This window comes from Salvia hispanica, chromosome 3 (assembly GCF_029641045.1).
Source record: "Salvia hispanica isolate PSC_SH4W2 chromosome 3, Shi_PSC_v1, whole genome shotgun sequence".
Classification (NCBI taxonomy): domain Eukaryota; kingdom Viridiplantae; phylum Streptophyta; class Magnoliopsida; order Lamiales; family Lamiaceae; genus Salvia; species Salvia hispanica.
This window is the reverse complement of record NC_142694.1, coordinates 60,383,183-60,524,755: the sequence shown is the minus strand read 5'-3', so window position 1 is coordinate 60,524,755 and position 141,573 is coordinate 60,383,183. Positions and strand designations below refer to the sequence as shown.

The 141,573-nt window shown below is 35.7% G+C and overlaps 13 protein-coding genes, 2 long non-coding RNA genes, 1 other non-coding gene and 2 pseudogenes across 20 annotated transcripts; 7 read left to right on the top strand and 11 right to left on the bottom strand.

Annotated features, from left to right (window-relative positions):
* The first annotated feature begins 11,530 nt into the window (after positions 1-11,530).
* On the top strand, positions 11,531-15,832 carry MCA1 (PLAC8 family protein). Of its 2 annotated transcripts, none has more exons than XM_048111802.2 (8): positions 11,531-11,702; positions 11,929-12,512; positions 13,352-13,755; positions 14,032-14,135; positions 14,584-14,655; positions 14,965-15,071; positions 15,358-15,451; positions 15,521-15,832. In XM_048111802.2, the coding sequence occupies exons 2-8, from the start codon at positions 12,105-12,107 to the stop codon at positions 15,571-15,573; spliced, it is 1,242 nt and encodes a 413-aa protein (XP_047967759.1). In that variant the 5' UTR covers positions 11,531-11,702; positions 11,929-12,104; the 3' UTR covers positions 15,574-15,832. The 2 variants fall into 2 exon arrangements, with proteins under 2 accessions (XP_047967759.1, XP_047967758.1); XM_048111801.2 differs by having other exon boundaries at positions 11,925-12,512.
* A 5,239-nt stretch (positions 15,833-21,071) lies between these two features.
* LOC125210522 (endo-1,4-beta-xylanase 5-like) lies at positions 21,072-23,236 on the bottom strand. Its single transcript, XM_048110064.2, has 4 exons — positions 23,035-23,236; positions 22,786-22,949; positions 22,592-22,690; positions 21,072-22,301 (listed from the first exon to the last, which is right to left on the bottom strand). The coding sequence occupies exons 2-4, from the start codon at positions 22,840-22,842 to the stop codon at positions 21,162-21,164; spliced, it is 1,296 nt and encodes a 431-aa protein (XP_047966021.2). The 5' UTR covers positions 22,843-22,949; positions 23,035-23,236; the 3' UTR covers positions 21,072-21,161.
* Positions 23,237-39,187: 15,951 nt separating this feature from the next.
* Positions 39,188-46,803, top strand: LOC125215299 (vacuolar protein sorting-associated protein 35A-like). Of its 3 annotated transcripts, XM_048116674.2 has the most exons (22): positions 39,188-39,335; positions 39,400-39,496; positions 39,566-39,689; positions 40,340-40,525; positions 41,119-41,206; positions 41,399-41,455; positions 41,541-41,630; positions 41,706-41,828; positions 41,959-42,033; positions 42,106-42,165; positions 42,549-42,665; positions 43,361-43,600; positions 43,679-43,744; positions 43,890-43,976; positions 44,435-44,524; positions 44,609-44,698; positions 45,074-45,142; positions 45,236-45,316; positions 45,419-45,526; positions 45,696-45,799; positions 45,891-46,004; positions 46,096-46,803. In XM_048116674.2, the coding sequence occupies exons 1-22, from the start codon at positions 39,240-39,242 to the stop codon at positions 46,304-46,306; spliced, it is 2,373 nt and encodes a 790-aa protein (XP_047972631.1). In that variant the 5' UTR covers positions 39,188-39,239; the 3' UTR covers positions 46,307-46,803. The 3 variants fall into 3 exon arrangements, 2 of the variants coding, with proteins under 2 accessions (XP_047972631.1, XP_088923908.1); XR_007175244.2 differs by lacking the exon at positions 46,096-46,803 and having other exon boundaries at positions 45,419-45,536; XM_089067782.1 differs by lacking the exons at positions 39,188-39,335; positions 39,400-39,496; positions 39,566-39,689 and adding an exon at positions 40,045-40,181.
* Positions 46,804-47,249: 446 nt separating this feature from the next.
* On the bottom strand, positions 47,250-50,126 carry LOC125216514 (rac-like GTP-binding protein RHO1). 2 transcript variants are annotated; one of them, XM_048118250.2, is made up of 9 exons: positions 50,038-50,126; positions 49,730-49,896; positions 49,263-49,350; positions 49,017-49,126; positions 48,834-48,897; positions 48,024-48,088; positions 47,845-47,910; positions 47,643-47,756; positions 47,250-47,562 (listed from the first exon to the last, which is right to left on the bottom strand). In XM_048118250.2, exons 2-8 carry the CDS (start codon positions 49,832-49,834, stop codon positions 47,655-47,657), a joined length of 600 nt encoding a protein of 199 aa, XP_047974207.1. In that variant the 5' UTR covers positions 49,835-49,896; positions 50,038-50,126; the 3' UTR covers positions 47,250-47,562; positions 47,643-47,654. The 2 variants fall into 2 exon arrangements, with proteins under 2 accessions (XP_047974207.1, XP_047974206.1); XM_048118249.2 differs by having other exon boundaries at positions 50,018-50,096.
* A 7,607-nt stretch (positions 50,127-57,733) lies between these two features.
* Positions 57,734-59,907, top strand: LOC125216513 (L10-interacting MYB domain-containing protein-like). The gene is made up of 3 exons (XM_048118248.2): positions 57,734-57,842; positions 58,657-59,016; positions 59,297-59,907. Exons 2-3 carry the CDS (start codon positions 58,657-58,659, stop codon positions 59,789-59,791), a joined length of 855 nt encoding a protein of 284 aa, XP_047974205.1. The 5' UTR covers positions 57,734-57,842; the 3' UTR covers positions 59,792-59,907.
* Positions 59,908-60,499: 592 nt separating this feature from the next.
* LOC125216512 (pyridoxal-phosphate-dependent serine hydroxymethyltransferase, putative (DUF632)) lies at positions 60,500-63,417 on the bottom strand. The gene is made up of 4 exons (XM_089067783.1): positions 62,280-63,417; positions 62,005-62,207; positions 61,673-61,896; positions 60,500-61,487 (listed from the first exon to the last, which is right to left on the bottom strand). Exons 1-4 carry the CDS (start codon positions 62,935-62,937, stop codon positions 60,716-60,718), a joined length of 1,857 nt encoding a protein of 618 aa, XP_088923909.1. The 5' UTR covers positions 62,938-63,417; the 3' UTR covers positions 60,500-60,715.
* Positions 63,418-70,089: 6,672 nt separating this feature from the next.
* LOC125211030 (protein POLLENLESS 3-LIKE 2-like) lies at positions 70,090-71,774 on the bottom strand. Its single transcript, XM_048110703.2, has 3 exons — positions 71,269-71,774; positions 71,012-71,167; positions 70,090-70,891 (listed from the first exon to the last, which is right to left on the bottom strand). The coding sequence occupies exons 1-3, from the start codon at positions 71,392-71,394 to the stop codon at positions 70,286-70,288; spliced, it is 888 nt and encodes a 295-aa protein (XP_047966660.2). The 5' UTR covers positions 71,395-71,774; the 3' UTR covers positions 70,090-70,285.
* Positions 71,775-73,518: 1,744 nt separating this feature from the next.
* Positions 73,519-76,820, bottom strand: LOC125211031 (uncharacterized). The gene is made up of 3 exons (XM_048110704.2): positions 76,700-76,820; positions 74,932-75,045; positions 73,519-74,026 (listed from the first exon to the last, which is right to left on the bottom strand). Exons 1-3 carry the CDS (start codon positions 76,760-76,762, stop codon positions 73,895-73,897), a joined length of 309 nt encoding a protein of 102 aa, XP_047966661.1. The 5' UTR covers positions 76,763-76,820; the 3' UTR covers positions 73,519-73,894.
* A 41-nt stretch (positions 76,821-76,861) lies between these two features.
* TRNAI-AAU (transfer RNA isoleucine (anticodon AAU)) lies at positions 76,862-76,935 on the top strand. Its single transcript has one exon. It is a non-coding gene; the product is annotated as a tRNA-Ile (tRNA).
* A 647-nt stretch (positions 76,936-77,582) lies between these two features.
* On the bottom strand, positions 77,583-79,745 carry LOC125216942 (protein EARLY-RESPONSIVE TO DEHYDRATION 7, chloroplastic-like). The gene is made up of 3 exons (XM_048118735.2): positions 78,772-79,745; positions 78,506-78,672; positions 77,583-78,083 (listed from the first exon to the last, which is right to left on the bottom strand). Exons 1-3 carry the CDS (start codon positions 79,692-79,694, stop codon positions 77,797-77,799), a joined length of 1,377 nt encoding a protein of 458 aa, XP_047974692.1. The 5' UTR covers positions 79,695-79,745; the 3' UTR covers positions 77,583-77,796.
* Positions 79,746-86,881: 7,136 nt separating this feature from the next.
* Positions 86,882-88,417, bottom strand: LOC125211551 (uncharacterized). Its single transcript, XR_007174540.2, has 2 exons — positions 87,196-88,417; positions 86,882-87,130 (listed from the first exon to the last, which is right to left on the bottom strand). It is a non-coding gene; the product is annotated as an uncharacterized LOC125211551 (long non-coding RNA).
* A 3,443-nt stretch (positions 88,418-91,860) lies between these two features.
* LOC125210519 (tryptophan aminotransferase-related protein 2-like) lies at positions 91,861-93,210 on the top strand (annotated as a pseudogene).
* Positions 93,211-101,779: 8,569 nt separating this feature from the next.
* LOC125210658 (B3 domain-containing protein Os04g0386900-like) lies at positions 101,780-103,006 on the top strand. The gene is made up of 3 exons (XM_048110212.2): positions 101,780-101,864; positions 102,222-102,359; positions 102,483-103,006. Exons 1-3 carry the CDS (start codon positions 101,784-101,786, stop codon positions 102,798-102,800), a joined length of 537 nt encoding a protein of 178 aa, XP_047966169.1. The 5' UTR covers positions 101,780-101,783; the 3' UTR covers positions 102,801-103,006.
* A 5,715-nt stretch (positions 103,007-108,721) lies between these two features.
* LOC125214918 (Glycosyl hydrolase family 38 protein) lies at positions 108,722-116,159 on the bottom strand. The gene is made up of 29 exons (XM_048116147.2): positions 115,619-116,159; positions 115,470-115,553; positions 114,576-114,664; positions 114,315-114,489; positions 114,118-114,237; positions 113,945-114,028; positions 113,793-113,864; positions 113,569-113,682; positions 113,367-113,467; positions 113,184-113,277; positions 112,893-113,060; positions 112,694-112,783; positions 112,498-112,563; positions 112,368-112,424; positions 111,967-112,186; positions 111,693-111,823; positions 111,171-111,236; positions 111,031-111,090; positions 110,886-110,957; positions 110,689-110,736; positions 110,446-110,565; positions 110,273-110,338; positions 110,096-110,208; positions 109,939-110,026; positions 109,749-109,859; positions 109,576-109,671; positions 109,450-109,497; positions 109,285-109,353; positions 108,722-109,184 (listed from the first exon to the last, which is right to left on the bottom strand). The coding sequence occupies exons 1-29, from the start codon at positions 115,802-115,804 to the stop codon at positions 108,993-108,995; spliced, it is 3,000 nt and encodes a 999-aa protein (XP_047972104.1). The 5' UTR covers positions 115,805-116,159; the 3' UTR covers positions 108,722-108,992.
* A 1,508-nt stretch (positions 116,160-117,667) lies between these two features.
* LOC125215674 (26S proteasome non-ATPase regulatory subunit 4 homolog) lies at positions 117,668-121,595 on the bottom strand. The gene is made up of 11 exons (XM_048117170.2): positions 121,439-121,595; positions 121,216-121,329; positions 120,864-120,969; positions 120,425-120,539; positions 120,133-120,342; positions 119,754-120,048; positions 119,207-119,330; positions 118,968-119,071; positions 118,752-118,820; positions 118,089-118,166; positions 117,668-117,970 (listed from the first exon to the last, which is right to left on the bottom strand). Exons 1-10 carry the CDS (start codon positions 121,448-121,450, stop codon positions 118,122-118,124), a joined length of 1,194 nt encoding a protein of 397 aa, XP_047973127.1. The 5' UTR covers positions 121,451-121,595; the 3' UTR covers positions 117,668-117,970; positions 118,089-118,121.
* Positions 121,596-123,011: 1,416 nt separating this feature from the next.
* Positions 123,012-125,441, top strand: LOC125215675 (uncharacterized; annotated as a pseudogene).
* Positions 125,442-127,387: 1,946 nt separating this feature from the next.
* LOC125215673 (MLO-like protein 4) lies at positions 127,388-129,237 on the bottom strand. The gene is made up of 8 exons (XM_048117169.2): positions 129,118-129,237; positions 128,963-129,012; positions 128,732-128,772; positions 128,494-128,664; positions 128,379-128,414; positions 128,239-128,306; positions 128,114-128,174; positions 127,388-128,044 (listed from the first exon to the last, which is right to left on the bottom strand). The coding sequence occupies exons 1-8, from the start codon at positions 129,162-129,164 to the stop codon at positions 127,904-127,906; spliced, it is 615 nt and encodes a 204-aa protein (XP_047973126.2). The 5' UTR covers positions 129,165-129,237; the 3' UTR covers positions 127,388-127,903.
* Positions 129,238-129,344: 107 nt separating this feature from the next.
* LOC148931191 (uncharacterized) lies at positions 129,345-130,976 on the bottom strand. The gene is made up of 6 exons (XR_016136459.1): positions 130,868-130,976; positions 130,710-130,767; positions 129,901-130,629; positions 129,746-129,824; positions 129,564-129,676; positions 129,345-129,410 (listed from the first exon to the last, which is right to left on the bottom strand). It is a non-coding gene; the product is annotated as an uncharacterized LOC148931191 (long non-coding RNA).
* Positions 130,977-141,573: the final 10,597 nt, after the last annotated feature.

Genomic DNA, 141,573 nt, shown 5'->3' with positions numbered 1-141,573 from the left:
TGCGAATGTTAGGACGGTGATGTATGTGTGTATTTTAATGCGGATATTAGTCGGCCCAAAGGAAGATTAATATTTGGCACGAGATACACATATACCTGTGGTGATAAATGGGTGACACTTATCCAGTTTTCGTGTAAGTAATTGTGATGCCCAAAGGTGGACATTGTTTGACATGATCTTATTGTCAGCGCTTGATCACTACAAAGAGGTTACCACTTACAAGTTCGTATTACTGTCCAAAGACTTGATATGAATGTTGTGCCGGTACCTCGAGATGTTACCATTTTATTTGAATGTTATGATGTGAGCATGACAATTTATTTGGTTTTGTTCTCTGTTCAATTATGACGTATGCTTCTGCAGTTTTTTCCAACATGAACAATATGTCAGTGATGAATGGGTCAAATTTTAAGGATTGCGAAGATTATATTTTGATTGCTCTGGGTTGCATGGATCTGGATTACGCGTTAAGGATTGAGCAACCTACTTCTTCTACGGACGGTAGTACTTCTCATCAAAGAAGAAACTACGAGAAGTAGGAATACTAGAAACGTGTAAGTCTAATGATCATTGGGTTTAGCATCCTAGAAGCCTTTCGAGGCACTGCATCTGAGTATATCACTAAGGCCAATGAATACCTTGCCAAATTAAGGAATGTTTTGCGAAAAACACTAAGGATGAGACAAGCATGCTTGATCTCAATAAAGTATATAAGGGCAAGGGAAATATAAGGGTGCACATTATGAAAATGTCTCACGTTGCTTCACTTAAGCTTGAATTCTAAAGAATTGTTTGTGCATTTGGTGTTGCACATTTGGTCAGTATATCAAGAAATAAAGTAAAGGGCGTTAAGAAAAAGTATATTGAGAATGCTGCTATGGATGCGGATTAATCACAAAAGTAACAACAAAGGATAATGATAGTTGTTTCTTTTGTGGTAAATATGGATATAAAAAAGAATTGTAAATATCACACATGGCGTGCAAAAGAAGTTACAATTCTTGTTTTGTTCTGTTCTGAAGTTAATTTGGCTTCACTCCCTAATGATATTTTGGTGGGTAGTTTCTGGTGCTACTACTCACATAAGGTTATCAATGCAAGGCTGTCTGAGCTACCGAAAATCAATTGATGGTGAAAGATACATCTATGTGGGATAAGACAAATGGGTGGAAGTATAGACTATTGGGCATTGTAGATTGTTATTAAAGACTGGAATTTTTCGGTTTTGAAGGATACTTTATTGTATTGTCTCTTAGACAAAATTTGGTTTCTATTTCTGCTTTGGATAAATTTGGATTCTCGTGTTCATTCAGAAATAGTAAACTTCTTCCTTCAAATAATTCTAGTATTGTGGGCACTGTTTCCTAAGTGCATATGACAATCTTTGTATGCTCGATTGTGTTACTTCATATTTAGAAGCTTTACATGTTGAATCAAAAGGGACTAAGAAAATTAAATAATGAAAATTTGGTTAGTTTATGACACAAGTGTTTTGGTTATATCTCAAAATAAAGGATCGTGAGACTTGTGTCATATGTTGTATTGAATACACTTATCTTTTCAGAGCTTGATTTGTGTGTTTAATGTATCGAAACGCCCAATTAAAGTGATCCAATAAAGATTAAAGTTTGGGCTTAAAGTGTATTTATTTGTTATGGAAATAAGTGTAGATACCATTTTGTGATTTTCTATTTGATGAGGGACCGAATAGAAAATAAATGGGTTTATATTTAATATAAATATAAGCTAGGGTTATGGTCCCCAGACGTCAGAAGAACATTCGATATCTCTGTATTCTCTCGTCAGACTATTGCGAAAAATGTCTCTGATCGTTTGGAAGATACATAGCCGCTGCAAAGCAATTCCACCGTTCAATTCTAGATGGATCAAGGTACGCTTCCGCTCTACAAATATGCTCATTCTCTGTCGTTCTCGGTTAATTATCATAGAGAGCTTTTATGAAATTGTTCATTCAATTATTCCAACAATGATATTCAAGCATTTTCAAGACAAAGAAGCATCATTATCATAACAACCAAAATATTGCTACAAATTCGAGTTTGAAGCTAGAAACAAAAAGGTAGTCGAAGAAAACAAACCTCAAAACTTTGCTGTCTTAACGAAAATAGAAAGGATGATGAAGAAGATCAATCGTTCGAGCCACAAATTCTGAGTGACGTGATCCGCTGGTTTTCGAGAAATGGGAAACCAACAACTTCAGTGAATAAAATATTCATTTATTTTCAAAAGTTGAATAAGAAAATAGTGTATCAGGCATTATATATAATTACGTAGTACTAGAAAATATTTAAGTCATAAAATGACAAATTCTTTGTACAAATTTCAAATTGTTCATACAAGTATCAATACAATACTATACTGTAAAATTTTAAGATTTTGATATTAACACAATGTCAACACGACATCAACGATTGATACTATATTGATATTTTCTATTGATAATATTTTATTATTTATTGACATTTTCTGATAGTCTAAATTATAGTTTGGAGTTTATACAAAGTTTGCGTTTGATTATATGGCAAATTATTGAATCAGTATATAGAAAAGTGAGAGTGAAACAATCAAATATGCCAGTGACGATTTCATAATGTAATAAAAATGACCTTTCCAACGAAAATGATTTGCTTATCAAATAGTTGTAGTTACGAATGGCAATTAAAGTGGATATGTTTTTTTCTGAAAGTAGTAGTAACAAATAAATATCTCAAAGAAAAAAAAATCATAAAAATGGGTATATTGTCATTTTTCCAACTAATATGCGAAAATCAAAATGGGGCATTATGAAAACTAATCCCTCGGTCCCATTTTAGGAGTATGATTTGAGTTCGGCATGATTTTTAAAAAATGTGAAGGAAAGTGAGTGTAAAGAGATAGTGGAATATGAGTCTGGTTTGTGTTAAAATGACAACCCCTCTTAAAATGACACCATAACACTTATACAACAATATTATAAACGCTACACAGCAATATTATAAATGCTACACAGTTAGATTGATGTATAGCGTGTTGGATATTGATGGCCAAGAAAAATTGTTGTATAGTGTACAAAATATTGCTGGCCGTCTTTTTCAGAATTTTTTTTTTGCCACGTGGCAGCTTATTATTCGTCCACGTATACAAATGATTGGCTAGGGATGGTGGTATGGTGTTATTTTAAGAGGTGGTGGTACCCTAACACTCCCCATATGAGTATTACTTTTATAGTAGGAGTATTAGTTTTATAAAAACAAAAATATATTTCTTATATACTCCTCCTCCGTCACATAAAAATATATGCACTTTTCATTTTCGTCAATCTCACCAAAATATGTGCATTCCAATTTTGGAAAGTTATCCCAGTTTATTACCGCTATGCATCAACTTATTTAAAACTTATATCTTCATTAAACACTTCTAACAATGTGGGTCTCATTATTCACTAATACTACTTTAACTGCCATTCACCTCCTCTCTCTTATTTTATCAATTTTATCTTAATTCCCATGCCATATCAATTGCCTATATTTTTATGAAACGGAGGAAGTATGTAAAAGGACTATTATGAAAAGAAAATTAAATGTTTATTTCAATCGTTTTATGGAAAAATACATTATAAAAATAAATACTATATATTAATATACCATCGAAAATAATTTTTTTTAATCAAATACTCTCTCAGTCCTATTGTTTAAAATGATTTGTTGCTGAAGCATAGTAAGGGTGGAACTCTCATGAGGTCGAAGATATAATCATATAACTGACAGGAGAAATGGTCATGTTAACACCAAATTTAAACTTATCTTTTTGTGTATTTATAGGTACGATTAATCCATGCGTTCGAATTTACAAATATTATTTATTACTAGTTTTTTAATTAAACAATAACGACATTTTAATTCAAATATTTCACGTTATATTAACTGTATTATAAAATTTTCATATCATTTTTACTATTATAATACATTTACATAAAATTATGAGGATTTTTTAAGTAATAGTATTAAAAAAATACTCTGATGAAAATTTATACTGAGTAGATTTCATATAAGTTTGCATGAAATAATAGTGTCTGGCAAGATGACTTTTTTGACGTTGTTCTTCATATTCTTCCCTTGGTTTTTTCTTTTTCTTTTTATTTTTTATTTTTATTTTTATTTTTATTTATGTTTTTATTTGTATTTTTATTTTTTAATACCAATAGCAAATAAAGACACATTATTGCATATTGATATTGAGTGGTAGACTAGAGGGCAAATGACTAGTGAACAATAACAAAAAAATATGGCATTGTCAATTTGCGTAAAAGTAGAATGTCGATAAACAGATTAATAAAGGAAAAAGAAATAAGATACGCAAGTAAAATTTCTAAACAAAATTTTATAGTATAGTATGATTTTTTTCGTAATACAATTATAATGAGCTTAAGTAATTAATTTTTTCCCTAAGCAAAAGTAATTTTTTTTATTATTTTAAAATTAAATATGTAAAAGAAACTAAATTTAATTAGGATGGTAGACAGGGACACGCTATATATAATAAGAATCGTAAATATTAACGGCTTGTACCTAAAAATACATCGATAATTTTATTAAACTTTGGGTGAAAACATAAATGGTGTATTTTCTACTGCTACCTCCATCCCCCAAATATTGACACACTTAGACCCGGCACGGGTTTTAAGAAATGTTATGGAAAGTGAGTTAAAAAAGTTGGTGGGATGTGAGTTCTACTTTTAAAGTACTCCTATTAGTTTTATAGTAATAAAATGTGAGTAGGAATGAATTAGTGGAATATGAGGTCCACTACCAAAAAATACTAAAAAAGTGAAGTGTGTCAAACTTTTAGGGACGGACCGAAATGGTAAACTGTGTAACTTTCAGGACGGAGGTAGTATTTTTTTAGAATTTGAATTAAATTAAATTAAATTAAATAAGTAAAATAAAATGCCAACTGCCATGGCTGTTTCTCCTCCATTTCTGGGCCGTAAGTTGCTCCCATTTCCTACTTCTTTCCATCCTTCTTTCCTTCCCTTCCCTTAATTCTTAACTCCGACAATCTTGATTTTGTTCCTAAAACATAAAATTGTCAGTTGTAGTTTGTAAATTAAGAATGAGGGGAACATATAAGTTGCATCTTTTAGGATGAAAAAAGTAATTTTGACTCGGTGGAAAAGGTTGAAGCTCTAATTTATCAGAATAATCAATTAATCATGTTGCTGATATAAAGATGGAAGAATGCATATCTTGGTCTGTATGCAAAGTGCAGACTGTTTTTCCCATCGAAAAAAGTTTACTGCTCCCTCCGTCCGGTAAGAGTGTGGGACGGAGGGAGTATGTATGTACCTCAAGGTGTTTCTGTGTTGACTAAACTATGACCTCTAATTGATGTTATATAAATATATGCTCTTGTCTTTTGTTGATTTCTTTCAACATCATATAGACTAATTCCATTCCTTATTTCCTTTGCTTTGCTTGGTATATTTTGCTCTTAGGAATAACCATTCTCTTTTGAATCACCATTCCATTCCACTATACCAAGTAGGGCCTTAGTGTTTAGGTTTTTTCTGCTTGTTATATTGCATATCTAATTGTCTTGTTTTTCTGGAAGGCGCATCCCAAATTAAGATGTTGGGTTTAGCATTTTGGGGGCCAAAGAAGGCCATTGGCCCACCAAACAGGAGCTATCCCTTGGAGACTTGAGTTTGTAGGTGTTTGCTTTTGTGTGCTTTAATATGTTAGTATATGGTCTGCCCAATTCGTGATACTTATTTGTTCTATAATAGGGAGATAGAAGTAGTTTTGACAAGGACAGAAAGCTATCAATCAGATCGAGTACAAATATAATCCATTTCGTAACCATGCTTTTCTTTCAAGCCTCGAGCAACTTATATTAGCTTGGCATAGTACCATTTCATGTGACTTCAGGTCTCTCATTTTCTCTATTATCATGTAAAATAGGCACTATGTGATTGTGAACAGGAAAAAACGAGCAACTTGACACCAGAATAATCTTTCACCCATGTTGAATTTATTAATATTCATTTGTATTGTCTTTCACAGTCTGAAATGATTTATTTTAAGTGGCAATGTTTTTTAACTGTGTTTCCTTTTGCATTAGGAGTAGTAATAGAGTCATTATTTCTTCTTGGGTGGTTTACAAGAGAAGAGAAATGGACTCATGAAAAGAAAAGCAAACAATGACAATCTCCTTTAGTCACAATTGTGAATTGTTATGAGCTGCATAGATGAACAAATCAACTACTTCCTCACATCAAATTAATCCCATATTCCTTTTTTTGGTATGTCCCAAAATGTATTAGTGCCTCATATGCAAAATCTTTTTTCCTGCAGACGAATTTGTACTCCAGAATTTGTCCTGTATCATGGTTAGTGTATTTTATCCAGGAATATGCAAAAGCATCATTTATTTTCTACCAAACAACAACGAAAAAACTCTTATCTGAGTTTATCTTGACACGAAGCCCGCATTTCTTATTTTACTTTGCAAATCTTCTTATATACCGTCTTTCTTATCAAACGAGCCATAATACTACTAAACCATCGACCTTCAAAATTAAATAATTAATGATAAATATTGATTTTTATCTACACATTTTAGCATTTTATCAAAATATCTTAACTTTAGGTATTTGCCAAAAAACACAACCTTATAATTTTAGTCTAAATGTCTCACATAAAAAATCGGAAAAATTGCACATGGAACTTAAAGTCACATTTTATTTTGCAATCACCTTATATAAAACAAAATCAAATATTTACCATTTATATAGAGTGTTATTAGAGTCTAATACATCATATCCGTCCTACATGTTGATTTTCTCATAAACTTTTAAGTTGAAAAAATGCCATGAACATTTGAAAGGTGTCAATTTCCAACGTGACGACAAATTCTAGCAAATTAAAAATGACTTGACTTGTCCAATGGCAATAATAAATGACGTGAAGATGAACCAATAACTATACACATTAAAATGACTTACTTTTAATGATAATCATTTTTTAAAATGAAAGTATCCATGATTTTCAACTTCATGTCCTTAATCTGGTTTTATACTATTCCTCCAATTATTGTATTCATTTATTTACTCCTAGTGTGGTAGTGAAGCCATACATGATACATTATTAAACACAAAGACAATCCCCAACAATGATCACCAATCCTAAAAGAAACTAGGCCCAACTGCCCTAACCTTAAGCTTCCTTCATTGTATGAGAGGGTATTGGAAAAATCCCGTTACTTACCAAAATCGATAGGTGAAAATTTTGTAAGCGTCTCTCACAAAAAAGTTGCACCTTCTAGCGATCTTTTAGGATGATGTTCGGTTTCCTAGATAAAATAATACTACAATAATAGTATAATCTAAGATTCAGTTGTGAGATTATTTTAGTCATAGAGGATTAGCTATGACTATTTATCTCATGATTATCCATCTATGATTGAGTTGTGGGATCGAATCTCATGAACCAAACACACTACATATTTAATTCTATGATACGTAAACTGAACACGCCTAGGTGTGGGATTTGAGGTTACCCATTATCTAAAAGTTTCAGAGATATACTCACTTGATGGTGATAATTAGATTTGCATAGCATGACAAAGATTGATACGGGGATATGATTGTGGGAAAGAGTTCGAAACTATGTTGTTTGATAATAAGACCGATGGATTAACATTCCGACGTGCCTTGCTGAAACAAATTTGTCATCTCATCGATTTCTGGAAAATTGGCTCCCCACGCAAAGTTCATAGTAGTTTTTGCCATCTTAAATATCTACACCCTCTCCTTTTCATTCACTATAACCACTCTTTCTTCTTGGTTTGTATCACTTAATATGTTCACTTTTTATATTTAAAATTAAATTTCTCTTTTCCAACTCCTCATTAAAATATTCAATCACTTTTTTTCATTTTATTTTATCACACTTAAACTACTCTACCTAAATTTATAAGTCATTCAAGAATGTGATCTTCTTGAGTGAGACGGATAAAGTTTAGAATAGTTGTATGGTTTAAGCACTAGTAAACCTTTTTGTGCCGATACTATTCTATGTCCATAATTTTAAGCTAATTTAAAAAATGTCCCCAATTCAATACATGCAAAACACATCATCTGTCGGACTCGCTAAAGGATTTAAGTCGGAGCGAAATCCATGACACGTCCATTGTATTATAGTTTACTCGTCCTCGTCCAAAACAATACGGAAGGAGAATGTGCAAAACTCAATAAGTTCCAAGGCATAGATATGGTTTTCTTAAGTAAGAAAGATAGAGATAAGAGAGGTGTCAATTTGGCTAGAAGGTGTCACTCCGTCGAGTGAAACGCCGTCGCATCTATCATCTGTCAGAGGAAGGCATAGAGAGAGCGGGGATGTGACCCAGCTGGGTAGGAGCTTAGATCTCACCCATTCAACCAGGTGAGAGATGTTGGACTGGAATGTCCATTAAGCAAGACCCCACACATATCTACCCGTCGGGTTCACAGAGTAAAAAACGGCTAGTTTTTGAAAATTAGTAAAATAGACTAGTATTTTTGGGGATGTGGATTTTTTTTTTTAATTTTGCAGTTTCTAATTTAAATAAAAAATAAAACTAAATAAAAAAACATTTCCCTTTAACATACATGAATTAAAAAAACCCAAAAATTACAAATTTAAATCCTAAAAACAATTTGCATAGTTAAAAATTACATAATTAAATTCTACAAATTTAAAAATTACACATTGCTAATCCTTAAAAACTACTATTTCGACAGCATTGGCGGTAATCCCAATTCAACCCTAAGAAACTTTAGTGCTTGGATATGTGCACTTAATTGGAAAGGCATCATACGAGAAGTGTCGGGCCATAATGGCCGCGTAGAACATGGGTAATAAAGCGGGGTTCGCTTGCCGTGATACGCCTCGTTCCTTTCCTCAATCTCCGGCTGTTTTCTCGTTGTCCCTACCACCTTCACTTTCTTAACCCAGCATTTTTGGACAATGAGATGTGGAGAAAAATGAGAGAAATAGGATGTAGAGTGTGTTTGATGTGAGAAAACTGATGTGAAAAATGGGATATTTTTAGGTGATTGTGGGAATATTAAAAAATGAGAAAATTGCAAAAAACGGTAAAAAAAATAGGCTACTTTTTTTTCTAATTTTTTATTTTTAATTATTTTTGTATTTTTCGAACCCTTTTTTAAACAAAATAAAACAATCGCAGAAACACGACGCCCACTAGCGGGTCGACGAGTGGGCGTCACGCACCTACATCAGGGTGCCACGTGTGGGGCGAGGGTGGGGGCGCTGGCTCGCCAGTCTCCCCTCCCCTCCCCTCCCTCGCTAGCTAACCGGCGAGACGAGACACCTGCAACGCCAGCTCATCCCGCCGGGACGTGACCGAGCCTGTTTTGGGCCGCATTGCGGTTACCCTAACTTCGTGCATATTCGAGTTGGATTTTCATATCGTGTCAAAAAATTTCAACTCTAGTATTTTTAATGTACTTGAATTTCAGGCTGTGTAATTTTTTTTAGTAAATAATAGCATAAATTTAATAATATATCAGTATATTAATAATTAAATTTTAATATATTATTTAATTTATACTCCGTATGAGTTATTTGTAAAGTATTGTATGGTTAATGTGTAATTTATAAAAAGTATGGCTATAGATAAGATTTATAAAAGTAGGAATATGATCAAATGAAAACTTTAAATATTGTACAGACTCAAAACTATGATCTCTACCATTAAAAAATGTCAACAGATCACAAAAAAGTATCAACAGGAAAATGTCAACAGAATTTCAACGGTAGTCAATGATTAATGTTGTGTTGATATTGTGTAGATACTATGTTGACATTAAAATCTTGAAATTTTACACTGTGTTGATATTGTATTGAAACGACGTTGAAGCTGTGTTGAGGAGTTTTTGAGTCTGTATAATATATAAGTTTGCATTTTATCACTACCCTATAAAAGTAAATAGTTAATTTTTGTGAATTTGAATTTAATGTAATTTGTTGGAGTAAAATCACTATTTTAACATTTATATAAACAATTGGAGATACTTTCACTGATAGTAAAATACTCAAAAATGAGTATTCACTACACTTTCGAAATATTTATATAAACAATTGGCACTTTCGCTAAAATCAATGTATTGTACATGAGTCTCATATACCAATACTCCTATTAATTTAATATAATAACAAAAGCAGCCACGTTATGATTAGCCATTAAATTAATATAATAACAAAATATGATTAGCAATTAAATTAATATAATAACAAAACATTGATGTACTATTTTATAGTGATTCAATGTAAGCAATTCACCTAAACACATCAAATATTTTAGGTCCATTTTATTGTTTTTATTTTTATACTTTGTATTTTATTTATAATATTTTTATTTTTAATTTTATTTTATTTATTTAGATTATACATTATATTTGAATTCAATTGATGTTCAAAAACTATGACAGTACTATATTATACTTATGATATTTAATAATATTAAGATGTATAACTACATATTTATCCTAAAATTTATTGATAAATTGTAATTACCTAAGATATCATAATTTAGTGATTGAATTGCTGTACATTAGCATATAGTTATTCATTATTAATTTGATAATAATTATAAATTGTGACACTAGATTAAAATCATACAATTAAATATACACTTGTAGTGGAGGTGTGAATCTTTATTTATGGGAAAAGATAAATGTACATAATATTTTAAATTTTTTTAAATTTAAGTGAATTTAATTAAAAATTAGTTTTGTTATTTATTGTATTATATATAGCAATAACAAAGAAGTGATATAGAAATTTTATGTCGAATCGTAGCATGATTTCGACTATGATTTGAATTAATATACAATATTTAGTAGAAAATATATATTTTATTAAATATACAAAATATTTAAGTAAAAATTTTAAATCTTTCTTAGAGTGTTGCAAAATGATCAGTATGAAATTTATTTTAAATCAATTAATGTTTATAAAATGATTTTTAATGTAAAATGTTCAAAAACGTTCGGTTATGTACGTACAATTATGTACGTTTATCACTACTCCTTTTTTATTGACATTTTTATTTGTATGACCTTTTCATTTCTTTCATTTATTATTAGTTTCATTTTTACTTATTAATATTATTAAAAATTATTTATATTTACGATTAATGACACAATTAAGTTATTACCGTTATTTTTCTGTATACTCCGTTTCTATGAAAATATCGTTTTGTGGCCAGTTATATTATGGCTGCATAGATTAATCCTTAATAAAATAATTTTGTTCTCTTTTATACCTTACGACCTTATTAATTTTGATTCTTTGACCTCATTAGTTTTTGTCTATATTAATGAGTGGATGAAAAATATTGGAATGCAACCTAAAAATGAGCTTTGTCCCTATCATGATTAATATCCTCATTTAATGCTGATTATGATACACTAACTGGAGTATTTATTATCGGAAAACATAAAAAGAAAATACATTCATACCAACCTGCTTCCCGACAAGCAACACCGCAGCCGTGACCGTCAATTTCAATTCAATGACACTAATTGCATGTGTATGAATACAATGACGCCCATTATATATCTCTGCTCTGTTTTCACTTCTCTTGCTTCTTTTTCCTCTGACTCACAATGCTCCGGAATTTCTGTTGGATCTTTAAAGGTGAGTTTTTTAGTTTTTGATTTCAGTTAATTAAAGGGATTGAGTCAAACATTCTTCATTTTGCAGCTTTTGTTTGTTTTTTTGGCCTTTTTTTTCTTTTGTAAGAGAAAATAAAGCCACATTGTGGGGAATGGATTTTGTCATTTCTTCTTCAATGCTTGAGTTGAGAATGTGTCTTGGAAATTGTTGTCTAAATTGCCTCTTTTTTGGGTGTTGTTGCAGCCAGAATCAAGATTGTTTAGTGGAAGCTGCATAAAGATATGATTTTTACCAACGGGGAGTAAATTCAGATGAAATACAATTGAATTCTTGAGAGTTTGAGGTAAAAAAGCTGAAAATTCCAGTGATTCTTGGGCTTGATTATTATTGCACAGAGTCTTTTGAAGTGTGTCATTACCAAGAATGTCTTCATGGGAGCATTTTGGGGCGATAGCAAACCTAGCCCAACTAGCCGGATTCGATGCGGTGAAGCTGATTGGAATGATAGTGAAGGCTGCCAACACAGCAAGAATGCACAAGCAGAACTGCAGGCAATTTGCTCGGCATCTCAAGCTGATCGGGAACTTGCTGGAGTGTCTCAAGATTTCGGAGATGAAGAGGTATCCGGAAACTCGAGAGCCGTTGGAGCAGCTCGAGGATGCATTGAGGAGGTCCTACATTTTGGTTAACAGTTGCCAGGATAGGAGTTACTTCTATCTGCTGGCTATGGGATGGAACATTGTCTATCAGTTCAGGAAGGCTCAGAATGAGATTGATCAATATTTGAAGATCATACCCCTCATTACCCTCGTTGATAATGCTCGTGTTCGGGTACCACTTTCCTTTTTTCATATGAGTTGTCCATTGATTATTTGATCAGTGTTTATGATTGTTTCTATGTTGTTATTGTCTGGATTTTATGCTACATTTTATGCTTCTGTCAAAAAAGGCTGAAATTTATGTGTTGTGTGTTTGGTGAGTAATCTTTGGTGATAATGTGGCGTAAAAACCTTTGATGGGTGATTTTTGGGAATTACCTAGTACATGGTTTGGTCCATTTTCTTTTTTAATCTTGCTGTGTGCTGGTGCCATGTACAAATCTTTGATAGTGATAGATCAGTTTTATTTCACTGTCTTTGGTTATGGTCCGACTCTTTACCAAACTTTCTGCTGCATTTGGAAATCCAACAGTTGGTTATGGTTGAGATGTCACTTTGAGAAACAGATGCCTTCCCAACATTATTTATTAGGATAGCTTATACAACAAAGACATGTATTATTGTACTTAAAAGTATCTGGCAGCAGTTAATCAGCTCAAAGGAGTGAAAGTAGCTTACTACTATTTACAAATAAAATACGATTCGCTTCTACTACTACTTTGCTTGCTATGTCAATATTAGCATTTTTCTTTAGTTAGGAAGACTTAACGACCCTTTTATTTGGGTAGTGCATTGCATTTGGACTTGACTGTAAAGTTCTATTGACTGAATAGTAAAAACTTGGAGCAAATAACACCAATAGCGATGAGTGGTTGACGTTATTTAGGCAGGATGTCTCTATATTATCATAATGGGACAATTTAATCTTTGATTGATGGCATTTGATGCCTATTTGATCTAATAAATGTTATTTGGTTGATGTGGCCTGTGTTCAATTTCTTATGCTTATAGGAACGGGTTGAAATGATCGAAATGGACCAACATGAGTATACACTTGACGAAGAGGACAGGAAGGTGCAAAATGTGATTCTCAAACGCGGCCAATCACAACACGATGCCATTGTTTTGAAGAAAACCCTTTCTTGTTCCTACCCAAATATGGCCATTGATGAGGCCATACGAAAGGAAAACCAGAAGCTCCAAGTAGAACTGCAACATTCACAAGCTAATTTGGACGTTGGCCAGTGTGAAGTGATCCAGCATCTGCTAGAAGTTACTGAAACCGTTGCAGCAACTTATTTGCAAGAAAAAAGTTCGCTTGAGAAAGAATCGAAGGTGGAGAAGGCTCATTCGGATGTCAACAGTGAGAAGAAACGTAGTTACTCTAATAACAGCAGAAATCCACCACCTTCAAGGTTGCTTTTCTGTCCTGACAAAATTGAATTCTCATTTGATGTCTGTAATTATCTCTTTGCCTAGTTCATTAATGTGTTTTTCATAAATAGTATCAGCGATTAGTTTAGCAATATGAGATGCAAGTATCACGATGGATATTGGCATATACTATTCCCTAATCTTTAGCCATAAACCAGCAGTCATATTCTTCAGCTAAGACCTTAATTTGCATTTCAGCAAGTTGTTATATATGAAAGTTCGATAATTTTACCCATATGTCTGTTCCTGTTTTACAGGAACGCATCTTCCGTTTCCTCAACACATGAGTTGCTGTCATATAAAGGTTCACCTGGCGAATGGCATTCGGATTTACTCGGTTGCTGTTCAGAACCTCTTCTTTGTATGTTACTCCTCTTCCGCTTGTGGTAGTCGCATGTGTTTTGCTTTTGCTCATTGCCAAATCCGTACAGAATCATAAATTTAGTGCATTGCAATTGAAATATGATAAAGTAATTGGATGAATGAAGGTCTGGAATTTTTAGGAAACTATGCATTTATCACATTTTTTCAAAATTATCATAATTTCAGAAATGCGATGGGGTGATTCTTATTTTCTTAGTACCTCTCCTGAAAACCACTTTGTAAATTTGTAGTGTGTTGTTACTTGGTATATTTTGTGGTGTAGCTCAGTTGACAACACAAGACGAGACGTTTGGTGCTCTTTCATTATGCTATTTGTTTTGCTTAAATATTGCCTTTTCGTATCTTCGCTGAAAAAAAAAATCCACTAGAGAGGTATGTGTTCATTCTTCTCATATGTATGCTAAGTTAGCTTTTGGAATCTGCAGGCATGAAAACCTTATTTTTTCCTTGTGGCACACTGTCGAGAATTGCTTCAGTGGCAGCTAATAGACACATATGTAAGTTGCTTGTATCGATCTGTTATACTCTTTTAGTATTCTAAACTGTAGCAAATATATTAAATATCTAGTAGTTTTATGTTTATAATAAAATAAGAAGAATAAGTATTCCATAAATAAAACTTGAGCACGATTCCGAAATACACGAGTAAAGCTTCAACTTAACACTACGCGACTCAGCTTCACTCGATTACACCTCTAACCAATTGAGCTGACCAATCTTCCAATCTTACTCTCACCAATAACTGCTTACATGAATTGTTAGTTTCAGTTCCCGCCTTTGCGTAATATAATGCTTTTGATCTGCAGCTGCTGCAGAGACATGCAACGACCTGTTGGCGTATTCTTTAATATTGTCATGCTGCTGCTACACTTGTTGCATCAGAAGGAAACTCCGCAAAATACTCAACATCAAGGTAACTTCTCTCTTGCCTAGCATCGCGATTTTTTTTTACCGTGCCTGAACAATTCAACACTTAGATCCGATTATAAAGTAGGGAGAAGATTCCCGAACATTAGATAACAAAGACTTTGAGCTGCAGGAGGAGGGGGCATAAGCATCACCAATATATTTTTTTATATATATTTTAAAAAAAATTTGCCGGTAGTTTGTGTGAAATTGGCTTATCGACATGTTGAACTGAAAATTCATAAAATCGCCTATGTTCACAAAAGTAGATGCACTTTTTTTTATATCTGCAGGGAGGCTTAGTTGATGATTTTCTGTCGCATGTGATGTGCTGCTGCTGCGCCCTCGTCCAAGAATGGCGAGAAGTTGAGGCTTGCGAAGTTAAAGGTAGCAAATCATTGATCAAATAGTCATCTCTAGGATTAGATCAACCTCATCATTGATCAAAACTTGCAGGTGTCGAGACTGCGGAAACAAACCCACCGGCTATACAATACATAGAATACTAGACGACGAAAATGGAAGCGTCGTGTGGATGGTAAAAACTTGTATGAATCAGAACCTCATAGTATGATAGAAGTGGAATTTGCAGCCATATGCGAGTAGAAATTTGGATTTTTTTTCTAGATGTTCTTGTTTTCACCATTCTGTATAGTCATAATTTACAGCCGTAATTCTTTCAGGTCATGGAAATTATAGCAGCTACAGTTTGATGTTAAATTAGGCCAATTTTTTTTCAACAAGATATTACTCTATGGTTTGCTATTATACCACATTGGTTTATGTTTGTCGTTTGTTCTATTATGCGTGTTGTTTTAGTTGGAAACATGGAATGTAGCATTCCAAGATTGATTCTCCGTAAATTTGTAATCATACAAAGAGAATTTTTGAAAAAGCCACGATTATGAAAATCGGTAAAATACCCTTTCGCATTTTTAGAGCATTAGCAACGACATCTCTTAACCAGCTCGGAGTCGCCAAGATGGGATGGTTAAGGGATGCCATTGTGGGTCTTTCGTCCCGTGGGGCTTCTGGTGTAGTGGGTTGACTCGGGCATCCCTTAGCTTATTTTATTATTTTTTTAAATATCTCATTCATCACATAAATTTAAAAAAAGGACTATTTCCCACTTATTTTTCTCTTTAAAAATTTTCATTTGCATTTTAAAAATTAAAAGGAATAGTAAACGGAAGAAATGATTAGGAGATCCAATATACAAGATCTTAATTATGTTATCACCAACGATTGCATTTCCTTTTACGGCAATGATAAATTAACTATGCACAAAATAGGATGTTTTATGTATTTTATATTGTAATAAATTAATAATGATTTATGAATTTGATACATTACATATTTACCCTTACATGACCATTAAAGAAAGTATAAGTTTCTAAATTGAATATGTAGTGATTTAGGAAAAGATTTATTATGTCTTCCTCATTATACCTAGAGATTAATATAATTGCTTAATTTACATGAATGATGTAGGCAACAACATTAAATTTTTGCTTCCATTTACTAATATACACGGCCTTTTTAAGTATTTATTAATTCAATATAAGGCAATTTCCTCATTATCTTTATATTTTATAAAACAAAATTAAATATGTTACATAATACTAGTAAAAATTAATTATTTTATTATTAAATAATTATTATGCTTATAAATTGTATTGACTACATGCATATATATATATATATATATATATATATATATATATATATATTTTTCTCAGTGCTATCCCCAACTAACTAATTATGATTGTTAATCGATTTAGATGTACTCTATATCTCCAATCAAATATTATGAAACAAAACTAGAGAGTATATAATAAATAGTTAAAAATAAGTTAAAATGAGTAATAATTATTTATATCCAGTAACTTTTCAGTTATTTTATTTTTAAATAAATCGTAAGATTATAAATTATAAAAATGAATACATGTATATATACTACTACTAATTTCTTTGTATTAGTATCACCTAATTAGTTGATGGACATTAAGTAGATTTCATTCCATATGCTATTTTTCACGTAAAAATCATGAAACAAAATTAAATATTAAATATAATAGTGAAAAATAAATTAAAGTGATAATAGTCATTTGCGTCAAATTATTTTATTTTTCCGTAAATCTTAATATTGTAAATTACAAAAATGACTACATGTGTATATATTTAATTTCTCAGTGCGTATCACACGAGTAATTGATGATCATTAATTCGATTTAATTGTATATTCTGCATCTTCTTCACACAAAAATTATGAAATGGACTAAAACATGATATACTCCATGATAGTGAAAAAACCAATTATTTTATTTTTAAATAAATCTTAAGATTATAATTTATAAAAATGACTACATGTATATATATTTAATTTCTCATTGCTAATATCATACAACTAATTGATGATTATTAAAAATTGTATACTCTACATCTCCATGCAAAAATCATGAAACGAAATTAGATATGATACATAATAGTAAAAAATTAAAATAAGTTGATAATAATAATCATATGTGTCTAATTATTTTTATTTTTAAAAAATCTTATGATTGTAAATTACAAAAAAGACTACATCTATTATTTAGCAGTACCTATTTTGTCAATGCCAATTTGATTAAGTCGATCGATGACAACCCAAAACTAATGATCATTAAGTTGATTTCACTTTATACTCTACACTAACTAGATATGCTATATAGTGAAAATTAAAATAAATTGATAAGTCATCTATATCTAATTATTTTATTATTAACTAATTCTTAAGATTGTAAACTAAAAAATAACTATATATATATATATATATATATATATATATATATATATATATACACACACGAGTACTTTATTTGTTAGTACTATCACTCAAATAATTGATGCTTATTAAGTCGATTTCTTTGTAATACTCTACATCTTCACACAAAATCTAAAAATAAATTAGATACGATATATAGTACAAATAAAATATAAATCAAAATTTAAAATTTTCATTCGGTAATTTTTTTAAATAATTATTGATTATAACTTATAAAAATACTACATGAATATATAGTTACTCACTTAATATTATCATTTAACTAAATGTAAGTCAATTTCCTAGTAAGTACACATCTCCATGTAAAATCTTCAAACGAAATTAGATATAACATAGAATAATATTAAAAATTAAATTAAATTGATAATAGTAATTCTCGTTCAAATATTTATTATTAACTAATTTTTAGTTATAAACTACACGTGTATATATATAATTTCTCAATGTTATCACCCAACTAATTGTTGATCATTATACATTGATTTCCTTGTATACTTTACAACTTCACACAAATTTTAAAATTATAAATAATTATAACAGTTAAATTGATAATAGTTACTCTAAATTAAATTATAAAAATGGCTATATGTACAATAAACTTAAATTTTATTATTAATATCACCCAATTAATTAATGATAGTTAAGTGAATCTTTTTATATTCTACATCTTCATGCAAAAAATATGAAACAAAATTAGATATTCCCTCCGTCCCTAGATAAGCAAGACGCTTCTTTTTCACATTCATTTTGGAAAAATAATATAAAATAGTTAAAGCGAGAAAATTAAAGCGAGAAAATTAAAGTAAGAGAGATAATAATGTAGAAAATAGTATTTTTTATAGTAAAATGATAATAGTTAGATATAAATTTAAGAAATTTCACGTTATTAGTTCCAAATTATAATTGATAATATTAGTTAGATAAAAATTTTATGAGTGAAGAAATTCAATTCATGAATTGCCTAAAGAATGGGACGTTTTAATTACCATGATTGTTTATAGTTTCATACCAAATATAATTCTTGTAATTTAATAGGGATTTGACTTTACAAATATAATGAAAGGGTAATATAGTATTGAAATACTCCTTTCGTTCGCCATTAGGAGTCTCATTTATAGACGGCACGGATTTTAAGAAATGTTAAGAAAAGTCGGTGGAAAAAAGTTAGTGGAATAGATGTCACACTTGTATATATTAATTTTAAATAAAATATGAGTGAAATGAGTTAATAGAAGGTAAAAATGAACCGCAACTCTTATTCGCGGACGGACTAAAATAGAAAAACAGGACTACTATTCGCGGACAGAGGAAGTAATAGTTAATGAGATAACCGATTTACATAAAAACCGATTTAAAATTTGAGGGCATTTTGTATACATAATATTTATTAATTTATCTTTACTCTTCCTTTTAAAATTCTAATTAAGAGAAAATATAGACCAAAATCATTGTTGTTTTTACCAATAATTTATCCAAAAGAGTGAACTATGTAATTTGCGTCCCTAAAAAAAATACTTGGTCTTTAAGTTTACACATTTCAGGTACATCTGCACTTTATAAAAACTCTTTCTTTCTAGACACGACATTAATATCCACTATTTTTCTGCACTCATGTAATGCCACGTGTTTTCTCTTTCTTAGAACTTCCCATTCCATTTATCTATATCTTTTTTTACATGCATGCAGAGTACTTCCTCCGTGCTCTTTTCATTTGTTCCATATTATATTTAAAAAAAAAAATTTCTCTTAAATTAGTATGTATATAATATTTTTTTTATCTTTTCAATACATAAAATAACATCTCATAAAATCTCGTACGATTCTTTAAATTATATCATTTATTAATTATGCTACAAAAAAGAAGTAGTATTACAGCCTTAGGATGTGTTTTACAGCCTTTATTTTCCTCTTCCTTCTTTGAGGATGTGTTTTACAGCCTTGACATGGCCGTATTTAACTGGTAATACATTGATATAAGAAAGTTATCTATTAAATTAATAAAGATTATATTTTCTCCATTCCATAGTAATGGAGACATTTTTTTTTGGCACAGAGACTAAGAAAAATTTTATTAGATAAGTTAAGTAAAAGAAGAATAAAGTGGAAAATGAAAAAAGTAGAGAGATGAAGAGAGAAAAAAGTAAAAAAGAGTAAAATAGGTGTGGAAAAATGTGTTAATTTTTACTAAAAAGAAAAATGACTCTATTAAAATGACTCCATTAATGTGAAACATAGGGAGTATAATGGAGTACTATAAGAAAGAGAAAAATGCACGAGAGTACTTTTTTATGAATTTATTCACACAGTGCAACACACACTGCTCTAATTAATTTCAATGACATTGAACGACTATATCCATTTAGCTAAACCCTTTAAATATATATTTATGTTCACATTCCTCAGTACTCTCTTGTCTGCTATTAGGAGTCCCGATCATTTTTGCACACTCGTTTTATAAAAAATTATAATAAATACTCCATTGGTTCTATAGTAATAGAGTCAATTTGTCATTTTAGTACGTTCCATAGTAATAGAGTCATTTCCTTTTTTAGTAAAAGTCAACATATTTTTCCACCCCTACTTTACGCTCTCTTACTTTTTTCTCTTTTCATCTCTCTACTTTTTCATTTTCCACTTTATTATTCATTTACTTAACTCACCTAATACAATTTTTCTTAATCTCCGTGCCGAAAAGAAACGCCCTCATTACTATAGAACGAACGGGTAGTTAAAATGGAGAAATGATAAAATAAGATAGAGAATAATGTTGAGAAAAGTCTTTTTTTACGTTATTATCTTTCTTACTTTACCATTTCTTCACTTTAACTATTTGTTATTATCTCCGTCCTACAATAATTGTCACTCTTATTGTGGGCACGAGTTTTAAGAAATGTAAAGAAAAAAATGGTTGGAAAAGTTAGTGGAACGTGAGACCCATTTTTTTTTATATTGGTTTTATAATAAAATGTGATTGAAGTGAGTTAGTGGAATGTGAGACTTACTTACCATTTATATTAAAAATGAAGTGTGACAATTATTGTGGAACAGAGGGAATATCATTTTTATAAAATGAGTACGCAAAAGTGAACGAGACTCCTAGTGCCGGACGGATGGAGTATAAGTCATCTCAATTTCCAACTTTATCATTTACTATCTAGAAATTTAAAATTAAGAATAGTAAATAAGCATCATGCATGGAATTATAAAGACCCGTTTCGACCCTAAAACTTATAAAAATTATTGTATCTTATAGCAAAAGAAGTAGCAGTATATTCAAGATCCTGAGACATCAAGCTTGAACTGCATCGTCGCTGGTTCCTCGTTTGGGCGACTTTCAAATGTCCGGAAATCCGAAAACCCATCTCCGGTAATGTTAACTTCGTATTCGCCGTGGAACAGGTCAGCTTCAAAAAATCCACCAGAATCCGCAGTCACGACGGAATCCGCAACGCTCCTTAAAGTGTATCTAAATTTGTCCACAACATTACCCGTGGCCAGGTTTCTGAAACTGTTGTCAGTCAAACACATCCTATAGCATCCCTGCGGGCCCCATGCGGACCATAACAGAATCCCCTGCACACTGCTGCGGGAGTGAATCTCCCGCAGCAGCTGCTCCAAGTAGGTTGCCTGATTGGGCCCGGGTTGGACGTCCAATTCCGTAACCCAGATGGGCAACCTAGCGGAAGAAAGGGCATCGATGGCGGATCGAAGGTAGGGCAGGTTCAGATTGGAGGACGGGAAATGGCCCTCCAATCCGATCCCCAGAGGACCTTTATACCCCTGCGCTCTCAGCTGCGAGATCTTCCGCAAGTAATTGGCGGGAGAGGAGGCCGCGTCGCGACTATCCTCGATGGTGTTGTAGTCGTTGAGAAACGGCGTTGCCCTCGGGTCGATTTTGTTCGCAACCTGGTAGAATCTTCTGGAAGCGTCAGGGTCGAGCCTGCTCTCGAACAAGCGGAAGTGCAGGTTCTCGTTGACGACGTCCCAGTGGATGAACTTCCCGCGGTATCTGCCCATCACCGATTTGATCCTGCGGTCCGCGGCCGTCCGCAGGTCGCCGGATGCGAGTCCGCCGACCCACCACGGCTGGTACTGCGGGTCCTCCCAGAACACGTTGTGTCCGCGGATCACAACGCCGCGGGATCTCGCTAGGCTCACCATGGCGTCCGCGGTGGAGTACTCCTCCACACCGCGGGATCTCTCGTTGGAGTACCATTTCAGCTCGTTTTCGAACACGGTGTACCGGAATCTGGAGAAGAACCAGTTCTGGTACGCCGTGTTTTGGAGGATGTTTGCGTTGATCGCGCAGCCGAAGGGGAAGGCGGATCGCTGCTGTCTTATGGAGAAGGTCGCGTTGGCCAGAGCCTGGCCGTGTTGGTCCACTGCCTGCAGTCGTACCCTTGTCTTACGCGCCTGGGTAAATTGATGGAAAAATCACCAAGTTTATCGAATTTTTCACGCTTTCCAAAATTGATAACTCATGTATGATGTGACAAATAGAAAGTAAGTAGTATTACGTAGACAAAACATTCAGCTACTTAAACTACTGTCCTATTTGGTCACGTCTTTGACTTTTTTATATATATATATATTCGTCAATAAAAAATGTCAAAGTTAAAATACCATCGGCCATTTGTAAATTTTTAAAAGTCGCAGGATTGATTCTGTGGATTAATATTAATTGATTGAAAAATATGTTGCACCTTTTGGATGCTTTGTTCTTGATGAGATTTCCACTCATCTTTTGAAAATGGTTGCAATGAGATGCTATCTGCCCAAATATCAACTGCTGTATTGTTGCTCTACAAAAAAAAGTTTAAAAAACAGATGGATTATGAGAATTGTAATAATCATGATTTCATTTTCTGACAAATAAAATAAAATAGTGTGACAAAACCTGAAAATGGAGATGTGCAGGGCCAGAAACATTGACAATAAAACCACCCTTAAGCATAGACCAGCAACCACTTTGTGCAATAACCCAACCAACAATTTCATAGCTTGTTTTTGTCTTAATAACTGCTGCTATCTCAGCCTCCCCATGGCTTACCTGAAACCAACCTGCATAAATATATTCACTATAAATACTCCTAAATCCACAATAAATATATTTATTGTAGCAACAATGTGTATACTGTATATATACCTGAAAAAGTGTAGAGTTTCTCCTTATCTAAATCAAACACTTGAGAAAAACTATGATAAGACAAGTTTCTAGTGGAAGCAACAATGAATTTATTTCCATCACTAGACTCTTTATGCTCTATCTTTGATTCTCCAAAACTCGACCATCCTGTCAATCCTTCGTTAAGTTCTGGATTCACCACTGCTCCTCCGTTATACTGAGGCTTTAGAGGTCTAGCCAAACACTAAACCAAAAATTCAAAAAAAAAATAAAAAAAATTAATGACAATTGATAATATTTAAATTTTGTCCCATTCTAAAAATTTAGAATCAGGACTTGCCTCAGCTGTGTATGTGTAATCATAAGGCACTGCATGAGCTTCATGTACTGTTTTAGAGCAGAGGTGTCAGTTTATTACTAAATTTTGTTTATTTTTGTAATACTACAAAGAATGAAATAAGTTAGTACCGAATAATATGATTATGGCAAAAATGGTGAAGGAAGTAGATTTGCGTAAGAGCTTTGGTGACAACATTGTTTTTGATAATATCTTTGTCTCCACATTTTCTGTTTAAATAGAGTTATTAGGAGGTATAGAAATAAATGGCAAGATTTATGTGTTTAGAGACGTTTATTCGCAATTTGAACAATTAATTTGAATTGACTAAATAATGCAGTTAATCACGTATGGGAGATATATAGATACTTTTTAAAATATATAGAGTAGGTATAATTATTAGAGCTGTAATTGTGAGTAAGGCGTTGCTCAAATTGGCATAGATCTCGGATTCTTATTTGACATGTAAATATAGAATAGTTCTTGAAATTGTGGTAACTGTAATTAAATATGACTGTACAATATTTTCTTAGTTGAGTAAATAAATATGACATAATTACGGGAAAATTGGATCGAATCCTCAGTTCCATAATTACAAATGGTAAGTACTAAAAAATGATCAATCCTTAAAAACTAACTGCTCCTTTAGTTTATTCTTAAATTATAAATTAATAAACTTGTATTTTAATTTCTAATAGTATGATGCAATGAAATTATAGAAAAAACTGATTTTTAGTTTGTGAAAGATTAAAATGAGGATTAAACACAACTTATTAGCATAATGTTTTTTCTTCAAAAATAGGTCGGAGTGTAGAGTTGTGTACATAGACATACGTTTTGAGTTATAGTAATTGAAAAAATAATGATGTAATCAAAAAATTTTAAGAATTTATGTGTTCCGAATAAAAGTACTCCCTCCGTCCGCTATTAGGAATCTCATTTCTTGGCGGAGTTTTCAGAAATGTTTTAAAAAATGGGTGGAAATATTTTTATGAAATATGAGTCTCACTTGTATATAGTTATATGGTTATTAGTTTTAAATGAGTTAGTGGAATATGTGACTCTATTACCATTTATAGTAAAAATGAATCGGAACTCCTATTCACGGACGGACTAAAATGGGACTCATATTCGCGGACATAGGGAGTATCAACGTTCTTCATAGTTTGGATCTTAAGCAGCAGTAGTTCATAAAAAAGTACCCTTCGTCCATCAAATGTTATCCATATTTGCCATTCGGTTCGTCCACAAAATATTGTCCGTGTTTTTCATTTTTTGTAAATGAACCGTACTTTCCACTAACTCAAGACACTCACATTTTATTATAAAACTAATACTCATTTGTCCGTCATTAGGAGTCCCATTGATTATTTTGCACTCGTTTTATAAAAATGATAAGGGCATTAGCAACGATACCTATCTCCGGAGCCCATCTCAGGGCATATTTCTATTTTTTTCCTGCAACGCCAGCAGGCCCATCTCAAAGCCTATTTCCCTGCAATGAAAGTCCATCCTAGTCTCCTAGACCTATTTCAGAGCCCATCTCATTTCCACGTCAGCACTATTTTATTTTAATATTAATGTCTAAATAATATAATTAAGTTAAAAAACATTAATAAATTAATTTTTCAATGTATTACAATATTGGAAAAAAGAATACAACGAGAAGCAAATTTCAATAAAGCTACAATAAAACAGTAGTGCCTACGTGACCACAGTTCTTCAATCATATCACGAGAAATGAATGGGATTGTGAGGTATTTATAATAGGGGAAGAAATTTAAAAAATTTTAAAAAAAAAATTGAAATCGGCCCCGGTGCCCCGCAATGGGAGCCGATGGCACATCAGCTGAGGCGATGGGGTGGCCTTGGGCGGGAGGCAATTGGGTGTGTTCATCGATTCCCTCTTACACTAGGAGCCGATGAGAGGGCCGATCGCTCGGCTCCTTGCGATCTGGTCCTCATTGCTAATGCCCTAATAAATAGTTAAAGTGGAAAAATTTCTCCACTTTAACTATTTATTAGTATCATTTTTATAAAAAAAAAAGTGCAGAAAAGTCAACGAGACTCCTAATGACGAACGGAGGGAGTACTCAATATAAAATTAGTACTAACATTATACTAAACTTTTTCAATTTCCATTTTCTTCTCATTTTTTAAAACCTTCGCCGAATGTTTGTCAAAATGAAAACAATCAATCATCCATCCATATTTACTCATTCATGAACTTGTCGACTAGGTCACCAGCCCTAAGATTGTAATTTACATCATTAAACACATCGACCAGCAACCCTCATCAGAATACATGGCACCCCACATTATAATGTTGTTCATGTAGGGGTGCAAGTAAAGCTCACGCAGCTAGGGGTCTATTAACTTGAGATGAAGGGAGTACTTCTTTTACAAAGTAAAGTACTAATAAATAATGAGAGAGAACATATGAAGATGGAGAAAAACATATAAGGTGGAGAAGAGAGACTAGAACAAAAATTAAAGAGAGAAAAACAAAATATTTGCGAAAAGGCAACGCAGTTAATTCAAAACTGAAAACAGTATCTTTTATTAATTCAAAGGCATTTTAATCTTAAAAAATTCATATAAGTGCAAAAGTATCTGAAACAAGGTTTCAGTAAAAAAAAGTCCATAGACTTTTCGTGATATTTCTTCCAAGAACCACGAAAGGACCATTTACATATTCACTCTTTCCAAAATACAAACATTTTAATGCCTCAATTCTTCCAATTAAGAATTATAAGATCTACGACCATACAGAGAGAGTAATAAATTCCTCAAATTTATGGGTAAATGATCACAATGGGCATCCTCCAAGAGGCTGAAAACTCACCCATGGTTATAAGACAAAAATTTAGGTGCGCGCATCCCATCCAACCTTTCCCTCCTTGCCGCAGCCACCGCCCCTCAACCTTCTCCATCTCATCACCTCTACTGCCGCAACATTATCCATGATGGACCCGGCAGCGGAAGCGGTGTTGAACTTGATTATCATAATTTTACAATTATTAATCACACCAATAAATCACATAATAATCAGATCTATTTAGCAGATTATTTAGACAAAATCTATTCGCGTAATTATCACATGTATCATGCTCATAACTTGAATTAATCATGCTTTAAAAATATTGAAACCTAAAACATGCTTTTCTACGGAGCAGAAAAATACCTGATTAATTCTCCAAAGAATTGAAGATGGCTAGCTCCTTCTCCACGTGATGCTTTGAATACTAGACCACAAATCTTCTCTCTGGTTCCCGAACTGTATTCCAATATCAGTGTGAGCTGATCTTACTAGAATACTAGGACTTAAATAAAGAAGACAGAAGAAATCCTTTTGAGAATAGGAGTGGAATTCGAAATCTCCTTCAGCTAGGGGGTTGAAAATTTTTGAAAATTTTATGAAATAAAATTGTGTTATTTCTGTCTCCTTATTCTCCTATTTATATTAAGTTCCTTTTGGGCCCAAACAGGGATCTATGGAAGGTTTTGGATATGGGCTCATCCAATTTACTTTTTACTAATTAAATTGAACCCACAATTTAATATAAGTTATAATTGGAATATTACGAGCAGCCACTACAGAAGTAATATTGAACTCTCCCCATCCAAATCCGAAATTACAAGTAATCCGGGTTTTCGTTTAACTTTCATTTCCCGCGCTTAAGATTAAAATGTCCATTAATTAATTAATGTCTGCTATTGACTTAATTAATTAACTTCTTATTAATTCCAAGAGTGGACTTAACATGAAACGCTTATTTATTATTCATAGAGTAATCAAACTCCAACTAGCTAGGTTCCGAATAATAAAACCTTGTTTCGCGCTCCTCTTGAGGACATTATCAAACGAGACTCAGCTCGCGCACGATTCAATATAATAGCAATCCTAACACCGCTAGATATTGATCACCACTACCCAATATATCAGGATAATTGGGTTACGAAAAACCCGCACCATTTGATAAGTCAAAGTAATGCATAATCAACACCGTATGCTCAATTCTAACCTACATTGATTAAGAAACAAATATTATCAAGACCTCGCCTTTCAGTAGATAGCCCAAGGACAAGTCTTGCTATTAGATCCGTTCAGTGCTATACCACACCAATGTCATCTTATTTCAGTAAGGCTTAGAAATATGCGGACTGACATTGCAACCTTTCTCGATGGATAGTCAAATTCCATCTAGGTTGTGAAATTCATCTTTTTCTTTGTTTAGAACTGACCGTGTTACCTTAAAGTGGACGACGCCCACAACCGGTCTACTAAAACAAAGACTTAGACTTTGTTAAGTGAACTTATACATTTAAACATGCATTAACATCCATTAAATGTAAAACATAACAACATTATGACAAAAATAATCTGTTTTATTCATTGGAAAATAAAATAAGAGTTTTACAGTATTCAATCACTCAAAACGTGATTTCTAGTATACAAACTCTAACAATCCATTGCATGTCGTCTCCTCCACCTCTCTTGCAAATGGAAAGAGATCACTGCACGCGCTGATAAGCTTGGATTTTGCACGTGTTTGAAGAGGCAGGTTCTCGAATGCGTGCAAGATAGAAATAAGATGAAGTAAAATTTGCAGACGGACCAAGCAGACTGACTAGACCAAACCGCGTCCGTGCATGTGCATGGGAATCACGTGAACTGACTAGGCAGATTCTCTAGACCTATCTACGTGTCGTCGGATGCGCAATCCGAGACTGCTTTCAAAACCTTAACCCACAAATACTCTTAGCTAGTATGGGGAAGTAAGGGAGGGTCGAATATCTCTGTGGCAGATTAATTTCGCCACTGCAAATCATTTTTTGAATTAAGATACATAAATATTATAAAAATTAAATATTAGTGGCAGAGTTTCCGCCACTGCTTTAGTGGCGGATTATTTTCCGCCACTGTGTAATTAAATTAGATATATAAATATTATAAAAAATAAGATACATAATTATTATATATCATTATTTGAATAAGATATATAAATCTTATAAAATAAAAATATTAGTGTCTGATTTTCCACCACTATATAATTAATTAGGGTTCACACTTAGACTTAACGCTTTTCATTCTATTCACTTCAATCGCGCGAATTCTCTCCGCTCCAGCTCGGTCGCCGCCGATCCCCGTTCCAGCTCCGTCGCCGCCATCGTCGCTCCTGCTCTGCGCAGATCCGTTGCCGTCGCCTACGGTCGCCACAAGGTAATCGATATACCATACCCCCACCTCTTCTCGCCCTTTCTGTAATCATTTGTTAAAGATTTGAAGTTAGCCATTAGAAGTAGGCTTTGACAATGTTCATTCTCTGCATTTAGTAAAATTGAAATTTCATAGTAATATTGCTTTGCATTTTGGGGGAAATTTCATAGTAATATTGCTAGCAAATCTTCCACAACTTCGTTACATTCAACTGCATGAAAATCGTTTCATTGGGAGAATTCCTCCTGAATTGGAACTTTGACAAGCTTAACAGGATAGTCCGGCCTCCTTATAAATCTTAGAATTCAATGTTTAATTCCTTAAGTTAACTATGACAAATTTGCCTTTTTCCAATTTTTAAGATTATGCCTGATGAATTTAATCATGTATGTTTAGTTTTCACTGTTTATTTTGGATGTATGCTTTTAGTTGTATTATTTGGAGGGACCCACTAACTTTTTTCACTCATTTTTCTTCACATTTCTTAAAATTCGTGCCAAGTCAAACTTGGACAATATTTTGTGGACAGAGGGAGTACTTATCAACACATAAATACAAGTCACATGAATAATCATCACATCATTTTTCTATAACAAAATACAAAAACAAAATCATTAATAGCAAGAAATGTGTTGTATATTCACAACACGTTAAGATCTGGCAGGTATTTTCTTGGCACAACAAAACGAAAGAAAAAAAAAAGCATTCGGATTCCAGATATTGCATTACTTCATATAGCCCCAATCATTTTGCATTTGAGGCATGTGTTAGAGTTTTGTATGCTAGAATCATCTTTCAAGGGATTGAATACTGTAAAATGTCACGACCGCACTTTGCTATGGATAGCAAAGCCGGGAAACCGTGACTAGGGGTGGGAAGTAAGAAGAGGGGAATAGAAAGGGGGTAAACAATGACCGAATATTCACTTGGAAATAAAGGGGAGACAGTTTCAAATTAATTTTTTCACAAGAACTTGAATGAAAATCTTACTATTCAATAATTATTTATCAGAGTATAGAAGAACAATAAGCAGCGGAATGAACGCGGTCACATGTATGGAGACATGCACCACCGAGAGCCTCTACTTAAAATAAAAAGGAAATCATCAACTTTGCTCAACATTCTCCACCGTCACTGCTCAACCTGCACATTTAGAAATATATGCAGGGCTGAGTATAAAAATACTCAGTGAACACATTGCCGAAATATACATATATAAAATGAAAATATTGTCATGCCATCACAGTAACACTCGAGGGTTTTCTCTTAAAAGGCCCGAGCTTACTAAATTCTTTGTGAGCTAAAGTTAGACTGATCAGTCTAAGTTCTTTCTGTACTTCTGTCATATCTGAACAACAAGTGCCATGGAGATGGTGCTCTCCCACGGTCACCTACATCTTTCTCCAGTCGGGGAGGTGGCCACCTCCCAACGGCCTCCACTATATCATCTTTGTGCCGTGGAAGGTGGCCACCTTCCAACGGTCACCTGTGTACACTAATCCGAGTAGGGACACCACCCTCACTCGAACCCGAATTCGATTCTTACGTTCCAACCAAACAGATAGGCTTCATACATAAAACAAATCATTTATGACAAAACAATATCATTTGCTTAAATAACAACATAAGTTCACATTTTCATCCACATTAGTATGTAGGATAGAAAAGTTCACCTCGTTCGTTTAATTTCCTTAATTTGAATTTCTCGCTCCAACTTTAACTTGCACAGATAACCTTTTTGGAAACATCAAAATATAATATAAAATACTAATCAGACTTCAATAAATTTTTTAACTTTAATAGGAATGCATGCCTCCTAATTAATCCTTTTCATTTTTCGCTTAACCTTTAAAACTTCCAAAACTCATATATTATTTAATACTTCTTTCACTATTCCTGGGCTTCGACTACATTGGAACCCCATACTTTACCTTAAAAATTACCCTCGCGAAATTATAACAAATTTTGATAAAAATAATTAATTTAGCTTGCTTAAACTATTTTATTTTGACCCTAAAGTAATTAAATCTCAGAATTGGGCTTTTTTTTTTATATTTTGTATACTGCAGCACCAATTATTTGAAGTTAGGCTCAAATTATTTACTCCCCTTCTTAGCCCAAGGAGATAAATTGCAGCCCAATTATCAATTTAATTAAAATAACCCACATATATTCTTCTTCCCCTCCATCGTCACTCCCAACTCATCCTCTTTTATCCCAAATTTCATTTGCCCCAACAAAATAGAAAAGAGAAAATCAGTGCCTCCTTCTCCCTCTACCTCTCGCACTCTCTCTGTCTCTCTCTCGGTAGCGCCGCTGTCCGCCCCTCCCTCCGGCGGCTTTTCTCTCTCTCTCTCCCTTCGACTCTCCCTCTTCCCTCTTCTCTCTCCTAAAATCAGAGAAACAAACCCACCTCTCAGCTCCCTCTTCTTCTCTAGATCGGACCCTCTCTCTCACCCGAAATTTGCTCCCAAGTTCAGACACCCAAAATCGAGGACCTCCACCGTTGATTCGCGCTTTTCTCCGCCACCGTGCTGCATCGCTGCCTTCGCTTGGCGCCGCAGCCGCCGCTGCGTCGCCACTCGGCAGCAATCGGCCATCTCGGCTTCAAAGCTAATTCTTAAACTCTCGTTTCTATTCTTAAATTTCAATTAATGAAATCGAGTCATTCGAATTATTGGTTATCGGTTTAGTTTCATGCCATCGTTGGATTTCCTGCTTGAATTACAGTTTATGCAACTTATATTGACAATTCTACGTGAACACCCCGACGGAGAAGAGATATTAAAACTGAATGGACTATACGTTTCTTGACGGAGGAGTTGTTTGAAGACTTGGTATCTACTCCTAAGTTGTTGAGAAACTCTTGCCTCACATCTACTCTCTGTTGTATTTGTGAATTGGCTGGGAAAATAATCAAATATTGTGGATAGAATTACAACGTATAACAATTAGATAGAAAAGGGACGCGTGGAGTAGGGGAAGAAAAGCCACGCCTAGGATGAGAAGGAATTAATCTCATTTGTTAATTGTTACTTTGGTAAAAATGAATTGACTTAACAATTGGACTCCAAAAGAGATACGGAGTATAGAATTTTCATTTATTAACTTAAGCCCACAATGGCTTTTAGAAACAAATCCTTTTATTTCTTGAATTTGAATACCTTTCATAAAATTTGACAATCAAGAATTTGGCGTTATGCTAAATCTAAACATATATTATGATTCCTCTTGATCGATCTTAAGCACTCAATACTCTTTAAATCGGTGAAAGAAATGGAGATTAAATAAAAAATTTCGGCTACCCATTCGACGTCCTTTCGAGTTAAATTAAAAAGAAAAGAAAAGTCGGGATGTTACATAAAAACTCTTATTTTATTTTCCAATGAATAAAACAGATTATTTTTGTCATACTGTTGTTATGTTTTACATTTAATGGTTGTTTTATTACATACTTAAATGTGTAAGAAACTTAACAAGTCCAAGTCTTTGTGTTAGTAGACCGGTTGTGGGAATCATCTACTTTAAGGTAACAAGGTTAGTTCTGAACAAAGAAAAAGAAGAATTTCACAACTCAGACTATCTGATAACACTCATTTCATGCATTGGTTTGAGGGTGAATTTATGTGCTTATGGGGGAGATAGTTCACTAATTTCGAAGTTTAAGTGTGCAGGTTGCTGATGGGCCCAGTAGATCGTGTGAATGACCAAGCATATGCAGATTGAGCAAAAATAGAGTGAGAATGCCGAAAAGCCGCCTAATTGACCAAGGGGAATTATCAGAAGGAGCAGGCAGTGCAAGAAGTGGGATAGAGGAGAAAGAACTCGAAGACACCCTTATTTTAGGGGTGAAAATGTTAAATCATGGAAGGCTATATAAATGAACAAACATTGAAAAATGAAGCAGTCGTTTTTGAGCTAAGAGCTTCTTTTGAGCACACTAACTCTTTTAAGGTCACAGCCACTTTTTGAGCTCTTCTTGTTCATTTTTCAGTCTCTCCACTCACAGTCATCTTTAAATAGAGTTCTTAGCTGAAATTCCACTCCAACTCTCATTCAAGCTCGTTGCATCCCAGCTCGGAGGGGGACATCTGCATCTCAGTTTCGGCTGTCCTTTAGTTGAAATCGTATTCAACCGCTCTTAGGAGTGAAGATACAATCCTCTGTTTTGATTTGCCTTAGTTTCGTTTCTTACGTGTTTTCTGTGATTTGAACATCTTAGTTTCAGAACTTCGTAGTTGTTTAGAATCTTGACGTTGGGTTTCGTGGAATCTGACGTTAGATGCTTTGTGCAAATGGTAGTTGTGTAGGACCTCTAGATCTAGTTTATGTTTGAAGTTTTTGGTTGGATTTTGAGATGTTGAGTTTATTTACGTACATGTTGGATGCTTTTCGCAATTGATAGTTGGATGTTTAGATCTAGCTTGTTAGCTTTCAATTTTGTAGATCCATGCTTGTTGATGTCTAATTTTAGATCCATGTTAGATTAGAGTTTAATTTTGTAGATCTAGTGTTCTCTGTTTTGGATCTGCATGAATATGGCTTGTTTTTGTTCGTTCGTCGTCTGCTCTGTCAGTTAGCGTAGATCTGGTAGTATGTAATTGATGCACTCCTTTTTAGCACTATATAAACCTGCAAGTATACAGAGTATATATAGTATACCTAAAGGTCAGTACCGGATATCGAACACGGGGAAGGCAAACACGGGTTGTCTATCTTCTACTAAGACCCAATCACTATTTGGAAAAACAAGAGAATTTTGAAAACTTTTTGAAAACTAAACACAATGAAAGGCAAATAACAACTAGAAGCAATTAAGACACAGAGACAAACGATAGAGATAAGGGAATTCCAGGGATGTGCGTTCACAGTTATGGTTATACAAATTCCAAACTACAATACTCTAGCACAGTTATTACTTTGATAGGACGAGTCGCCTAGCTTATGCTCATGCGATACAAACGTTGATTACAAGATTAGGGTTGTCAATCCTAACACGTAACTCCAAAAAGCTCCTAAGACCCTTGAAAAGTCCTCACTCTCAATTAACAGTGTCGTTTTAAGGGAAACTAACTGTAGTGTCTACTAAGTGAACCTAACTTGCTAGAACTCTCTCACAGTTATGAAGCAAGTTATATTAAATCATACAAGATTGTGTCACTCAATCATGCAGCATCAGAATTACTTAGGGGAGAAACAAAGTAAAAACAAAACGGATATTAAATAGAAAATTGGAATTGTATAACCAAAGTCGTTACTAACACATCTCTAATATCCTATGAGTTTAGTTACACATAATGGAATAAGCTAAACAGATAGATAGAAGGGAAGACAATTTGAACATAAAACTAAAGAAAATAGAACCCGTAGGTTGAACCCTTGTCGTTCTTGATGTTCTTGAAATCCTTCTTCAACTCCTTGCGCAATTGAAGTACTCTAGCTTTTAATCTCTGTGAATTATTTTGCAAAAAGAAGCTCTATGGTTGATGAAGCTTGAGGTCCTATTTATAGGGGAAAGTCAATCCTCATTGTAGAAGGAAAAGATCTTCAAAATATGGTAAATCTTGGAGCAGATCTAGTGCTAATCGGATTCGCCGCCTTTCTCCGGCGGGCCGCCGCACCTTGGCCGGCGGTCGCCGCGTTGGAGTCCAGAGTCTCTGTTCCTTCGGCGGTGGACTGCCGCACGACTTCCAACGGTCGCCGGGCGAGACTCTCTTCCAAGTGTAATTTTTCCGAGGCAGGCCGCTACATTGCTCTGACTGCCAGGCGCCGGCGGTCGTCGCACAACTTCGCGGCGGTCGCCGTCTGACTCCAGATTTCCAGACTTTGCGTTTTGACTCCCTTTTTCGGCTCAATTATGCACATTTCTCACAAAATACGTCAAAATACCAAAATAGATAAAATATACAAATAATGGACGTGTAGAGTGACTTTGACATAAAAAACGGACCAAATAATGGCCTTAAAACAATGCAAAATCCGAGCGTATCAGTAGTTTCAATTTCTTGGTCACGACTCGTTTTGAAGCATGCTTTGTTTTATTTTGTCAATGGTGTTTTATGCTCTGTTTTTACTCTGTTTTTAGTTGGATTACATGAAGAAGATAAAGTAGTGGTAGTTAGAATTAAGATATGCAGTTTTCTTTTGCTTTTGGCTTTTAATAGCTTTCTGCCACCTTAGCCAATTTAGGAAGAATGATCTCCACTTTACTTTTGCACTTTGTCTACCTATTTTAGGAACATTTCCAACATGATCTTGTAGTCGCAGGTGTTCCTAGTTGTTTAATTCTAGATTTAAAAGTTTGTTTTAAGTTTAGTCATCCATGCATGTGCATTACTTTTCCCGCCTAGTTGGTCAGTTAGGTATAGTCCTTTTCTTTATCTATCAAGTCAAGTAGATTCTTAACCCGCTTAGTTGCGTGGCAGCAGCCAAAACCCCTTTCGAAATGTCCCAGACACTTACTATACACCTCCATCTCTATGGGATTCGATCCTTACTTCCCCATACTAGTTAATAGTATTTGTGGGTTAAGGTTTTGAAGATAGCTTGGGATCGCGCGTCCACGACATGCAAGTAGATCTAGGGAGTCTGCCTGGTCAGTCTAGTCCGGTCAGTCTGCTTGGTCCGTTTATGATTATATTTTATATTCATAGCACGTGTATAAAAAGAGCTAGCTTAACTATCAGTCGTGAAAAGTTGCAATGTCAGTCCGCATATTTCTAAGCTTTACTGAAATAAGATGACATTGGTGTGGTACAGCACTGAACAGATCTAACAACAAGACATGTCATTATGCTATCTACTGAAAGACGAGCTCTTGATAAATAACTAAGTATTTCTTAATCAACATATGTTAGCATTGAGCATACGTTATTGATTATGCATTACTTTGACTTATCAAATGGTGTAGATTTTGTGATTAATATCTAGCGGTGCTAGGATTGCTATTATGTTGAATCGTGCGCCTGGTGAGTCTCGTTTGATAATGTCCTCAAGAGGAGCTCGAAACAAGGTTTTATTATTCGGAATCTAGCGAGTTAAAATTTAATTATTCCATGAATAATAATTAAGTGTTTCTTGTTGAGTCTATTCTTTGAATTAATAAGATGTTAATTAATTAAGTCTATAACAGACACTAATTAATTAATAAACATTTATATAGCGCGGGAAAATAAACATTTAAACAAAATGGAAACCCGGATTACTTGTAATTTCGAATTTGGATGGACAGTGCAATATTATTACTGTAGTGGCTGATAATGATATTCCAGTATAAGCTTGTATTAAATTGTGGGTTCAATTTAATTAGAAGAGCTAATTGGGGGAGGCCACATCAAAACCTCCATAAATCCCTAACTGACCAAATATGTAACTTAATATAAATAGGAGAATAAAGGAGAGACAAAAACACACTTAATTAATTGTGAAATTTTCGTCCACTCCAGAGAGAGTAGGGATGAAATTTTCTTCTGCTTCCTACTCCATGAGGACTCTGTCTTCTTTATTTAAGTCCTAGTGTTGCCCACACTGATTTCAGAATACAGTTCGGGAACCAGTTAGAAGATTTGTGGTCTAGTATTGAAGATCTTCATGTGGAGAAATAGCAAGTCATCTACGATTCTTTGGAGAATCAAGAACATGTTTTAATTCAAGTTATGAGCATGTTACATGTGATAATTGCGCGAATAGAATTTGTATGAATAATCTGTTAAGTAGATCTTTTTTATTCTCTGATTTATTTGTGCTTCTGCTGCCAACCCCTTTAGCCTGCTGCCCTTGCACTCAAGAAAATGTATTCGTTGATCGTCACAACTAGACACTGAAAGCCATGCTCATCGACCTCTGCTGCAAGGAATTCAATAACTTCATTTGTTTTTGCATAGACAACCCCCCCTTCGGACTCAATTTTCCGACGGACAGCTATCCGTGTATTTATAGTCGATTTTAGTTCATTTAATTATACCATTCTTTTGCACTGTTTTCTCTGGAAAAAGCCCTTTTGGGTTGCTGGGCAATTTCGTCTTTTCACATTTGTAACTTTTTCAATCTAATATTATTTCAATTTCGTCTTTTCACAATCTAATATTATTGCTGGGTAAATTTGATATTATTTTAAAATTATCTTCTTCTTCTCTTTGTCATCCTTCATTTTGTATTATTTTCTAAATATCGGATTTAATTTTATAAAATTAAATTTAAAATTTAGATTTTTAAATATCAATAAATTATTTTAATTAAAATTTGATTTGAATGAAATTTCCATAATCCCAAGCAACCTAGAGACATTTAGAAAATAAATAAAAGAAGAAAACACTCTTGACTGGTATATATGGAAAATCTCTGGAATGAAAATTGCATTGTATTCGTCCACCATTAAATATATAATATTATCATTTAAGAATATCCACTGATAAATATCTTCTTTTATTTTATTTTTATTAAATTTATACTCCCTCCGCCCCCGATTAGGAGTCACATTTTGACCGGACACGGGTTTTAAGAAATGTAATGAAAAGTTGGTTGAAAAAGTTAGTGGAATGTGAGATCCATTTTTTTATATTGGTTTTATAATAAAATGTGAGTGAAGTGAGTTATTGGAATGTGGGACCTACATACCATTTATGGTAAAAATGAAGTGTGACTCTTAATTGAGGACGAACCAAAAGGGAAAAGTGTGACTTTTAATCCGGGACGGATGAAGTATCATATTTCAACTAGTATCTTATTCTCCAAAAAATTATTATATAAAAATAAGATTTATATTTACTATTTTTTTATTCATTTTTTCAAAATTACATAAAATTTGTTCAAATCAAAGTTAGACGATTATTCATATAAACAGAGAGTACTATTTCAACGGTCATATAAAATTGAAAATCAAAACAATAACCAATCATCTATATAAAATCTGATTAAAATATTATCCATATTATTATTAATTGCATAATCAGCAATTTCATCAACTAAATAAAACCATCAAAACCACATCACTTGGTACAAAGAATTTTCCCAAAATATCTAAACCCTACATACACATTTTTTTTCATGGCGAGCCTTAATTTTTATGCAGTTTTGATTGTTTTTTATTTGTTTAGTGTGACACAAAAAAATTAATAATTTTAATTAAAAATAATTTATTGCTATTTAAAAATCTAAATTTAAATATAATTTTGTAAAATTAAATCTGATAATTAAAAAGTGAAACAAAAAGAATGATAAAAAAGTAAAGAAAAAAATAATTTTGAAATAATATCAGATTTAGTATATCGTTAAAATAATATCAGATTGAAAAAGTTAAAAATGTGAAAAGAAGAAATTGCCCAGCAGCCCAAATGGGCATTTTTGGGAGAAAATAATGCAAAAGTATCAATATTGAAATAAACCCTTAATTCAGGGACTAGAGGAGATATTTTTAAAGTCCATGAACTATTGATGAGATATCCTCTGTAGTTCATGGACCATTTTTGTAGTTCACTCTAAAAAAATGAAAAAATAAAAATAGAAAAAAGGTAATATAACTATTATATTTTGGAAAGTGGGATAATTTTATACTACATCCGTCCCATATTAGGAGTAGTGATGTCAATCGGGCCGGTCCATCGGGTTTCGAGCCAACCCGCTTGAGTTGCGGGTCAATCGGGTTGCTACTGATAAGATTAACATGCGATCAATCCAATAAATAACGATGAAAAATGGTTATATTTATAAAATGTAAAATATTTAATTATGATAAATTTGAGATATATGCTTAAACACATCATAAACATGATCAAATACTAATATTTAAGATTGTGAAATTTTAATGCATGTTTTAGAAATTTAAATTTTTTTAGTGAATTTGAAGTTTTTAATTTATTTATCAAATTTTATATTAATTTCAATATATAATTTGTATATTTAATATAAAATTGATAGTTATATCTATATTATAAAATTAATCAATGAAGTGTAGAGTTAGGAGTAAAAATATTGAATAATAGAAATTTTATCGAGTTTTCGGGCCAGCCCATCGGGTTTTCAGGTCTGGCCCTAACGGGCTGCGGTTAATCGGGTTTTATTTTTTCGGGCTAGAAATTTCTGGCACTAACCCTATAAATTTGGCTGGCTATTCGGGCCAGCCCACGAGTTGCGAGCTACACTGACATCCCTGATTAGGAGTCTCATTTAATGTGGACGGGGATTTTAAAAAATGTAAAGAAAAGTGAGTTGAATAAGTTGATGGACTATGAGGGGATGTATTCATATCCTTTTTCTATTTTTTGTTCAAACATTCAATCGAATCTCAGCCCCATGATTTTGTCATCTAACGGTTAGATTAATGTTACATGTCATTTAATAATGTACACGGACTAATAATGTAACATTATAGTCTAATAATGCAGATTTTCGTTCTAATAATGTACACCGACTAATAATGTAACATTATAGTCTAATAATGCAATCGATGAGGTAGTAATTTTTAATTATTCTCTGATTTTTTTAATAAAATTATTAATTTCAAAATGGTAAAAACGACGCCTCCCAAGTCCCAACTTGTAATTGCAACTATAATTACCTCTGCAACTTATTTTGATTATTTCGATTGTTTATTTATTTTCCCCTGATTTAAGTTTTAATATAACTACTAGTTGAATAATCTGTGTGAGAGAGAAGACAGAAGAGAGAAGGATGATCAGTGACGGAGTTGGAGAAGACGAAGAAAAATGGCTGTCAGCTGGGATCGCCGGCCTGCAACAGAATGCATTCCACATGCATCGCGCACTCGTACTTGCATCTCTCTTATTCTTTCATCTCACTTAAACCCTAGTTTCTCAATTTCATTTTTCAGGATTCCAACAATTTGAAGGATGCTCTCAAGTACTCCGCTCAGATGCTCTCCGAGCTCCGCACTTCCAGGCTCTCCCCTCACAAATACTACGAACTTTGTCTGTAACTCAATAATTCACATTTCATTTCCCTCGGAATTATTGTATTAAATTTCTGTTGGTGTGTAGATATGAGGGCTTTTGATGAATTGAGGAAATTAGAAATCTTCTTCAAGGAGGAATCTAGTCGCGGTTGCTCCATCGTTGAGCTCTATGAACTCGTGCAGCATGCTGGAAACATCTTGCCCAGACTGTAAGGCCTCGTCTATTTCCGATTTGTATTTAATGTGCAAAAAAATAATAAATCCTGCTTTACTTGATTGTCGTACACGTCAAATTGCATATTTGGATCCAGCATTACTGCTTGCATGATTCTACCTCCGTCCACAAAAAGTAGACAAAATTATAGAGGACACAGGTTTTAACATGCAATTGGCAAAGTAAGTGAGATGGAGGAAAAATGTGGTAGAAGTAGTGATAGTAGATTGTGGGGTCTTCATCTACAATGATGTGTAGGGTTGGTATTTGTTTAAAAGTTTTCATATTTAGAATTGGTCTAATTTTAGTGGACACTCCAAAATGGTAAAATTAGTCTATTTTTTGTGGACGGAGGTAGTATGAATTTAGAAGCCCTATGCTGACAGAAGGAATAGAAATAGTCTTTCTGTAGGACTGTCATCTGAAAGATATGCATTCATTTCCTTCGTAGTTTTCTTGTATATGCTTCCTTAGGGAATATTCTCATGTATGCCAAGCACTTGATGATTGTTTCATACTACTAGTATTTAAAATTTGTTCTAATGATTACATTCTATCTGTGGTCCAACCTGCAACATATGGTTTGTTAAGGTTTGAGTTGTTAATCTTTGTCACCCTTATTAATTTCTGTCCTCCTTTTCTTAGATATCTGCTCTGTACTGCTGGCTCTGTCTACATAAAGTCCAAAGAAGCTCCAGCAAAGGATGTTCTCAAAGATCTGGTAGAAATGTGTCGTGGGATCCAACATCCTCTGCGTGGTCTTTTTCTAAGGAGTTACCTATCTCAAGTCAGTAGGGATAAATTGCCGGACATTGGATCTGAATATGAGGGGTAAGGATATAATGTCATTATATGCTTTTTTTTTTCTGTCAATTTAGACTTACAGAAACAGTTGTTTTTCTGTTAATTATTGTCAAATAGTACATAGTATTTCATAAAATTATGGTTGCTAGCATGAAGTTCGTTCTGTGGTCATGTGCAATTAACTTTATATACATGAGTAAGGAAACCAGTATCTCAGCATAACAATTTTAGTTATCAATGTCTAAATAGGGTACGTTCATACTCTAAATAACGGTGTTGTTGTCATTGTTTTGGAAATTTATTTTAATTGTTTAATTCTATGGATAAAGCCTTCATTATAGGTTTAAACTGAATTGGGGCTTTCCTGCCTATGTGTTTTATGCACATTTTTGTACTAAGAATACTAGGTTCATGTAATACTGACCCTTATACTTTTGAATTTAATTTACATACACATACATCTGAATATGCACTTTAAGCATCTGTTTACTTATGCTGGCACTTCATTTCTTTATTTTTATTCCAGCTGAGTTCTACCATAAGTATGTGCTATAATTGATCTGATCACTCTCCAGCACTCCTAGTTAGACTTTCTGCTAAATATCCCCTTCCTCTGGTAGGGATGCTGATACTCTCATGGATGCTGTTGAGTTTGTGCTCCAAAATTTTACAGAAATGAACAAACTTTGGGTTAGAATGCAACACCAGGTATGATCAGAAAAGATGGAGTCTGTATTCCCTTCAACTGATCCTGTCTGTAATCTGTATTACAAAAAAGAAAAAGAAAAAAGAAATGATCCAGGAGCTGAATTTTTTTTTCCAAATGTAGGCAGTTAGTCTCATTTGAGAATAGACTAATTTTAGATTTCTGGCCCACAATGTTACATTGCGTATTTGCAGGGACCTGCTAGGGAAAAGGATAAGAGGGGTAAAGAAAGGGGTGAGCTACGTGATCTGGTAAACATCCTCCGATAATTAATAGTTCTCTGTATTAATGGTTGACTGTCACTGAGTTCTTGTTTTCTTCACTTATTTTGGTTAGGTTGGTAAAAACCTTCATGTTCTTAGCCAAATTGAGGGTGTTGATCTTGAGATGTACAAAGAAATAGTGCTTCCCCGAGTGTTGGAGCAGGTAAGGTTGCTTGTGTTGTACTGTTTCTAACTATGTTTCTGATAATATTTTGATGTTATGCATCTTGGGCTTCAGATTGTCAACTGCAAGGATGAACTTGCCCAATATTACTTGATGGATTGCATAATTCAAGTATTCCCAGATGAATATCACTTGCAGACACTTGAAACATTATTGAATGCCTGCCCTCAACTTCAGGTAGGTAGATATTGGACTCCACAACACCTAAAAGTTGGAGGTTCATTCTGCATACCCGCTAGTGTTCTAGACCAGTTACTGTGTTTTTACTGATTAAACCTTCTTTAACAAGCACAATGTTCTACTGCAGGCTTCTGTCGATGTAAAAACAGTGCTTTCTCGGCTAATGGAAAGGCTTTCAAATTATGCTGCTTCTGGTACAGAAGTAAGTAATTGGGAACTTCATAAAACTTAGTGTGAGATATTGTGGCTTCGCCTCACGAGTTCCATGCTGCAGGTGTTACCTGAATTTTTTCAAGTAGAAGCTTTTGCAAAGCTGAATAGTGCCATTGGCAAGGTATATCGACTTAGTTTCCACCTGAAATTTAAAGATATTTATAATTTATAGATGATGATTTGGACTATGTTAATTATTTAAATATTGCTTGGCATTTTATTAACAACCATATTTTAGAGGATATTGATGGTTACTTTGTAATGGTAAGCATGTGGTTCCACCAATTATGCAGCTACTAAGTTCCCCAGGTTTGATTTGGCATTTGAGATATTTTACATAAATATTAGTGCTTGTGAGGCCAGCATCACGACACACTGCTATTCCTTCAATATAGTATATGTTTGTACTTGGCTCCTGCTTTATGCAAGTTTGATATCCATACCCCTCTCCCCCATCATTTATTGAGTTTTACCCAGCCAATCAGCTGTCTACTCTGGTTGCAGGTGATAGAAGCGCAAGAAAATATTCCCATTGCTGGAGTTGTTACTTTATATGCGTCTCTTTTGACATTTACTCTGCAAGTACATCCTGATCGACTGGATTATGTTGACCAAATTCTGGTATGTTTCCTTTAGCTGGTAATGATATCTCCTAGGATTAGTTTAGGTTTACCATACAGTTTTAGCAGTTGACTAATCCTCTTAGCATGATTGTTTTGGCAATAGTTGATAATCATATTCTGTTTGCATCAACGGTTTTTGCTATGATTGGTGTAAGCTTCAGTTTGCAGTAGCCTTATGTGGATTTATCACGGGAGGAGTAAACTCTTACATTATGTATATTGGATAGAACATATATAAAGAAAGCCGCATTTATTATGTACCTCTGCTGTCCAAGGAAATAAATCGTTAATAATTTAAATCATAGTACCAATTATCAGCTGGTATTTCTAATCATAGTAGTAATTATCAACTGGTATTTCTAATCATAATTATCAACTGGTATTTAAATCATAATTATGTGGCTAGGTTCTTCTTGTTCAAAAGCTGTAAAATAAGGATGTCTGAAAAAGCAGATCATCAGGATCCTCTTTAGTCCACTAATTCATATGTGCTTCATGCCTTCACATAAGAAACTGCTACAATTATTCAGCATCTCTGTATAAAGGGCTATCTGGCTGTTTTGTTTCTACAATAGTCTATGTAGGTTTAATTATACCTTTCCTTTATGTTAGTGTATGGAACGGGAGTGACTCTTTGTAGGTTTTTATATGTCATGTGCCGATAGTACTTAGATACTATGCATTTTCCTGCAGGGAGCATGTGTGAGGAAACTTTCAGGAAGAGAAAAGCTTGACGATAGCAAAGCAACAAAACAGATTGTTGCACTTTTAAGTGCTCCACTTGAGAAGTATAAGGATATAGACACTGCATTGAAGCTATCTAATTATCCTCTGATCATGGAGTGTCTAAGCGATGGAACACATAAAGAGATGGCCAATGTCATTGTACAAAATATAATGAAAAACAAGACTTGCATATCAACTGCAGAGAAGGTACATGTCTTCCAGAATTTACTTCCATATTGATAGAGGAATTGGTCCTTTTCTAACCCATGGATATTATTGTTTTAGGTAGATGCGTTATTTGAATTGATAAAGGGGCTTATCAGAGATCTTGATGGAGATACTCATGATGAGGTAGTCTGGAGATGATATCTAGCAATTTAATAGTTGGCTTTAGCTTTTACAGATAATTATATTTTCCTGAATTTTTTTATTTTCCTTCTAAGTCGTTCTATATGCATTTCATTCTTGATTGTTTCACTTTTCCTTGTTTTCTTAGCTCGATGAGGACTTCATAGAGGAACAGAATTCTGTTGCACGGCTTATTCAAATGCTGCACAATGATGATCCTGAAGAAATGTTGAAGGTATTTGGTTATGTTAATGTCTAATCTTGATACAGTTGAAGGGTACTGCAGTTTTATTATTTAGTTGACCCTTTCCCTTTCCATCGACAACATTGTTTGGCTTTGTTTCTGATTTAGCTTGCTCATTTATCCGGCAATGATTGATTATGCAGTTATTATCTTATTCTAAAATGTATGCCGTATAAGTTAGTATCTGTTTCACAGTTTGTGGTTCTATCTGTGAAAGATCTTCAAGCATGAAACTAGAATTTCATCACTCAATACTTCTTTTTCTTCCTTTCCTTTCCTTTCCGTTTTTCTCTTCATCAGTATTGTTTGAAACTTATAATTTCCCATGGCTACCTTACTCTGAAATCTGAATGATATTTATGTCGACTGTCTTATACACTTATGGGTTGCTGTTCATTTGACCTAACTCTGAATGGCAATCATTTCTCTCTCTCTCTCTTTCATTACAGGTCATCCAAACTGTGAGGAAGCACATTTTGACTGGAGGGCGGAAGAGGCTTCCTTATACTGTTCCTCCACTTATATTTAGTTCTCTGCAGGTATTTCCCCCTTTTTGCTATTCCAGCCAGTTCTCTACAGGAGTTAAGGGTTGCACTGTATGATGGTGATTATCTGGTCTGCAGCTGGTTCGTCGACTGGAAAGACAAGATGAAAGTGTCTCTGGCGATGAGGCACCTACGACACCTAAGAAGATCTTTCAATTAGTGACACAGGTATTAATGATTTTAATTGCAAGTTTATGTAAGTTCTCTGCTGGTTTTCACTGCTATTGGCCATTGACCATGCTTATACGTAGTGGGATGTCGGAAATACTTTTGTATACTGTTCCTGATGTTCAGCCTTTAATGCTTATTAATAGTGTTTCTACTTTAGAAAAAATTACGTGCTTCGCCTTTAAGGAAATTAAAATTTTGGTTCGATGTTATTTGGTGTGACTGGTGCCAATGCATCCGAATTTTGTTTTCTCCAGATGCAGATAGTCTCTAGCTGATTAGAGATTTTCAATATGAGCTTTCGCCTTTCAACATTAATTTTCCAGTACAACCTTTTCATCTTAGTTGCCTTTGATATCACCTTTTTCATTGTAGACAATTGAGGCCCTGGCAAGTATTCCCGTTCCGGAACTAGCTCTGGGATTATATTTGCAATGTGCTGAGGTTCTTCTTCTTAAACCTGATATGTGAAAAGTAAACTTAGTTGACATATTCCATTCTGTCTGGCAAGTAGTCTCTGATTTTGTGGATTCTCAGGCTGCAAATGACTGTGACCTCGAACCTGTAGCATATGAGTTTTTCACCCAAGCTTATATTTTGTATGAAGAAGAAATTACGGTAACCTTTTAGTTTCCAAACGTCAAATTCTTTGCTTAATGGCATTTGTTCTGTCAGTGTGCTGTTTTGGTCTTTTAATTTTGCTTCAATTTGTTTCTCCAGGATTCAAAAACTCAGGTGACTTCCATACACTTGATAATAGGGACACTTCAAAGGATGCATATCTTTGGTGTTGAAAATAGAGATGCATTGACACACAAGGCGACAGGGGTAAATTATTGTAAGCCTTATATAATCATATTATAACAATACTACGTTGATCCTAATAACATTGGGATAGCAGCAGTACTGTATAGTGTCGTTCTATGTAATTCTTTATAACAGATCTTTCTAGATGTACTCTATGAATGAAACTAACTTTCATCTTTATAATCCTTAGTATTCTGCAAAGTTGTTAAAGAAACCCGACCAGTGTAGAGCTGTTTATGCTTGCTCACACCTGTTCTGGCTTGATGACCACGATAATATTAAAGATGGAGAAAGGTACCACTTTTTAGCAAGTTGGGATAGCTATATAACACCCATCAAGTTCATTTGGAAGAAATACAATCATTGAATTAAATGTTTTCCATAGGGTCTTGCTTTGTTTGAAGCGCGCATTAAGAATCGCAAATGCTGTTCAACAAATGGCAAACGCAACTAGAGGCAGCAGTGGATCAGCTTTGCTCTTTATAGAGATACTAAACAAGTGAGGAAATACTGCCAAACCTGTTTGCCCATTTTATGATATTTTCTCATTATATTTCAAGAATATTCATTGCCTGTTCATGTTAATATAGGTATCTCTACTTCTATGAGAAAGGGGTCTCACAGATTACAGTTGAGTCGATTCATGACCTAACTAAATTGATCAGAAACGAGATGCAAGGTGATGCTTCACCGTCAGATCCAGCAGCAGATGCCTTTCTTGCAAGTACATTACGATATATACAGTTTCAGAAGGACAAAGGTGGCGCTGTGGGGGATAAGTACATGCTCATTACAGATTAGTGTCTCAAATCTTCAGCACCAGGTTTTACTGGAGCCAACTGGGGAGAATGTGGCTGGTAGGTTCTGAGCACTTGTGACTAGGAGAACACGTGTGCCTGTGTTTTTTGTGGACTAACTCTGATTTTAACTTCTCCGGCACACTGCTATAGAGAGTGTAAAGTGTAGTTCAATGCTGACTACCTGACAACGTTTGAGGTGTTATGCCTGTTGTTAAAAATTGCATTTATTAAGAAAGTGGTACATAATTTCTGTAATTTTTGCTTCCCCTATGCACCGGTGAACTGAGTGTTGTTTTGACAAGCCATGGAAGAGACAGAGATGTGAAAAAATTATGTATACTTTTGATTGCTGCCATAGACAAATACGAGTTTGTATATTGATCTTTTTTTCTTTTCACCATGAAATTGCTTTTTTGTGTAATAGAAGAGAGGCTTAATGTTATCATGTTTTCGAGGAATGGCTGATGACTATGGATGAATCTATGAACTTATTTTAAAGGCTTGTATGAATAATTTATATCTGCTCAATATTCATCAATTGATATGCGGTGAAAGTAACATGTTTATGGTAGTTTACTTATCTAACCAGAGTCAGATATATTTTTTTTATATAGCCATAGGAGTAAAGTGTACGATATATGCTACAAATTCCATTCACCAAGATAATTTCATTAATTCATTTTGAGGATTTTATTCCAATATGATTTTTTAGTTTATTCCTTTCCTAGTGACAAAAAGCAGAATGAAAATGAAACATGCCTAAAAGGTGATGGCCAAGTTCAATGGTACGGATTCTTCATTCCTCAGAGTTGAAATGTTTTGAAGAGGAAAACTGAAAATCTTGGTAAAATCAAATATAGAAACAGAAAATGGTACATGAGTAGTAAGTACTAACGTGATAATTAAGCCAACAATTTAAGAAAGAAAAAAAAAACATGATCCAATAACTAAAATTGCCCAGGTAGTTGAGCTCCACCACTTTTGAGTGGTGCGCATGTCACACAATTGCATCAAAAGTGATTTTACAAAAGGGATATGTCTGTTTCTAAAAAAAAAAAAATCAAGTCAAAGATAGAATGTAAGGACCTTTATTAATGAATGAAAGAAAAGAACAAATTAAAACAGGGTAGGCCTAAAAGTGTTGAGGTAACACTTTGGATATCAAAAAGCACAAAGCACAGATTTGATCTACTCATACTCCATACAGGTCGCGTGCTTTGATGGAAGGGGCATGCAAGGGCACTCTTGGTTCTCTTCCTGAGGCAAAAAAAATGGAAAAACGATATGACGGGGCAGGGAGGAGCGTGAAAGACAGATTGGTGGTCATATCAATTCACCTAATATGCTTATCACAATATAGAACAAGCCTTTTGAGCCTTTCCCTTCTTCTTCTTCGTCTTCGGTGGTTGGAGCACAACTTTAATGGCAGCATCAAAAACTTGTTTGACATTCTGCGTGAAAGCATATCAAGAACACTATATTTCGAAACAGTACAGGAAAATTTAGGTCAATGCAGTGAAAAATAGAGTAAATCAAAACCTCTTGGGTCTTTGAACTGCATTCGACGTAAGAAGGAGACGCAATCAACTTTCTCAGCTCTTCCCCCTGGATATTTGAGAAGTCACATTATGTTTGGTAATAGATGGAAATTCACAAAAGCATTGGGCCCCTCCACCCCTATAATATAACTGAGGATAACAAATGTGCATAAATTTCACCTGTGCTGCAGTGATTGGTACAGAACCTGGATGGTCGACAAAAAATTGCTGGTCATCTCGAAGATCTGAATCCATGTTAATGATCCAGTGATCAGAAAAATACTTTATATGACATATTTACAAGATACTATATTTCTTTATATCCACATATCAGGATGTTAAGAGACAATCTTAATAGTGGATATACATCAATTACCAGACAAGTTCCTTCCCGTTCGATGTCCTTGATTATCCAACTTTATGACATAAATAAACATTGTATACATAGGCAGGATCAGAGAAATAATCATTTAAAAGGCTAAGATCTTAACCCAGAATAAGAAAGTAGGTGATGAAAGCATAAATAGCAACTAGTTACAACTTCCCCTCAGTGTATACAAGATGTTTCTAACAAGAGTCACATAAAGAAACATTTAACAGTAAGATCTACACTTGGAAACAGAAGCCTAAAGGTATGGGGTAATGTGATATTTTAATACATACTACATAGATATAAAAACAAAGCTAAAATATGATATAGTTGCTAACAAGTAAACCAAGAAGCCAAAAGCTAAAATGATGGTTAATCACTTCTCAGCTATCAGCCTATCACCACACTGCCAAGTAAATCTTTAATGTGGATACTCTACTTGTAGGATGGACATAAAATGGAAAGAACAAAGCAAACACAAATTCTTGCTAAAATTGATATTGAAAGTTGTAGCAGAGAGGAAATTTGGACGTCATGAAATCACTATCCTTCATATTTTGTTTTTGACACTGTTATAAGTGGGAGGAAGTGTAATATAAAAAATTAATCAGAAACCTTACCTAGTTTTGTGCCAACAAGAATGATGGGGACGCCAGGGGCATAATGCTTCAATTCAGGAATCCACTGGAAAAAGAATGAAAATGCAAACAACCTTAGAAAAGAATACAGTCTTGTTGGGCAAATTAAAATAAAGGAAAGTTATCAGAGCTGGACAAAACTCATGAGAGCAGCCAAATCCTTACCTTCTTGGAAACATTTTCATAGCTGGCCTTGCTTATGAGTGAAAATGCCAAAATAAAAACATCAGCTCCACGATAACTCAATGGTCTTAATCTATTATAGTCCTCCTGTCCTGTTCCAGGAAAAAAAGTGTATGTCAATTGTCAACAACTGAATATACATTACACATACGAATACTAATGCCAGCACATATGCCTGCAATGTTAAAAGTAGAGGTGTGCCAATCACTGAATTCTACTAGTATTTACCAGCAGTATCCCAGAGGCCTAGGTTAACGGTAGCACCATTAACGACAACATTTGCACTGAAATTATCAAATACAGTAGGCACATAATCCTGTAGCATTCATTCAAGAAATGTGTTAAAAACGTTAAAAATACTGTGTGAACGAACAACTGAGAATAGTATAACATCATAATACACTGGATATTCCAACAATTTAATCGCATCCACAATAAAAGTTGCAGTAGATAGGCAATAAGGACCGAGTACGTATGCAGACCAAACCATATTAACTCTACAATTTATAATCTGCATAACAAAACTAACAAATCTTCAAAAGCACCATTGAAATTGGACATGCTGATTTATTTCCTCATCATAACTAGGGGCAAGAAAAAGGATAATACTATAGATGTGAATATTTGTATTGTTTGAATGAATTTGGGCAGCAAATAAATAATGATGAAGAAAGTAAATTGATTGAAATGCAGACCGTGGGGAAGGTGTTGCTGGTGTAGGAAATCAATAGACATGTCTTCCCGACGGCGCCGTCACCGACCGTGACGCACTTTATGAATTTAGAAGCGGCGGCGCTCATTATTCTTCGAGAAATTGATCAGCGATGGTGAATGAGAATGATCAAGCACATAATTGAGAACCCTAGAAAAATGAAATCAAATCAAAGCATAAAGCATTAAAATTGGGGGGAGGTTTGCATGGGAAAAGAAGAGAAAATTGGGGATCGAGAGAAATAGGAAATGAATCGAAGGGGAGAGATTACTGTAATCGAGAATGGAGTACCCGGAATAATCTCTGCCCCACAACCACAACTATTTTATATTAGTAACATTACCTTCATCATTCATACTCCACTGCCTAATATCATAACATCATCATGGTTAAATACTCACTCCCTCCCATAAAAATATGTGTACGTTCCATTTTTGTGTGTCTTATAAATAAATAGGCATTCCATTTTTTGAAAGTTATCTAAATATATTACACAAATACATTAAGTTACTTATAATTTCTTTCACTATCAAACACTAATAATAATATTAGTCATACTATCCACTAACAATACTTTAACTATCATTATATCATCTCTCTCTTACTTTATCAATTTTATCTTAATTCTCGTGTCATATCATCCGCTCATTTTTTATGCGATGGAGGGAGTAAATAGCAGTACTATTATTTTTTACTTATTTTTATTATTTATCTTAATTTACATATAATTCACATTTTAGAGCATTTACACTGGCGTGGGGTGAAGCAACGACATATTCTGGACCGGGGAAGGGGCATCGTGACGGACATCGAGAGGAGCGCGGCGCGCCACAGGGAAATGGGTACTAGTTTTTGCTGGGGTTTGGTGCCCCTTGCATAGCGGAAGACTTGTACAAAATAAATAAATCAGATAAGGATCTATTTGACCGATTATGCAATTAATCAATTCACATGTTAAACAGATAATTGCATGCTATAACACAAATAATTCATACTTAGAAAAAGTAAATCCTAAAATATGAATTCTACGGTTTAGAGTTACCGATTTTGATTCTCCAAAGAATCGTCGATTTCTCGCGCCTTCTCTACGTGATAATCTTCAATACTAGACCACTGATCTTCTGACGAGTTCCCGAACTGTATCAAGATATCAGGGTGAGCTGATCTTACCAAAATAAGAGGACTTGAATAAAGAAGACAGACCTTTCTCACGGAGGAGAGCTGAAAAACTCACGGATGAGAAAATTAGAAAATTTCGTCCTCCTTAAAAAAGAGAAGGGACAAAAATTTCAAAAGAAAAATAATTGTATTTTTTTTTGTCTCATTTATTCTCCTATTTATATTAAATTCTCAGTCATAGATCTATAGAAGGTTTTGTATATGGCCTCATCCAATTAGCTTTTTACTAATTACATTGAACCCACAATTTAATATAAGCTTATATTGAAATATTACGAGCAGCCACTACAGAAGTAATATTGCACCGCCCATCCAAATCCGAAATTACAAGCAATACGGGTTGTTTTGTTTGTTGTTTATTTCCCACGCTTAAAAATATAAATATCCATTAATTAATTAATGTCTGCAATTGTTTAATTAATTAACATCTTATTAATTCCAAGAGTGAACTTAGCAAAAAACACTTATTTATTATTCATTGAATAATTAAACTCCAACTGGCCAGTTTTCGAATAATAAAACCATGTTCAAGCTCCTCTTAAGGACATTATCAAACGAGGCTCATCTTGCACATGATTCAACATAATAGCAATCCTAGCACCGCTAGATATTAATCACCACTATTCAATATATCAGTATTATTGGGTTGCGAAAAACCCACACTATTTGATAAGTCAGAGTAGTGCATAACCAATACCGTATGCTCAATGCTAACGTATGTAGATTAAGAAAGTTATTTATCAAGACCTAGTCTTTCAGTAGATAGCATAAAGACACATCTTGTTGTTAGATCCATTCAGTGTTATACCACATCAACTTCATCTTATTTCAGAAAGGCTTAGAAATAATCGGACTGACATTGCAACCTTTCATGATAGGTAGTGTAAGCCTATCTGGGTTGTGAAATTCTTCTTTTTCTTTTGCAAAGCATTGCGTAGAACCGACTGTATTACCTTAAAGTGGACGACGCACACAACCAGTCTACTAAGCAAAAGACTTAGACTTTGTTTGCTTCTTATACATTTAAATGTTTATAAAAACATCTTATAAATGCACAAGCAAACACAATGTAATAATATACTGATCTTATTCGTGCGATACTGCTCGAATTAAATTGAATCGGGTTAAAAATGGATTGTAGAGTTTTTCGTATACAAGCAAGATTCTATTCGCGCGAACTTGCTCGAAACATGCTTTTCATAATACCAAACCTAACAGTTTTCAGAGGATGGGTCGGATATTTTCAATTTTTGTTTTATATTTTCAATTTTAAATTCTATAAATACACTTCATTCTACTTCATTCTACTTCATTCTTCATCAAACACATGTATCTTACAAAATTTCTCTCTCTAAAATACATAGATGTGGGGCCGAATTAAATGCTCTTCTTCATCATGCCATGGAATTGATCAAATGTGTCATGCCTGCAATTGCTGAAGAAATTGGACAAGAAGCGACTCTAACGCAATAAATTTTTAATGTTTTAATGATGTGGTTTTGTGTTATACTCCCTCCGTCCGACATTAGGAATCCCGGTTGAGTTGAATGCGGATTATAAGAAATGTTTGAGTGTATAATAATTGGAGTGTGTGATAATGGAACGTGAGACCCATTTGCATTATTATTTGCTTTATTCTTTAAATGTGTTTTTACTTGTGCTCTTTAGTATTTTATTTTATATATTTTTATTTCACTTTTTATGGAAATATATAACCGGGACTCCTAATGCCGGACAGATGAAAATGGTCAACTGAAACTGTTAGGTTTGGTATACTGAAAAGCATGTTTCGAGCAAGTTTCGCTCAAATAGAATCTTGCCTGTATTGGATAGTGGTGATTAATATCTAGCGGTGCTAGGATTGCTATTATATTGAATCGTGCGAAAGGTGAGTATTGTTTGATAATGTCCTCAATAGGAGCGTGAAACAAGGTTTTATTATTCGGAACCTAGCTAGTTGGAGTTTGATCACTCTATGAATAATAAATAAGCATTTCATGCTAAGTCCACTCTTGGAATTAATAAGAAATTAATTAATTAAGTCCATAGCAGAAATTAATTAATTAATGGACATTTTTATCTTAAGCGCGGGAAATGAAAGTTAAAACGTAAACTCGGATTACTTATAATTTCGGATTTGGATGGGGAGAGTTCAATATTACTTCTGTAGTGGCTACTCGTAATATTCCAATTAAAGCTTATATTAAATTGTGGGTTCAATTTAATTAGTAAATAGTAAATTGGATGAGCCCATATTCAAAACCTTCCATAGATCTCTGTCTTGACCCAAAAGAAACTTAATATAAATAGGAGAATAAAGGAGACATAAATCATAATTATTATTGCTCAAAAAATTTCGTCCCCCTCTATATAGAGAGGAGTTCGAATTTCTCTCCTCTTAGGAGTAGGATTTCTTCTATCTTCTTTATTTAAGTCCTAGTATTCCGGTGAGATCAGCCCACACTGATATTGGAGTAAAGTTCGGGAACCAGAGAGCAGATCCGTGGTCTAGTATTCAAAGCATCACGTGGAGAAGTCGCTAGTCATCATCAATTATTTGGAAAATTAATAAGGTATTATTTCTGCTCCGTAGAAAAGTTTGCTTTAGGTTTCTTTATACTTAAAGCATGATTAATTCAAGTTATGAGCATGATACATATGAGAATTACGCGAATAGATTTTGTTTAAATAATCTGCTAAATAGATCTGATTGTTATATGATTTATTTGTTCGATTAATTGTTAAATTATGAAACTCGAATGCGCTTCCGCGGCCAGTTCCATCACATTGGGCATATAAATCCAAAATTAAATTTTACTTCACCCTAATATACTAAATTAAACCAAACGATTTGTGAAATTTAAAGTAGTACAGTGCTAGAAATGTTTATCTTTTTCGGCCGTTTTAATCGATGGAGGCGGCGCAATTGTGAAGAAAAAAGCCTTTTATATGGTTATAAGTTATGTTAATTATTCATTATGTTTAATTAGTTATCAGTGTCATTTATTTTAGTAAGTGTATGTGTATAGTTAAATTATTTGGGCTGTCGATTTTTTGAGTAGCGATTTTGTTTAGTATTTTGGCTCAGAATAATTTATTCGGCTCAAAGGCAAAAAGTAATGTGAATGGGCTAGTTCATATTGATTTACTTGTGTTGTAGTAGTAATTTTACAAATTCTGTCCAGATTCCTTTGGCCCATTAATTTTAAAAATTAAAAATTACAATATTTGCTAATATAATTATATTTATTTTTATAGCTCTGTATATTTAAATATGTTTAATTATTTTATTTATATTAATAATAAATTTTATAATTATATTTAGTTTTATAGCTCTTGATAATCTCGTAATTATAAGTGATGGTGTTAGTGAGCAACAAGTTTGTGTAATTTGAGTGAGAGCAATTCCGGTTCGTCGAGATTGGATCATGATGGAGGTATTTATGCACTTATCCGTTTTTTTACTAATTTATCTTCTAAAATTTATAAATTTACCTTTGTAGTTGTTTAATTAGGTGTTACTCCATTATTTAGAGCATCCACAATGGATGCCCGATCTCACGTCCTATCGCCCGAGATCGGACTCGGGTATGATCGGACATCCATTGCAGGTCTTGGGCGTGCCTGAGGACGACCGAGAGTTCGGTCGCCCATTGCAGGGGCGCGCCCGATCACGCGTTGGCCCGATCAACGCGTTTTTGAATTTTTTTTTCTTTTTCAATTCTATAAATATACCTTAATTTCACTAATTTTTCACACATCTCTCACACATCTCTCTCAACTCTCTCTCCATTGCAATATCTCTTTCACTCACTTTTCCAAAATGTTTCCCGGGGAAGATATTGGTCGGTCTACGGAACGCGCAATGTTTGCTTTCGGGAACCAGATTCTCGCCGGTATTCGTGCAATAAAAGAGCAAGAGCAAGCCGAACAGCAGGCCCAAGAGCAGGTCCCGAGTCCCATCCGTCGAGGGACATCCGTCCGTCGAGAGCATGTCCTAGCTCATCAACGTCTGTTCGAGGACTACTTCGCCGAACATCCCCTGGGGCGCGCCAGTTTTTCGCAGACGGTTCAGGATGCGGCGAGAGCTGTTTCTCCAGATTGTTTCTCCAGACTGTACACGAGTACTTCTAGCAACGGGAAGATGCGGCCCGCAGAAAGGGTCCATCCCCGCTGACGAAGTGCACTGTTGCGCTTCGTCAGTTGGCATACGGCACTACGGCGGACATGTTCGACGAGTATCTTCACGTCGGGGATACAACTGGCTGGGAGTGTCTGGTAAAATTTTGTGCGGGCATTATTGACGCCTTCGGCGCCACATATTTGCGCAAGCCGAATGCCCAAGACTGCCAGAACCTGCTGCAGATGCACGAAACAGTGCACGGCTTTCTTGGAATGTTAGGGAGTATTGATTGTATGCACTGGGAGTGGAAGGATTGTCCTGCAGCGTGGAGAGGCCAATTCACCAGTGGGTATAAGGGTACCCAACCGACGATGATCCTTGAAGCAATCGTTGACCATAGTCTTTGGATTTGGCATGCTCACTTTGGCGTGACGGGGTCCAACAACGACATCAATGTGCTGAACTCCTCCGGTCTCTTCATCGAGCAATGCAATGGCAACGGTCCGGTTATCAGCTTCACTGCCAACGGACGACGGCATCATGTGGGGTGCGAGGAGAGAGTTTTTTGCGGCAAAGCAGGAGTCTGCACTGGAAAGACGTGGAGCGAGGATTCGGTGTGCTTCAAGCGCGTTGGGGAATAGTGAAAGGTCCGGCTCGTTCCTGGTACATGCATCATATCGCCAATGTCATGTACGAGTGCATCATCTTGCACAACATGATTATTTACGATGAAGGTGGTGCAGCTAGCGAGTGGTCCGACGATGAAGCCGGTCCGAGCGCAGGTCATGCAGCCCCGCCGATCGTTCGAGGTTTACCCTATGGAGTCACCGAGAGATTGCAAGCTCAGGAGAGCATGCGCAACCAACAAGCTCATCTTGATCTCATGAACGACATGATTGAAGAAGTTTGGACACGTAGTGGTCGTTGAAATTGTACCTCTTTAGTTGTAGCTTTTTAAAAAAAAAATTAAGTAATGTATGTTTTTTTGCTATTTCTTTAATTAGAAGTATAATTTTGCTATTTATAATTGGTAAACATAAAAAAATATAATTAAAATTGAATGAGAAATGGATAATAGATAGGGCATCCACTAGGGCTCCACCATTGCAGAAAGATAGGGCATGCTGACGTGGCAACCACTAGGCTTCTCACTAGGACATCCATTGTGGATGCTCTTACTACTCCATCTGTTCCATAGTAATAGAGTCATTTTTCCATTTTGGTACGTTCTATAATAATAAAGTCATTTTTTTTTTTTAAAGTCAACACATTTTTCCACACCTACTTTACTCTCTCTTACTTTTTTCTCTCTTCATCTCTCTACCTTTTTCATTTTCCACTTTATTCTCCATTTACTTAACTCACCTAACACAATTTTTCTTAGTCTCCGTGTCGAAAAGAAATACCTTTATTACTATGGAACGGAGGGAGTACATGTTTTACTTTTATGGTCCATGTAATTATACCACATTTTTAGTTATTAAGGTTAAAAATTTGTTGATAATTGATTTTGTGAAAGGATTTACTACACATTATATTTAAATTTTCAGTTTGTTTTGATTGTTTATTACTTTCAACTTTTGTTAAAAACATTGTTTTTATGTTTAATAGATTTTTAAAAATTTTTATCCATTTATTTCTATTTACATATTTATCTTTTCTTAACATGTTCAAATTTTGGTGCATTATTTTGGTACGAGGAATGTTTGGGCAAATCATATAAGGCTAAGATTCCGAAATATTAGTTTTTTGTACGAATGGGAATATTTAGATTCCTAATATGATATTTCCTTCTGAAGTTCTGCGAAAGTTGATGTTCTCTAAAAATGTGAAAAGCAATTACTATTTGAAAAATATCCGGTTATAAAATTCAATCTTTGGATTTACATCAATGGGCCGAAAGGTTGATAACTACCATTCTCCTCCTCCTCTCTTACTTACCCATTTTATCTCAACTCTCGTGTCATGTTAATTGTCCATATTTTTATGAGGCGAAGGGAGTAGTTTAAATGGAGAAAAAATAAAGTAATAGATAGAATAATATAGAGAAGATTCTTCTCTTATTATTTTTGTAATTTACTATTTCTTCATTTTTAAAACAAGTGTAGAAAATGAAACGCCTCTATTAACATGAAACGGAGAGAATGGGGAGAGTACCTTTTATGTAGTTCAAAGCATTTGAAAGTTGCTGATTTTGGGAGGACTTTCATTTAAATAATTTATTAAGTGAACATTCGGTTGAAAAGTTTTATGACAAATTTTAAAATAAACAAGTTTGTGTAGAAGAAAACGAATTTTTAATAGTTGAGTCATTTTACCATTTCGGGAAGTTTCTTCATAGTTGAGTCGTTTCTTTATATGGTAACTTTTTCCTCTCTTTTACTGTACTCTCTCTTACTTTATTCTCTCTACTTTATTCACTTTATACTTTATTCTCTCTACCTTTTCCTCTCTCTTACTTTTTTATCTATTTATTTAACACACCCAACATTCATTTCTAAAACTCCGTGCCGAAAAGTTTCGCCTCAACTATGAAGAAACGGAGGGAGTAATATAAATATGATTGAAATTTCAAATACATTTTGCATTAATCTCATAATCAAGACATTAAAAATGAGGATAATAAGCACATAGAAATATTGATGGGAAGTGTAAAGTACAAATACGTAAAAGTAAAGGGGGTCAATATGGATTAGTCAAAAAAACAACAGAGAATAAATTGAGCAAAAAAACCCCAATCAAGAAAAAGAGAGGTTTTCTCCAATTGTGTCGTAAAATTCTCACATTCACAAAGGTAAACAAAATTCTCACTTTTTTGTGTTATGATTCTTAATTTAGTTTTTATTTCTCATATGTTACCATTTGAATCAGTTTTTGCTTGATTTTTTGTATTTCGAGAATGAAAGGTCTGCATTTAAAAAAAAAAAAATTCTTACTGATGAATTTGGACTCGAGTTGCTAGAATTTGGTTGGATTCTGCAGCAAAATTTGAATTTACCTTCCTTTTGTTTTCCTATTTATCCGAACATTGTAGTCTCAATTTCATGGCGAGCTAAATCAGGTGTTTATTGTGTCATTTTTCTTTCGAATTGCTTTACAATTAGTTAAAATTTCGTACTATTCCCTCCGTCCCTGAAAAGTATGAACACATATTATAATGTATAATTGGTAAAGTAAGAATTAGAGGGAAATGGGTAGTGTGAGTAGTGTTAGTGAAGAGTGCACTCCATATCAGTAGCAGTGTGGTGTAATGGTATAAGTTGTAAATAAAATGGTAGAAGTTGTAAATAAAATGATGTTTAGGCATAATGTGTTGTTTAACTATTCCAAAATTAAAAAGTTTATATTTTTCAGAACGGACTAATAAGGAAATAGTTTATACTTTTGAGGGATGGAGAGAGTAGTAAACTGAGTCACATTTTCAGAATTGTAGTCGTTTTTTCATACTAGAATCATATGCTGAGTTCTGGCGATGAAGGAAACGAATTGCTTTTAGGTCATGGGCCTTTTTTAGCTTCTTGTTATTGTCGTTTGTATTTGGGATGTTCTTGAATTGAGATGTTGTGTTTGCCTCGTGTTTCATATTTGGTATTATGGCAAACTGTTAGATGTCTGGCTGCACAACTCGTTCGAAGAAAGCTCAAGAGGTGCAGCAGCCGGAGAATCAGTTGCGTGCTAAGTGGACAGCATCGTTGACAAAGGCCTTGGTAGAGTTGATGGTAGAGGAGATTCACAAGGGAAATAAATCAAGCAGATCCTTTAGTAAGAAAGGGTGGAAATTCATTTGTGATAACTTCCGCATTCAAACCGGTTATTGGTGGGATAATGAGCAACTAAAGAGTCGTTATGTTGCCCTAAGAAAGCAGTATGTTACTGTAGCTTTGCTACTCGATCAACCTGATTTTCAGTGGGATGAGGCAACAGGTGCAATCATGGCTTCGAATGAAGCATGGGACGGATACATCAAGGTCTCTACTTTTCCCGTGTGTGTGTTTATTTCAATGCTTATCCGTTGTGGTTGCACCTTCTCACTTTACATCATTTACAGATTTTCAGCTTGATCAATGCATAATTAGGTACCTGAAAAAATAAAATGTGTGTTTTACGTGCTAGTGAATCATGTATGGTTTCTAAAGGCGTGATTTTTCGTTTGTATGTAGTTTCTAAACATCTGTATTTCTCTTGAGCATTGTGTATCTAATATGATAGTAATTCCAATGGAAATCTCAGTAAAAATATTGTCATCAGGAACATCCCGATGCTGAGATGCTGAGATCAACCGGCTGCTCGATATACAATCATCTGAGAACAATATTTGCAGAGCCAGATACAAACGGTGCACAAAATGGATCGGCCACAGACGATCAAGGAATATCCATGTTTCCAGAACATGCGGCTGTGAAAGAGGAGGAACTCTCACCGTCAGAGTCAGATAAGTACATGGATATGGCAAGCCGCAAGAGGGGCCGGAGAGGGTTAGAGGATGCTATTGCAAGAGGGATAATGGAGATGGCTGGCGCGGCAAAGCTTAGGGCGGAAGCCTTGAAAACGTTTCACAGCAAGTTCTCAATCACCGACTGCGTTAAGGCACTCGATGAATTGCAAGGCGTCAGTGAACAGGTTTATCTAGCTGCTTTAGATCTGTTCAGCAATCGGAATGCAAGGGAGACTTTTTTAACTCTGAAAGTCGACAAACGCTTGATTTGGTTGCAAAGGAAGTGTTTGGTATGTTCTTTCCCATAGAAGTTTGTAAGTTAGTTTTGTGTGTATATTTTCTTTGGAAATCAATCGAACTCTCCTATGTTCTTTTGGATGACTAATTGTTTACTCAAATGCTCAATCAATATTTTAAACTACTACTTCCTTCTCTCCTGAAAAATATGAACATTTGGTTCGCCACGAATTTTAATGTATAATTGGTAAAGTAAAAGAGATTGAGATAAATGATAGTATAAATAGTGTTAGTGGATAGTGGACTCTACATCATTAGTGTAGTGTAATGTTATAAGTTGTACCCCCTCCGTCTCTCTTTAGGAGTCTCGATTCACCATTTTAATATGTCCGCCATTAGAGTCCCGTTTCACTTTTACTATAAATGGTAGGTAGACCACACTTTCCATTAACTATCCACTCATATTTTATTATAAAACTAATATATAAAAATGAGTTATACATTCCATTATATTTTCTTACCTACTTTTCTTAACATTTCTTAAAATCCATGGGGAACTTAAATAAGAGTCCTAATGTTGGACAGATAGAGTAAATAAAATGATGTGTAGGGATAATGTGTTGTTTAACTATTCTAAAATTAAAAAGTTCATACTTTTTAGCAAACGAAGGGAGTATCATTTTCAAAACGAGTGCGGAAAATAAGCAACTCGCTTATCTTGAGACAAAAGGAGTACTTACTACTTTGATTGAAGGTCGGAAATGCTCATAAGTATCAGGTTATAATCCTAAATTCAAAATTCTCATAAACATGAAGGACAAAATACAGGTACAATCAAGGTGAAAACACCAGATTCTACAACTGAATCTAAACCAGATATTTAAAAACTCAACCTAAATACTACCACAAGCAAACAATAATTACACAAGCTAAAAACCGTTTTAAGCACTAAGACAAAATGTGATTGCAGAGTCAGGGTCAGCATATTATTACTTTCAAGGTAATATCATCTTCACATTGTGCAGATGACCACTGCTCTTGGTCTGGTTGTTCACGGACTCAAAAGCTTGCGTGCACACATTGGCAAAACCCGTCATTGCCTGAAAAACATGGGGCAAACCCATCTGCAGGTTGTTCATGGTCATCGCCCTGGTCACGCTGATCGACTTCTCATACTTGGCCTTCTCATCCTCTGCCTTGGACCTCAAGGCCTCCACCTTGGCTCTTTTCTCTCGCACGGGATCCTTGCTTGTATCACCGTAGGTTTGTGACGGCCCGTGCTTGCTCTCCAATGACCGGAGCTCGCCTGCCTTCTTCTCAAGCTCCTTGAACACCGACTCTGACCTCCTTTTCTGTTTTTGTTCTTCCGCTTGCTGCACTACAATTGCATGGATGACTGATAGGAAACTCTTGATTCCCTCGGATGCCACCTTGTCAGGAGCGTTGTTGATTGCGAGCTGCCATTCTTCACAGAGCGAGTAAATGGCGGAGTCTTGCTTCGTTTTGTTGATGGGATTGTTACCTACTTGGAAGAGGCTGAGACGGAGCCAGCCTGTCAATGACTGAATATATTCGCGTTGAGCTTTGATGAGGCTACAGAAGGAGAGGTGCCACTGCTGAGCTTCGAGCTCGAGCTGAAGCGTTGATTGCCGATGGATTTCAGAAGTGGGCTCCACTGAAGGGATGCAGTTGAGGTATTTGAGCTGCTGGACTATATGTGTTTGTACCTGGTGGAATTCATACATGCTTCTCCACATGCCCATGAACCTACAACAAGGTGATGATTATAATTTATAACACACTGAAAATTCATGTGGTGTTTATAACTATCCAACATTCTTTCAATCATTAAAAATAACCAGAAAGCTAGTGAATAACAGATGAAAATAAACAGATGGTAGCACAAAAGTTTCCCCTAGATACTTGTTCAAGGCGCGACGGAGAGAAATTACCCCTTAACGAGCTGAAGAAGTTGAGGATGAAGCTCTGATTCCCTCAATTTGATAATCTCGATGGAGGTAGTCTCAATCGCTTGCACAGCAACTGTCATCTGCGATTCCAACTTCTCGACTTCCTTTTTAGCCTTCTCAGTCTTGATATAATCAGCATTCTTCATCTCTAGCTTCCTGAGAGCTGCTACTCTTTTCTCATGCTCTAGTTTCAAAGACTCGGCATTCTACAATGTCGAAAGCAAATCAAGGATACCAAAACAAATGGATTAACAAAGGCACTGAAAGAGCATAGAGCATAATAGTCAACAAAATCAAACTAGTTAATTGAATACCTTAACCTCCAGGAAGAGTTTCTTCTCCCACGCGTATAACCTCTCAACCGTTGAACAATGAGTGGCATTTCCATTGGGAGCAAGATGAACCGTGTTTCCGATAGGATCCTCGCAGAACTTTCCAAATGCATTCCATTTTGCACTGCCCGAACCCCAACTCCAGTGTAGTGGACTCAAACTCTTCCCAAATCCATTGTCCTTACCTGCAAACAAAACAACATGAAAACTATGCAAATAAAAAATTTAAACATATTCACAAATAGTGTCGTAATTACCGAGCGAGGATTGGCGATTAAAATTGGAAACTGGGACTTCCAACAATGCGGAGAGTGGGCCACCAGCATTGGCAGCTTGCAAAAAGTAGTCATCAAGCTCCTTAATGATCTCAACCAGGTCTTTACCCTTGGTCGACACCACCACCGCTAGCTCGCTGCTGGCGGTGGTGGTGGCAGTGGCTGTGGTAGCAGAAGGCGGGGCAGCCCTGGTGATGATGGGGGTGACGGGCGCCTCGGAGGCAGTGGCGGTCGTGGTCTCCCACTCCTCCTCCTCGTCCTCCGACCGCCTGGTGGTCGTCGGCATAAAGGGGTCCCAGAAATCCCAGGTGGACGCGGGCGGAGGTGGAGGAGGAGGCGGCGGGCGGATGGCTGAGGAGGGGGTGGTGGTGGTCCACGACATAGGGCTGAATGGAGGAGGGAGTGGGTTGTTAGGAAGCTGCTGTGGGGGCGGGGGGAGGGGGTTGTGGTGGTGGAGGCTGGTTTCCGCCGTGGCGAATTGAAGAAGAGCGGAGCCGTTGTTGCGGAGAGACCTTATGTACATGCTGTGGGCGGCGGCAAAGGCATGCCTCGCCTTCACAAACTGCTTCATGTATCTCTTTCTAGCCTTACATCTCGACACCATTTCCTCCCTCTCTAACCTTGAATACCAACAACCCATTTTTCCCTCTCTCTATTGTGTGTGTGACAAATTCAATGCAAATTTAATTTAATTGGAATTTGCACATACGTTCCTTCAATCTCCTTCGATCCAAGTTAGAGGAATTTGCACAAGAAAATTCAAATATAGAGGAAAAAGCTTAAATGCTTTGGCTAAGTACTGCACTTTCTTTGCTCTGAACACACAAATAATCTTAGATACTACTTTAAATCTAGTGAGAGAAAGAGCAGACACAGGGAATTAGAGATTCAGTGCAAAATCTTGAGCTGCAAAATATAAATTCAGATTCACGAATCGATCAATTCAAATAATTAATCGCACAATCGACAAAGAAAAAGCAGCAGAAGGAAGAAGGAGACCTGTAGGAAGAGCATTTCTCGGCCAATCCATCGCCATTTTTGAGAGAGAGATCAGTGAAGGTTGAAGGTGAGAGGAAGAAGACAGTGTATATCAATACAAAAAGGTTGATGTTGGCAAACTGTATTTAATTTTATTTACTCACTTTATATTTCATTCCTATTTATTTTATGTGTTTGGCTATAATGCCCTCGGAATCTGTTATTTTACCAACATTCTCCGTTTTATTTTAATTTTTTATTTAATGCTTGTTCGTATTAATGCTATTATAATTGAATTAATGTATGAAAAACTAGTTCTAGTTTCAAAGAACAAATCTACTACTAATACTTTCAGAAAAAAATGAGCAAGGGTAATTTGGAAAATATAAAATTATAACGGGCCATATACACTTATTTTTGAAGTGAAAAATTCAAAATGGAGGGAGGTGGAAGGGTGATTTTATTTGTTACCGCATTTTCAGTCTAATGTAACATATAAACAGTAAAAAAAGTTAAAATCACAATAAAAGACAAAATTAAAAGATTTTTCAAAAGGCGTAATAATTATACTAGTAATAATCTCTGGCGACAGATTTAATTTAATTGTACCTGATTAGGATCTAACCATTGAATTTTATTTTTATGCTTAACGGGAAAATACTTTTTAAATTTGTTTGTTTCCAGATTGTAATAAATGTCTCACGAATCCCACTACGTTGTTTTGATTGTATAATATGCTTCGAGTAACAAAAGCTACAATATGGTAAAACGAGTTTTGATTGTATAATATGCTTTGGTAACAAAAGGTACAATATGGTAGTAAAACATTAACTCCATCCGTCTCAACATTACTCCACTCGCCTTAATATAAGCGAGTCATATTTCTTTTTAGAATGACACACTGTAAGTGAGTCATTATCATTTTCCTTTTCAGCAAAAAATTTTTTTTTTCTTATTTTATTCCCCACCTACTTTGTTATCTCTTTACTTTTCTACTTATTGTACTTTACTCTATAAATATAAATTCCTTCTATTATGTGCTTAAAAGATGTGTTTCCTTATGTAGTACTACTAAAAAAGTGATGAAATTAGTGAAAAATCAAACAAAAATAGAACTACAACTCACATGCATGATCAAAAATTATTTGCTGCATAGTAGACTAGTAGTAGTAGTACTTTTCAAATGTGTGGTGTGGGTAAATTTAAATTATAAACGATTATTGTTTACAGACACTATGATTGCTCAATCTCTCAAAAAAAAAACATATGGTACTTTTTTAAATTATTCATCTATTATTTCCTAATTACTACTACTCATTAGGGGTGGGTCGATACGATCGTATCGAAAACGTTGTATCGTGTATCGAAAATATCGATATGAAAGAATTTCATATCGTTATCGTATCGAAAGTTTCGATATATCGAACTTTCAATATAAAAAAATTTCATATCGTTATCGTATCGATATTTCGATATATCGTACCGAAATTCGATATATCGTTAAATATCGATATATATCGAAAATTTTGATATATATCGATATATATCGAAAATAAAATATCGATATATATATATATATCGTATTTTCGATATAAAACGATATATCGCGATATAAGGAAATTCATATCGTTGTCGTATCGAAAACTTACGATATTACGATATATCGAAAATTCGATAATTTTCCGATATTTTTCGATACGATACGAACGATATATCATTTTTTCGGTATTTTTCCCCAGCCCTACTACTCATAGTGTTATTTGTCATGCACATTCAATTTTCCGATTATGCTATTAAGGATCAAATTGATTTTTTTTATTCTATTTACAGGAAAACACATTATTATTTGTTTAGATAGTTTACGAAATTAACCATAGTCCAGAAACACTAGTATGTTTTCCAAGTGTTAAATTGTACATTTTGCAGAAAAGAACATCACTATTTAGTTTGAGCATTAAAGGAATTTGCGTATTACCTATATTGCGTAGGTAAAACCGTAAAAATATAATGTTGCAGAAAATATGCTAATTAAGAGCGTTACACATACACTACATCATGTAGGCGGATTTCATGACAACAAAATTTAATAATCTAGAGTTTTAAAATCCGAATCTCTTAGGATGAAAATTATTTTAATAAGTCGAAAATTATTTTGAAAAACTTGTAAACTGTATAAAACCAAGTTGATACAAACCCCAAATATCAGGTTAAATGATTATAGATAATGTTTAAAATATGTAGTCCAAAATACTTGTCAGACGCAGGTCAATTTATAAAACCAAATTTAATTTCAATAAATTATGGAGCACAATCAAAACATAGAAATGTAGTGATATTTGGTTTAACAAAAAGGTAATTAAAGCATCAGAAAATAATTATAAGTAAATTGTTTGGTGTAAAGAGTGGAATCGCACTCTCTCTGACACAAAATATAACAATCAAAATTCACTGTCACTCACCTCATCTTTTTCGGACAGAACTGCCGTCACATATGAATAATACATGTAATGTGAGGTGAGTTGCATAGGGTCATAGATAATACTCCCTCCGTCCCAGATTTATAGTAACATTTTGCCATAAAAGTCCGTCCCATATTTGAAGTAACATTTAGAATTTATCATATTTGCACATAAAATTTTACCCCATTATTCACTAAAATTACACCTAAATGCCATTATCTATATTAAAATAAATCAAAACAAAAATAAAAAACCAAAAAGTCAAGGAGAGACCCACCTTCAACCAACTCACTTCATTTATTACACACTCAATCATCTCACTTCATTTATTACACACTTCACCATCTCACTCCACTATCTCATTTCATTTATTACACACTCCACCCCTCACTTCATTAATTACACACTCCACCAATTCCTTAAAACCCGTGCCATAACTTAATGTTACTGCAAATGTGGGACGGAGGGAGTATATTTCTAATAAGATAAAACTCATTTTCTTTATTTCTTTAGTTTTTAAATGAACTTATTCCGTTTCACTCAAAATGTGCACGTTATTGAGTGGCATGATATTTTAGGAGAAAGAATTGTCAAATGGAGTAAGAGCATCCGCAACGCGGGCTCGATTTTGGCTCGGTCTCGTCTCGACGAGACGAGACATCTCGTCGCGCGACGCGACACGGCGAGGCCGGCCTCGAGCTGGCGAGACGACGCCCGCGCCCACGTGGCGCGCGCTGGAGCGTTGCGTGACGCCCACTCGCCGGCCCGCGAGTGGGCATCGTATTTATGACGTAATAAATTTTTTTTTTTATAAATTCGAAAAAATCGAATTTAATTAAAAAAAAAAATTCAAACGGTCAATTGACCGTTGGGGACCAAACGGTCGAATTTTTCAATTTTTTTTTCAATTTTTTATTCTCCTATAAATATACTCCACACTCCATTCACCATTTTACACACAAACACAACTTTCATTCCTCATTCCTCTTCCATTTTACACACAAACACTACTCTCAAATTGTTGAAAAAATGTCCGGCGATGGAAACTCCAGCGGCGGCGGCTTCGGCAGGCGGCGCTCCGTCGGGTTCGACTTGAACTCGTTCGACGATTGGGCGAGCATGTACAACTGTTTGGGTACTCCCGGTTCGTCGCCGGGCACCCAAGGCTCGACCACCCAGCCGGCGTACCAAACACCACATTTTGATGTGGATGCATACTATCGTTCTCCCCCCCCCCCCCCCCAGAGGTACGGGCAATCGCCTGGATTAACCCAAATTCCGGAGAATTTTTTGGCGCCTGATCGCAATTTGCCCGACTGGCCAATCGGTGGAGGCTCCGGCTCCGGTTCCGGCAGGATCAACCTCAGTCTCGGCGTCAATGCCGAGGAGGAAGAGGAGGCAGCGGCTGCAGAGGTTGGTGGAGACGGCAGTCGGCATGCATACAGCCAAGCCGAGACGTTGGCTTTGTATGACGCTTGGATCAGCGTCTCGTACGATCCTGTCGTCGGGAATCAACAAACCCACAAGTGCTTTTGGGAAAAAGTCACCGACCTTTACAACGCCCGAAGGCCGACGACTACCGTTCGCCGCAACGTGAAGATGCTCCGCAGTCATTGGGACCGAACCGACAAAGATGTCAAAAAATTTTGCGCGATATACAGGGGAGAAGAGGCGAATTATCAGAGCGGAGCCAGTGGAGCCGACATTCTGAGAGCGGCGTTGCGGGTCTTCAAAGACGACGTCGGCAAAGATTTCAAGCTTGTTGATGTTTGGTCGCAAGTCCACCACCTTGACAGGTGGGCTGGCGGTGTCGAGTCTGCCTCGGGCTCGAAACGCACGAAGCGCACGGCGCGTGGCCACTACTCGTCTAGTGATGGCGGCGAAGGCAACACCTCACGTGAGGGCACGCCAACCGATGATGCAGGGGGGTCTTCTTCCGGTGCACGACGTCGGCCGCAAGGGACCAAGGCGGCGAAGGCGGCTAGAGCCAGGGGGAGAGCGAGAGCGAGAGGGATGGGCCGCGGCGGACCAAGCCAGGCGGGCGAGGGCTCGGGCTCCGGCACGGGCACGGGCTCGCACACCCTAATGTCCATGTACCTAGTCGCCACGATGGCGGACCTCTCAAAAATGAATCCTGACCAAGTTGCAGCCCATATGGCCGGAATTGAGTATATGAGCGCTCAACTTGGTATAGTTGTACCGCCGACTTCGGGGGATGATGATTCGCCGGCGGAGTAGTTTTTTTATTTTTTAGGATTTTAAATTATGTACTTTTTTTATTTTTTAGGATTTTAAATTATGTATTTTTTTCTATTTTTTAGGCTTTTTTTAAGTTGTAATATTTATTTTATTTTAATGAAGTGTGTTTTTATTAATTGAATTTGTTGGAATTAAAAATAAAAAATGAAATTGAATGAATAGTTAAGAGATGGTTAAGAGATGGAGGGTTGCAGGTGCTGTCTCTTAGTTAAGAGATGAGCTGAAAAGTACAGTGGGCCCATGAATAGTTAAGAGATGAGACGGTTAAGAGACGGATAAGAGATAGCGTTGCGGATGGCCTAAGTAGAGAAAAAAGAATAGTTGAATAGAGTATTATTTTAATGAGTTAAGGGGAGAAAGATTTATTTCTAAATATAAAAAATGGATATCTTGAATTGGACAAACTAAAAAATGACTTCTTAAATAAGACGAAGAGAGTAATATCTCAAGTTTTAACAATTTTAACAATTATGATAATTTTTTAACTTCTCAATTTAATACCGTACTAGTATCAATCACAGATATATTCTGAGATAAGTACTAATTATTTATGCAAAAACAAATCGTAAAGGATTCTGGCATAATTTGATAAACCTAGAATTTGAAAAAAAATTGGTTAAAAGATCGATATTTAACCATTAATTCCGCTATATGAATTGCATTGTTGTGTGTCAGAAGAAGCAGCCGAAAATATTACTTCCTCCGTTCCAGATAATTCGACCCAGTATTCTATTTCGGACCATCCCACATAATTTGTCCCACTTCATTTTTACTATTTTTGATAGTGGACCACATATTCCACTAACTCATTCATACTCACATTTTATTATAAAACTAATCCTTTAAAAGTAGGACCCTCATCCCACCAACTTTTTCAACTCACTTTCCATTAGATTTCTTAAAACCCGTGCCGGATCAAAGTGTCCCGAATTATCTGGGACTGAGGGAGTATCACACACTAATAATATTTACTTTGTTTTATTAAAATAGGTTGTATTTCCTTTTTCGTCTGTCTCATACAAATAGTCTATATCTATTTATAACAACTTTTTTTTTTCATCTTTTTTTACTTTATCATTTACGAGACTCACCATCGACTACATAATTTCGACCATTTTTTCTCATTTTCTCTTACTTTACCAATTATGTATTAAAATTTGTGTCAATGCTAAATGGTCTATTTTAGGGCTGACAATTTTTGACCCGACACAGAGTTAACCCGACACGAACACGCACGTTTGGGATTTGGGTCCTTATAGGGTCGACCCAATAAGAACCCAAAAATTTTGGGTTGGGTTGGGTTGGGTCGGGTTAGGGTTATCCGTTAAGAAAAAAAATTATTTTGATTAATTGAAATAATATATTAAACTTTAATTTTATTTATTTTTATTAATTAAAAAAATATTATACTTTAATTTTATTAGAAAAAATATGATTAATACTATTATTAATTATTTTTTATGATAAAAAATATTACTGCATACTTAAATTTTATTAAAAATAAGTATTTTAACTTTATTATTTAAATTTAATTTTAATATGCTTTAATTTTATTATTTGGATTTAAGGAATAATTATTTGGCGACCCTATCCGCACAATTTGTCAGTCCTATTTCTATGGGACGAAGTAATAACATGATAATTATTCCTTAAATTTCGTTTGGTTGTAATCCCTTGTCCCATAAATTAAAAGATTTCTATTATAGGAAAAAAAATTCTCTACTTGACTCTAATTTTATCAACTGTGAATTAAAATCAACATCATTTAATTTTTCAAGGACCCAATATAAATATAGAAAAAAGAATACTACTTTGATTAGATCTGCCCAAGGTTTACCGAACCGGCGGTTAAACGCCGTAAACGCCGGTTACGCTTTTGAATCGAAACCGTGAAAATTTACCCGAACCGAAACCGTCGATTTTTAAAATGTGGTTCGGTTCAAGTTCAAAAATTTTATGTCGGAACCTTCGGTACCAAACCATAACCACAAAAAACTGTGAAACTAAACCAGAACTGCAAAAAAATCGTAAAAAGCTGTCGAAAAACCGTCCGTTGGCACATGTAACATACAAGTGGATTTTAACTACGATGAATATATTAGAAGATAATTTTATTCGCTTGTGGTACGGGAAATACCATGGAGAAGGAGAACAAGTTCATCTCTAACCCCATAAATTAACATTTTAAATTGGAACTCTAACTATAAATAAAATTGGATTAGCGTAAGTTATCTGTTAAAAATCCGTGGTTTTGGACTGCAGTTGAAGGATGGCGTTATATCCTGAAACACCTTAAGCCTCTTCTCCACTCTCTTCTTCTTCTTCAACACATCTCCCTCTCCTCCCAACACCGCCGCCATTAACGCATCTCCGATCTCCATTCTCCTTCTCGTTGCCGGATCTGCTCCTCTTCGCCGAGTAGAACGGCTGCGCGCCGATGTTTAGATTCAACAACACACTGTTATTATTATTAGCACTATTCTTCCGATTAATTACGATGTTGCCGCTATTGACATTCTCATCCGGCGTGGCGCGGCTCTCCCTGCACGGCTGAGGCTGCCAGATCGCGGAGGAGCCTAAGAAGGCGTCGAAGAGCTTGCTCTGCTCCACGCGATCGACGCCGCATTGCGTCATCTTCTCCGATTCGAGATCGGTGAGCATCTGCTGAGCTCTCTCGTAGGCCTTGAGGTGCGAATCGACGCCCCTGGGGCCGTCCGCCACCGCCGGCTTCACCCGGCGCAGCGTGCCCTTGGCCTCGCCGATTCTGCCCTGCTTCATCAGGCAGATCCCGAGATTACACATCTTGTTGTTGTCCGGCGCCAGCACAAGCACTCGCCGATACGCCTCCTCCGCTTCGATGTAGTTGTTCTGCTGCATCAACGCCCACCCTAAGTTCCCCTGCACCATCGATGAATTATAATTGGGGATTTATGAACCCTAATTTTTACAATTGGGGATTTCTGAACCCTAATTTGATTCTATTTAATTTAATTAAGCGCGAGAGTGTGTGTGTTTTACCAGTAGTCGCGTGGCCTCTTGCTCGACGGAAACTTGGAATTTCTTCCCCTGCGATCGGGCGGTTTTGGTGCGCTTGCCGTTGAAGGCCATGCCTTGCTGGATGAGGAACAGCTTGCGCCTCAGAAGCGCCACTTGGTCGTCCAATCTCCCACATCTCTGCAAATAATTTAAAAAACGGTTATGAATATTGTTACGGACTCAATGTCCCGTCAATTGTGGAAACAAGTTCTCTTGTTTGGTCGGTATCAATAACGAACCTTGTAGAGGTCTAATAAGATGTTGTCGAGGGATTCCTGGGCGTGATCGGAGCAACGGACGCGCAGTGATTTGATAGCTTCAATGGCTTCTTGAGACCTATTTTGCTGCTTCATGACAATGGCCATGTCTTTGAGGGCGCTATCGACTCAGTCGCCCGCGTTAATGGCGGCCCAGAAGAGAGGTATGGCCCTCTCCGGATCCTTGTCGATGAGTTGAACGTTTTTGGCACGGACGTAGGGGGTGTCGCCGACAGGGACCTTGTGGGTGACGTGGAAGGTCTCGGAACGAGTGAGGAGGGGCTTGGCCGGAGACAAGGGAGCTGATTTTGCTGGCCTGAAACCGGGCGGCCCATTCCACATTTCTTTCATCATCTTTTCCGCACACACACTACACACCACAAGAGTGACAGAGAGATGAAGGAAGGGAGGAGAGGGTGTACTTTAGACGGTCTTCTGAAGGAATTTTCGAAATTCCGACCGTTGGAGTTTACCGTTTGTGTAAACTAGCCGTTGCGCCCAGATATGAACGGGGAAGGTGAATAAGAAATGATACATATATATAAAATTATATACTCGAAATATAATTTATGTGGAAATTCTTATACAATCATTTTCAATCACAAATACATTCGTATAAGAAAATGATACTAGCAATCATCAGCCTAGATACATATAATTTGAAAGGAAAAAATAGCAAATATCCCAATTCACAATATCTTTTAAAATTTAATAATTTTTCATGACAATAGATATAATTTAATATAGTTAAAAAATGATTTATCGTCTAAAATAACATGACATTAAAATTTAGAAAATGACAAAATTAGAGTAATTCACAAATAATTTCATTTTGATTAAAATTGTTCATTGTGGAAAAAGTTTGAAAAATATCGAAAGTACGTGTATTTACATATAACATGTCATATTGATTTACTACCTTTCGTCATGTAGATGGTAATATGCTAAATGTACTCTACTTCTAACGGGCTCTGTTAATTAGGTGAATAATAAAAAAGCTCAAATTTCATATATTTATAGTATTTAACAATTAAAGTTTAGGGGAAAATAAAAAAATATTAAAAGTTCGTGTATTTATAGATAAATATTCCTTTTTTTTCATGCTTTACCCAATTTACATTGGGTTAAGTACACAAAATTTTAACATTTTTTGTTTTTTCCTAGCAAACAATTCATGCCAGATTAAAGCTAGTGTTGAGTGCACTTGCCATATTACCATCCACGTGGTTGTTAGGATTGGTATTCTAAAAATCATATTTCGAGTATGTTGCATGAACAAAATGCTTTTTTTCTACCAACTTCGGGGACTCCCTTGTAGTGTAATCATAGTCATAACGCACGCTTAGTCATGATAGGCAAATTTTTGTTTGAATAAGTATTTTATTTGAATTTATAGCTTTACCATACTTTATCTTTGTTGAAATTGAATTGACAGGGTTGTGTTACTATTGCTATATTTCAATGACATAAAATTGGGATAGAGATTAGCATAAATATGGGGGAATCGGATGATGAATGGTAAGTAGGCCCACATTCCACTAACTCAATCCAATCACATTTTATTACTCTCTCCGTCCCAAGTTACTTGAGTCGTATTTCTTTTTGGGTTGTCTCAAGTTACTTAAGTCATTTCCCTATTTGGCTAAAAACAAAACATCTAATTGCACTTACTTTACTCTTTCTTTTACTTTACTCTTTCTCTTACTTTATTTTCTCATCTACTTTATTTAACTCACTAAATACAAATTTCTTAAATCTCGTGCCGAAAAGAAACGACTCAAGTAACGTGAGACAGAAGAAGTAAAATAAAATTAATACTCACTTTGTCACACTCTTCGATACATTTTCCTTTTTAGGATGTCCCACTATAAATGACACATATTTAAAAATAGAAAAATCACTCTCTCTAACTTATGTAATAGTTATATAATTAACTTTAGGCCGGGTAAGAGCTTAGCAAAATTGTCACATTCATTTTATCTCTGCATGCATTTTATTTAACTGAATGAATGCCGATATGTATGTGTGAGTTGACCAAGCGATAAAAAGGTTAATACCTGAGGTCAAGTTCAAGTCCTTCGTGGCGCGCGGCCTTTAAAATTGAATTCATTTACCATCCAAAAAAAATCAAATAAAAAAAGTAAACGAATGCCTACGAATAAAGACATCTGCTCACTGAAGATTACGCCTTTTTCAGTGAAATTACGTAGATAGTAAAAGTGCATACCCTGATTTTCCTGCATATACGAATTACTATGTACTTATCAGACTCAAATCAAGAGTTCCATACATAACATCCCATCTTACCACATATGTCCTCTTTAAACTTAGAACCCATAACAGAAAAGAATGTTATTCATGAACAGTCACCCTTTGATTCATGCATCATCTAAATGCACTCCCGGAAACAGAGAGTGTGCTTGTAACGTACAAAATGCTCTATAATCACGGTGTGGGCAGTCGTCCCTATGACACAACGGATGAATGCAGACATGCGAGTTCCAAGGTCACAATAGTACATTTACATATATTCACTGAAGATGAGGAGGGCAGAGCAGGAGTAAGCCAGCCTCATGATAATAACGACAAACTCATTAGCAACGAAATCTCAGACTGCTCTAAAACTATCTGCCTTGTCAAGCCTTGCAGTGCCTGAGCTAGACGATTCTCCCATAACATCAGGAGAAGCGGCGGCGTGAGATGGTGCCTTTTTCAGTGAAGTCGGCAAACCAGATATCTCCTGTATGTCACAAGAATATGTTCCAGAGAATGAGACCAACTCGTTTTGTTGTTAATTAGCTTATTTATTTAGTTGAGCTATATGAAATTTAGCTAGAGATAATTGATACAGTTAAAGCATCCAATCATAGAATATCCAGACATAATTGACACAAATAAAGCTGAAGAAAAGGGAGTGTGAAAGGAACCCCATCTTTTAGACTGGAAAATAATGCCTTCATTTTATTATGGTCACTATTTCAGTGGGAGGATATCTGATAATCTGAACCCATTCCTCAGCATTTTTAGTATGAAAGAGGTATTTCTTCCTTCCCTTCAGTTTATAGTGGGAGCTACTAAAGCAAAATGCTTCTTCGATGTTGACATGGCTAATATAGTTTTCACAAAGCACCTAACCATTCAGCTTCTTGCTTCGATCTTAGCTAAAATTAGAGAATGACATATATGCTTGCAGTTAAAAATTTTATGCACACGTGCACGCGCACACACACGATGAAACCTAAGAGAGAGAAGGGCACAGTGGAAAGAAAAGGCTGTATAGCTTAGATTTTGAAATTCATTTCTCTGTATTGCTAGAAATTTATTTTAGTCTTGTAAGATCTTCTGCTAACAAAGATAATCCACTTTTACTAATAGAATTAATGTAAGATCTTATTCAAGAACCAACTGATTACTTTGCTAAAGATATACAGTAAGATTCTGCACTACCCAACTTCATATCCCTCTGCCTGACCCGATGACATAAATCAAGGCAAAGTACCCCCAAAACACATTAGAAATAAATTATTGAAAATAAAACCTAAACAGTCCTAAAAGAAAGCATGGTTGTAGGGGAGATTACAAGACCCTGGAATCCAGATAAGCATAAAATATGGAAAAGTTACAGAAAAAAGGGTAAGAGCATACCTTCATCAGATGCAACCTTAAGTCACATGGCCGAGTCTGGTTTCCAAGACACGCAAGAGCAAATTTTGAATATTGAAACATGACATCTGAAGCAGCTTGCTTCTTTTCTTCAATCTACAACATAGTTTACAGATAATTAATCCAAATATGATGATTCAGAATTTCTTACTTGTCAAAGGAAACATAACTTTAGAAAGTTGAGATCTTGGGAAAATGATCTGATTTATTGCACAAAATAAATGAGTACAACTACAGAATGGCTCTTCACCACCATTAGGATATTCTCCCCAACTAGGATAACAGAGTATTAGGGTGTTATTGTTTTTTGGTCTTAGTCAATCTTCACATTCGCTGCAGTAGAATTCTTACGAGGCTTCAGCTAGTTTAGCTTTACCAGATTAAGCTCTTACAGTTGTTTTGTACTCAGGTTATCAACAGAAGAGTAATAGACGAAAGCACCATAAGCATTTGCTAATATCTCGGCATACAAAACATATGGTACGATAGGCATGATAGATAATGAAGAAGCTGCTGGAACAGAAATAAAATAAATAAAACAAAAGACAAATACTCCTCCTATGACTAAGAGGCCATCCTCTGAAAAGGCCGCAGCTAATTATTTCTCAATACTTCAAAAGTAGGGAACATAGCTATTCATAAGACTCTACCAAATACTCCAACTTGAATAAAACTCTAAACGATAAACCTATCTCTAAGACTCAACTAATAGCAAGACTCTTAATAAACTAAAATATATCTTTTCTGCATATCGATATCAAAAGAATATCCTCATTTTGATCTAACCCTTTCGTTTTTTCGAGTATACTCTGACTGTTGTAAGGGTGAAGTTAAGCAAAGGATTAGGTTTGGAAGTGTCGTCTGCCTTTCCTAGGTGAGGCTACACCTACAAGATAATCGCATATAAAATACACAAACTGCATACTACACACATTGTCTCAGAGCTACAGATGTGTTGTCAAGAATATTAGATCCTACAATACGGCATGAAATTCCTCAGAGAAGAGTATGCAATGAGTTCCAGACTCTAGCATACTCTTCTTTCAGCTTGATCTAAAATGTTCAAACTTCAAAGTGAAGATTCTTTGAGAAATTAACTTATCCATCAGGATCTAGGAAACTGTCTCTAGCTAGCCGATATAAACAAGACCTATAGATCCCTTACACCAAGACAAGAACATCGTGTAACTGGTAGATATCAGCTCATAAAAGATGGCATGATACGGACGTATGGAGTGACCAAAAATGCAGTCATTGATCCTAAAACACAAAACTTCCCTCAACGCGATAAGTACCCTTATCTTCATGGCACTAAAAGAAACCAATCACCAAGTCCATACAATACAATTAAACCATTAACCAAAAAATCTACATCAAGCAGAATATCAGTTCATTATCAATCTCAACTCTCTACACTTTAGTCATTAAAAATGTATAGAGTTTGACTGCATTTCGATTCTGATTGCCATTCATGTCGAAACCCTCAATAGCCAATTAATGATCACATAAAACTCGGACAGATATTTAGATTCAGAATCCTAGTACACAAAAGTGACTTCATGAAGCTTTTTCCCCAAATTAAAGAATGGAAATTTAAGCTAAGAGGTTTGGTTGCCATAGTCCAAATCCAATCTCTTAACCCGCGGTTCAACACAAAATTAACAACACGAAAAGGGTCCAATACCTAGGAGCATTGAACAAAACCAAATTCCATACAATTGGTGGTAAATATAGGTATAATAAGAATTACCTCGTAGTCTTTCATGGCTGGAACTGTGAATCCCTCCAAATTCCTTTGCTCCTCTGACGACATGCGAAACAACTGCCAGTTTACTCGAACAAATACGATTACTTCACATAACAAAACAATCAGCCAAATTATAATTAGTTATATTTGTAAATTATCAACAGCGGCCTATTAGCTCAGTTGGTTAGAGCGTCGTGCTAATAACGCGAAGGTCGCAGGTTCGAAACCTGCATGGGCCACTTTTTTTCAATCTTTATACACAATGAAATCATTTTCTTTTCTAGCAAAAGTTAACACATTTATTTTCTCTTAATTTTTTTTTCATCTCTCTACCTTTCATTTTCTACTTTACCTAAATCACTTAACACAATATTTTTTAAATCACATGCCAAAAAGAAATGTCTTCACTACAATGAAATAGAGGGAGTACTACCTCTTTTTGTTTATTTGTCCAATTGTTTGTAATGATAATTATTTTCTTCTTGATTGGATTAGCTTCTTTACTCTGAAAATAATAAGTTCAGTAATTAAAATTATTACCCCTTCCTTCCAATAATACGTATGGAATTTTAGGAGATATTTTGTATGTTAAATATGGAAAGAAAATAATATATTTATATTAATACTCACTCGGTTCCATAGTAGTAGAGTCATTTTGTCATTTTGGTGCGTTTCATAGTAGTGGAGTTATTTATCTTTGTAGTAAAAGTCAACACATGAAGTATAATATATTAAAATTATTACTACTATAAAACGAATGAAGTATGAAAGAAGACTTTTTTCAAAAAGAGAAACGTTACATCTTTCGTATAACAAACTTAAAAAATAAGCGTGACAAGTGCAGAGGATTAGTTTGATTACTTAGTCAATAGTAATACTAAAAAAATTTATCAGGAACTGAATACTACAAAACAATTGCAGTAACAATCAAGATTTTTTGAGCCCAGTCCAAATAGCTCCAAGCATTTACAAATGTGGCTGAAGATTCAAAAGGGAAAAAGATACAAGGATATACATAATAAACAGAGACCTTAGTCTGCATCTACCTTACTGCAATCCAATAGCACAACACAATCACAACAAATTTTCATAGTTTGGCATCAAAACCTTGAGCTATTTGCTTTTGACTTCTTCACCTCTGCTGCAGCGGATTTAGCAGCAGACTTGGCCAAACTTGTAGGCTTCAACACACTTTTCGGATTCAATGCCTGTCTTATCTTGAACACTGCCCATGCAGCTCCCACAGCGTGCCCCGCAGCATCCAGCCCCTCGCTCGTTGCCTTGGCTGCCTCGTCACCATACCTGTGTGAGACGAGTCCAGTTGTCACTGTGGAAGAGGTGGACATCACATTCTTCCCGGCCACTTCAGCAGCATCGCAGATTTTACCTGTTGTCACAAGAAATATAGATACATAAATACAAGGAAGCTAATTTTAACCCGAGACCATGTTCACTCAGTTTAAGCCACAACAACTTGAATGGAACCCTTATTAGCAGTCAAGCCAAGGAAACTCTCATCCATGAAATCTCAACCTTTCAGTGGTTCAAAGTGATCATCGCTGCTTGTCTACTTGGACCTCTATGTTACACTACATATGTTGATAAATTTCGTGGTGTATAGCTATTTAATCCATTTAAACAGGGATAATCTGACCACTTGTGAATTCACACACATACATGTATACATACACTACGAAAGATACAATTACAAACTAACCAACAGGAACTTGCTAACCAGTTAAAGATATAATGCTTCATATATGCCACTTGCAAAACAGAAAGTATAGAAACAAGGATTATTAGACGTACTGAATCCGTCCAGAGAAGCAAGAAGAACTTCCCCTGGCAAGTACTTAAACAACTTCTTCCCCATTTTTGAGTTTGCAAGAGAACCAGTAAAGTATCCCGAGACCTTCACAACGCCTGTAAGAACCCCTGTTGCTACTTTCTGAGTCATCTTCGTCACCCTCTTAACCCTGCACACAACAAATTACAGACATCCAACATCAATCGACCTTTAAAAGGTATAATTAGGGATGATAACTAATAGTAATGGATTATAATCACAAACAAACCGTTTGATTCTCTTCAAAGTGCTGGGATCAATCTCAGCTTTCTCACTAGGACCCATCCTCTTTCTCATAGCCTCATCCCCCCACTTTAACCGATCAATTGTGACGTCTCCACACCATAATATCCCCTTAACGAGCTGCCCTGACCCCATGGCGATCAGCCTTGCTGCTGTTCCGCTATATTCCTCTACATTTGGGGCCAGCGTCGTCCAATACGCTGCGCACTGGCCCTCCACTTCCTCCCTCTTCTTCGCATCCGTTTCCCACTCCATTGGAGTGATCTCTGCTGCAGCGCCGACCACCGCCTTCTCGTCCACCTTCCGCACAGAGAAATTACTGCAATTTTCTAAGATTGCGTCCAATTCCTTGAGCAAATCCTCCTGGCCTTTTGAAACTATCGTGAGGCCGTAGCTTAAGACGTCGACGTCGTTTAACTTCTTCTCCTTCTCATCTCCTTTCTTCTTCTTCTTTTTCTTCTTCTTCTTTTTGTTTTTCTTCGATCCTTCCTCATCGCTCGAGTCGGAAGAGTCGCCGTCGCGCGGGGGTTGGAAGGAGAAGAAGTAGTGCGAAGCGTCGAGCTTGACGGCAGCTAGATCCTTGGTGAGCGGCCACTCGATTTCGTCGGAGATGGCGGCGAGGACGGCGACGGTGTTGTCGCCCTGGCGGAGGCGGATGATCTGGAGATCTCCGGCGGCGAGCTCGACGGAGTAGTGAGTGTCGATTAGGTGGACGATGGCGCCGGGGATGGTGAAGTAGGACTCCTCGGCGGAGTCGGGCGGCGCGGAGGGGGAGTAGCCTTCGCTCCGCGGAGAGGGGAATAGGTTGTGTAGGTCGTTGGTGTGGACGGTGGGGTAGAGAGGAGGGGCGGTGGGGTTGATTTGGGGGTACATTGGGGTGCGATTAGGGTTGGGATCTGGCGATGCCATTGGAGTTCTGGTTTTGGGGGAAAAAAATCAAGGATGAAATGAAATTTAAGGAAATGCAGATTGAGAGAGGTGTACGGAGATTAAGGAAGCTCCCGGGCACGAAACGCGGGATCATTTTCATTAATGTATTGTTAACTCTTAATTGTAATCGTGTTATGTATACAGTATAGACTTGTTCCTCTTTACTGCCTTTGAGATTTGATTTTGTTTAATTACTACTCCAATCATAATACAATTCCAGTCAACTCAATTTTCTAAACATAAAAATATGTTTTAAATATGCTTAAACAAATCGCAAAACAATATTTAATGTACTAGTATAAAACTCAATTATAATCTAAAGATCAATCCCCAAAATATAATTTACTGAATTTTAGCATTATTGATATTTTTTAGCTTTGACATTTTTTTTTCCTATAATACATATAATTCTAATCAAATTAAAGGTAATTTAGAATAGATATCGTAATATTATCATATAATGCTAACATATAGCAAGACCATATGACTGGTTATTTATTCGAAAATACACAAACTTTTAATAATTTCTGATTTTTCTTAATACATTTTTTTTAAAATTTTCGTACGTGAACTTTGGAGTTATTTTATTTCATCTCGATCAAATTATTTTGATTAAATGAATTTTTTTTGTTAATTGTTCTAGTTTAGCTATTTTCTAATCCCTTCATTCCATAGTAACAGAGACGTTTCTTTTCGGCACGAAGATTAAAAAAATTTTGTTAGATGAGTTAAGTAAAGGGAGAGTAAAATTGAATTGAAAAAGGTAGAGAGATGAAGAGAGAATAAAGTAAGAGAGAGTATAGTATGTGTTGAAAAATGTGTTGACTTTTTACTAAAAAGGGAAATGACTCTATTACTATGGAACGTACCAAAATGACAAAATGACTCTATTACTATGGAACGGACGGAGTAAAAGTAAGGGCAAAAATGATCCTGAATATATGACAATTTTACGATTATGATCCGAAAAATTATCTTTTGAATTATTTCATCTTACAAAACTGAAAACGGGTAAGATTTGGTTCTTTTTGGACGGCGCCGTTCAAAACTAACTACAACGCCAGTTTAGTTGATTTTGACCGGATTAAGTTCCTACTTACGTTTTATTAGCGCCTAAATTATAACCTACTCCCTCCGTCCCGGCTAAGATGACACATTTCTTAGGCGGTACGAGATTTTAGGAGTTATTGATTAAAGTGTTTAATTGGAGAGAGAAAATGTGAATGTAAGTATTAAAGTAGATAAAGAAAGAATGATATTTTAATAGGAGTGAGAAAAAGTGGTTGAGTGTATTAATTGGAGAGAGAAAGTTTCCAAAAAAGGAAATGTGTCATCTTAGTTGTGATAAACTAAAAAGGAAAACGTGTCATCTTAAGCGGGACAGATGAAGTAATTTTTTAAGAGCATCCACAATGGATGCCCGATCGCGCGCGGTCGGGCATCCATTGTAGCCCTCGGTCGCGCCCGATCCCTAGCCCGATCGATCGGGCGCGTGATCGGGCGCCCATTGCAGAGGCGCGCCCGATCACGCCCGAGCCCGAGCACGCGTTTTTGATTTTTTTTTTCTTTTTCAATTCTATAAATATACCTTCATTTCACTCATTTTTCACACAACTCTCACACATCTCTCTCAACTCTCTCTCCATAGCAATATCTCTTTCACTCACTTTTCCAAAATGTTTCCCGGGGAAGATATTGGTCGGTCTATGGAACGCGCAATGTTTGCTTTCGGGAACCAGATTCTCGCCGGTATTCGTGCAATACATGAGCAAGAGCAAGCCGAACAGCAGGCCCAAGAGCAGGTCACGAGGCCCATCCGCCGACGGACATCCGTCCGTCGAGAGCATGTCCTAGCTCATCAACGTCTGTTCGAGGACTACTTCGCCGAACATCCCCGGTGGGGCGCGCCGGTTTTTCGCCGACGGTTTAGGATGCGGCGAGAGCTGTTTCTCCAGATTGCAATCGATGCTGCCCATCATCCCCGGAAAATTATGCACTGGCCCGTGCATATCTATCAATCTCTGGCACTCATCGGCATTTGGCTTCCGTAGATACTCCGGACCGAAGATGGTCTGGATACAATTACAAAACTGCCTCAGCGCCGTCAGAGCAGTTGTTTCACCCAACTGTAGGTATTCGTCGAACATATCAGCGGGTCCGACATAGGCAAGCTGCCTAATTGCAGCGGTACACTTCTGATATGTCGACAACCCGGGTCGGCCGGTAGCATCATTGCGCAATGTGAAGCACCTGTACTGCTGCGCCAATGTATTTGCTATATGGATGAATAGCCGTTGCGACATTCTGAAGCGGCGACGGAAAATCTCTGCTGGGTAACGAGGGTTATCGCCAAAGTAGTCTTCTACCAACCGATGGTGTGCCCCGATGATAGAACGGGCGAATGAACGCCGCCGCCGCCGCCTCCTCCTCTTCTGCTTCCCGTTGCACCTCTTGAACGAGTTCATCGAACTCCCTATCCACCAATTGTTGGAACTCATCGCCGGAACTCATTTTTCAAAAGTATAATTGGTGATAATGAAAAGAGTGGAGATTGGAATGGTTTAAAAAATTGGGGAAAAATGGGTATATTTGTAGAAGAAATTAAAAAAAAAAAAAAAATTCTGAAAAGGGGAGTGGCCGGCACTATAGGAGGGCCGCGGCTCGCGCCCAAGCGCCGCGGGCAGGCCACGAACGTGGCGAACCCACGTCCACCCCCCCCCCCCCCCCGCCGCGGCTGCCCACCCCTCTCACTATAGGGAGCCACGGCTCGCGGCTCTCCCGTGGCCCGGCCGCGGCTCCTGTATAGTGGACACTCTAACGACATTGAAACTGTGGCTCGTTAACATCGAAGGACTCTCGGGATCTACCCTCGCTGCAATGGGAAGATGGGATACTTCAAGAGTATAAAAGAAGAAGAAGCAGCACTCGAACAACAACAACAGGACAAGGAAGAAGCGGCATTGGCGCAATCTCGTCATTACCTCACATCTCCGAACTCGCTGCTCAATTCCAGCATCTCTAGCACCGGCGCAGGCGCACCACTGCTGATAAAGGCTTGAGTAACTTCACCATCTAGCTGTTCCTACTCTCCACCTCGAGGACAAGGTGTTTCCCGGGCATCACCGTATCTAAGCCCATAGAGGCCTAAGCAGCCCAATCCTATCCTTTTTGTTTAGTTTATTACTCCCTCCATCCACGAAATGTTTTCCATGTTTGACTCCGCGCGGGTTTTAAGAAATGTGAAGAAAAATGAATGGTAAAAGTTAGTGGAATGTAGGCCCCACATTTTATATATTAGTTTTATAATAGAATGTGAGTGTAATGAGTTGGTGGAAAGTAGAGTACATTTACCAAAAATGAAAAAAAACAAAGTGAACAATATTTCACGGACGGACCGAAATGACAAAACTAGACAACATTTCATGGACGGAGGGAATATAATTTATTATTGTTCTTCAAGTTAATGTCAAGAGTCGAGCATAGAGTCAAGTCTGTAAGTACGAGAGATTGTAACTTTTTTCACATAAGAAGAAATACAATACATTAGTTATTTATTTCTCTCTAAATTCTCTGCCTAGCGTTTCCTCTTGAAACCTTAGAAACCTCACGCCCTAAACCCCGCTACCATCCCTGCAGCGCGACTTCTCTATCGCCAATGCCGCTCCAGCTGCCTTCTTCTCCCGATACGTAGAAGAACGTATCATTGGCACAACTTCCATAAACTTATTAAGTAACCATATATACGATTCTGTTTTCTCATCACTTAGAAATCCACAACCAAAAACTATTGTTTGATAATGGTGATCAACCCCGTACGAAAGGTGTAAAAATCATTCCATTCCACACTTATTAGTGTTATAAGTGGAATCAAACACAACAACATCACCAAATACACCATAAGCTCCCTTTAATTTAGGATCCGCCAAAAATATTTTTTGAATACATGATTTGCATCTGTCTCTTAGTCAAAGAAAAATGATGAATTATTCTCCTTTTCAGAAGTAAAGAATTCTATCAAAGTTTCATCATCGATCCTCTTTTATTCATCCCTTAATTCTAAATTCTTGATATCTCTTTCTGTGCAACCTACATTTTCGGGCCTCCATACTCCATCTCCTATAGTTGCAATTGTTGACAGGTTGGTATATCAGCTTTTGAAAATTGTTGAGTTAACACTCTCTTCACAGCATAAACACTACGGTGTGATCAAAGTAAATGGACCTTTGAAGGAGTAGAAAGTCCATGATTATGACCTTCCATAAAGACGCTAACACTCCACTCAGATCCAGTTTGTTGCTTGACAATGGAAATCTCTGTCTTACAATCAGTTCTAACTTCACCATGATCGCTTACCTGAATCGGACCACCAGTCGGTGCTCGATTTTTTGAACGAGCTTCATCAGTTTAACCAGTTTTAAAGCATACAAATTGTTTACAAATTACTTCGTTTGTCATCTTATTCTTTCGGCTATTGCTATATCTTCTACTAAAACCAGCTTCACGTGCATACCGTTTGTCGTCTAAAAATTCTTTGCCGATTGTTAATAGACACATATTCGTTTGTCTTTAATATTTACAAAGTTTTTTTTGTTAGATATTTATTTTCGGTCTACAAGCATAATTATACAATTTTTATCATCTAATTTTTGAGTTCATTTATCTTAGAGTTTTTTGAAAGTTTTATGGCGTGAACACGGGTGTTAACACTAGTTTGTTAAAAAACTTGAATAGTAACATCTCTTCCTACACGTATTCCAATACATTATTGCTATTACTATTACTATTGTTTTTTTTTTATTATTATTATTAGAGTGATTTTATATTTTTGAATGTTGATGTATGAAATTGTAATAATAATTAAAAAAAAGGAACTCGATTAATTTTAAGTGAGTCATCAATAACTAAGTAAAGTAATACAGTTTAGGTAAATATAGTCATGCTACAAATTCATTAGAATTTAAATAGTCTCTAAAAGATAGTTAAAGTGTGACTATTATTTGAAATACTTGTTAGCCATTCTTTATATAGAAAATATAATAAAAGAAAGAAAGAAACCATACTGTCTACAGTATCTAATTGAACTTTCACATTTCAATTAATGCAATTAATAGATCATAATGAATAGAAATTTTAATATCAAGCATGTAAACCAGATTACATCTTAAACATAGTAATTATATTAATATTGTATTAAAAGAGTGAGATACATGGCATAATATACAATCAAAATATATGTCAAATTACATGATCTTTCGTTCTAATCTCATCATCCATCGTTGTTTTCTTTTCCCTAGCAAAAAGAGACATGCTTTTAAATTAGAGTGGAATATTTTATTAAATTCCCACGTAGCAAAAATGAATAAAAACCATCAAAGTAAGGTAAAAAAAATCATTAAATATAGCTGGAAAAAAATGATATGAATAGTTGGTAACTGAATTTTAATTTTTATACTCTAGCTGTAGTTTAACTTTAAAGATTAAAAATATTAAATTGAGCCCAAATCCTTTTCGTTTCATTTTTCATGTCAATATTTAGTCTTCGTATTATAGTTTCTTGTACTTTAGTAATTTTATTGTTAGCTTTCGATTATATATATTTTACCTTATTTAAGTTAGGAGTTTTTAATTACATTAACTTTGTAATTTATTAAATTTAATTATTACAATTATCAATACATTTTTTATTTCTTTTACCTATTGTTATTTAATTTACGTATTTTATTTTTATATCATCCTATTCATCATATTGGGTTAAAACATATTGCCATATTGATCTAAAACAGGATAGTTAGGAATTGTAGGCTAAAACATGATAGTTAGGAATATCTGTTTCTGTCGTTATGATCAGTGTTCGTTCACGATAGAATACGAGAAATAATCATTTGTTGCTTAACTGCTGCGGGGTGACCGTTCCTATATACACATTAATTCCAAAATAGAAAGAGTATATTGTATCGTTATATGTCGTTGGTTGACCAGCGACTTTTCTGACCTATAAATTAGTTAACTGACAAATGATGGAAAATGTTTGTTATCATTAACCATTGTCGAACAACATTTTTGTCATAAAAGTAGTTTCGGCATTTGCGTCGTTATTAGTTGGTTGTTGGACCTGGTCATGCAATAACCTGTCTATTTTCACGACAAAAGATAGATAATATTTGGTTATACTATTATATGTTATCGAGTATTCATTATACACACTCAACAAATCTAAAAAAAGAATATACTCCCTCCATCCCACTTTAGGAGTTCCGGTTTACCATTTTTGGGTGTCATACTTTAGGAGTCCTGGTTGGAATATTCCATAAATTGGATTAGACCCCACATTCTACTAACCTTATTCCACTCACATTTTATTATAAAACTAATATAAAAAAGTAGGACCCAAATTACACTATTTTTTTTCACCAACTTTCTTTACATTTCTTAAAACCCGCGTCGAACTCAACTAGGACTCCTAAAGTGGGACGAAGAGAGTAGTAATTTATTAATTTTGATACAAACTATTTCACTGTTTATACCATTATATATTATCGAGTAATCATTATACACATGGAAGGAACGAATCTATAATAATAAATAAATAATTTATGTCTTTTAACATACAAACTATTTCATTGTTTATACTGTTATATATTATCGAGTAATCATTATACACACACACCAAATTTACAATAGAAAATAAATTATATCTTTTAACACACAAACACACAACAAATTTATAATAGAAAATAAATAATTTATATCTTTTAACACACAAACTATTTCATTGGTAGAAGATATATTGACATTGTTCAACCCTCATTAAAAATACTAGAAAAAATCAATTATTTAACATTATACGAGTATATCTAAAAAAAGCGTATTCTATTTTATTACCATATATATCTCTATCTAAATCCTTATTTTGTCTCTATCTAATCCTTATTCAAAATTATATTCCTTAAAAAAATATGGGTCAATGAGGGAGAGAAGTTGTAACTGAAATTATATACATGAAATGTAACACCCCAAGTTTTTGACATCTTTTAAGATCTTATAGAAGAGACGCCGAATGGCTAGACAAATTTTTTTTTACAGATAATTGTTAAGACGATCAAAGGAGGATTGGACATTTAAGATTGATCAAGAGTATTTTCAAATTTCGTTTAATACAAGAAAAGTTAAGCCCAAGATAAATAATGGATCAAGAACATGTTTCAGATTATACAAAATTTAGTGCATGAATTTATGAGTTTGAGAAAGAAAGATCATGACTATAATCACAAGACTATAAACAATGGGCCTAATCTTGTGAACCGCATCACGCCCTTTTGAAGCCCAATAAGTCGGCCCTATCCGATCAGCCAGTTGGGCCCGAGGCATCAAGCCCGTTTCGGACAGCAGCTTGGCAGCCCAAGTCCTCTCCCAAGCTGCAATTTAAGTAGAGACCAGCTTTAGTTACTAAAGAACAAAAGAAATTAAAAGAAACTCTTACCATGAGGAAGGAGACAACCTCTCTTTAGTTGGAAGACCAAAGACTTACCCAAAAGGGGCAAGTCAAATCCTGCAAGTCTTCACACCATATAGCAGAACCTGCATCCTTGCATATGTACCGGCCACAATCAAACAATGGGAGTTATTAGCTAAGTACTAGGTACCCATATGGAGCCAATTTTCAGTTAAAGTTTTGCTGCACAATCATAATAAAGAGGATTGCTGCAAGAAGAGAACAAAGGAATACAACAGCTCCAATTAAGGCCTCACGAGTACACACTCTGCCAATAAATTCCCCTCCACACCACCTATGAACACTCTCATAAACACCATGAGAATTTTCCAGCAATAGTGAGAGTGAGCTTTGTGAAAGGGGCAGTGAGTAGACTAAGCTATCAAGAGCACATCAGTTTCTCTTCCAGTTTCATCACCACAGCATAGCAGGTAAGTCACAACACCACCTTTTGTATCATGTAGAACAACAACATGATAGTGCAAGGACTTAGAAGAAATAGGAATAGTCTCAACAATCATTCTGCCCAGAACCACAACAAATTGCTTCTACCATGAATTCTAATGAATAGATACAATAATCGATCCTCACAAGATCAAAGCTTAAATAACCCCAATAGTCAAGAAGAATCTTCTCATTGCTACTGCCCAAGTTGGATTTCAACATCAACAGTTAGAAACTGATTCCAGTAGGCTCTCAAAGAATTAGTGATAGGATTTGGGAAATCCTTATGCAAAATCATACCAAATACTCAAGCAAACACACATAGCCGCTCCGAATTTAAAGGAATTGAGTAGAAGGGGAAATGGGAGAAGGCTTAGCTTAAGGGAAGGGTTGTCCGGTGGAGAGTCGGCGGCGGAGGAGGCGATGCCTCCTCTCCACTGCTGATTTCGCCGGGAAGGGAGAAAGCTCGGCGGAAAGCTCGACGCAGAGAGCTGATGCAGGGCGCTGGCAGCAGCGACGGAGATTCGGCGAGCGGCGGACGGCGAGAAACGTCGGCGGCGGTGCCGTGAGCTCTCCGAGCGAGAGTGAGAGGAACCGGCGGAAGGGAAAGGCGACGCCTTCTTCCCCATCGGTGAAATCGCTGGAGAAAGCGAGAGGTGGAGAGAGGTTCCGTCTCTGTCAGGAGAAGAGGGAGGCGTGAGGAAGAGAGGCGCCGCTGCTTCTCTATTCTTCTGATTAGGGATTTCAAGTGGAAGGTGAATTTGGGGAATAGTCAAGTATGGGAGATGAGTATAATTGAGAATTGGGCCGAAGGAAATTAATTAGTGTGGGCCATTTAATTGTTGGGCTAAGTCACATTTAATAATTGGAAGAGTAGAATGCCTCAAGAAAATGAGTTGGCCTATTTTATTAGTGGAGGATTTGGGCTGGAATTTAATTGAAGAAGCGTGTTGTTCCAAATTAGTGATTTGCCGGAGATTAAATAATTGGGCTGAAGATTATTTATGTTGAATTGGAATTAATTTAATGGTTTGAGTTGAAGCCCGAAAAGTCGATGAATAAATTCCGAATAATTTATTTAGATTCCGGGAAAATAAAGTAGTAAAGTGGGAGACGCGAAAGTCGACCGGCGTCGCCCCGCGACGCCTTGGGCGGCCACTAAGGAAATGGGAGGAAAGAGAGACGACGTTCTCGAGCCACGTAAATAATTAAGTTTAATAAAGAAGTGCCATTAATTAAATTTCCCAATTTAATTAATATGCAAGTTCTAGAATTTTTCAAGTAGTAAGCAAAGAATAAAAGAAATTAATTAGGGCATGCATTCCTAAGTATGAGATTTTGTCTCGAGTCTAATTAGTATGTTGTTATGTTATGTTTTTCACAAAGGACTATCTCCGCAAGTTAAGATCAGAGCGAGAAATTCAAGTTAAGGAAATTAAGCTAATGAGGTGGGCTTTCTATTTACAGTACAGTTCTTTACGAGAAGTATTTATGTGGGCTTTCTGTTTAATATACAGTATTTATGATAAGTATATTGTGGGCTTTCTGTTAATGTTACAGTTTTTACGAGAAATATATTTTTAGTGAGCTTTCAGTTTAAAGTATGTTACAGTTTTATGAGAAGTATTATGTTTAGAGTACAGTTTTTATGAAAAGTGCTATTGTGATATGATATTACGTGAGCCTTATACGAATGCGCTTTCAGTTATTTATGTTCCCTGAATGTTTTGAAGTATGAATGCTTCCAGTTATTTACATTCTCATTTTAAGTGAATGCTTTCAGTTATTTAAGTTCTCAGTATGTTTTTGTCTTGCCAAGTTTTGTTTTGAACTTTGTCTATCTGTTTGTCTAGCAAGGGCGACGTCCCTACTAGACCAGGAGTTCGTGAATTTCGGTTCACCAGGAATTAGTGAATGCGGGTTTGTAAGTGGGACGAGCCCATACATTCCGATTCACCAGGAGTTATTTCAGATATGGCATTAGTTCCAGGAAAAAATAGACTACAGTCACAGATTTTATATAAAAATGCTTTTAGTGTCCTCGGGCCTTTTAAGATAAAACCCCGAGCTCACTCAGTAGTGGCTTGACAAAACTAGTTTTCTTTCCAGTAAAATATATTTCGGCACGTGTCCACTGAGTACACCAAGTACTCAGCCCTGCATATGTTTTAAAAATGTGCAGGTTGAGCAGTGATGACGGCGGGCGGTGTTGAGCATAGACAAATGAAGATCCTTCGATAGAATAGTACTTGGATGCGTCGTGTCTCCACACACGATGTCATCTGCTCTTGACTCTTCCGCTGCAATGTAAAAGTCGAGTTTACACTCCTTGTATTATGCACTCTGATTTATACATATATTCCAAGTTATTTCAGTTCATGTTCAGTCGTGCCACAGTTTCCCCCTTTCTTCCCCGCTTCTTTCATCCTCCCCTAGTCGCGATCAATCGGGCTTTCTATCCTTAGAAAGTGCGGTCGTGACATGAAAAGCAACATCAATTTACTCCATTCCTATCTATATTTTGTCTTGTTATGAAGTACTTAATGATTCATGGGAAAAAAAGACAAACTTCTTCATCACGTCAACTCAATATATACTCATATTTCGTTGAAATGCTTGAGTTGTAACTGTCATGCAAACACATATCCCAATGCAATATTATTATTAATATAAATGGTCTCTCTTTTATATACGGAGTGTGAACTATCAAAGTTTTATATATTGCTCTTTCCCTTATTAATTGTCCAATTTTTTTCATTTTCGTTCGTCCCTTGTTAATTGTCCCATTTTATTTTTGGTACTTTTGATCGTGAACCTCACGTTCCACTAATACACTTTACTCACATTTCATTATAATGCTAAAATACCTTTTTTTTTAAATTCCATTTATAATCCACTTTTTTTTATGATTTCTTAAAGCCCGTGGTGGGTCGAAATAAGACAAATATTGACAGGCATAGAAAGTATTTAAATACATTTTCGCCATTCTTTTTATAGAAAATATAGTTGTTAGTAAGTAGTATGATGGAAAATTATGTACTTATCATCTACTCCACCTCACATAGTAGTATATATGCAATGAACATGCGCATGAATGTACACCCTCACTGCGGTAAAGAAAGTAAGAAACCATGTTTGTATATTTAAACTCTCACATTTCCACTTACATAATATATCACTATATCATAATATAAATCTTAATATCAAGTATGTAAATTAGATTACATCTTAAACATAGAGATTATGAATGTATATTAATATTGTATTAAAGGAGTAAGATACATAGAAAAATATACTATCAAAAGATATCAAATTACATGATTTTTTGTTCTTATCTCATCATTCACAACAACCATCATCTCTCCTCGTTTCCTTTTCCTAGCAAAAAGAGCCATGCTTTCAAATTAGAGTGGCATATTGCATTAAATTCCCATGTAGAAAAAATGAATAAGAACTATCAATGTAAGGTAAAAAGTATTAAATATTGCTAGATAGAAATGAATATTTGGTTAGATGAGTCTTTAGTCACGATAAAGTATTTGAAGAAAAAAACAAAATGTTATATAATTGCATCTGAGTGCAACCCTTATAAATAAGGGATCAAGCAGCCCCAAAAATTGTGTCTAAGAGAGAGAGAGACTTTGCAAATAAAATCATACTAGTTAGATTTTTCTTGAAAAAAAGAAGTAAAAATGGTGGGCACAGATCGAAAGCTCCGTCCCTTCATCTGTTGCTGCTTCCGTGGCTGCGGTTGCGATGGCGGCGGCCGCTGAGGTTGAAGTGATCAAAACGACCGAGTCGAAGCTCACTAACCCTGAGATTCAAAGTGTTCCCATTCTCGATTTTGATAAGTATGCATAGTTTTTGTTTTTCTTCATTTTTGCTATTTTTGTTTTATGATCTCTCTTTTTGTGTAAATTGCGTGTACTGAGCATTTTATGTGTTTTTCCTTGTTTCTCTCTCTCTTCTATCGCCTGCATGTGGTCTCTCTTCATGTATATAGGAGTGTTCAGTTTTGTTTAATTAGTGGTTGTGTTTTTGATCTATCATTTGTGTGTATATGCATTCAGTAACACAATCTTTTTTGATGTGTTTTTCACACATTTTGTGCTACTTCAGTGTGTGTTTTCTTTGCTTCATGTGTGCATTTTGTTCTTTATATTTTGACAAATTAAAGAAATATGGAATTATAATCTCAGGGATGATCCCACCATGTATGAAGCTTACTGGAAATTAATTGGTGATGATTTCAAAATCACCATTTCAGCATCTGAAGCCCTAAGCTACTTCTCCAACCCCAAGAGTTTTTGTTGGTATATGCTCCCTAAACTCGAGCAAGAAATCAAGAATCTCCACAATTTGGCCGGAAACGCCGTTGTGGAAGGTCGCCACATCGTGGTTGGGAAGCCAGCTTATCCAAGCCTCCCTTTACGCCCTGGCTGAACCCCTCGACCACCCAAGCCCCATCAGTGATGTGTCCGCGGCTCCCTTCTACTCCGTCAGTCTTTAAATCCCCATCAATTGCCATCGATTGTTTCATTTTAGCTATTGTTTGGATCTAATTAAGTCTTTGTTGGTTGTAGTGCTATCCGCAGATAGCAGACTATATGAGATCGAGGTTGTTCAAGTGGGGAGGCGATGCTCATGCTTACAACGATGACAAAGCCTACATAGAGACGGTCACAACCTCACATCACCGAACAATCCTGATGGTGAACTAAGGGGCCATGTGTTGAAGAGAGCCAATGGCATGCTCGTGCATGATCTTGCATACTACTGGCCTCAATACATGGCCATCACAAAGCCTATTGATCAAAACGTCATGCTCTTCACCATATCTAAATGCATAGGACATGCAGGGCGAGGATCGGGTAGAGGACCTAAAAATACATTGGTTTTCATGGCATTAAATGACATTGTTTATATGTTTTTATATGTGGTTGGTTTCAAAAAAAATTTTGGTGTATGTGAAGGTGGGCGATAGTGAAGGACCCTGATGTGGCGAAGCGGATGGTAAGGTACATGGAAATCAGCACCATTGGGGTGTCCAAGGAAGCTCAACTCAGAGCTATCACCATCTTAGAGATGATCTCCACCAACAGCTGCCTGAGTAATTTCTTCGAGTCCGGGCAGTCTGTTATGGCTGAGCGGTGGAAGAAGTTGCGAGAAGCTCTTCATGGAATTGATGTTTTGCAGGTCCTTGACTTTCCTCCTCAACAACTTCAAACAAGACTATAGCGAATGCCATCCAGGTAAAGAACGTCTAGCGATTGTTTGACTGTTCATTCACGTTGGTGATCAACATTGTATGATATTATCTGTTTTGCAGCTTACGCTTGGATGAAGGCCCAAGAGGGAGTCAACCTAGAAGAGGTAATGAAGGAGGAGAAAATTCGAGTACGAGGAGGTGGGACTTTCGGGTGCCCCAGCAATTATGCTAGGCTTAGTATGCTGGGCAGGGATAAAGACGTTGATTTGCTTCTAAAGAGGCTTTCCTCCATTTTTAAACGTCTAGCTCATTGAACCCTTTGTTCGTAGTTTAATTCTGTTTCAGCCATGTGGTGTAGTTGTCTCAGTACTTTGGTTCTTGTAAGCAATAAAACAACTTTTAATTAGTTTTGTTAGTTTTGTGCTCGTCCATTTTCATGACTACTCCATAATTTCTTGTGAGTGTTAAAAAATTCTTTCGAACTTAATTCAGTAAAATACTTTACAATCTTATTATTCAAAGCCCTACATCACAATACGTACATAATTATATCATCAACTCTCCAATTGTCAATCATAGTTAAATTTCAAGCTTGAAGCTTGAAATAAAGCACGATTAGATGATTTCATAGTTCAGTTTCATTCAATAAATTACTACACAACCAAGTAATAATATCCTAGATATTATCTATCCCAGAGTTCCACTTATCACAACTTTGCTCTTATAGTACTTAATTGGAATTGGTAGAGTATTACAATGAAATCCAAAATTCTAATGTATACTAAACTATGAAATCTCATACACATGTACACACACTACACCACACGAACACATATATACACACACATCAACACATACATACACCGCATATGTAGACACACATTACGTATATTACACAGAATAATATGACCCAAAATATTTGGCAAAATATTTTTGAATAAATAAATTTTTTGGTAGAATCAAAGTAATGTTCATATTTCACTCCATTTCATCCCCAAGCATATGAATGAAATCAATCAGAGAATAACAATTCTATTGCCTTCGTATTCCTTGCGCTTACCGACCACAAGAATGCATTCCCATCTCCGGTCCATTTCATCCTCGTTCTCTTCCATCATACCAAGTACCCCCGGAGTAATTCCATCAACTAAAGAGTAAATCAAGTGAAAAAAATCAAATCTTTACTACAAACGAATAATACGAACATAATGTATACTCACTCCGTTCACGAAAAATAGTCTCATATTGCCATTTTGGGATGTCCAAAAAAATAGTCTCATTTCTAAAAATAGAAAGTTTCTCTCTCATACTCTACCTTTTTTTCTCCTCTTACTCAACTCTCTCTCTCTCTCTCTCACACACACACACACTTTACCCATTTTTTCTTCTTTTCCCTTATTTTACCAATTTCTCATTACAAATAGCGCACAAATGAGACTATTTTTTTTAGATGGAGGGATACTTAATTTTAATATAAATTGGACACAAGACTATACTCTTACGAGTCCAATCCTCTAACGAGGCCTCATGGTATATTACCTTCCTTTTAATAAATTCAAGATTTGTTCTCACTCTCAAACCTTAGGATTTATTTATGCGACTCTCAAAAGGTTAATTAAGAAAATAAAGAGTGTTGGAAGGAAAAAGGTAGGTTTGTTGGTTGTGGCGGCAAAACATCTTGGATGTATGGAGTCAAGTGTGCTGCCATAGTTAAGTCCAGGGACAAGATGGCAGATAGGACAAAACCTAGTGTGTTGTTCCAGTGACTGCATGAGTGGAAGATAAACGGAAGTCATTGTTTCCTTGGCAGTTGGAATGGGAATAATCTCCTCATTGCCCCAAGCAGAAATTTGTTGAAGAAATAAGTCAAATTGTGATTTCCGAATGGTTGCCCGTTCGTTGAGCTTTGCCTCGATTGCTGCTATGCAGTTGGCTTATTCTCTTTCGCCTTCTCTAACGCTCTCAAACATGCATCCATGTTTTTTGGTCACCACTAACCAAAAAATTTTGTTAGAGAAAAGAGGCAAGGAAGGATGGCAATGAATAATAAGAACATAATTTATAATTGGATATAAATTGCTTTGAATTTTCATGTATGCTATCAGATGTGGTGCTGGGAAGGGACGAAAACAGTAGTGGAGTACAAATCGCCACAAACTTGCATATTAGTTACACAAGTGAAGGAATTTGAGCTGTAAGTTTGTTTTCCTTAAGGAGTATCCAGCTCCGCCCCCACGTGGTAGTACAATTGTTCATACAAAGTACAAAATTGTTGAAGTGATATTCATAAGGAGTATCCAAAACATGATCCATTCGTCTTAGCTCAACAAACATCTCAAATTTACTTTGTATCTTTTCCGAGCAAGAAAAAAGACAACTGGCGAGCAGTGTTGAAAGTTCGAGCAAAGAAATATGATGCCAGCTATGCCATCACAAAAGAAGCAGATGAAGACACAACTTTCCAAGAAGATGAAGTGGAAGTTCATGGAATTTTTTATGATATAGAATTTTCTAGAAACTAAACAATATTAGTGAGGATGTTCTCCATCTAAATGTTAAATTTCAAAAGTATCTGTAAGCATTATTTGTTAAAGACTTCAATTCTGTACCACTTTATTCAGTTTGTCTGATGTCTAAGCTTACTATTTTCCACTTTGGCTGTACTATTCTCCATCATATATTTATCTAATGGAAATTAAATTTTTATTATTAGTATATTACTCTTTGTATGTGTGTTATTCTTTTTTGGCGTTGATGTTAAATCTTTTGATGGTGTCCAATTTGCAGGATTATCCTTTACTTACCATCCATGCATCATAACTTGGTCATGCATTCTGTTATCTTTTGCTCTTTCTTTTAGTTTGAATAGTTTCTGCAAAATGTAATAAATACATTTATTCATTAACTGCTGCATTTCAGGTCGGTGAACTGATGCATTTCCACCGCTCTTTGCCACTGTTCGTCACTCTCCTCGTTCCGCTGCGACTTTTCTCCATCACCTATTTCTCTCAAGCTTTAAGGTAACCCTGTTTCTAGACATTTGAACTAGCTTCTCACATGGTGATATATTTTTAGACTAGTTTGAGAAACTCTTTATTGTTTGATCACATTGAAAGTTAGAAATGTCTTGTGAAAAGTTAGCTACACCCCTCTATTTGCTCTGTTTGTATCACACTGATTCAAACTCAGTTTATCTGCTATTTTGATTAATAAATCTAGATATTGTGTAAATTAGCATTAGACTAGAAATAATCAAGGAAACGAGGAGTAGGTTGTTTTTATTCATTTGAAACTGAGTGGTGACTTGAGCTATTCTCATTATGGTATTCACTGATGGAAGGTGGCTGATAATCCAAAATTTGCTACTGATGGTTTTGTCATCAGCATAATGAAAGCAACTGGGAGTTAATGCATATCAGTGGATCTAGTTTTTGGGAACAGAAAAAGATGGACAAAAAATAAGGGTAGGAAAAGAAAACAGAAGTTAGGGGCACATTTACTTGGATTTAGATGTTCTTTGTCTTGCTATATTCATTGCTTATACCAGACTTTCAAAGTTTGATTCTTGGAACTTGTCTTTATATCTTTATATGTGTCTTTAGATGTTTGTATATTTTGATAGCATAATGCTTTGTCTATTGTGTAGAAATGGCTCGAGGAGCATCTGTTGGACGCTCAAATGATCCTTCACTCTTCGGTGATCATCCACCATAGGATAATGAGGAAAGAGAATCTACAACAAATAATATAGAAGGGGATGATATAACAAGTAACTCTCTGAAGGAGTCAGACGAAGAAGAACCTACAAAGGATGCACGCGGCTGCCCATTCATACATCTTAGGGGAAAATAGTAAGTGATTCGATAATTTTACACTTATATCATTATTTTTATGAGTTAACTAACCATATATTGACGTGCAGCTTGCATCATTCCGGTGTTGTGGCAAGCATATTTATGTATAATTTCAAGCAGAGAGTTGACCCGAATGGATTCAGCCAGAAAACTCCAACCAAGGAATACATTAACCTGTATTAGGCTGAATTTAAGGTAAACTTGTGCATTATATATATTTTTTCTATCTCTATGTCTTTTTCTCTCCCCTTTTGGTAAGATTACTTACAATCTTTAATATCTTATTTTGTAGAAATTAGCTAACGTTGAGGATTATGATCAAGACAAGTACAAGGAGGCTTTTATTGGCAAGTGCAAAATTGATTTCACTATTATAAAAAAGAAGACGAAAAAACCTTCTTTTTACATAGATGCCCAATGGTCGAATTTCCAAAAAAGATGGAATTTACATGCGAGTATTGAAGCTTCCGAGAGGTGCTCGGCAAACCGTAAGCAAGGGTTTCAAACTGCGCCCGACACACATAGTAATGGATATATATCATTTGCGGAGACAACAACAAAAATGGTAAAAATTATAGTACTCCCTCCGTCCCACAAAAGATGTCACACTTGTGGGACGGCACATGATTTTAAGAGGTTTTGTTTTGTGTATTAAATGGAGAGAGAATATAATTTTTATAATCACGTGAGAGAGAACTTTTTCCAAAACGGGAAATGTGACATCTTTTGTGGGATAAACTAAAAAGGAAAGTGTGACATCTTTTGTAGGACGTAGGGAGTATTTCATTAGTTTGAGTTGTTTACTGTTTTTAAATGATCTTTTACACTTAATTAATGTTGAAAATTGTTTTCGGGCCAAAAAAGAATACCGGAAAACTTCCTCAATTTATGGATTTTTTTCAAAAGACCCACATGCTAAGGAACGGTAATTCACGAGGCGAGTTGTGTTCGCAGAGTACTCAACAAATTGTAATAAGTGTTTTCACATGTTTGGCTTGATTTCTGAAATTTTATTTGGGATTGTAGCTTGTGATTATCTAAATTTGTTTTGTCTTATGCTATACTGTGAGTATTGTTTTAAGAGTTTTTTTATGAAAAGTTAGACTAATTGTGTTGTATGAGAAGCTTGCAGCTCTCATACTTTATACTGCAACTTGAAAAGGATGTTGCATTAGATCCTTCTCGCTAGCAGTTTAAGCTTGTTTGACAAGTCAATTTCAGGTTTTCGGTACCTGAAAAGTGTAGTTGTGAGAATAAGTTTCATGGTTTCCATATGAATGCACTATATGAATATGTTAGTGAGGCTTGTGGATTTTGTGTAGGATGCATATATTCTAAGGCCATGTTCATTTTTGTTCATGGATTTCCATCCCTAGATGAGTTATCACCCCTACCAAACATGCCATAATTGGCTTATAGTCCCACTTAGTGTGTGCATACCAACACTTTTTCATATTAAATACGCTACCCTTTGGTGTGTTGTCCAAAATTCTCCATTCTTGCAAGCTCATAAGCTTATGAGAGTAAGAAGATGCAATGCAAGTTCACCTAGTGCTTTCTCACCACGCTAAGCATATACACTTTTTTTTTTCTTGTTAAAAAAAAAATGGTTGCAGCCAACTTCTCCACCTATAAATAGAAATTATTTCAGTTTAGTTTTAGATATCTCCTCCTCATCCTTAGATTACATGGCACGTCTCTCTTATTTTTTTATTCAATTCTACTTTCCTTGACATTACATTGTTAGGACTCTTTCACTCTCTAACTCAGCTCGCTTCTCCATCATCCTTAATATTCTATTACATGTATTCTCTTTCTTTCTCTGTAAAGGATTAGTACATGATATTACTTTTATACTTTTCTTGGTGACCTTTCTATGTTGCTGTTCTAGAATTAGTTTATTGAGTGATTTGTTTTCTCTCCTTCCAACAAAAAAACATCAGTTTACACCCTAGCCAATCTTGATCTCTTTTTAGTGCTATCCTCTCATTGAACAACACTAGATAATAAGATATTTATTTCTGAATTTGTGAGGACTTTGTTGAGTTGGTGTGGCCACTAATACATATATGTAATTGTGTTTGGATGAACAAGGAGATTGGATTGGTGTTAATAAATATAGTTGTGTGTGAATCAGTTGCAACAAGATTGTGTTGGCGTTGAATGGAGAGTTTAAGCAGATATGATTTCAGGTTATCCAAAAGACCAGAATCATATTCATTCTGAAGCCTTACAATGTTCTACAAAATGGTCTAATTGGCTTTATTTACTGTTTTCCTATGTAGTTTAATTGATATTTTATAATGAGTTTGTTGTTTCTGAGGTTCTCCCCCTTGTTGTTGCACATTTCGAATGTTTTTCATGTTTGTTTAATGGAAGGATGGCGTTATGGCACGGGCTGAAGAACAACGGGCTTAAAGAATAGAGAACCCGAATCATGAAGCCATCTTCTTGGAGCTTTTTGGGAAGGTGAAAAAGAGAAAACAAATTTCTAGCGCGGGGCAAGCAACAAGCATATACTTCCCATTGGCTACTTACTCATCAAGAACATCGTGATCAAATGCAGCCGCAAATTGAAAAGGTGCAAGCTGATTCAGATAGGAAAATTGAACTGGTGTGTGAGGAAACGGCTCAGAGAGAGCAACAGATGCGAGAGGAAACAGCTAAGAGGGAGCAACAGATTGGAAGATCGAATGATGCGCCTTTGTAACGAAAAAATGGGACAAATGAAAAATGTGTAGTTTAGTGTAACTTTGTAAGACAATCTTGTCTCTATATATTTTTGATAAACAATCTTATCTATTTAATGTTATTTAGGCTTTGTTTATTTTTTAATATTTAATCATTTTTAATTTTTTAAATAATTAAAATTATAACATATGACATAAAATCCAGAATAACCTCCTTCCTGAGCACATGGATGTGCTCGTGAACTTGCTCGAAGTAGACCGTGCTTGCTGAATCCAAATCTCACCTCTCGAAAATACCAAGCACCAATACGTGCTCTGCATTCCATGCACATAAATGTGCTCGCCAACCTGCTCGAAGCAGAGGCCGTGCTCGCTACACCCAAACCTCACCTCTCGAAAATACCGAGCACCCATTGGTGCTTGTAGTATTTCGAGCACATGGAGGTGCTCGCCACTGCAGTGCTTGGGTTAGTTGACCAGGTAGCCGAGCACCAACAAGCACTCGGATATTATGTAAAGAAAAATGCCGACGAAGCAAATACCAACCACCTAACGTGCTCGGAAAGTGATCAGTAAAGTGTGATACACCGAGCATTTTCCCCCTTTTGCCAACCACTTTGGTGCTCGGTAAACACCTCTTTTTTTGTACTGCTCTGTCCCATTTTAATGGATGTGTTTTTTTCCAGCACGAAGATTAAGAAATAGATACTCCCTCCGTCTCATTCTAAGTGGAGCATTTCTAATTCAGAATGAGATTTTATGTAGTATTGTTTTATAAGTAAAGTGAATAGAATAAAGTAAGAAAGAGGAAAGCGTAGAGAGAGTGATGTTTTTATATTTAGAAATGTGTCATTTAGGATGAGACATTCAAAAAAGAAAAAAATGTGTTACTTAGAGTGGAACAATTGAAGTATTTAATATGTGAAGTGAAGATAATAAAGTAAGGGAAATAATAAAATAAGAGAGTGAAGTAAGAGAGCGGTTAAGGTATGAGAGAGAGTGTTTTGCTTTTTGCCAAATATAAAAATGATTCTGTTACGTTGGAACGTCAAAAAAGGAATACGGTTCAATTAACATGGAATTTAGGTAGTATTAATTGTATTCAGTTTTTATTCATGGCTTGTAAAATCTTTAAATTTTTTAAAAATAAACTAAAATTGCAAAAAAGGACATTAAACACAACCGCAGTTGGGAGTTGTATAATAGGAAGGTTCAATTTTTTTTTTGAGAAATTTCCTTATTTTAAAATAGTGAATAAATTTAGATTTTTATATCAATTAATTTTCATGTCAAATTGGAATATGACTTTTTTTAGAATTTCACTTGTCAAAATTTATTTGTTAGACGTACCAACTCATTATATATAATTTGGTATATATAGTCTAGGAAATTCTTTCTTGTATTATTTTAGTTGGGACTATTATTTTAGTTGGGACTGAGAATAGGTTCCCTTTAAATAGAGTGATGGATGAGATACATTAATAATGTTTCTACACTATAGACAGTAGTAAATACTAGTACTCCGGTAATTGATTCTTGAATTGTTTACTCTCTTTGTCTCTAAAAGTTTGTCTCATTTTTTTTATTTCCTTTCGTCTCACAAAATTTATCTCATTTCACTTCTAACCATTTTTGGTAGTAGACCTCATATTCCACTAACTCATTTTTACTCATATTTTATTATAAAACTAATACTCCTTCCGTCCCATAATAGATGTCTCCTTTTTAGTTTGTCCCACAAAAGATGTCATATTTCCTTTCTTGGAAAAAGCTCCATCTCATATTAATATAAATATACTACTTTCTCTATCCACCTAACACACAAAATAACATCAACTAAAATCCCGTGTCATTCCCCAAGTGTGTCATCTATTTAGGACGGAGGGAGTATATAAAAGTAGAACTCACATTCTACTAACTTTTTCAACTCACTTTTCATTACATTTTTTAAAACTCGTACCAAGTCAAAGTGGGACAATAATTTACGACGGAGGGAGTATTTTCTTTCTAATAGAAATATACTACTCCCTTCGTCCCAACTAAGTTGAGTCGTATTCCTTTTTGGGATGTCCCAACTAAGTTAGTTACTCCCTCCGTCCCACTTAAAATGAAATATTTGGGAATCTGCACGGTTATGTAATGATGTTTTGTGAGTTAATAAAGAGAGTAGTAAGAGAGATAAAAAAGTAAAGATAGAGTTGTTTTCATTTTAGATTTTACGGGGACTACCAATTGACCAGCTGACATCCAATCGCTTTTCCAACCAGCTGACGTCCAATCACATTGGGTTGGAAGTATGTGGGCCACCACCTATTCTAATGTGGATTTGGAAAGATTTTTTTCACTGCTATGACACACTCCCTTTACATATTCACTACGATGAGATTGAGAATTAACATTTCTCTCTTTCTTCTTGGTGCAGTAATCTCACAGCACAAGATGTCTGCCCCTTCAAAGGAGGTAACACTAACTAACACTTGATGAAAATTACAATCCAATTTTTATTATGAAAATTCTAGTCGAGATTATAGTTTTGAAGGATGGATCACATGATTTTGCCGCTATACACGTCTCTCTCCTTTTATTTTCATTTTATTTCGCCTATATTCTGTCGAAAATGTGAGAAGGGTTCAACCCTATATTCACATAGTAGCAAAAGCAGAGAGATGAAAATAAGTAGTTGGGACTCAGAAAAATAAGTAGCTAACTAAAAAAAAAAGGAAATTGGAATATTTTTGTACATTGTTCAATATTGTTAGTTTCCACCGTTACTTGTACTCTTGTTCAATTGTTGTTCATTCATAGATGTTTGTTTAGGTGTGTGGAATGAATGAAGGAAAAAGAGGTGGTGGTGACGATGGTGTTGGAGTTGGAATTGGGTGTTCTCTCTCAGGGAATAAGGATTTCTTTGATGTTATTCTGTCAAAGACAAATGTCACCTCCCCTCATCATCTGGTACACATACTCGTGTTTTTCATTACAACCTCTGAAAGTTTAGTACTAAATGGTGCATTTTATTTAATTTGAGTATTAGTACAATATCACATATGAGAATTCCTTGATTTTGGTGGCTAACAGCGTCCACAAAAGCACATTCTTCCCAAACTTCCTGGTGTGACGGTGCCTTTGGTTCTGAGGCACGGTGATAAGCAATGGCAGATGATGTATCTTGGAGGCGACAAGCGGCCGAGGTTTGAGAGTGGTGTTTGGAAAAGATTCGTGAATGATAACAATCTGAAAGAGGGAGATGCTTGCGTCTTTGAGGTGATGGAGTCGAGCGCTCAGATTCTCAGACTCGACGTTGTCATCATCAGGAACACCATGGATCTGCCGCCTGCGCTGCTGTCCAAGATTCAATCCCGGGGCAAGACACCGGAGACAGCTATCGAGCTTTAACTCTGGTATTTTCACCATTAGATTGTAGTCTACTCTGTTTTCAACTCTGCTTACTTAAGTTATGGAACGACTGTTACTTAGATTAATATGTCATGTGCCTTGTGGAAGGTGGATTTAATGTGCATGTATCATCATTGGTAACTAATAATAGAGATGCCCATCGGATAAACTCATCGAGAGGTAATCATATTTTGACTTTTTGTTTACCGGACGCAGATTAATAGATTGACATTTTGATTTTGATTTTGATTTTGATTTGGAGTTTATCGGATGCAAGTTAATCAGACTGACATTTCATATGCGGTAATGACCAAATGCTATGCAATGATTTATTATTATTTTTTATTTTAATGAACATACTAAAATATAAGTAAAAACAAGAATGTTAGTATTTCGGAATATAAGAAGTATTCTGATATTCCATAATCCAATCATACTATTTGTTAAATAAGGTAAGAAGTATTGTCATATTACCAGTATTATGAAGTTGTGATAGTCTAGAATAATGGTAGAGATTCCGGGTCAGTCATATTTAGATTGTGGATTATACAAGTGCGGACTATTTGAATGAAATTTTATCTACAAGACTACAATCATAGCAAGTGACGAGGGTCATTTGGTCATTTTCTGATTTTTCACTTTGTGGATGTATTAGAATGTAAAAAAGAGACTATTGTTTAGATATACGTAAGAAGTACAATATTCAAATATCGTACAATGAGAGATAAACACGTAAGAAGTACAATATTCAAATATTGTACAATGAGAGATTGAAAATCACGTAAAGGATGTTAATTTTATCCACTTCATTCACTCTATAGAGCATCAGCTTGCTCTCCACGTAGAGCATGCTCTTAACTATTCATGGCTCGATACGATTTTTATTCGTAATTTATGTTGTGTTCTAAACTAAGGCACAACACTCACAACAATCCATTCCTTCCATTACTATTTATGGGTCCAACTATTCCACCAGTGAACTACATAAATAGTAGTACTTGATCTCTTACTTTCGCACATAAATATCGTTTTTGGTATCCCATGGCCGTGGACAAAAATAACTCTAGGCACCAAACATGTGATTTTTTGGTTAAGGATGATATTTTTGGAAATCTCAATTAAATAATACTCCCTCCGTCTCATTGAAGATGACCCACTTTCCTTTTTAGTTTGTCGACTCATTACTTAAAATGTAAACACATTTATCTCTACTTTATTCCTTCTCTCTTACTTTACTCTCTCCTCTCAACACACAAAATAAATTTGCATAAAATCCTGTGCCGCCCAAGAAAGGGGTCATCTTCCTTGGGACGGAGGGAGTACCAAACATGTGATTTTTTGGTTAAGAATGATATTTTTGAAAATCTCAATTAAATAGTACTCACTCCGTTTCATAGTAATAGAGTCATTTAGCCATTTTGGTATGTTCCATAGTAATAGAGTCATTTCCCTTTCTAGTAAAAGTCAACACATTTTTCCACACCTATTTTACTTTCTCTTATTTTTTTTCTCTCTTCATCTCTCTACCTTTTTCATTTTCCACTATATTCTCTCTTTACTTAACTCACCTAACACAATTTTTCTTAATCTCCGTGCAAGAAACGTCTCCATTACTATGGAACGGAGGAAGTACCACCAAACATGTGATATTTTTTTTTCTTCCTTTCTTATTTCTTTTTTCTTGTTTAGTTTCTTCTTTCTTTTTAGTATTTTATCTTCCTTTCTTCTTTCTTTTTTCTCCTTAGTTTATGTTTCCTCTTTTTTCTTTTCTCTTCTTATTCTTCTTTCATTTTAGTGTTTTATGCATACATCTAATTGCATTCATAATATAAATCAAGAACAAAACACCTAATTAAATTAATTATTTAAAGTAATTAAATCAATTGAATAATTTTTATTAAATTATTTTATACTCTCCCCGTCTGCGAATAGGAGTCTCGGTTCACTTTTACCATAAATGGGAATAAGGTCTCACCTTCCACTAACTCATTTCACTCACATTTCATTTAAAACTAATATATACAAGTGGGACCCCCTATTCCACTAACTTTTTTCCATCCACTTTTCTTAACATTTTCTAAAACCCGGGCCGCCAAGAAATGAGGCTCCTAATGGCGGATGGAGGGAGTACTCATTTTAGGGTTTAAATACCTAACTAAAATTATTCAACTCTTTATATCATTATGAATATAATTCACGATTTTAAATTTTTATTAAGACTATATTGATTAGTTATTAATTTAATATAAAATAATAATAATTATTATTATTATGATATAATATTATATGATTCATAATTTAAATAATTATACTATATTTATTTAATAATTAATAATAGTTTTTAGTATTATAACAACAATATTATAATAATTAAATATAATTATAAGTATATTTGAAATTTTGAATGGGTGGTGATCAATTACTAACTAAATAGTAATCCAAAATTGAGATCAATTCCTAACCATTAGATGGGGAGATCTAGTGGTTGAAATAATGTCAAGTAGATTATACTATAAATTTAAATAATATTAAATAAATTCAAAAGGTATTAGTCAATTCATAAAATAAATATAGTACTCCCCCCGTCCCGCTTAAGATGACACATTTTCCTTGATAGTTTGTCCCAACTAAGATGACACATTTCCTTTTTCGGGAACTTTCTCTCTCCAATTAATACACTCAACCACTTTTTTCTCACTCATATTAATATATTCATCTTTCTTTCTCTTTCTATTTTAATACTTACACCCCTCTTTTCTTTCTCCAATTAAACACTTTAACCAACAACTCCTAAAATCCTATGTCGGCCAAGAAATGTGTCATCTTAGCCGGGACGGAGGGAGTACTTAAAACTAACTACTTTCTCTCTCGTAAAAATCATCTCAAAACTTTGAATTTACGTAACTCTCCCGATTTAAATTATTTTTTCTCAAAAATTATATCAAATTAAAGATAATTTCATAAGGATTTGCATATGTTCCGACGACGTTAGAATGGTGAAATTTGATAAAAAAAATAATTTTTATCAATAAATGCATCAAACAATCTCAATATAATGCATGTACAATATCAATAAAACTGTGTCGATATTTTCTGGTACTTGTGTTGAGATTTTCATGTCACTGTGTTGATATTTGTAATGCACTATGTTAATATAAAAAAAACCACGAAAATTATAATATGTTAACTAAATGACGATCTTACCCCTTTGTTGATATTTTATCTACTATTTATTGAAATTCATGAGATTTAATCTCATCCATTTATTTTAAAATCTAAGGGTGTAGATTTGGTCTTAATTTTGAATTATGATGGTATAAGTAATATAAGAGGACCCTATTGGAATGATAATAAAAATTAAATTAATTGTTAATTTAACATCAAAATAATAATATTAATATTGATTAATAATAGTATAAAGAGGGAGGAGAATGAGAGAAGATATTATAATATCACTTTTGGTACAAGTTTTGTGTATGTCCAAAATATCCTCTAGACACAAATGGGAAAATATATTTTTTTAGAGGGCATTTTGTGGTGAAAATCGCATCAGATACCAAAAATGTAATTTATAGGTACCAAAAACGATATAAAATAAAGATCAAGTATCATTTATGTGTGAAAGTGAAAGATCGGATACCATTTATGTAGTTCACTCTCTAATTTAAAAAGTACAATTACTTAAAACATTTCATTAATAATAAAACATCATTAAAAAATCCGAAAGTGACATTACAAATTCCTAAAAAAATAACTCCCCCCGTACCACAGTGGTAGACTCATTTAATTTTCTGCACTCGTTTAAGAAAAAAAATGATATTACTATAAATAGTTGAAGGTAGAGGAAGAGTAAAGTAAAAAAAAAATTTAATGTAGATAAGAGTCTTCTCTATATTATTCTCTTTCTTACTTTACTCTTTATTCACTATAACTATTTCTTATCATTTTTCCAAAACGAATGCAGAAAATGATACTCCATTAGTTCCTTGTTAATTGGGTCATTTTTCTCTTTTTGGAACTTCCAAGATAATTGAGTCATTTTTGTTTTTGGCAAAAAATAACACTCTTTTGTACTTTATTCTCTCTTCATCTCTCTTACTTTATTTTCTCTTACTTAATTCACAATCCACTTAACACACAATTCTTAATCTCCGCGTCGAAAAGAAGTGACTCAACTAACAACGAACGGATGGAGTATGACTCTACTACTGTGGAACGAAGGGACTACATAATTAAAATTCTAAAAATTTAAAATTGCATAGTTTAAATCCTAAAAATAAAAATAAAAGCGATAAACAATTTATCGAACTGACTTCTCATTGTCGAATTTTGCCCAACTATGTAGAATTAGATATTCTTGTAGTTGGAAGTGGGCGTTGGTGTTGTGCATCGATATTCTCTTTTCTATCCTCTCGCGCAATGATGGCGGTTGAGCTTTTGGGGTTATCTTCGTCGAACTAGTTTGCCGAATTCGGTCTTTCGTATCCTATTATCAGGTTGTGCAAACACGCATACAAGATGTCAACACGATTGTTTACGTACCACATCCGAATAGGGGCCTTCACAATGGTAAATCAGGCTTGAAGAACCCCAAACGCTCTTTCGACATCTTCCCGAGCCACATTTTGACTTGCGCAAAAAGAATCCGGTTGGGATATTGTGGCATGTTAAGCGTCTTCAGGAACGTCGACCACCCATTTGGTATTGACGGCCGTTGGTCGTGAGAAATGATGAATTATTCTCCTTTTCAGAAAAATGATGAATTATTTTCCTTTTCAAAAGTAAAGAATTCTATCTGAGTTTCGACATCGATCCCCGTTCGTTCATCCCTTAATTCTCTCTCTAAATTCCTAATATCTCTTTCTGTGCAACCTACACTTTGCCCCCCCCCCCCCCCCAACTCCATCTCCAGTAGTTGCAATTGTTGACGGGTTGGTATATCAGCTTTTGAAAATTGTTGAGTCAACACTCTCTTCACAGCAGAAACACTACGGTGTGATCAGAGTAAATGGACCTTTGAAGGAATAGAAAGTCCATGATTATGACCTTCCATAAAGACGCTAACACTCCAGTCAGATCCAGTTTGTTACTTGACAATGAAAATTTTTGTCTTACAATCAATTCTAACTTCACCATGATCTCTTACCCTAATCAACCATCAGTCGGTGCTTGATTTTTTGAACGAGCTTCATCAGTTTAACCAGTTTTAAAGCATACAAATAGTTTACAAACAACTTCGTTTGTCATCTTATTCTTTCTGTTATTGCTATATCTTATATTAAAACCAGCTTCATGAGCATACCGATTGTAGAATTCAAACGCATCATCTATTAATTTAAATTTCATTCCAATTTCTCGCTTTCAGTCATTTGTGACTTGAGGAATATATAGTTGATCGTTCACATTTTCAACATAACACTAAGAAAATACATTAAAAAGAAAAAAAAAACTGAAAACTGAATATCTGAACCAAATTTTCAGAGAAAGTGAAGTTATTCAAGTAAAAAAGACAAATACTACCTCCGTCCCAACTAAGTTGAGTCGTATTCCTTTTGGGATGTCCCATTTAAATTAAGTAATTTCCTTTTTTTAACAATAAAACAAAACATCCAATCACTCTTACTTTATTTCATCATCAATTTTATTCTCTCTTTATCTCTCTTATTTTATTCATTTTTTCTAATTTTTAACATAATTTATTATTAATCTTCATTTCCAGAAGTTTTGTCTCAATCTTAGTTAGGACAAAGGGAGTAACAAAGCCTAGGCTCCACGATCACGACATGCGCTTAAATATGTCGCTCAGCACAACTAAACTCTATATGCATAAATTGAATACATGAGATTCTTACTCTTACCCTTACCCATTTGGAAATCTTGATATAGTACATTATAATTTTACTCCAAATTAATATTCCAAATTTAGAAAACCAACCCAAAACAGCTAAAATCAATATATATGCAAAATGCAAGTTCAAGACTAACACCAAACAAGAGTGTTTCAAATTACAGATGAAAAACCAGTGCTGCAACAACTCCTTCCCCTTTATTTTTTGCTGATTCTTTTTTTGTTTTTTCATTTGTTCAGCTGGGAAGAAATGACAGCAGCTGGTGTTATTTAAGAAGTTCAAGCAAAGGAGCAAATGCTGCTTTCCATTATCATAATCAACTTGTTTGTCGTGTCGTCTCGTTTCAGAAGGTTAAGATGAAGGTCCGGATCTCCATAGGAGCAACTTCGACAACAAGAGTAGCTGCATCCACCGAAGCACCTCTAGTCGGAGCAGCAGCCTCATTCTGTTCCGTGCCTTCCACTTGCCATGTCGTCCTCTTCATCTCCGACTTGTCTTGATTCGCTGTTAAGCTCGTTTCCTTGATCTTTGTTATCTACATAAATACCAATAGCATAAATGATAAACTCCATACATGTATGCTTTATAGAGGTTTATGATGCTAAGAATCATGATTTGAGGTGGTGCGAAATTACCGTTTTGCCACTAAACATTTTCTTTAGCTCAACCTTGGCAACTTTTGAGTAGTCAGGATCTTCACCAGCCTACAACAAACATAATGGCATGAATAGAGAAAATGATTTAGAAAATTTTCAAAGCTTTTACTTCCAATTTCTCGGTATTGAGTGGCCCGGCTTCACCTCATACAGATTTCCCAAACGGAGGAGGACACTTCCGTCTCCCATCTCCTGAATCAATCACCATATCCAACATGATCAGACCAAACAAATCTAGCATACAACTCGATGAGGGCTATAATCGATCACCTGGAGAGTAATCAGTGCAACGTTCAAAGGCAAACTGTAGTTTGATGCCATGGAACTTCCATCCACCTGATAAGACGAGCTCCATTTCTCCGACTCCTGCAACGTGCATAGCAGCATTGTTAAAAAACTCTCAAGTTTTTACACCTTTCCATCCACAAATAAATACTACTAACCTCGTGTGAAAAGGCTAACACAAGTGGCGAATAGATCTCCTGGCCTGCTCTTCGCCTCCAACGTGCTCCAGATCCAAGCTTGTCCACGCTGACATAATAGTTTCCTCGAACCTAAAGATGACGACAACACAAAACGTTTCATCAGTCCATCCTCTCATAAGATGAGCAGATTTTAAGAAATGAGTTTTACCGTGAGTCCTTCACATGTATTGTTGTTGATACACACAATTTCATCAAGGGGTTCGCCTACTCCTCTCGAATCATCTTTGAGAATGCGCCTGATAGATAGCATAGATCAGAAATGCTGCTAAAACGAGAAAAAATAATAGTTCGCATTTTATTTATACCTATGCAGCATCAACTCGATTTCTCCATCACTGATGCTGGATCCTCCCGTGGCCCGATCAACAAGGACTGACAATTCTGATTTCTTATCCTCCACGAAGATCCCAAGATTTATCTGTAATCAAATAATGATCAATCTATGTAACAGGCGTTACAATGAATTAGATTGAGAAACTTACTGGATAATAATTGCCCGCAACAGGTTGAGTAACTGTGAGAGGCCAGTCGGCTCTGTAATCTCTAACCTGGAATTTCAGAGGGCGAAATAACGGTACGTCAACATTCCAAAGACCAAAACAGATAAACTAAGCTGTGTCAGTGAAGTGCAACGGGAAAAAAGTAGAAGACGAACGCGTTTTAGAAAGTCTCTGCCATTGGAATCGGTATAGAACACTTGATCAGTGGCCATATTAGCAGATAATCTCGTGATAACCTCTTTCCCGATACTATCATCTGTGGGGATTGGGCCAACCTATAATTGTGGAGTGATGCACAATTAGAGAAAAAAAGAAGAAGGGAAAGCATCAATAACTCCATGCCATCATATACGAAAAACTAGACCAACAAACACACAGTAGAGACACGTATCACTCACTGTAAATTCAAATTCAGCATGATCTTTGTCTTTGTAGACTCTAATGATCTGAAAAATAAGAAGAAAATGAGCACCACGAAATCTAAGAGCAAACTGAATAAAGACGGGTGTTTATCAAATGAAGGCACGTGCGACTAGATCGTAAAGAAACACATAATGCTTCCAAGTGTGCAAAGGAAATGTTAGATATACTATACCTGGTAGATCCACGAGTTAAATTGCTGATGAACTTCATCAACTAGTGGCCCTCTAATGATCTTCAACGGAACCTAAAAAGCAGCAAACCCACATTAGATTTTCTCCAAAAAATATAAAGTTAAGCCAACAGAAGTGATCACTCACTGATCTAGAGACAACCGAAGGAAGTGATCCAGTGGGACGGAAAATGTAAGCACCAGAAGCCTACAAGATTTGATATGATTCATTATTAAAAATCGTGATCGATAATCTGTGACATTCTAGTTATCGAGCAAATAATATACCTGAGGATCAGCTTCTCCCGGACTCGAAGCATACCACAGATAGCTTTGTTGCACAGGTATATCGACCTGGTACAAACACAACCAGGTGCAAAAGCAAACATTCTTTAGGAATCACGATGAAGAAACAAATAGATTGAACATTGAAAGCTAGAGATTGTGTTTTTGCTGGTTAAGAATACGATGAAGAAACAAATAGATTGAACATTGAAAGCTAGAGATTGTGTTTTTGCTGGTTAAGAATACGATGAAGAAACAAATAGATTGAACATTGAAAGCTAGAGATTGTGTTTTTGCTGGTTAAGAATACGATGAAGAAACAAATAGATTGAACATTGAAAGCTAGAGATTGTGTTTTTGCTGGTTAAGAATTACGAAGCAAGTAATGAAACCTATTTTCCTCCTTTTCCCCTGTTTTTCTCGTTAGTTTACTATGATCAGGATCATTGCTCAAATCTGCTTAACTGCAGAACCAAGACTAATGTAAAAAATAATACTACTCCGAATAACAAGAACAGATCTTACTCCTGTTTTAGAATTGAAAATGCGCGTAAGTTGCCCCGATGTGGTGGAAAATGACAGTTTCAAGTTTCCTGGTCCAATTTCAATAGTTTCATTCTGTGCAACGTCCCTGGTAGAAAATTTTCGCCTCCTTCCTGTGTCATTGAAATACAAAGAAATCTTCAGAAACAGATGTGTATCTCAAACTTCTGAAAAAAGGATACGAGTATAGAGAAGCGCATCAACCAGCAGTGAATAGTGATAAACAGAATTCTAGCTCGAAACCTGTGAATATTACCCTTTTGAGTCCCTTTAGAGATGAAGTAAGTGTTCCAGCCCAAAGGTGGCACAGATGCCGGAAAGACGAGCCAATATTTGGCAGCACTAGTGTCCGAAATCCCAAGATATGCCTTAAGATAGAATTTTCTCAGTTCATCTGTCACACTATCCATTTCTATGTATTGAGACTTAACAACATTCCCTGATGAGTCTTTGACAACAAGATTATGATCATTAACCTGTAAAGTGCAAGTTAATTAAATTGCAGAGATAAGAAAAGATCTCGAAGATACTGCATAGTGTAGAGAAGATGGACAAGTCATCAGAGAAACATTACAGTGCAGCTTTTCAAGATTATAACTCTAGACTATGACAATAACAGAAGAGATTTGAGAGAAGAAACATGTCATCATAACTCACCGGGATCCTGATAATATCAGTACGGCCCCATCCGAGTGAATTGTATGCGACAATAACCTGATATACATGGTAAAATCACTTATTTCTATAGATGTACGGATTGGTGAATAAACAGGAAATAAATTGTTACCAAACTCTTCCCATTGGGAACATCGTCTTCTGTTGATGGACAGTAACTTATGTTCAGTAACTGGCACTGTAAGAGAGGGAAACATTAGATCGAATGAGGATTGAATAGCCACCATTAACCCCAGATATCGACAGTGAAATTCAATGCAGAATTTTGCAAAGGAAAGCAAGTTCCAAACGGTTGAAGTCCAACCAACCTGGTTAAATTTCAAAGTAGATGCAGTGCAGTTTCCATTCGACTTTGAATCAATCAGACACGACAAAGCTGAATTTACCACAGCTGCTGCCTGTACAATTAACCATAATAACATAATTTATGAGATGAAAATTACATAGATAATTCTGCAAGGAGAGATGGTCACTGTGGTAATGGAACAAAGATCCATAAAAACGGACCTCTGAGGATCCAATAGCTAAACGTTTTGCATAGTCGTTCGTGGTATGTTGTTTAGCAGTACCAGTAACAGCATCATGGTGCTGTGCAATACCTAAAGCATCACCTAAGCTGTCCGTATTAGCACCATGTGATCTCTTTCCCGCCAGAAATTCAAGTTGACGCGCTGCCTATAAATTCATAAACTAAACATACTTCATAATTGCTTGTAAAAGAGATGAAACGAGAAGTTTTTTACTCCATTTATGCTACTTGCTTTATTCTTTTATACTGAATCCAATTAATCTAACAACCATATAAAATCCGCTCGACAAACGGATGTATCGTTTGAGGGCTGGGCGACTTGTGAAAAAGCCAGTCCAGTAGGCATTGGCGCTGTCTGCATATCTATTAAACAAACATACTTAATTAGTTTCATTTATCAAATCAAACAGAATAGTTGTTGAAGAACCTAAACTAAGTTTAGCAGTGCTCACGGGAAATAATCATCGAGTTTGAGAGGCCATGCTTGGTTGGCAGCTTTTTTCGCATCTGTGTATATGGATGGCGTGGAATATAATGCATTAACCCGACCATCCTGTTTCAGTAAGTTTAGTTACTTTCAACGGACGGATGAAAATTTAACATTTTTATTGTGAATAAACATAGACAATCTCAATAAATAGAAAAAATAACAACCTTATTCACATAATGTATGAGTTTGTCCATCTGCTTGAACCAAGACTCAGCATATTGATACTGGAAGTCATCTCCCATAGTCCACATAATATGATTAGTTCTAGTAACATTAGCCTGTGCATCAAAGCAATATTAGCACGTCTCAATATCACTTCAGCCGTGTGTGTTTTTTTTGCTCCAGACTCTTTAGTTTTGGTGATTATAACAGTAAAATGGATTTTAACCTGAGTCATGGCAGCAGCAATGAAATCATTAACACGTTGCTCGACATTAAAGTCAAACAGGAGATGATTATCCTGCAGTTCAGCAATACGATAACTTTAAACCAAAATGCAATAGAGAATTGGTATTAACTGTGGATTCTTGGTCACAGAACCTGGACAGGATCAAAGGAATTGCTGACTTCAAAATTGAAACCATCAGGTGCACTATAATGACGAGGAAATGCATTTGCAAATATCTGCAAGAAAGAGAACAAATGTCGAAGGTGACAACAGTGAGCAGATGAACAGACACACAATCTAGTTGAGAACTGGTTTCTTTTCTAACCTGAGAAGAGGACCCAAATGTCCTTGAAGCCTGCCATATGACTTCAAGAGATTTATCTCCCTTGCGTTTTGCTCTATCTTGGTAATCAATTCGAGCAAAATGAATAGAGTCGAATCCTAGCTACATGATGCACACAGTGATGATTAGTAAATCAGAATAAGGCAGAATATAAATCTCAACCGTTAAAGCTCGTGTACCTCAGCCCCTAGAAGGTAACCTTGCACTGCAGAGTGCCCAAAGGGATCGATCTGCCATCCAGCACGAGGAGTTGTATTAAATTGACTCTTTATCAACTGATGGCCTAGAGTTGTTTGGTCAATCATGTCGATATAATGAGTAGTTGCTTCATCATGCATGCACCATCCTCCGTTCCTGCAGAGACGGGGAGTTGAAGTCGCCATGTCAACTCAGAGAAGTAAGTGTGAAATATATTATCAGGTTGAAAGCAATGACCATACACGAATTCCAACTGGCCTGCATCGACCAACTTTCTTACTACTTGTTGAATTTCTGGGCTTTGCTCTCCCCACCATCTAGTGAAAAATGCCTATTTAGAAATCCATGGTAGAGACAAGTTAACATCCATTTTGTTATACTTTGAGAAGCTGTATCTGTTCTTATTATATCTAAATATGATTAAATAGGTAGACAATTTAGGCACAGCAAGTTATACGAATTTCACTATCACAGCTACATAAACAGTGGCATGGAAATACAAGTCATCAAACTTGAAGAAGAAACTTTCTTTAAAAAGCCAACAATAATCAGAGATGGTACTATTCTAGTCTCATTTTTGTAAAATATGGGTAATTGCGGTTAAATCCCGAACTTTCACCATATTTCCGGTTTTGCATGTGAACTAAAAAATTATGCTTCCAAATACACAAACTTACAATTGTTTTGTTTTTTCACAAGGTTGTCAATTATCACCAAATTAATGTTGAGGTGGACGCCCAACGGCCCAAGATGTCTACATGACTTATAGTCGATATACTGATTGTTGTAGTTGAATGTCTATGCCACTTCAACTAATTGCACTGGTATTAATATTTGGCAGTTTGGCATATATCCAGCAGAAATCGCCATATGCAAAAAAGAAAAAAAAAAAAAAAAAAAAAAAGTTCGTGTATTTGTAGGAATAATATTTTGTTCATGTGCACAACAAGAATTTGGTGAAAGTCCGGTATTTAGGCACATCTAACTATGCCTCAAAAAGAGTAAAACAACAAAAGTAGAGAAGACACCATTCTGAAGTAAATTTTTCTGCATAATATCAGCAAATATGAACATGAGAAAGTGTAGAAATAGATCAAACATGCTTAAAAATCATCATCAAGAAGAAAGGAAGGTACCATCTCAGCAAAAATGAACTTCCTATTAGGATCACGAAGCAAAGAGACAACAACCGAGTCCAGAACATTCTCCACGCACGCACCCTGCACCAACACAACAAAGTGAGAACCAACCAAAACAGCCCCTTTAAGTAAAAAACAAGAACCACCTGAATAGAGTTGTTGGAGCCAACGTAGTACTGATCGATTGTCTTGAGCCAGCCCACATCATCGTGGGAGTGAGCAACCAAGTGCACATTCAATTTCCCATCAACAACACCACTCCCAGTATCGTACCCTTCAACTCCATTCCAACACAAAACAGCCAAAATGCATAGTAAAGCTGACAAACCCATCTCCGAAATCAATCAAGATTTGACCTTTGAAGGGGTGTGAGAGTAACTAGGCAAGAAAAGGGGGGAGACAATCATTGTTTCTTTCTTGTCTTGTTTGAATTAATGTAGGTGCCGGCTATGTAATTTGGAAATATGATTAAATCTGGCAATCCGAGGCCGGTTTTTGGAGTGTAGTTAGAAGCTGCTTTCTTTGGTAGTTATATATATTTACCATACCATACTTCACTCCTACAGATTAAAGGATATTTAGAGCAAGCAATAGGGTGGGGTGAGGGCTACTACAACTAGAACTAGAAGAGAGTGACAACAAATAAAAAGAGAGCACTTTTATTTTGAGAGATGTCATTCCACTTCACTACACTATTCTGGTGTTTATCTTCTTTTTACATGGAATGCAATTTCATATCGTTTTCTCCACTATCCAACTCAGTTTTGTCGTGCCCAATATTTATCCAAGAACAGATTTTCATAGGAAAGTAATAATATTTCCGGCCTCCAATTTCTACTTTTCTTAGTAGTCACCACAACCTCGCACCAAAACTTCATGTTTAAAGTATCTTCGTTGTTTACATTTTCCAAATATATTCCCAAAATACTAATTTGACTCTTCTTTTCTTTTCTTTTCTTTTTTCAGTGAATGAGCAATTAATTAATACTAGTAAAGTTAAATACAATGCCAAGTCAGACGCATTTAAGACTTGTCTCATCGCATGAAATTGAGTTGAGCCCAACTATATCACCACATATGAAACGTTGTCGGCATTACATATACTCCTACCGTCATGTCTACATTCCTAAGGAAGAGTTGTTAGGCAAAATAAATATTCAGAAAAAATATAGTAATTGAAAATTTTAATGAGGATAGAATAGAAAGAAATTTATTACCGAATACGAAAAGTAGACCTCTTGAATGGTTTCTAATACTTTGTCACCATTTGGTCCACTATGAATTTTAAGAAATACTCCCTCCATCCCGCTTTAGGAGTCCCGGTTGATCAATTTTGGGCGTCCCGCTTTAGGAGTCCCGGTTGAGATAAATTAATAAAAAAATGCCCACAAAGTGTTAAAAGTGGATCCCAACATCCACTACAACTAATAAAAAAATGTTAAAGTGAGTCCCAACATCCACTAAAACATTTATTTATTGGACACTCGACTAAAAGTGGGTCCCAACATCCACTACAATATTTATTTATTACACACTAAATACTTTTTTATTAAATATGTGCCCGACTCAATCGGGACTCTTAAAGTGGGACGGAGGGAGTATAATAAAAAATGAATTAAAAAAATTAGTGAAATGTAAATCTTATTCTTATACACAATGTAGACGAGAATGAGTTAGTTGAATATGAAGTTTTTTACCAAAAATAGTAAAAGTGAAAGATGATAAATTTTTTGGAACGGACAAAAATAAAAATAAATGATAAAGTTTCAAGAACGGAAGGAGTATTAAGCTTCATAATTGAGATAGGATAAGGAATCTTCCAGATTTCATAGTATCACACAAATAACCATTGCATCTACTCCCTTTGTGTCATAAAAATAACACATATTGGAAAAATCTGTATTTTATTGTTCAATTGGTAAGTAAGAAATATAAAGCAAAAGTAATTGAAGTATTGTTATGAACAAATATGACCAAACAAATTAAAGAAAAAAAGTTAGTCCGTAATAGTCTATTTTTATTGGACGGGACAAAATGCAAAAGTAGTCCATTTTTATGACGCGGAGGAGTATATAGGCATATAGCTACAGCTACTGTGACTTGATGTTTATCTCTCACTCATACATTAATCTCACACGCACATCTCAATATGCACATGGTGTCTTACCAAGTGAAGTGACCTTCCACGACCAAGATGCAAAAACGAGATGATAACAAAGAAGATCATACCGAAGAAATCACAACACGACACGGACAGAAGAAAATAGTTCCGGATAAGAAAATTTGAGTAAGCCATGGATGGATATCCATCCACCAATACTACCTGAAATAAAATGCAACAATTTTGACATCCAAATTCACTAAGTAATGCTAGATCATCAGTTCATAAGATGTAGTCTTTCATGGCAAATTCCTCTTGACTGACAACAATTATCATCCCATCCTTAGTGCCAACTCGAACACTTGTCATCACTTTGTTCATAAGCGATACCCTTGACCTATGCAACACAGTACCATTCAGCCAAGTGATCATGTGCTCGCTAACATTAAAAATAGCAAGCTCACTGAAACAACATCAAAATGGACGTGTGATTTCCGATCAAAAAGGAAATAAACCTGACAGTGATAGCCAATGAATTAAAAGCACGTTCACTTCTTTTCCTCTTCTTTTGGTTCTTTGTCTTCTTCCTTCTTCTGCAAGAACTGGGAATGTTAGAGATATACGAAGAGTATGTAATAACTCCGTAGAACATACAAACTACAACAGATTTGCATAAACCAGTAGTTGATTTTATCTAGGCAATACATATGCTTATATTGAATTGTGATTGTAGATTGTGTTTAATTCCACTAGCAGAAGAAAATGAGCTATATTCAATCATGTCATAAAGCACACAACAAGATGTCCACATTCTTAAGTGGCACGGGATTTTAGGAAAAGTTGTTAGGTAGAGTAAGGTAGAGAGAAAAAAGTTGATGAATATTTTAATGAGTAGAGAGGGATTTATTTCCAAATATAGAAAGTGGACATCTTGAGTGAGCCAAACTAAAAAGGAAAGATGGACATCTTGAGTGGGATGGAGGGAGTTCACTCAAACAAAGTAACACACCTCTGCAACTAAATGTACTTTTTGGTAAAACTCCATCTTAAATGAAGATATGATTAAACCAGATGATACAAATAGCGAAGCAAGTTCCAGAAGGAACTGAAATAGAAGGTAGAAATGATATAAATCACCAGCCATAATATACGGAAATCTACTTTTTATTCCAACTCACCTCAGACTGATTCTGGATGGAAGCAAGCAAATCTTTGATGGCAGGGTCATTTGGATCAACTCCTGGGAGCTGTTGAAGCAAATCTAACATTAAATAAATAATAAACCAGCAGTCTAATGTCTTGAACTTGTTTAACATGTAACTACATATTAGATAATTCACTCAATTCAGCAAGCTATGAAATAAAATAAAATAAAACTATAACTTTAACATTACTTGAGCCAGCATGGAGGACATATAGGATTGATCTGGAAATATCGTATTCACATCATTTGGGTTTGATTGATCACCCTGACTATCTTGCACAGACAATTGAAGAGCTACAAGGAAAAAAGTAAATTTGTATTAAGTGATCTGCAGATTATTCTACTAAGATCCTGAATATAGAAAGAAGTTAATTTGGAAAAAGAAACAAGTCAATGCAAGATAATGGCAAATGATCATTTAGCTCTCACCAAGTTGTAAATCATGGTCATCAGCAGATGCATCAGACATGTCAGTATCCCTCACAGCAACCGTGGAAGAAGAATCGTCCATTGACATAGCTAGGGCTTGCTGTAACAATGCATTCTCATCGTCCTGTAAGAAGATATCTTATGTTAATAATGGATTCTGAACAAGCCACATGCATTCAAGAGAGTCTCCAAATTATTTTTGAGAAATTCAAAACCCAAAAAGAAATAGACAAAATAAAAAGAAATTTGTCAAGCATTTTTTCCCCTTTTTATGTATCTAAACATGACAGAGTAAACTTTTTGGCATAAAAAAGAACAAATTTATGGTACTTTATTCCACAAAGACAATTGACATTCAATCTTTCAAAAGGATGGTTGCATAGTATGGAAAATGTGAACATTCAAAAAGTTCTAAACATGCCACATCAGATTCGCACAAGATCTAAAACCTTATATTCTTGTGTCCCTTACTATACCCCCCCGCGCGCACCGGGGGGGGGGGGGGGGGTGTATGCTAAACAATAGTTAGTAAAAAGAGATCTCGAACCGTCAGATCATGGGTCTTCTTTTCAGGTTCAGTTGTTCCAGGGTTCACATTCTCGGTCATGGTTACATCCTGTGAAGTAGATTGCTCGCCTTTTTCCCCTGTTGCAGCTTCCTCTGCAGCCTTCTTTGCAGCTGCTTCTTGTCTTGCTCTCTCCTCTTCCATTGATACTCTAAGTGCAAGAGCAAGTTCAGGATCCAAGTTTGGATCCACGCCAAATTCAAACCCTAACCCGCCACCAGCAGCAGCTGCAACATAGCCACTTGATCCTTCTCCATCACCTGTAAATATTGGGGTGCTGCACAAAAGAATAATATTAGAAGATATAACATGATAGATTCAGTTTCATTGACAGAAGTTGCAACCTGAAGTAGAGAAAAACCTGATAAGCACATCTGAAAGAGCACTGGGACCAGGAGGAACATGTACAATATGACTGCTATCGTTGTTATTTACAGCAGCAAGTAATGCCTCAAGCTTTTCTGTCTTCTCTTCATCTTCTTCACCAAAGTTTACAATATCAAGAGCTACACTATTCTTTTTCAATTTTCTTCCAATCAACTCCAACGCCTTCTTGTCATATGTAACAGGACTGCAACAAAGTACATGACTCCCTCAGAGACTAACGAAAAAAAAAATTAAACTTCAAAATTACATAACTTAATGGCTAGTACCTTCCCACAAACACGATGATCCTTTGCTGCTGCTTCTTATTTTGGCGATGTTTGAGGGCCAACTGTGCAACTTGGATCCCAGCTGCTAAGTTCATCTCACCACCTACTTCCATACCTACACAGATCACCAATGCACTATGCTAAACTAAGGTAATTACAGGGAAAATAAATATTATGGCATAAAAAACACAATATTTGACAGACAAACGCTTCCACAACTGACTAAAAAACAAATCATGAGCCTTCAATAGTACCATCCACAATCCACATACATAAGAAACCGAAAGCTCATTGAGTTCCATCCATCGTCTTAAACCCAAACTCAAATCAACCAACAAAATTTCAACTTCCGCACAACTTAATCAAACCAGCTCACAACTTCAAATTTTCCAATTACCACATACCATTACATTAATTTTCACATAGATAGAAGGCTAACCGTGTGCACAGGCCAAGATCTTGCCAAGATCACTGGTTGGAGTGACCAAGACACGAACCCCCTTTCCAGCCATTGTCAGCACTCCTACTGTATTCTCTGGATTTGCCTACGAAAATAATAATAAGAAGAAGAAGAAAGATACGCATAGAGCAGAGCTAAAAAATTAGCAAAAACTAACCACAACTAAACCAAAACCAAAACCATTATCCAAATCAATACGGGGCATAGAAATTGATACGCTTATCAACAGCACAAACACGTAACGGATAAAAAAAATGAACCCGAGGATATGAAATAGCTGAAAAATTGGAAGAAGAAGAAGAAGAAGAAGAAGAAGAAGAAGAAGAAAAACCTGAGTCTTTGCTCCAGAAATTAAGCTAACAGCGTCCTTTTGAGCGTCGAAGCGAGTGGGGGAGTAGTCGCCGTTACGCATCCACTCCGAATTGTCAATGCAAATCATCGTAGCCTATTAATCCATTGAAAAATCGAACAGTTAGCGATTCGTAACTACGGAGAAGGAAGAACTGAAACCTGATTTGTAAATGCAGCCAATTGAAATGAAATGAAGCACAGACCTCGAGCACCATGGTTGCAGAGAATTGGAATCGAAGTGGAGGGATACAAACACAGCCAAAAAAAATGAGGAGAAATTAGATTGTTTTGTGAGAGAATTTGGGGTTACTTGGAAGAGGGGCAGTAAATATGGAGTAACATTTTTCCAATTATAGAAGAAGGGTTTCTTTATTTACTTTCCGGTTTGATCAATTTGACCCCTCTCATGTCTCAAAAATTATAGTTAGACCCATCGGCTATGTGTATTTATACGTTAGTCTAGGAAATTTCTTAACATTTGAATTGTAATTTGGCTACAAAAAGTATTTCTTAAGTACATTATGAAATAGGATAAACAGTTGCGAAGTAGAGCAAGAAAGCAAACAATTCATTAGTACTCCCTCCGTCTCGCTCAAGATGACACGTTTTCCTTTTTAGTTTGTCCCAACTAAGATGACACATTTCCTTTTTTGGTAACTTTTTCTCTCCAATTAATACACTAAACCACTTTTTCACACTCCTATTAAAATATCCATCTTTCTTTATCTCTCTACTTTAATACTCACACTCACCTTCTCTCTCTCTCCAATTAAACGCTTTAACCAATAACTCCTAAAATCTCGTGCCGGCTAAGCAATGTGTCATCTTAGCCGGGACGGAGGGAGTAGTAATTTGGCATGTTCAACGTCTCAAATATATTTGTAAAAGGATAACCAAAAATTTATTAGTGATTGGATATTTATCATTGTTAATTGGGGCGTTATATTGCTAACTTATAACTTAATTGCTAACTACAACTAAATAATAGTCATTAGATATTCAAATTAAGGACTTAGATCATTAATCTCTAAATGTCAATACGATCAATAAAAAACGTCAATAAGGTCATAGAATTAATTTAAAAAAATATCAATAGGGGTATTAATGTCAATTAACTACATGTTTAGTTATAACTAACTTTTAAAAGAAATCCCAAAACTTTAAATTCATATAACATATACCAAATTAAAGATAATTTCATAAGGATTCCAACGATATCCTACATGCATATGTTCCGACGTCGAAATTTTAAAAAAAATTCGAAAATTTTTAATTTTTTCGTACAAGCAGAAATGTCAACATACTATATAAAATATGTCAATATAATACATGTAAAATGTCAATATAAGCAATGAGTTAACATTCTTAAAGCATTGTGTTGGCATTCTCAAAGCATTGTGTTGATATTTTCGAAATACTATATTGACATTTTCATCCAAAACCCTAATTTGGAGTTTTTTTTATCTTTTTTTGTTTTATTAATAAAAATGAAAATTACACGTAGCAAATTGTAGATCACACGTTTTCTAAAATCCTGTGGCCTTAAATTAGTTGTAGTTAGCAATTAAATGATAAGTTAGCAATTGATCACTCCTCTTGTTAATTGAGAGTTATATTATTGGTCAAAATATAAGCATGACATGTCCACGGTTCAAAACTGCCGGTTTGTGGACGGTTCGGTGGTTCTTTTTTATTTTTGTCATTTGAATTTTGAGTCTTTAATTAACTATACAAACTAAAAAGTGCATAAATAAAATCCAAACAAAATTAATAAAGATGACAATTGCTTTTATTAACTTAGGGCTCGTTAGGTAGGGCGTAAAATGCCATACCGGCACGCAAAAGCCCTCTGTTTCTGGAGTTATCATCTCTTCTCCACAGTTTGGTAGAGGGCGATTTTCTCGGCGGACCCGGCACAAAATATCCGGATCTCGCGGAGTTTGAGACTAGATTCGCCGATCCTTGCATTTCACTATCTCACAAATCTTGAGGTATTATTTTTTCTCTACTTCTCCGCTTTAGTTTTGTGGAGCTGTATGCCCAATTTGCCCTCCTACACGCTAGCATTTCTTCGTCTACTCCCAATTGATGGAAAAATCCGATTTTTCAATTCACATTCAAATTCGTATTTCAATTTCATCAGTCGCCATGTTTCATCTCAAGGTAAAGGGAAAAAAGTAGAAAATTTTAGCTTACCCTTTTTTTTTTTTTCTTAATACATTGTCGTTTTGGTGCTGTGATTGCAGACATGAAGATCAATAGCATTTGGGGTTTATAGATACCAGAATTTTACCAAAAAGGGTTTTCTGTGAGTCCCATTTTCCTAATTATGTAAAAAAAACTAATCTTTTCTGGGGGTTGTGTATTCTGCTATGGATATTTAGGAATATTTTAGCTGCGGTTATTTGTTTGTCAAACCTTGATTTGTTTTGTGGAGACTAAGTTGACTCATATTGCAAACAATTGAGCTGTGTTTATGTCAGAAATTATATAACTTTTGGTCCTTTTTAGTGAATGAATTCATGATCAACTCTTGATTTTGCTTTATGAAGACAAAGTTGCTAATTAATCAACTTTACTCTTGTTAGTAACTGTTCTAATGATCAAACTTGTGACTGTTTGAAATTGATCATTGTTGCTCCATCTAAGTTGTGTGTGAGATCTCTTTGTGAAATCTTGATTTGGGATATTTCTGATTTTGAGATGTGTTGTGTAAAAAAGAATCAACTTTACTCTTGTTAGTCAATGTTCGATGATCAAACTTGTTGACTGTTTGAAAGCATCATTGTTCTACTCCTGATTTGTGTGTAGTTTTAAATTCTTTGTCAACTTTGCTCTTGTTAGTAAATGAATTAATGACCAAATTTGTTGATAGTAAAAAGCATCATTGTTCTGCTTATCTAAGTTTTGTGTGTGTGTTGAAATTCTTTATCAATCTTGATTTGTTTCATGTAGACAAAGTAGGCTTTATTCTTGTTGGTAAACAAAATCATACAATCAAACTTGTCTTCACCTTCACATAATCAAACATGTGTGTGTGTGAATTGTCAGGGAGCATTCAAAGAATTTCAGATCAGAAGACATCAAGCATGAATCGAAGGGAAGAATTGCGTTGTGACAGGGGCGAATTCTGGCATTGGCTCTACAACTGCAGAGGGCCTAGCTGCACGGTTCGACTTTCTTGCAATATATCTTCCATTCTCCACTGCCATATCATACAAATCTTACATGCCTTGTTTTTTCGTGTTTTTGAAGTGGAGCAATGGTGTATATAGTGTGCCGGAGCAAGGAGAGGGGCGAGGCTGCACGCTCAAAGATCCAGTCTGCAACGGGCAATAAGAATGTCCATTTGGAGGTATTGTATCATTTTCTGCGTCGTTTCCACACTTGGACCTGCGTTTACTCGCCCCGTTTCTTGCAGATTTGTGATGTTTCTTGCATTGGCGATGTGAAAACTCTGGCGTTGCGATTTTCAGTGAAGGATGAGGCTGTGCATATTCTGGTAAATTTTGATACTTCAACCATCTTTGTTACTTTTTAGTCTCCTAATTTTGGATGATTTGATCCATCTTTGAAGGTTAACAATGCCGGTGTGCTCGAGCAAAACCGTCTCACTACCTCCGAAGGGTAAACCCACATTCACGACTGTGTATAGCATAACGTTCCTCTATCTACTAAGACGGTTTTTGCCATTTTAAAAAAACTAGGCACAAGATGAATTTCGCGGTGAATGTTCTTGGCACGTACGCCATGACCGAGCTCATGCTGCCATTGCTAGAGAAGGCTGCACCCAATGCTCATCACGGTTGCATCGGGCGGAATGTACACCTCTCCATTGAGCTGCAGGTAACTTGACCTAACTTTGCAACCATTTACGTTTTCTACGTAGCTCGTGTCCCTGGCTCGTTAAACAGGGTTTATCTTCGCAGTTCAACAGCAAGGAATTCAATGGAGTCGAACAATATGCCCGAAAAGAACATGTTATATGCTTATTCATTTATCGACCTAGAAAAGACGATTAATGAAATGGATACAACGATACCACTAGGACTTCCCTCGTTCGTGAGCTTTTGTTGTCCCTTAGAAGCCATCGGAAATAATGCATATGGAGGAACTGGTCTGGAGATGGCGACGACTGATTTTCTGCGCTCCAAGAACCAGAGGAGCAAGGACGGACGAGGGGTTAAATGTCTTTTCATTTTGTAAAGTGGGGGCAAGGTTGTCTCCACAATCGTTTATACAAATAATCAGCACAGTATAATATGCCTACCACACATTGTAATAACCCATAATGGACTTCTATCAAACGCCATACTAATAGGGATTAGTTATTTAAATCTATAGGATTAACATTAATCTAAGAATTTGAGGAAATCCCGTAAATACTACCAAACGAGCCCTTAATGTAAATTTCAATGAGACTACGATACAATTATACAAGTTAAAACTTAGAACGATTACTATTTACAATTAAAAAAAAAAACTTAAATATACTTGTATGTAAAAACTTAAGTTGAAGTCTTGAACAATAAATTCAAATATACTTGAATGTAAATTACAACGAGACTATAACGAGATTATTTACAAATAAAAAAAAAATTGAAGTCTAGAACAATGAGATTATTTACAAATTAAAAAAAAATTGAAGTCTAGAACAATAAAGTTAAAAGTACATAGTATGTACTCTTGGTCGGCGAATGAGATTTTTCTAGATGACGAAATTGAGAACACATTTAGCAATTCAACCTTAAATGTTGAGTTTAGTCTAATAATTAACAATCATGGTAGAATTGTCAAAAGTCTTTTGGATTTAGTCTTATAGAGAAGTCTTCATCACCGACTAGAGTATTAAGGTTTGCAAAACGGGCTACCCGTGGGTACCCGCACCCGACAAGTCAGGTACCCATACTCGATTTCAGCCAAATTATTTGTCTCAATACCCGCCCCGTAACATATCGGGATTACCCGATACCCGTGTCGGGTATCCCGTACCCGACATTGTGGGTACCCGTACCCGACCCGAAAATTAATTCATAAGAAAATAAATTTATGGGACATAAAATATTTGCTACTACTAATTAACTAAAATAGAAAATTTGAAAACCCTCATAGACGACAATGTTTCCTAATTAATTTACTTTATTAATTTTGATGGTAAGTTTGAATAGATTAGGAAAAAAAGTGAGGGGAACTCTATAGCTAGTTCCGCTGAGTTTTCAACTAAATATTCATTGGGATATAAAAATGTTTCAAAAGATCTCTTAAAACGCTTAGATTCCATAAAGTATTAAAAGATTGTATATAGCTAATACTAATAATATCGGGACTAACGGGTATACCCGCTACCGCAAAACTCTAAAACATACTACCCGATCCCGCCCCATTTCCCGTTATCGCCGGGTAGCAGATATCAGGTCGAAATGGGAATTACCCATTACCCGCTACCCATTTTGCCACTCCTAAAGTATATACAAATACAATTATACAATTGTATTTTCATATTAACTTTAAAGTTGAAACAAATGAAAAAAAAATAAAGAAAAAAGGACTTGAGCTCAACTTTAGCCTAAAATTTAAGTTGAGTTGCCTATGTATCCGCGGACCGCAATGCTCAATTGCTTGCGTATATGCGATGCTCAATATACTAATATTATACAATTATATTTGCATATTAACCACCAAGAGAAGAATACATATTGCAAAGTGAAAGTAGTATGAGCTATCGATTATGATAAATAATGAACAACTTAAGTAAATTATGAGCACAAGAACAAGTTAACAAATAAACAACTTGAGCAAATTGGAGAGAATAGAGATAGAGAATAGAGAAATTAAGATGGAGAGAATAGAGGTAGAGAATAGAGAAATTGAGATTAAGATGAGAAATACTTGCCACCATAAGAATGGAGTGAGTAGAAATGATGAGGAATGGGTATTTATATAAGCAAAATAAGGGAAAATCTGATATTTAAAAAATAAAAAAAAATTCAAAATCTGCCGGTTTTCTGTCAAAATACACCGGTTCAGTCCACTGTTTCTTACAAAAAACGGCGGTTTCTGACTGGTTTTCAAGCCTACTCCTGCCGCCCTATGCCTGCCATCTGCAACCTTATCCAAACCACCGGTTCCTGACAAAACCGGCCGGGCTTGACGAAAAACTGTCTATTTCTGCCACCCTACGCCGAAAACATATGGCCTGAAACTTACATTTGAACTGGGTAACCGGCGGTTTGCCGAACTCATGAACCTGAACCGGCCCTTGATAACCATGGAACTGACAGCCGATTCTGAACCGTGTTGCCAGTTCCGGTTCTAGACCGGCGGTCCGGTAAGTTTTGGGAATCTCTACATGTATTGAACTGATGACAAAACGCAAGTCATTAAAGTAAGACATTTTCCCAACGTGTTATTCCGCTATAAAATGAGATTTCATCTGTTGATTCTGCAACAGTCTCATACATGAAAATCTGTGTAAAAAAAAAGGCAGCCTAATCTCGAAGCAGTCTTGGCCATTGGTTACTTGATCACCCGTTTCAATCCACAACATATCATACCTCCGGCTCTGGATCGGAATGCACGAGATACTGAAGCTCCTCGTTGGATGTAGGCCCGAGCATGCCTCAAGGAGCCATTTTGATCAGAATCCAAACTGATGCTGGAGCTCCTTTCTATGCTAGTGGAGTCGCTGGTGTCGTTCGAGGATGGGGACCGGGACCAGGTTTGTGCCTAGTATTCACCTTCCTCCGCCATCCATGAAGCGATTGCCTCACATGGGCGGACACAATGGTCTTCTTGAACTTGGACCCCATCTGCAACGCAACAAGGAATAACAAACAACAGGGGATTGGATGGAAATGGATGCAAGAGCCGCGTTGTACCTGAGCTACAATGACATAGAGAGGGAAAGTGATGAAGCTACACCAGAACTGCGACACCACCCTGCACAAAAATTCCCTTTAGACTTCCATCTTTACACAACAGACCATGACTGGGAACACATTACCCAAATATCAACCGAATCGCCAGGAATGTGTGATCTTCGGTGTAGCATGATGCCGCCCTTATCTCCCACTGGACACCAAACACAAATGATGTGTTTATTATCCTAACATTCTAAACTTGTATATGAAGATCAAGTCTTACCAATGACCATATATACGTTGCCATCTCGAATGCATTCTGCAAAAAAAACACAACAACATTGTTGCCTAGAATACCTATATTCTTTTGAATCTAAATCCTAGTAATGTAACCTAACCTGAAATGATATGAATTGTATCAACCAAAGAAGCAGCCTGGGCTTTCCAAACCAGAAGAGCTCGTCCCTTAGATTGAACGTCCGAATTTCTGTCCACTGGCTTGGCTCCATGATTTCAACAGCCAACTTTACAACTATTCGGTGTAGCTTTGTGCCCAGTAGAAGGATCAACTGCTTAAGCATGGCGTAAGCTATTGATAGATGAGGAAGATTCGCAAGAAAAAAGTCGCAAACTTACAATGATGGGAGAGAAAGAGATCCAGAAGTATACATTTGTTCCTGATGCCAGAGAACAGTACACCTTAGAACAGTAACTTAAGAGCACAAGTGATTACGATTTTTAACTGAAATTTGTCATCACAAGAAAACGGTGAATGCATTCAGTCGACTAATGACAAGAACACAGGTAAATTGCTTTAGTGCATATTTATAGACAATATTTAGTCTAGTAACAGTAAGAGGATCTTACCATGAAATCCTAGAGCAATGCATGTGATAGCAAAAATCCAGAGCGGGATACTGCAAAAGATGCGAGGAAATGTTATATGCGTTCACTTAGTCTCTTCAACTAATGTAGCTCTATAGACGAACGAGTCTTTGCAGCGTTTTATATTATTCTAGTACCTGATGCCTACAATATCTCGAAACTCTTCCTCCATGCTCCGAAGCATGTAATTATGGAAGTCGTAAGTGAACGGTAATTGATGAGTCTGCAAAGATAAAAGCCAAATCAAAGAAAAAGAATCTTATACATTAATTCCCTTTGTGAAAACCAATAATTGGCTCTTCCAAATTCATTAAAACTATGTTACAACAATTGACAATAGAATTTAACAACTTACAGTAATGAAGCCTAGTCGCAGTGTCATATAATCAGCTTGGCTTATAGAACTCCAGAATTGGCGGCTGAAACAAAGCTAAGTAGATACAGGAGCACATGAATTTCATTGGTAGTATTATTCATGGCTAAAGCTTCCTAATGACTCAATTCCTAAATAGCCTAGTGTTGTCCTTGTTGCTCTCTAACTCATGTCAACATATGTAATCTGTGAGACTTTGTGTTGACGTACCAGCCAAACAAGAAGTCTGTTCCGACTCCAAGGATGAGATGTGTGATGAGCAACAAAACTCGATATGCGCCTTATTGGCTCACCATCTGTTCCGACATCTTCATTATCTACTTCTATTTTGCAAATTCCATCAGTTATGAATATAAATTTTGCCAAATATATGACAGCATCATATCAACTACCAGCAGATGTATCCTCAGTTATCAGGCCACGAAGAACGAATTTTTTGGCAGTATTTTCCCATGTTCTCCAACTATAAATCTGCATCCAGGACAACAAATTTTGCACATGCGCGCCAAAGTAATGTCAAGATTTAATGTGGAGATGAAATACCGACCTTGATCATGGCTAGTGCGATAGCTAAGAAACTGTAAGAGACATGAGTAACGCCCAAAACAAACAAGAACCGATGGAGCTGCTCAAGGCTCTCGTGTGAAGCAAATGGTTCACGATCCTGAGAGAAAGAGGTGGATTATGAGACCCTCCCTTCGGCATTTGATTTTGAGGTTGTAAACATTCATCTGGACATGATTCTAGCTTCATTTCAGATGTTACTCATGCATCAGATATGGTTTCATAAATTAAGAGTCTTTTGTATGATCATTTGTTTTGTAATATTGGACCAATATTCAAATCCATTTAAAGGTCCACGACACATTCAGTTTAACATTCAATGTGGGAAAGAAAACTCACTATCAGACTCTTTCAATTAAGGAAGATAAATAATCGTGATGAATGAATATACTAAACCATCTAACACCACATAAAGCAAGGAAGATTATCCAGGTTGAGTGGGCAGAAAGCGGAAATAAGACAAGAAACTATCTACGTACCTTAGGGCAATAATCATAATCTAGGTCTTCCAACAACAAGCGTGAAATCGAGGAATTAAAATGACCAAACCTAAAAGCAACAGTATGTCTATCAAGAGCTTCTTGTTGTGCAGATTTAAGAGAACATGGATAGAAGCGGCTGCTCATCAATGTCAACGGCTTGATACAAATTTTGGCCACAAAAGTAATCCAATGACCCATAAACACTGAGAGGAGCCCAAATACCATTAACTCTGCTTCACACAAAAGAAGCATCTCATGAAACCAAAACACAAGAATATCAAAAGACTACTAATATGCCACAAAAGAGCACCTTCTTTGATCTTGTCCAAGGCAGCAAGAAGATGCTTCCTTTTAGTCCTATCCAACCACTACACACAAGAATACATTAGTTAAAAATTCAATAATCCAAGAAGCCTTTAAAAATCCACCATTGTTACACACACAAACATACAGGAAAAAAAGACTTACCACCCCAAACTTCTTCAAACCTGTATGAAGCAAGAAGCTAATGGAAACCAAAAGAGTGATAACCGTGGCCACAGCCCAGGTGGGTGTCCTTGCCAAAGATCTTTCCTCCTTACTTTCCATCAATAAAATATTGAATCTTTAACCACCAAAATGATTTTGGGAGATTATAGAATCACAATTGATCTGTTTGAATGTCGACTCAATTGGCCTAGGTAGTCACCATGACATCTTCAGCATTAAAAATTGGCAGCATGGAGTGTTGTACAAAAGGGTGGCACAAGGCAATATGGGCCCTTTTCATCAACCATCAAAATTTATACAATAAAATGCAGAGATTTGAGCTCAAAAAACGTTGGCGTGGGAAATCCATGATCTGCACAATTACTATTATTTTTTTTATTAAATAAATGCTACACGACTGTATGTATTTCATGACCAGGTCAGCAGTAGGTTATGTACTAAAAGCAAGCATTAAAATTCACTATTTATAGAGAAAATTATGATAATTATTTTACATTTTTTTTATTGAGAATAGACTAGTGTATCAAATATGGCATTTTTCATGTCCTGTTTCATTCTTTTACTTTTTAGCTTTCAAAAGATATACCCATGCATTACGTGGTTATTATTTTAGAGACAAAATTCAAATTGTTTTGCATATAACTTCATATCTATCTGAATAAAATTATGCAATCACAGTATGTTCTGATTATGAAAGTGTACTTAATACTTTTAAGGGCAAATTGTACGTACGGTCATGAACTTTCAAAATAGTTTGATTTTCTCGTGAACTTTAAATTTTGCATGAAAAGTCATGAATTTATTGGACCGTGTAAATTTCTTATCCGACCTGACCTGATAGATTTCAAACACAAGCTTATCCTACGTGCGCCGGAGGCGTGACTTGACAAATGACAAATTTAGGGTTCAATTCGAACTGCGGAAATAATGCTATGCTAAATTTGATTTGTAGAATTCGATTTGTATGTTTATGTTGATTTGTATGCTTAATTCGATTTGTATGTTTTCATTTGTGTTACTTGTATATTTGTGATAAGTCCAGGGACAGAGATTGCAAGGATAGAAGAGAAACAATAAGAATTAGTGGATTTTGTCAAGTCACGCCTCCGGCGCTCCATGTAGGATAAGTAATTGTGCCGGAAATCTATTGGGTCAGGTCAGATGAGAAATTTGCACAGTCCAGTAAAGTTCATGATTTTTCATGCAACATTTAAAGTTCACAGAAAAAAAAAATTATTTTAAAAGTTCATGACTTTATAAGCAATTTGCCCTATTTTTAAAATATTTAATAAAAATAATAATAATAATAATAATAATAATAATAAAATTAATGGTTCAAATTTCCTTACATTCTTAAAAAAATTCGACTTATTTCAACGACAGTAATTGTTTAACTCCAATGTAAAAGTTATATTTATACTGAACTAAATGTTTTACTCAGTGACATATGAATCTTTTTTTATTTGAACCGTAATTATAATAAGTCTTTATTACTTATATAAGAAGTATGACAGACTTGACAGATAGATTACTTTTAGAAAAATGTTTTAGTGACGTAATAGCAATACCATAATGGGATTAAAATAGTAATTGAATATTATATTGTATTTTTAATTAAAATTTTGTTTTATGTATGTTCTTTAATCTTTAGTACCCCTACGATTAATTTGTTTATTCAATACGCCTATAACCTATTTAAGGATATTAATGTTGATTATGCATATATTATGCATGCATCTAATAACATGTGTGTCATACAATCTTTTAAAAATGTGACTGGATAATAATGTTTTCATCTATTCCCCTTTTATTACATTTATTAAAAATGATATTATTTAAAATTTTAAAATATTAGTATAATTTTATTAGCAAATAAAAAATACCGGATTTCTTTACAAATTAGTTTTATAAATTTTACTTTAAATAATTTAATAACAAATCATTAAAGTATTAAAATTTGATCTATGATGTATTAATACTAATTATATATGCGGTTTTGATTTAAAAATTTTCATAAGTTAGATATTAATTTTTACATTCCAAAATTTTAGATTTTTTTATAACATTACAACTCAATAAAAAAATAATCATATGTTCTTAACTCATGTATTTAATATTTTAAAGCTATATATTTAATATTTTCTCATTTTTTTTCGAATAATAAAATTCCTAACTCTAAAAAAGTAATACTATTTGATATCGTATTAGTAGAGTTTATGATTCTTTTATATTTTTTTAATCAATTCGTTGATATACTCCGTATGATACATTGAAAAAATCTAAAATTAGAAAAGTGGATTCATCCAATTATTTTCGTATTAAATAATAATTTATTTGATTTTCAATTTTTGCATTGATATATGATACATTGAGATAATCTAAAATTAGAAAAGTGGATTCATCCAATTATTTTCATATTAAATAATAATTTATTTGATTTTCAATTTTTGAAACAATACACTCGAATCTCAATAAAAAAATAATTGTATGTTCTTTAAATCTTCTACTCCCTCCGTCCCGCTTTAGCAGTTCCATTGACTTTTCTGCCATTTTTTTTGTAAAAATAATAAAAAATAGTTAAAGTGGAGAAATGGTAAAGTAAGAGACACAATAATGTAGATAAGACTCTTCTCTATATTATTCTCTCTCTTAATTTACCATTTCACCCCTTTAACTATTTTTTATCATTTTTACAAAAAGAAGGCAGAAAAGTCAATGGGACTGCTAAAGCGGGACGAAGGGAGTATTTAATAAGTATTTAAAAAGTATATAGTTATATTTTTTCTTTTCTTTTTCTTTATATAAAATAATAGAGTTCCTTGCTCAATTAAAATATAAAATATCACATTTAATAAAGAGTAAGGAAAATAACATAAAAATTAAAAGATAATGCAAGATATTATTTTATAATTCAATTCAAATCTGAATAAGATAAATTTTTATTTTTTTTATATTTTTTGATATACTATAAAATAAATGTTTCATAAAACTCAATGAAAAAAAGTTATGAAAGAATAGCACAAAAGACAATGAAAAAACTAAAATTAAATTATAGAATAAATATGTATTTTTTATATTTTTTGATATACTATAAAATAAATGTTTCATAAAACTCAATGAAAAAAAAAGTTATGAAAGAATCACATAAAAGACAAAGAAAAAACTAAAATTAAACTATAGAATGATTGAATAAAAATTTATTTAAAAAACATTTAATGCTATTTAAGTTATCAAATTATTTTACAATTAAATATAAATATTTAGCTATGTAGTTTGTTAATTACTGTAATAGTTGATTCATAATATATATTAATGATTATCAAAAAAAATAATAGTCTTAAATTTACATGACAAAAATGGTTTTTAAATCCGTTTTAATTTTTTTAAAATCCATTGCTTTAGTGCATGATTAAGTTTATCTCCAACTAGTTTCACACCCGTACGATGCACGACATTTTATTTTATTCACTTTAATTTTAAATTGTTTCATGAACAAAATTAAATAAGTTTTGAAATAAAGTAGAATGAATTAATTAGAACATTGTTAGATCTCTATTGTAAATAAAGTTATCATATATAAACAAATATATATTTTATTTTAATAATTATAATTAAATTATGTTAACAAAGTTAACATACAGTTAACATACACTCTGAACATATTTAGTTCAATAAATAGTAAAACACCACATCAAGATATAAGAAATATAATTGTTGAGCTCCTAAATTTTATTGTAGGAGCTCCTAAGTTTTATTTTACACATTGAAATATTCAGTGATATATTATTATAATATTCTTGTATTAGAAAACAAAAATAGATGGTGATGCATTTTTTATTTGCACTATAAATACCTGCAAGTATACAGAGTAGGTATAGTATAGCAAAAGGTTAGTACCGGGTATCGAACACAGGGAAGATGTACACAAAGTGTCTATCTTCTACTAGAACTCAATTACTATCTGGAGAAGCAAGAATTATTGGAAACTTTTTGAAAACAGTAAATATTAAAAACAGTAAACAACTAAAAACAAGCAAATCACGGAGAGAAAAGTATAGAGATAAGGAGAATTCCAGGGATGTGCTTTCGCTTTAATGGTTATACAAATTCGAAACTACAATACCCTAGCACAGTTAATACTTTGAAAGGACGAGTCACCTAGCTTATGCTCATGCGATACAAACGTTGATTACTAACATTAGGGTTGTCAATCCTAACACGTAACTCCAAAAAGCTCCTAAGACCCTTGAAAAGTCCTCACTCTCACTTAACAGTGCCGTATTAAAGGAAGCTAACTGTAGTGTCTACTAAGTGGATCTAACTCGCTAGAACTCTGTCACAGTTATGAAGCAAGTTGTATTGAATCATACATAATTGTGTCACTCAATTATGAAGCATCATGATTAACTTAGGAAAGAAACAAAGTAAAAACAAAACGGATATTAAATAGAAAACGGAATTGTATAACCAAAGTTGCTACTAACACATCCCTAGAATCCTATGAGTTTAGTTACACATGACTGAATAAACTAAAAACATAGATTGAAGGGAAAGCAATTTGAACATAAAACTAAAGCAAATAAAACCCGTAGGTTGAATCCTTGTCGTTCTTGATGTTCTTGAAATCCTTCTTCAACTCCTTGCACAATTGAAGTACTCTAGCTTTTGATCTCTATGAATGTGTTCTTGTTGTGTGTCGGAAAAAAAAAACTCTCTTTTGATGAAGCTTGAGGTCCTATTTATAGGGGAAGATTATTCCTCATCATAGAAGGAAAAGATCTTCAAAATTTGGTAAATCTTGGAGCAAATCTAGGGCTGGTCGGATTCGCCGCCTTTCTCCGGCAGGCCGCCGCACCTTGGCCGGCGGTCGCCGCGTTGGAGTCCAGAGACTCTGACCCTTCGGTGGCGGACCGCCACATGTCCTCCGGCGGTCGCCGGGCGAAACTCTTCTCCTAGCGTAAATTTCCAAGGCGGGCCGCCACATAGCTCTGACCGCCGGGCGCCGGCGGTCGCCGTACAACTTCGCGGCGGTCGCTGGTCGCCGTCTGACTCCAGATTTCCAGACTATGCGTTTTTACTCCCCTTTTTCGGCTCAAATATGCACATTTCTCACAAAACACGTCAAAATACCAAAATGTATAGAATATGCAAATAATGGAACATGTAGAGTGATTTTGATAACAAAAACGGACCAAATAATGGCCTTAAAACTGTGCAAAATCCGGGCGTATCAACTCCCCCAAACTTACATTTTTGTTTGTCCTCGAACAAAACACTAAAGACACAAGAATAGACGCACGGAATGCACAAAGACTAGACGTCATAATTGCCTCAAAAGATGAAAGAATAGATTAAGCATGGATTAACACAATCAAATCAAGCAAGGCTTAATAGTGCACTTTCATTACTAACTCGTGGAACACCTTGAATTCAAGCACTCACATGTGGCAAACTTCCAAAGATGGGAAGTGTTCTTTCTCTCACTCTCAAAGTGTATAAAGGTAAAGTGTAAATCACTCAAATCATGCATCATGCAAAGTTTACCATAGGCTTGCTCAAAGTCTAATCCCTCCTCTACTCAATGTGATTAAGCATCAAAAGTCCGAAAGGTCTTTCTTTTCGGTTGTAACGTAGGCTCTTTGGTAGGTGATGAATATTTGGCTAAAAAGTGACTCAAATATAAAAATATCCCAAGTAGAGTTAGGATGACTCCACTTTTCTAAAACTTAAGGCACTTCTAACACTTTATTTTTCTCCTTCAACTTACTTTCAATCCTTCGTTTTTTTTTTTTTTTCACAACCTTTCACACATATTTTTCTTTTTTTTTTCTTTCTTTGTCTTTCTCTTTCTTTTTTCTTTCTTACACATCCTTTCTCTTTTTTTCTAAGATCAAGCACATATTTGGAATTTTTCTCAATTTCGCAACTTGTACTTTCTTAATATTAAGCACACTACTTTTTATACTTTCCTCCCTATCTCTCCAATTCCTTTACAAAAGAAGATAACAAAAACTATACTAACCCAAGGAATTGTCCCCCCATTTATTTTGGCTTCCAAAGAAAAGGCTTAAAGGCTCAAAATTGGCTCCAAAGGAAAAATTTGAGAGGGTCGAAAATTTTGGATATAAAAGTAGCTAAGAAAAGACGGCCTAACATCCTCCTAAATCAGCTTAAACACTATGTAAACTTAAGCAGACTAAGAGCAAGTTCTAGAAACATATACATGCATACAGATAAATCACACAAGAAAGAATTTAAGGCTCAAATCTCACAAGGTAGAAGCACGATTCAAGGTGAACAAGCAATTCACTAATTATGCACCTTTTCACCCAACCATCATATCAAAACGTTAAGCCACACTTAAACATAGATGGAATATAATATCATTGGCAACTCGGTCTAATGTGTCCCTAAGCATGCGTGTTTCTAAGTTCTTCATGTTATGTTCATGACATGGATTCAAGAAAACATTTTTAGAACACAAAACTCTCCTACGGGTTTTTGGAAAATTAAAGCAAAAACAAACAAAAAACAAAAAGAAAACCCTAAACTCACGGTCCACCACTTCATCCCCCCAAACTTATTTACAACAAAGTGTAAAATAAGTTTGTAGAGTCGGTAGGGACGTGAGTAAACTACTGAAAACAAAAACGTACCCTGAAAAATTTCGCGTAGAGGTTGAGCGGGGCGAAAATTCGAAGAATTTCAAAAAATCGCGCTGGAAAATTGTGCCCAGGTGGCGGTCCGCCGCACGTCAAAGAAGCTTTCCAGCGTTCAGGTGGCAGACCGCCACAGAGCTTGCGGCGGTCGCCACAGAGAGGTCAGAACCTGCGAAAATTTTTGCAAAGCACAAAATTAAACCAAAACCAAAAATACTTAAAAATAAAGCAAAAATTGTTAAATCAAGGAAATAAATCGTCTCAAAAACATCCAAAAACATGGTACAAATGCTCATTTAAAGTCATCGAGCTTGACTTCTTCAATCTTGAGGAGGTGGATGGAAACGGGCGCTAAGATCCTCGAAAGCTCCAACGAGGTACGTGATATCACTCCTCATTGTCTCTCGTTCCTCTCTAGCTTCGGCGGCCATCATTCGGAGCTCTTCATATTGTTGACGCCGATGAGCGTCTTCCAAACGTTGTTGCTCCCAAAATTCTTGTTCCGCCGTGCGCCAATCGCCTTGAGCCGTCCACCCTTGGCGGTTGTAGGCATTCTCCGCTTGTTGCTCCGCCCATCGATTGTCCCAAGTGTTGGACATGTTTTGCATGTAGGAGAAAATTTCTCCTAATTGGGCGGAGGTGTTGACTTGAAACTCCTCTTCCGGATTTGGCCTCCCGCGGCGGCGGTTCGCTCTTGTCCGGCGGCGATGTCCTTCCACTTCCTCTTCTTCTTCTTCCTCTTCTCGTTGTGGTTGGGATTGCGGTGGTGGCGGTGCTTCATTCCCCTGAGCTTGTGAATGCTCCGCGCCCTCTTCATAGTTATCAATGGCATCAAACGCGGAATCCTCATCGGGCTCAAATTGAGGAATGCGAGAGGGAATGTTCCTCTTTCTAAACTCCCCATTGACGGGGTTAGCCTCGATAGCTCTCCGGTGGGCGGGTGTGTCGAGCTTCCAATTGGCTTGGTTTGCCCAAACATCGACCTTGGTCAATTGCGGGAGTGGAACGGGAAAGTGATCCCCCGCTACTTGCATAAAATACCCTTGACCCCACTGATCGGTCTTCAAAAGCCCCACTGAAAATAGCACCTCATAAGTGATAAACTTTTCTCCACCATCCTCCGTCATACCGGCAAAAGATACCCCCAAATGTTCGCCAATTGCCGTAATCAATCCCCCACAACAAATGACGCCCTCGTCTTTCTTCGTGATCCTATCCACATAGTAAGTAAAGAGGGTCCCATAATCGATTCCCTTCTTGTTGAGTAGGCACCACATCACGTTGAGCTCCGTTTGGGAGACACTTCCCCCATCGATACGAGCAAACATAAGCTGAGTCATAGCACGATGGAGGTACCTCAAGACGGGGTTGCGAATTGATGAAGACTTGGCATAGCCCGCTGCATGCTCTTGCTCATTTGTCATCGCCCCCCAAACCTCTGAAAATTTATATTCATTGTCCTCTTCGGGGTTGGGGTCGAAGCAATGGAAGATCCCACTAAGCTCTTCCATGGTGAGCGAGTGCCAACGGTTCCCTAAGCGGAAATCGATGCTAAGTGGAAAATTTTGGCGGCGATCCTTAGTGACCTTTAGCGAGCTTAGGAACTCAAGAGTATACTTTCGAAACGATGGCCACTTCCTTTGGAACATGTAGACGAGGCCATTCCCATCACCCACGTCGCACAACTTCCAAAAATCCTCCATGATCCCCAAAGTTTGGAGAGGGAAATCGTGGGGATATCTAGAAGGTGCCGTCTCTCGGGCCGACACTTTCTTCCACATAGCCTTTTGCTCTTCCATGGCAAGGCTAATGCCATAGTTCTTCGCATTCTCTGGTTTCCCTTTTGATCCCATTATCCTACAAAAGAAATTACACTCTTAGAAGAGTACCAACAAGTAGGAGATCAAAAGTTCCCCCAAACTTGCATTCAACCAAGTAGAAATCAAGAGATAAGAACTTATATGCAAGCTTGGGTACAATAGCATCCTAATTTCTAGCATAATAACATGTTAAGCAAAATCAACAAAATTAGGACACAAAAAATCATCCCCCAACGTGAATTCATCCCCCATGCAGAGACGTATCAACCAAATATCCATAAGAACCAACAATCTCTACAAAATCACAAATATTTAATTCATGGAAGTAATAATAGCCTCACAATGCTATGAACATGATTGCAACTTTTAAACACTATAAACCAAGAGAGAATCATCATTCACAACTTAATAATCACCAATCAAGCAAAATTTAAACCATAGAATTCAAAAATTCATACACATAGTCATCCCCCATCATGAATTAAGAGATTCTACCGAACAATTCACCCAAAATAAAGCACAATCCATGGAAGAAGTAAAGCAAAACTCAGAAATTGAGTTAGGATTCATACCTTTTTGTGGAGAGAATTTGTAGAAGAAGAGCTTTAGACTTTGAGAGAATCGAGAGAATGATAGTGTGGGTGTGTGAATTTGGTGATTTATATAGGTGGGGGTTGTGTGCAAGGAAGAAATTTGAGAAGGAATGTGAAAAGGAATGGAAAACATACCTTTTATGGCTCACTCCCGTCTCTGGACTGCGTGTGGCGACCGCCGCGTCTCTCGTGGCGGGCCGCCACACGGGCCTTCGTAAACAGCAATCCTGGCGGGCCGCCGCGGCCCGTGCAGCGGTTACTCTGGCCCGCCCTAAGCCCGATCCTTCCTGCACATGTTAACACACGTGTGGCGACCGCCGTGCTTTAAGTGCGGCGACCGCCACCCGTAAATTTTTTTTTTTTAAACATAACATAAAAAAAACGAGAAGGTAAAAAAATAATAATAAAAGAAAATTGGGTTGCCTCCCAATAAGCGCTTTTGTTAAAGTCGTTAGCTCGACTTGAAGTGGCCCACTAGTTGGGCGGATCAATAACTCGAGTGTTGAAAATTGGCATAGGGAGCAACTTGGTCCCTAGCTTCTTCCACCACTTGTACTTTCCCTCTTTGGTTTTGATGACGTATATCTCGGGGTCCTCTTTGGGTGTTTTCTTTCTCTTCTGTTTCTTCTTCTGTGGAGCAGATGTAGAAGAATTAGCATCACCCTTTTTAGAAGAGTGTCTTACCTCTTTGACAATGTAGATAGTGGAGGTAGAAGGATCCTCCGCTTCAAAGGGATCTTTGGGCTTGGTCAAGTCGGTAGCCATGACTGCTCTGCACTGTTGTTCCATTTTTGCCCGCTTTGCCTCCTCAAATTTTAGCATCTCGCGCTCGATCTTATAGGTGGATTGACTATGATTATCTCTGATTGTAATCTCGCCATGACCTACATCAATCAAAGCTTTGCAAGTGGCAAGAAAATCTCGCCCTAAGATTAAAGGGACGTTCTTGTCTACTTTCATGTCAAGCACAATAAAGTCGGCGGGAAAAATAAAATCATCAACTTTAACTAAGACATCCTCAATCATACCTACAGTCTTGATGGACGAGTTATCTGCCAACCTGAGTGTTACGTCTGAAGATTTGAGTGGCCCAATGTTGAGCCTTTCGTAGTACTTCAGTGGCATGAGATTGATGGACGATCCTAAGTCGCACAGTGCTTTGTCAACTTTCCCTTCTCCAATTCGGCACCTAATGATGAACTGGCCCGGATCTCTTTGCTTCACTGCCCTTTCCTTTTGGATGATCTCGCTGCAATGATGCGGTAGCTTAAGGTCGGCTTTAGTCGGCTTTTTCTTCCTCATTACCGCCTCCCTTAGTAGCTTTGCATACTTTGGTATCTCCTGCAACGATTCAACAAGAGGAATGTTAGTATGGACCTTGCAAAACATGTTAAGGAAATGCTTGAACTGCTCTTCAAGCTTGAACTTCCTCTTTGGCTGAAAAGGGAGTACAATCCCGTTGTGCCGCACAAGCTCCTGCTTAGTGGACGATTCTGCCTTGTCAGTGGCGGGCCGCTGCGGGGTGTGCGGCGGTCCACCGGCGACTGGGCAGTCCTGCCTGGTTGACTCTGCCGTCTCAGTGGCGGGCCGCTGCGGGGTCTGCGGCGGTCCGC

Bases quoted from the DNA above. Each gene is read 5' to 3' on its own strand.
- LOC125216514 (XM_048118250.2), bottom strand. From the start codon at position 49,834: ATGAGCGCCGCCGCTTCTAAATTCATAAAGTGCGTCACGGTCGGTGAC. The intron at 49,351-49,729 runs GTCTGCATTTCA...TGAATGCTACAG, and splicing joins CCAGCAACACCTTCCCCACG to GATTATGTGCCTACTGTATT. The intron at 49,127-49,262 runs GTAAATACTAGT...TTCCTGGAACAG, and splicing joins AGGCCTCTGGGATACTGCTG to GACAGGAGGACTATAATAGA.
- LOC125215673 (XM_048117169.2), bottom strand. From the start codon at position 129,164: ATGCTTCGGAGCATGGAGGAAGAGTTTCGAGATATTGTAGGCATCAG. The intron at 129,013-129,117 runs GTACTAGAATAA...CATCTTTTGCAG, and splicing joins CGAGATATTGTAGGCATCAG to TATCCCGCTCTGGATTTTTG. The intron at 128,773-128,962 runs GTAAGATCCTCT...CTCTGGCATCAG, and splicing joins CATTGCTCTAGGATTTCATG to GAACAAATGTATACTTCTGG.
- LOC125216512 (XM_089067783.1), bottom strand. From the start codon at position 62,937: ATGGGTTGTTGGTATTCAAGGTTAGAGAGGGAGGAAATGGTGTCGAGA. The intron at 62,208-62,279 runs GTAATTACGACA...TTTTGTTTGCAG, and splicing joins TAATCGCCAATCCTCGCTCG to GTAAGGACAATGGATTTGGG. The intron at 61,897-62,004 runs GTATTCAATTAA...TCGACATTGTAG, and splicing joins AACTCTTCCTGGAGGTTAAG to AATGCCGAGTCTTTGAAACT.
- LOC125214918 (XM_048116147.2), bottom strand. From the start codon at position 115,804: ATGGGTTTGTCAGCTTTACTATGCATTTTGGCTGTTTTGTGTTGGAAT. The intron at 114,238-114,314 runs GTACACGAGCTT...TGCATCATGTAG, and splicing joins GTTACCTTCTAGGGGCTGAG to CTAGGATTCGACTCTATTCA. The intron at 111,824-111,966 runs GTAATATTCACA...TCAATGACACAG, and splicing joins CTCTAAAGGGACTCAAAAGG to GAAGGAGGCGAAAATTTTCT.
- LOC125216513 (XM_048118248.2), top strand. From the start codon at position 58,657: ATGTCTGGCTGCACAACTCGTTCGAAGAAAGCTCAAGAGGTGCAGCAG. The intron at 59,017-59,296 runs GTCTCTACTTTT...TATTGTCATCAG, and splicing joins CATGGGACGGATACATCAAG to GAACATCCCGATGCTGAGAT.
- LOC125215674 (XM_048117170.2), bottom strand. The intron at 120,540-120,863 runs GTTAGCCTTCTA...TGATCTGTGTAG, and splicing joins GATCTTGGCCTGTGCACACG to GTATGGAAGTAGGTGGTGAG. The intron at 120,049-120,132 runs GTTTTTCTCTAC...TCTTTTGTGCAG, and splicing joins CTTTCAGATGTGCTTATCAG to CACCCCAATATTTACAGGTG.
- LOC125210658 (XM_048110212.2), top strand. From the start codon at position 101,784: ATGAGATTGAGAATTAACATTTCTCTCTTTCTTCTTGGTGCAGTAATC. The intron at 101,865-102,221 runs GTAACACTAACT...ATGTTTGTTTAG, and splicing joins TGTCTGCCCCTTCAAAGGAG to GTGTGTGGAATGAATGAAGG. The intron at 102,360-102,482 runs GTACACATACTC...GGTGGCTAACAG, and splicing joins TCACCTCCCCTCATCATCTG to CGTCCACAAAAGCACATTCT.
- LOC125211030 (XM_048110703.2), bottom strand. From the start codon at position 71,394: ATGGCCATTGTCATGAAGCAGCAAAATAGGTCTCAAGAAGCCATTGAA. The intron at 71,168-71,268 runs GTTCGTTATTGA...AATTATTTGCAG, and splicing joins TCTTATTAGACCTCTACAAG to AGATGTGGGAGATTGGACGA. The intron at 70,892-71,011 runs GTAAAACACACA...TCGATGGTGCAG, and splicing joins AAGAGGCCACGCGACTACTG to GGGAACTTAGGGTGGGCGTT.
- LOC125215299 (XM_048116674.2), top strand. From the start codon at position 39,240: ATGATCAGTGACGGAGTTGGAGAAGACGAAGAAAAATGGCTGTCAGCT. The intron at 42,034-42,105 runs GTAAGTAATTGG...TCCATGCTGCAG, and splicing joins ATGCTGCTTCTGGTACAGAA to GTGTTACCTGAATTTTTTCA. The intron at 45,317-45,418 runs GTAACCTTTTAG...TTGTTTCTCCAG, and splicing joins TGTATGAAGAAGAAATTACG to GATTCAAAAACTCAGGTGAC.
- LOC125211031 (XM_048110704.2), bottom strand. From the start codon at position 76,762: ATGTCGTCAGAGGAGCAAAGGAATTTGGAGGGATTCACAGTTCCAGCC. The intron at 75,046-76,699 runs GTAATTCTTATT...ACTATGTTGTAG, and splicing joins CAGCCATGAAAGACTACGAG to ATTGAAGAAAAGAAGCAAGC. The intron at 74,027-74,931 runs GTATGCTCTTAC...TGTGACATACAG, and splicing joins TAAGGTTGCATCTGATGAAG to GAGATATCTGGTTTGCCGAC.
- MCA1 (XM_048111802.2), top strand. From the start codon at position 12,105: ATGTCTTCATGGGAGCATTTTGGGGCGATAGCAAACCTAGCCCAACTA. The intron at 13,756-14,031 runs GTTGCTTTTCTG...CCTGTTTTACAG, and splicing joins AGAAATCCACCACCTTCAAG to GAACGCATCTTCCGTTTCCT. The intron at 14,656-14,964 runs GTAAGTTGCTTG...TTTGATCTGCAG, and splicing joins GGCAGCTAATAGACACATAT to CTGCTGCAGAGACATGCAAC.
- LOC125216942 (XM_048118735.2), bottom strand. From the start codon at position 79,694: ATGGCATCGCCAGATCCCAACCCTAATCGCACCCCAATGTACCCCCAA. The intron at 78,673-78,771 runs GTTTGTTTGTGA...TGTTGTGTGCAG, and splicing joins ACTTTGAAGAGAATCAAACG to GGTTAAGAGGGTGACGAAGA. The intron at 78,084-78,505 runs GTACGTCTAATA...TTGTGACAACAG, and splicing joins TGCTTCTCTGGACGGATTCA to GTAAAATCTGCGATGCTGCT.
- LOC125210522 (XM_048110064.2), bottom strand. From the start codon at position 22,842: ATGCTTAAGGGTGGTTTTATTGTCAATGTTTCTGGCCCTGCACATCTC. The intron at 22,691-22,785 runs GTTTTGTCACAC...TTTTTTTTGTAG, and splicing joins CTGCACATCTCCATTTTCAG to AGCAACAATACAGCAGTTGA. The intron at 22,302-22,591 runs GTGCAACATATT...CAATTTACCCAG, and splicing joins AAGAACAAAGCATCCAAAAG to GCGCGTAAGACAAGGGTACG.